The sequence below is a fragment of the Crinia signifera genome, chromosome 1 (assembly GCF_055691185.1).
Source record: "Crinia signifera chromosome 1, ASM5569118v1, whole genome shotgun sequence".
Classification (NCBI taxonomy): domain Eukaryota; kingdom Metazoa; phylum Chordata; class Amphibia; order Anura; family Myobatrachidae; genus Crinia; species Crinia signifera.
This window is the reverse complement of record NC_139217.1, coordinates 397875937-398020115: the sequence shown is the minus strand read 5'-3', so window position 1 is coordinate 398020115 and position 144179 is coordinate 397875937. Positions and strand designations below refer to the sequence as shown.

General features: G+C 44.1%; 1 protein-coding gene across 1 annotated transcript; it reads right to left on the bottom strand.

Annotated features, from left to right (window-relative positions):
• Positions 1–75170: 75170 nt before the first annotated feature.
• Positions 75171–124761, bottom strand: TRIM36 (tripartite motif containing 36). The gene is made up of 10 exons (XM_083151640.1): positions 124294–124761; positions 111751–111988; positions 92405–92730; positions 86154–86300; positions 83978–84073; positions 82214–82467; positions 79213–79334; positions 77573–77863; positions 75943–76240; positions 75171–75566 (listed from the first exon to the last, which is right to left on the bottom strand). The coding sequence occupies exons 1-10, from the start codon at positions 124330–124332 to the stop codon at positions 75212–75214; spliced, it is 2166 nt and encodes a 721-aa protein (XP_083007766.1). The 5' UTR covers positions 124333–124761; the 3' UTR covers positions 75171–75211.
• Positions 124762–144179: the final 19418 nt, after the last annotated feature.

The window sequence follows — 144179 nt, the reverse complement described above, 5'->3', positions numbered from 1 at the left end:
TGTATAGAGAGGGAAACTAGGAAAATAGAGAAACAAGTTTGTAGTACAGGATACAGGTGGGACTAGCTGTGTCCAAAAATGTGTTCAAGCAGATTGTACATCATCTCACTGGATCCTGTTTAAGAGGAAAGAACATCACCATCCACTATTGGTGCTTTTGGGGACCGGCACTCCTAGCCACTTTTAGGCAGTATTACCTTGACAAGCTAATCTTCATCCAGTGAAAAATACACCTATGTGGGTGCTTCAATGCTGTTTTTACGTGGAAAATTGTGAGTGCGCATTTTTAATAAATCATGTTATATGTATTGCACCATCGCTTGTCAATTGAGTTGTAGTGAAAGCTAGTTTTGGTGCAGGGAGGGAGATATGAGTGCATGTGTGTGTGGCGGGTTGGAGTAGGGGTCTACATATAGGGAACAGGGGCAGAGACGAAAGTTCATCCCAGTCGTCCAGAGGCAAGTTGAAGTTTGGTATTCCTGTTTAAGAAAGGGTAAGCACACATGACTTACAGAATTATATAGATAGCATTCTCAGCAGTACTACAGGGAATGGTGTGAATTGGCAGTGCCCAAGCTACGCTCTGAGACAACAGCAAGTGGGTCAGACTCAAAAGATTCTACTGACTTCAGCATACAGAATCCGCATTCACCGGAGGCGCATTCACCGGAGGGTCCCATCTCACAATATAACAGCAGCGGTGGGTGCACCATAGGTGTTTCTATAATGGTTGCAATCAGTGGCATAACTATAAATTTTGCTCCCCCCTGCCAAAATGTTTGTGGCAACAGTTGATTGTGTGCACTTCAGGAGTGCCTTGTATCCGACAGGGTGTGTGGGCATCGGGAGAGGTCCTCTCACCTAGGGCAGGATGCACTAAAGCAAAAATGCGGTAAAAACCCTGTTATTGTGGTGGGTGTGGGGGGGGGGGGGGGGGGGGCAGTTCTTTGCCTTGTTGGGAGTGCTCAGACCCCTCGATAAACCCCTGCGTATGGACACTCACATTAATTAACTGAGAAGAATAAACATAATAAACAGGAATAATATATAAAATGGTCATGTATTTAACTACATAAAGATAAATTACTAGGAGCAAGAATAGCAGAAATCCCATATACTGTATGTTGATTAATGACTTGCTCATCATTTCATGACACACAACATATATGAAGTCACAGACAGTGCGGGGCTTCTGGATATAACATTACTGTGGGAGATTAGCAGGACTAAACCAGTTCCATATCTTACAGAGAACTGCATAATTGGGACATTGATTTGGAAACACAATATGAATGATTCTATTGGCTTTATATTTATTATGGAAATATATGGTAGTCTAATAAAAATTCCCTCAGGAGATGCGCTGTTAGGAGGGAACAGATTACCCGGCATTTTGTCTATCAATTTCACTAATCAGTGCATTAAAGTGTAATATACTAGCCAAATATGAGAGGCATCATAAAAAAATCCATCATTTAAAATGATATCTAGAAAATGCCGAGCTCTGCCAAACAAAGTACATTTACATTGTATAGGATCTAGACCCTGTTGTCACGGTTACATGTTTATTAGAATTGACTCTGTAGAGGCCATAGATTTATGACTACTAAAGTATATAGACGGAAAACAGATCATTTGTAGGAGCACTTAATCACACACCCCCCACCATCATTGGGGCGAAGATGTCTAAAGGTCGACCACTATTGGTCGACAGTCAAAAGGTCAACACATGAAAAAGGTTGACATGCATAAGGTCGACATGGTGAAAATGTTAACACATGCAAAAGGTCAACATACAAAAGAGACGACATGAAACTGGTCAACATGAGCTTTTCATGATTTTTAAAAATAAAGGACATGTTCGTACTTTACTGTCCCAGTGAACATGGAGGGGGAATATAATAGTGTGCCAAGCACAGCGATGTACCGTGCCCAAAGCAAAGCAAGTGGATGAGGTACCCTTAAACGGTGTTTATGTTACATCTGCCCCACCTGCAGTGCAACACAAAAAACATGAAAAACTCATGTCAACCTTTTGTTTGTTTAGATTTTTTGACCTTTTGGCTGTCGACCTATTGACTGTCCACCTTAATTGTGTCGACCCTATGACCCATACCCGGCACACACGCAGACGCACACACAGACACACACATACATACACCACTATTGAGAGATACCACTGGCGTGGGGAGTAACACACCTGTGTGTGCTACCTTACAGCAAGGAAAATCCCTATTATATAATATCCAACTCTTAAAGACATCTCAATAGCTGTGCTTCACAAATAGGACCTGCGAAACCTGGTACATCAATGCATCTGCTTCATCACTTCACCTACTCATCAAGCTGTACAAGTCATTGCTTCCCATTAAATGCTGCTCTCTATCTCTTTATGGCAATATTTTGATAGTGGTACAGATATCGAGATGGGAAACAACATACAACCCCAAAGTCAGACTGAACTTCAAAGCATTGGAATAGAGGACTGTGGGTCAGATGTACTAAGCTTGAAAAGTGATAAAATGCAGAGTACTAAACCACCAGCCAAGGACCAGCTTAACATATGGGCTCAATGGGTAGCTGCTAATTCAAGGGGCTTTTGAGCTGGGGCAGATTGGGCTGTGGGAATCTGCCTCCTGAGCTTCTTGGGGGGCAGAAGACAATGCTGCCTTGTTGCTATGATTGTGAATAATACACAAACAGGGTGACCAGGCAGCATTATCTTCCTGCTTCCCAGCCTGCAGCCAGTAAATGTCTGTCAGCATACTGACTGGTGGATGGAGCTATCAACCAATCAGAGTCCATAATTCTCTGCCTGCCTCCCAAACTGCAGCCAGACAGTGATTGGTGGATGGCTTAAGTGATGACAGCCATTCACTGTATGTTATGATAAAGCTACAGCCAGTAGTGAAACGCGTCAGGGTTTTCCACTCCAGGATTGATATCGGGACTTTATACTACAGATTTCCATCTCCAATTAGATCGCTACCCTGAAATTGGAATACATATGGGACTTATTGACATTCCCTTTCCCCATACCACTCGGATGCCCTTCTGGTAGCAACCCCCAGGTGAGACTCTATACCTCCAAAATTAACACAAGAAGAAGCAATATCACTCAAGGGTCCGTATTTGCCGACCTATGGTCTCTACAATCGACTACAATATCAGTGAGTGAAAAAAACGGGGTTCCCAGATTAACCATCTTTCACAGATTCCTCCAGTGGATTCATTTACCATCACCGTATACTAGAGAGGACCTGTGTGGCACCGAGTTAGGCCCCCTATTTGGGCTGTTTGGAGTTACAACAACCCACTTCCACAGCTTCCTCCAACGGTTCATTTACAACTCCGTAATCATAGAGAGGAGCTGAGGTACCTCCGCATCCTAGCAGGAATAGCGATCCTTATTTAGCCCCCCTTTTGGTAAAGTGCACTTACCTGAAATTTTTATGTATACTCAATCCTGTGAGTGAGATTGTCAACATATCTTATTCATATTTTCTTATCTAATAATTTTTATATTTACAGTATTATTTATTTTGTCATGTATGTACAATTTTTAAGTGTTGATATATAAATTCTGGTTGGCTCGGTAAGCAGCGAAATTTGCTGCTTACCGAGTACTGTTTGACCACCCAATGATGTCTCCTGCCTTCAGAACTAAAAGTTAGCCTAAACTGACTTTTATTTCCTTTGGTGTCTGCTCAAGAGGGGTTGGGCGCTGACTTCCTGTGACATCAGCCACCTGCCTTCCAATGGGAACACCAAGAGTTTTCATGTGGACACCCATAAAACGCTGAGCGTTCCCATGATCCAGCCCTGCTTCCACCCAAGGGTCACCCTCCCCGCAACGAACGTCCCGGCAACAAATGGCCCTGGGTAACTCACAGAAGCTGCTCGGTGCCGGGGTCTGCACATGCCCAACCATCAAAACGGGGCCAAATTCGGCACTGTCCGATCGTTATAGAATCACCTCCCAAGTTTGGTCCAGATCCGTCCAGTCATGTAGAACTCTATATACATACATATATTTTTTCACTTTTAGATATAGAATTTTGACTTTTCTATTTGGTCATGTCTGACATTGACAATGTTACTTATATTAGTACTCTATGTACGTATATGTCTGCTCAGGAACTGAGCAGCATTGATTAAACTATTCATGAATGAGAACTTTAAATAGACCTTCAAAGGAATTAATAAAAACACCAGCAGGCAGACAACAATTATAACAGCTGGAACTTAATTATGTTAAATTTAATAATACTTGAAAGCTGTCCTACAGATAATTTATTAACAGCATAAAAGATATTGATGACATAAAAATAATTTCTCTTCCTAAAACAAATGACAACCTGTCATGTAAGTAATGGTTATGGAATATGAACTGATGGGATCTTTCATGTCTTCAACTAAATAATAATAAATCACAAGAAGAGAACAGGTTTTACCTCATCCAAATTAGTATTAAGGTCAGGCCTTGTATACAACAGAGTAGGTACTTGCCTACAGCAACACTGTTCCAGGTGGGTGGTAAAATAAATATCATGTAACTGTCCTACGGTTGAAAACTGGCCAGTTATCTATAAAGTTTCCTTGTTTTTCAGAGCCGTGCAAAACAGTGGTGTAACTATTCATTTTTCTCCCCACTGCCAAAAATCACCTTACACCCCCCCCCCCCCCGCGCCTTACCCCTCCCGCATTCGCCACTGGTCTTGTCTGCGGTCCCGTCCACAGGGCCGGTGCAAGGCACCGGAGCGCCCCAGGTGAGTCGGGGTGGGGGCGCCCCGGTGCCGGGGGGGGGGGTGTACCTGTCCTGCGGCTGTGTATATAAAGCTTGCGGCGGCGGCAGTGGGGGTCCCTGCAGTCAATAAGAATTTAATAACGAGCGCTATCCGCCTGGCTACGCGGAAGTGCTTCTGTTGTGAAAACACTGGCCGCACGGCGCACGCTGATTGGCTGAATCTCAGCCAATCAGCGTGCGGCCAGTGTTTCCACAACAGAAGCGCTTCCGCGTAGCCAGGCGGATAGCGCTCGTTATTAAATTCTTATTGACTGCAGGGACCCCCGCTGCCGCCGCAAGCTTTATATACACAGCCGCAGGACAGGTACCCCCGCGGCACGGGGGGAGGGGGGGCGAAATGACGCCCTCCAATGGCCGGCGCCCTAGGCAAATGCCTAGATTTGCCTAGTGGTGGCGCCGGCCCTGCCCGTCCAGGCTCTCCTGGTTCCTGCGGTTAATGAAAAGGGACACTCACAAAATGTCGCCGCCTCCTCTAGCTTCCACAAAAAGAGTCTGCAGTATGGGGGTAGTCATTTTCTAAGTGTCTCTTTTCATAAGCAGAAGGAGGGAGCCGGGAGAGCCCTGAGTCCGTTACCGCAAACAAATGAGCCAGCGGCAGGTCACGGCGGACGACGGCAAGTCATGTCAGATGGCAGCGGGTAACTATAGCCCCGCAGACACCCTCACTTTCTCTGCGCCTCCCCGCCACGGCGGGGGCTGCAAGGCTATAGTTACGCTGCAGGTATGGGGATCGCCCATGGGAACGCCCATGGGAACTGGGCATTTCCATGGAGTTTTCACTGACTTGTATTTGCGAAAGCTGGAAAAATCGTTTGATGATCGGCTGACCATGGAATGAGTTCTCCTGCAATGGAGGTATGTGAAGGGATGTGTTTTCAATACACATCCCCTCTTACGTTACCAAGGGGAATCAGAGGCAGCTGGGGAGCGGGCGTTCGGATGGGTGGCGTCACAGTGACCATGGGCAGAACAAGCATTAACTACAACCCACGTTTAGAAATCTACAGTATTTGCTGAATGCTTGTTAGCCATTGTACCCATCATGAATATCAGACACCTGGCGTAGCCAGAAATCATCTCCGAGGCTAGGCAGAATACCTTGAGTGGCGGTAGTTTGGAAACAACTTTTCTTGTACAATCCATTCTGAGTACAACATTTGGGCATTTAAAATGTCAGTACTGGAACATAAAGCTACCTAATAATTTAACAGATTACCCTGAAAAAAAAATGATATTGATAGCTTTTAATCTACTCAGTAAAAATACATGAATGTCATCTCTCTAGACTTGAACTAAATACAGAACAACATTTTACACTTACAGAACCCCATGGTATTCTTTAAAGCTGGCTCTAGTTAAGTGGTAGATTTAAAAAGAAACTTGCATATTACAGTAATTGAATGCAAAGATGTGATTTATTTGAAGTTAATCATATAGGGAGCTGGTATTCTTTGACCCATTATATATATATATATATATATATATATATATATATATATATATATATATATATATATATATATATAATACAAAGAACAAAGGGGCGCTCCATGGTGCATGTATAAGACTTATTTAATAAGGAGATTAAAAACTCCTACAATTCCAATAAAAGCAATTGCTCGTACCAATAAAATGAACACTGTGGGCTGATTACCACATGACACAACAGTAAATACCAGGGGCACACTGCTACAATGTATACTCCATGAAAGTCACGGAGGACACGGAACAGGGAGAATGCCGGATGACACAAAGCATGGGTATCACAAGCCACGCCTTAACGCGTTTCGTCAGAGAGCAATTGCTTTTATTGGAATTGTAGGAGTTTTTAATCTCCTTATTAAATAAGTCTTTTACATGCAACATGGCATTAACCTTGTTTTTTCAAGTTAACTGGGATCGGCTTGAATTATGAGCCACCACCATCTTGTACAATCTCTAACCTCATTGCTGCATACATTAAAGTGATGGACCCAAGGCATACGATCATCACAATTTTTGACTTTCTTCTTTTTCAATAATTCATCACGTGCAATACCCATTGCCCGTTCCTTGGCCTTGCCAAGTAACCGCCAATCATATCCACAATCAGAAAATCGTGTTACAGATGGAGCAGGACTTATCTATCCAGAGGATGGCGACGCCAGCCGCCATCCCCTGCCCCGCGCCATCTGTATGCGGGAAGGGGTGCCTTCCGACGGTGCTGCCGGCGGTCGCCCGGTGTCTACACCGGGTCCCCGCACCCCCCCACAGCCCCCTGAAGCCCCCCGCAGCCCCCTGAAGTGGGAGGCGGACAGGATTGCGTCCGCCTCGCCGCCCTGCCGCCCGGATACTGAGACGCGCGTGCGTGGGGGACGCACGCGCGTCTCAGTCAGATGGAGCGCCGTGTTGCTGGCGGATCGCCAGCAACATGCTGCTGGCGATTCGCCAGCAACAATAAGACCCGCTCCATCTGTACCATCAGATCAATCTGGTGGCCTGCTTCCACATTGTCACTACAGATTCGTCTCACCCGCAAAAATTGCGAGAAAGGTAACCCATATTTGAGTGATTTTGGGTGAAAACTTTGTGAATGTAGAAACGAATTATGGGCAGTTGCTTTACTGAAAAGTGAGGTAGTAATAACCCCATCTTGCAACCTTACTGCCGCGTCTAAAAAATGTACACATTGTGCATCCATGCTATAGGTGAACTTAACTGGACTATCTGACAATTTATGTGAATCCACAAACTCACTATGTTCTTGTGCTGTGCCCCTCCATACCATAAATAAATCATTGCATCCCGCGTATTCAATGATTTTTGTTTATTATTATTATTTTATTATTGCGATTATCGAAAAAGATGGATTGCTCTTCCTGCAGCATGTACGTGCTAGCGTACCATGGGGCCACATTGGACCCCATCACCACTCAGACAGCTGCAGAAATAATTGTGTGTGAGAATCATCCTAAACATTTCCAGCATCAGAGGTATCGATGGTCCCTTATATACAGGGCCGTCTTTTCGTATGGGCTTAATGGGCACTTGCCCAGGGGCCCCAGGTGTATAAGGGCCCTATGCTGATAGCTGAGGATCCCCTTTTTCCATGGATTCCAGAATTTTGAAAATCGGCCCTGGGGAACTGGAGATATTCAACTTCAAAGCAGCAGTCCACATCCGACCTGTTAATTGCAATTCCTAGTCATATTTCTCAGGTTTTCTATAACTTGGAGATTGTCTGAGAGTATATTCCAAAAGCGGGGACTCTCCCCTTTCTGTTGACACTAGCAGCTTGTCTCTATCATGCCCAGAACCAGAGATATCAGGCTTCCAGCAGCAAGTCCCTGCTCCAGCTCCAAACGTCTGGTGTACAGTTTTATATTTCTGTCAATTGATTGCTCTGGCTCCTGATCTCTGATCCCCAAGTCTGTAGCACCTCCTGAAAGTTGGGACTCTAGGTTTTTAAACTATTGAAGGCTAAGAAATCTATTTTCAGATAATGGCGATACCTGCAGTCAAACAAGCTGCCCTTCCATCGGAAAATGACGAATATTAAGCCCACTCCATTATCCAACCCTCCTCTGCGTATAAAACACCCCCTCCTCCCTGGAAGTCATTTACAAGGGACCCTTCATTCAGCTGAGTGCCCCCTTCCACACGTTAGTGTTCTCCCTCCCACCACCTGTGCAGTAAAGGAGTAATAAGCAGAAGTTACTGCTCCAGGTCCTACATGTTGAATGGAAGATAGAGCACCCCCTGCCACCCGTGGGACATCAAAGCTGCTGCTGAGAGCACCCCCCACCCCTAGGAGGGGAGAATGGGTAAGGGCCCCAGTGCATTACTTTGCCCAAGGGCCCACACTGCTGTTAAGACGGCCCTGCTTATATAATGGATTATCCGTAACGAGAGCTCTCACTGCCTCTATACCAGCACCATTAGGGATAATCGTATATAAGCGAGTTATATCCAAACTACTGTAACTAACAGGCAATCACTTGACACCTTCCCAATGCTAGATAACATCTTAAGGAAGGCAGTGGTATCCTCAATATTCCCATTACTACCTCTAATACATGGTTGTAACAAAGCATCTAGGTACACACAACCCTTAGAACAGTGAATTCCTTGCCGCTATGATGAGGCGGCCTAGTGGTGCTTCCATTCGTTTATGCACCTTAGGGAGTGTGTAGAGAATTGGTACTTGAGGCTCCTTGGGGATCAGTGTCTCCTTCAAGTTTTTACTAATATGTCCCGCCTCAACCGCCTCTTGTAACAACTGTGTCAGTCAATTGTCTTTCAATCTCAGATTTATAATCTGTGAGATCCTGTATCACTATTGCCCCACCCTTGTTGGCGGGGTGAATAGTGATATCATTATAACAAGATAAATCACGTAAAGCCCTGGATTCTTCACATGACAGATTATAATTCTTTGTTTTCAACAAACCACTCCTTTTATTATCAACAATATCATTATCAAGCATGTGACAAAACAATTTGATGGGAATATTATTAGAAAAAGGTTCAAACTTTGACTTGGGTCTAATCTTACACAGCTGTGGAGGAATATCATGCAAGTCACCATTATTCATAGAATCTGCAAAGTGTTCACGAAGCCGTAATTGGCGATCCGGTTTATACTTTTCAACCTCCCATTTTAACCCATCAAAATTTGTAGATGGGACAAACGAGAGTCCTTTGCCCAATACACTATTTTCAGCTGCAATCAAGACATGTGTAGAAAGAAAATCGGGTTCCCCTCCCCGGAAAGGTGGGCAACCCTCCCTGATACCACCAGTTAGCCCCGCATCTCCCCGGCGGCAGCGCGAAATTACCGCAATTTGCGGCTTTTTTAGGGGAGGGATGGGGCTAAATATGCAAATCGCATATTTTTAGCCCCGTCCCCCTCCCCGAACACCCGCAAATTGAGGGCGAGGCTTTATGACGTCTACATCAGGTCCCACCTCCAGAAGTTCTGCTGACAGTCTCTTCTCCAGGCTTCCCCCGGAGAGGAGACTTTAAAAGTAGGCAAGTATGACACACACACACATCACACACACACACACACACAGTACATCACGTAGCAGACCTCACACACTTACACATTGGACAGATACACACAACACACACACACATAAAACACCACATGCAGTACAACACACACCCACATACGCTACAACACACACCCTAAAACAGTACAACACACACACAGAACACACACACACTTAAACATTGCACACATACAGAAACTCACAGAACACACACACAATTATACATTGCACAGATACACACAGCACACTACACACACACATATATACGTAGCGCACCTCACACTCTTACACATTGGACAGATACATGCAACACAACACACACACAAACACAGAACACACACACTTAAAGATTGCACAGATACACAAACACACACTTAAACATTGCACAGATGCACACAGAACACTACACACATACACACTTACACATTGGACAGATACACACAACACATACACATACACACACATACATAACACACCACGCACAGTACAACACAAACAAAACCAGTACAACACACACACAAACACACAAAAAATAAATGCATCATAGTTGCTAAATCTCAGGAGTGGATGTGGAATTCATCAACACACACAAGCTATCAAGTCAGGAGCGGTATGTTTCAAACAACAACACCACACCTGATTTCATTGCTGTCATTGAGTATCAATTCAAACACATTCTAAAATTATGGTGGAAGTTTTAAAAAATTCCAATCTTGGGCCTTTGGCACAGCATAAGACAAAATTTTACAGCAATTTTGGAAATTAAAAAACCCCCAAGGTTTTACCGGGAAATGCTGGGTGGGTCAGCTAGTATGTCAGAATCAGAATCAACTTTATTGGCCATGTGTGCTTGTGCACACTAGGAATTTTTTGTGGATTACAGTGCAGCATTGAGCAGGGATGGGGGATGGGGGGGGGGCATTACATCCATTTGTTAAGACATTACATGCGGTGAACACATACTCGCCGAGCTGCACAGCACCTAGGCAGCCATCAGCAGTGCCACTGGTCATTGCAGCAGTCAGGTAGGTAACAATATAAGCAGGAAACTGGGGGGGGGGGGGCAGAAATCCTGTGTGTAGGGGGGAGGTGATGTGATCCTACTGGCCCCTGGGTCATGCCGGTGTGATGCAGGTCCTGCCAGGATCCACAGGCTGTTACACCTCTGCTGCCATATTGCCTCCAGGACAGGCAATGACATCCCTGCGATCCCCAGGCTGAGCCGCTGCCCCCATCCCATCAGCGCCAATGCCAGGACATTCAGTGTGACCCACAGATGCGCCAGCACTTCCGGGCCAGGCCAGACTCCATGGCCTCTCCCTGCTGCCGTCTCTCCGGCCGCCGCTACTCCACCGTTGCTGGGCGCAGGGCACACTCTCCGGGCTGCCAGCAGGACCTCCAGGCTGACCTGCAGCAGCCCAGTTCTGCAGGCCGATCAGCAGCCAATGCTCCCCCACGCTGGGCGTCTCCGCATCTGGGGGGCCGTGGCGTCTCCGTCTCCGACTGGAGGACACCTCACCCAGCACCAGGGACTCTCCATCTCCCCCTGCATCCTCCCCTTCGCCGGGGGCCGGGGATGGGAGCTCCGAGAATGGAGGACGGAGCTCTCCTACGTGCGACCATCCCCGGCCCCCACCGGATGCTGTGTGTATATATATATATATATATTATATATACACACACTGTTTTTTGTGGACCCGTCACTCAGGGCTTATCGCAGTGAGGAGATGGCTCAGGTGGGTGCCCTCCAATAGACAGTGATGAAGGAATAAAGCTGCACTCTGAGACTGGATACTTGTTGAAGAAGCTGGACAATTTTAATCCATAAACAGTGCATGACAACCAAATATATAGAGATACCCAACACTTACCCAACACCCCCTGTGAACGCCAACAGCCGACCGCCAGCTCGACTTCCAGGTACCGCACCTCGCGTCCCCTCTGCCCTGTGTCATCAGAGTGGAGCGTCCCGGCCAACAGTCACATGGGTTTTTTTGATAAACAATGACACGTGCAGAGCATGAATACGAGCGCAAATACTGGCCAAAATATCTAAGTGTCCAAAATATAAAAGAAAGCAAGGAGGCATCGAGAATGAAAACAAACACATATGGGATGCAATAATGTGAACTATTGTGATCACACAATTGGCCAGTGTATTACTAAAATGTGTTTGAAAATGAGTGAATAAAAAAATGATCACACAATGAAAGTCATGTTCACCCCCCTGCTAAGGAACCTTGCACCGCCCACACATTGTGTGCATTGTGAATTCATTGCTACAACTGTAGTGATAATCCCAATCACAGTAGCATTAGTACTTGTTAGAGTGGTGCTAATCCAGTCATGGAAGGTCTAATCCCCATAATAGTATAGGTAATCCCCACCATGGTAGGAATCCCATCACAGTACCGCTAATCTCTATCCTTGTAGCGCTAATCCTGTTAATAGATGCGATAGAAAATGACAATAAAACATCAGACCTGTTAGCAAGGCTGCAAATTTTGCAGATAGACAGAACCATGCCGCACTACAGGTGGGGCAGATGTAATGTGCAGAGAGAGTTAAGGCCCCCATACATTAGGCCGACTTGTCCTAGGGACAAGTCGGACCCAATTTACCTGCGAGCCGCCCGGCAGCTCCCCGGGAGGCTCACATACAATTTGACACTTGATGTGCCATTTTTACATGGGATAAATCGCATGCGATTTATCCCATGTAAAAAAAAACCCGGGGAGCTGCAGGGCGGTGAGCAGTAGTGGGGGCGGGCAGCGGCAGTAGTGGGGACGGGCAGCGGTGGTGGGGGCGGCCAGCGGCGGTAGTGGGGGCGGGCAGCGGCGGCGGGGACGGGCGGCGTTTGCGGTGAGCGCAGTGTACTTACACATAGCAGCAGCGGCGGGGACGGGACGCGCAGTGGCGGCTATTATATTTTTAAAATACTTGTCAAATGACCGGCCGCTCTCTGATTGGCTGAGAGCTCTCCGTCCAATCAGAGAGCGGCCGGTCATTTGACAAGTATTTTAAAAATATAATAGCCGCCACTGCGCGTCCCGTCCCCGCCGCTGCTGCTATGTGTAAGTACACTGCGCTCACCGCACACGCCGCCCGTCCCCACCGCCGCTGCCCGCCCCCACCACTGCTGCCGCTGCCCGCCCCCACCACTGCTGCCGCTGCCCGCCCCCACCACCGCTGCCGCTGGCCGCCCCCACTACTCCCCCGGTGTCTGTATGCATATGCCTGTCAGGTGGCAGGCATATGCATACAGGGAGGTCGGACGTGATCGTATGTACAGACCGTCCGACCTCCCTGATCCGGTCCGATGCGCACGGGACCCCGCATCGGATCGGATCAAATGTCACATACCTACGATTTTGGGCCGATTTCATCCGATTATCGGCACAAAGTGCCGAAATCGGATGAAATCGTCCCAAAATCGCATAGTGTATGGGGGCCTTTAGATTTGGGGGAGATATTTTGTTTCTGTGCAGGGTATATTCTGGCTGCTTTATTCTTTTTCAGTTTGAACTAGGGGTAGGCACCTGGACATTTTTCGGATTTTGTGTTTTGGATCTGGATCTCTTCCGTGTTTTGGAACTGATTGGGTTTGCCAAAATCACCCTTGTTTTGGTTTAGGATCTCTATTTATTTATTTTTAAACATATTAATTTTAAAATTAACAGACATAACAACACCTCAACTGGAGGAGAGAAGCAGTCTGATATAGACAACTGTCTCTGAACATACACATTTGGGAAAAGCATTCCTCCAAATTGAGTACTACAATCATCTCAGTTGGTTTTCTGCTACCTATTAAAGGTGCCATAACCACCACTGCTGCTCTGTATGCCTACTTCATCTACACCTAGCAAATTGCTTGTTAAGTGAACCCACAATTGAAAGCCTGTGTGGTTCAAACCACTTTTGCCATTTAATACCATGTGATCACACCAACTGATTTAGCACAAGATACCTCTGATGAAGTCTGATTAAAATACAAAACGCGTTTGCTAAAAGGTACAGTACCGTTACCGAAGAATTCCATCTAAGAGAGTTTCGGAGTACGATTTTTATATATATTGAAAAACTAATTGAGTACTGGACACGTTGCTGATTTTTGTTTTTTGTGGGAACTAGACTTCTAGATAAAACCACAGTGGCCAGATGCATTAATGCTCCTTACAACAAAACTAATAGACCATATTTTCTACTGTAGGCCAACCTGGAAAATATTTTCTATAGTTCTTCCTTACTCAAGTTTATTTTTTAAATACATGTATCTATTTTACCCTCCAGACTATTTTAATTGGTTCTTTAAGACACTGTGGTACCAAGATAACAAGTTAGAAATGCAAAAAGCCTCTCTCTTGCATAATCTCTGGGTATCAGTTCAATATATTCAATGCCCAGAGGGCACAACCCACTAGCATCCTTATTATGTCCAAATGCAAATTGTCTGGAAAGACTATGCATTATTTTACCCCACAGCATATTCCTTCCATGATCTAGAAAACTTATGTTTAGGGTGAAATGAAATAGGATGAAAGATTCAGAAAGTTAGAGAGTTTTTTTTAAAGTGGCAATCATTTACACTTCAAAATCAAACTGGTTTTGCAGTGTAAATGATTGCCGCTTTAAAAGAAACTGGAGATTTCTTACCAAATCTCTCAATTTCTGAATCTCTCATCCTATTAACTTTCCCCCCTAATGTACGAGTTGTCATCCCAGCATATTGCACACCACATCTGCATGGAAAGAGATAAATAACATCGGCATTCCAGTGTCCACTCCACCGCCGCCTGCACTCCATCCCCCACTCCCCGAACCTGCCGCCGATTGCATAAAAACGATTGCATTTGGTTAAAAACCACACGCGATCGCTCATGCAATTCGATAAATATTATGTGCAGGACATAATATTTTTCGATGCGACATGCTAACTACATGCATGGTGTTGGGGGACTCATTATTCATGCATACAAACCTTCAATTTTGAAATCTAAGTATTGTATACAATATAGTGTGTGGGCTACATACAGTAAGTGTATTTTTATGAACTTATTTAAATTTTTTTCTAAATATTTCTGTACTCTAAAGGCTAGTTCATTTATGGTCCTGTCTGAGGGACTGATGCAACTCAATTAAGTCTCAGAAACTGGGTTTCTGAAATATAACCTCTCCAAAATGAATAATGAGAACTGCAATAATAAATGAACCCATTATAGTCCACCTCTTTTTATATGTTATGGTAATAAGGTGGTTATCCCTCACCAAGGGAACATCAAAGAGAGTAATATAGATAGAGAGAAATGTACTTGTCAACTGTAACCCAAACTTATTCAAATTGAGATGAGATACAAAGAAAGAAAGAAATGTAGAATACCCATCATAAATTAAAAAAGATAATCAATGTATCTGTTATAGTGCCCCAAGTTTGCCCCAAAAGAATCACCCCAGATGTATTCATACTCAAGCCAGCCCTTGTACAAATTGGCAACTGGCGAAAACTTGGTGCCCATGGCAGTCCCATGAATCTATAAATAAAATTGTGTAACAAACAAAACAAAAGTATGTGATGAAATAAAAGAAATAGATGAAGATATAATTTATATTTTATTATGTCAGTTAATTTGAATTCCTACATGTGTATATAATTAATCGGTTCACTGTGATTATGTGAAATTCCTCATCATATATATATATATATATATATATATATATATATATATATATTATGCTTGCAACCACAATTTATCTATGTTCCGTTACTTGAAACATGGGTTGAAACTGATAATTAAAATTTGTCTAATTAAGAAGTTCCACCTAATAGTTGCTGTCCTTATAAATATACTGTACCACCTCAGTGATGAGAGAGTTATCTGCTCCCACTGAAGAAACTGACATACAAAAAAACACAGAAACATGAGTGGATTTTGTTCTTTTGGCTCCAGATTTTTTTTGGATCATCATCATCCTATACCTTTCAGTGGTCCCTGGAAAAGATCACAGGTGGTGAATTGCATTCACCAATTCCCTGGTACTTGTCAACAATTTCTGTAAAACTCTCTGCATTGGCTAGACTTATAGACTAGTATTTGGTGTCTACCACTGGCCCACCATGGTCACAGCCAGGAACAGAACACACTATAGAATTGATATGGTACTGTACATTCTGTGTCTTTCTTGATTTGGGTGGAAGGGACTATGCACAGTAAATCATTCTGCTTCCACTCATACAGATTTGGTCAGATTTTGCACTAACAATAATGGAACAGGAATGGACCATGGTGAGGCTGCTGCAGAAATGACACCAGACTTCCTAAGTCACCTCACTCTATCCACCTATCACCAAGCACCAGGGGGTATAATTAGGGAGACCAGTATGTGAGCTTTAAGCTGTACTTCTCTGGTTTTCCAATTACTGCAAAGTACCTGTGTTCTGTGTATCTGACCCTGTCATATCATCTGCGATATATGGAAATTATCTAGTGTCATCATTCCGAATACAGCCCATTCAGCAGTCCAGTGTCATTATTCTGGATATAGCCCAATCAGCACTAAAGTCCAATTGCAGATATCATTGATTCCCGTCCGATATCACTTCGCCATTGGTTCCAGTCTGATGTTTCTTCACCATTGGTTCCATATTGCTATCAGTTCCAGACGAACCCTGCTTAACAGTGGTGGATTTAGGAGGGGGGCACTCGGGCATGTGCCCCCCTGTCATGTAGAATGTTTTTCAATTATTTGCACTCGATAGAATCGCCAGCCCCTGCAAAGATGGAGCCTGCTCCATCTGTACACTACATGAAGGATTAGCAATAAACACCATACACCAGGTTTGGGGAACCTTCGGTCCTCCAGCTGTTGTTGAACTGCTATATATTTGCTATTTGGCCATGCTAAAACTGCTGCAGAGCATGATGGGGTGTGTAGTTCAACAGCTAGAGGGCCGAAGGTTACGCATCCATGCCATACACTGACTTGATGATTCTGTTGTAGAACTAAACAGACCAAGCCTCTTTTTATAACTGTGATCACTTTCTGATAAGATCACAATTGCATTGCCTGAAGAGATTTGAAACAGAAATCTACATACTGGATTTTAGCCTTAAGTGTGACTGCTGACTAACAAGTAACTGGGTAAACAATAAGCAGACTACAGTTTGTTGAGGAGACATTATTGTGCCTTTCTCATTATTCTGATAATAAAACATTCTGAATTATAGAACTAAGTGGGTTTCAATTGATCTACCTTTTGAAATAAACCACTGTTACTAATTACCTAATGGAAACAGATGAGTGCATCAATAACCTGACCTCTGATATAATTAATTATAAAATTACTCAGAACCCCAGATTGTGATTTATACTTTAGAAAGCATTCAATGAGTATATTTTATTCTGCAATCTTGACAGATTTCTACTTTCACCAATAAATAGGTCTTTTAGATTCTTAACATGTAACTATTTCATTCCCAGAGGTGACAGCCCAACAGTCAATCACTTCTGATGGTCACAGGGCAATGTCTTTATTTCATAGCCTCCCCTAGTGGATGTAATTTACTATTTACTGGACAGACAGAGCTTTCTTTGAGCAGTTTGTAAGATTTTTTTTTTTTATTGCCAGTAATTGTAGTAGTTATTTCTAACAGTTACTTTTATATAATTTATTGAACCTCGTAAATGTGTTTCTAAATATAAGGAACCAAATAAGCTGCAGCAAAAATACATAATATAGTATGCATCCACTGCATTTGTATGCAACGCATCGGGATGTGGTCAGTTTCCGGGCGGTCGGAATCCCAGCGGTCAAAATCCCGACGCCGGAATCCCAACCGCCGAAATCCCGACCACCAAAATCCCGCCCGCCAAAATCCCTGCCCTTTGTCCCTCTGTGGGTGTCCACGACACCCATAAAGGGAGAATAAATTAATGTGCCGAGCGTAGCAAGGTACTGGGCCCGCTTCGTGGCGAGCGCAGCGAGCCCACAAGTGGGGGCAATCCACGTAATCTGAATAAGGGCCTAAATTTGCTGCTGCGTCCGATTGTTGGGGTTGCGCACGCGCAAATATGCACATGTGCAAACCCCTGGAGGGAACGCCTTTGTCAATTTTCAAACTCGACAGGATGTTTGCTCCAGGATGGGAGGCCGGGGGCAGACATTTCATGGCATGCACATAAAAACAGTGGGCGTATCCCTGCCAACACAGGCATTTTGATACAGAAGGGTGGAGATATAGAAATCTATATCAATTGTTTAGGCGCTTCAATATGAGTGTGCTTGGCTTACAGCAGCAATCTAAAATTGGAGGAGTCACTTCCAATACAATAAACAAGAGAGCAAAGGTGGGTGATTGCGCTAGAACATATAATTACAATAAAATAAATTTAAATAAATGAATATAAAATGGTCAGGTGTGGATATATAATAGAAAATACATTTATTTAACCATATTGCAAAAAATTTAAAATTTGATAAAAATTGGAATTAAAAATAGGGACAATGATACAATAGTCACCCAAATCCTTGGAGAGGTGTAGATAGGACTCTTTAGGGAGTTATCCCATCAGGATGTGGTAGTCCTAGATGAATATTTTTGTAATCCAAATTGGTTTTGTGGAAAACACTCGAGGACCGTTGCCGCTTGTACTCCACAGAATGGTTCCCGGGCTTCTTTTAGGAGGTGGCGTGCCTCCACGATGTTGCTTTGCCTCGGATAGTGGTTGTGGGCTGGTCAGCTGGAATTTGTAAAACGAGTGTCCCAAGTGAAGGATGTATTTGCTGGTTTTCCAACTCCAAGTAGTGTAAGAGGGTTGCTGGTGATCAGAGTCCCATTTAGGTTGCACCTACGCGTTTCGCTGTCATGGGGCAGCTTTTTCAAGCAATGTTGTGGACATGATATACACTGCAACATTGCCAGTACAATAATACTGTATTAAACAATGCAGCAATATACTGTATACAGTATAATAGGTATCCTGCAGTTACTGTCCATCTACATTGAAAGTGTTTTCTCCTTAAGAACATAGGTAAGGCAGCCAGCACATATATAGAACCACGAATGCTGAATAAGCAATGAGAGAGCATAAACCCCTGATGGGTTCCCCAGGTTACGCTGGAAGGTCACCTGACATGTTAATAGGATGGGCACAAGGCCTATCAGAAGCGGTGGGAGGAGATAGACAGGGAAGAAAGGGCATGTGATACCAGAAGAACTTCCTCTGTCCAGAAAAGCTGTGGAGAAGGCAAGACCTGTTCCTGCAGCTGACTGGGTAGTACACGTGTTATATAAAATCTAACCTCTTTCTTCTTTCTTATCAATCTTTCCCTGTTTAGGCTGTCTCTTTCCCTTCACTCTTTTTCCAGCTTTTACTATCTTTCACGGCACCTCCCTCGATATGCCCCGTCCGCGCCCGTGGCTCCATAGAAAGGAATAATGGGCAGGGCCCCCGACACACAGCACGTGGCAATAAAGCCAGTGGCCCCACAGTGAGGCCTTCCAGCCGGGCTCGCGCCGGAAGGTCAGGGGGTCAGGTCAGGCGGAGTCAGAGTGCCAGTATGGGCACCAGGGACAGGGTCACTGTTCGCGCCAGCACTACTGTGCCGGATCATAGCACAAGACAAAGGGGGCTTCCCTCTGGAACCCCTTCCCATCACACTCCCGCACAGGGCAGAGGTCGGGGGCGGGCTAGGGGGGTAGCACAGGTGCAAGGACAGATGGCGGGGGGACAGTCAGGCCCTGCTGGGCTGGCAGGTGTCCCTCTGGGGACACCTAGGGGTAGGTCCCCTTTACACATTGCCAGCCGCCAATTACTCAGGCGAGCTAGGCTGTTTTCCTCTGCGGTCTTCATCTGCACCAGCCCCAGCGGCAGTGGCAGCAGCCACTACCCCTTTAACAACTGGGGATGGGGGGGCGCAACAGTTCCTGACGCTGCTGTCCAGCTTGATGAGTCAGGTTAGCCCTCAAGGGGGGCAGGTGTCCGCCCCTAGTCAGTCTGCTACTGCCTCTTCCGGTGCGATTAACCCTCCTCATGCAGTGGTGGCGGGTCCTTCCACTTCTCACCAAGGGTCTACACCCCTCACGTCCGTGGCGGTTGTCGCATCCGGGACTCCTCCAGTGGGGACAGTGGATACTTCGGCCGAGATGAGCCTCGTGCCAGCGAGAGGCGCTGCAGGTGGGTCAGCAGCTAAGCGTAAGCGGCGCAGGCGTAGGGCGCACACCTCATCCTCCTCGGGCGGGTCCGATTCGGGAACGTCCGAGGGGGAGGGCGGCCGCAAATCACGCAGGAGGCGTCGGCACCGACGTCGCCGACACTCCAGTTCTAGCGGGAGCTCTGGATCACCACTTTTCCCTAGGGGGCAGGTGGTTCAATGTGAAAATACTGCGGTGCTTAGGGGTCTGCGACGCAGCATACAGGAAAGAATAAATGAAGGGAAATATGTTAGTTTCTTTTCCATGACGGCACAAGCCGAAAAGGAATACCGGGCAGCCAAGCGCCGAGGCGGTATAGGGGAGGAAGCCTTCTGCACCTATCACCGGTGGCAGGCGGGCATGTTTATGTTCGCGGCTTGCTACCTGGAGACGAGGCCACAGGAACACATGAATATGGTGCGTTACATGCACATGATTCATCAAATGTTCCTCTCGGAGGCTGACTCATCATGGCGCTCCTATGATGAAAATTTCAGGCGCAAGCAGTCGGGATTGCATGTCATGGCATTCGGGTGCAAGGACGTGGAGATCTGGATGGGGCCGAAGCCCTCTTCAGCTCAGGTGTCCACACAGGTCTCCACCCCTCCCCCGCGAAAACCCCAGCCTCCCTTTCGAGGGAGGGCGGGGGGAACCCCCGCAGGTCGTTGCTTCGCCTTTAACGGTGCGGGCTGCTCCCTCGGGGCCACCTGCAAGTTCAAACATGCTTGCTCCAAGTGCTGGGGCAATCATCCTTTCAAGGATTGCAGGAAAGGAAAGCAGGGAGGGGCCACCCAGGCTGCAGCAGCCGGGGGTGCACCTCACTAAGGCCCCTTCTCCTGTGCGGGTCGACCGCTTGGCCAGCTGGCTGAGTAGGTACCCGCGTAGGGGGGAGGCTGAGTTCCTGGAGTCCGGGTTTCTCCTGGGCTTCCGCCTCCCTATACAGGGGAACATCATAGCCCACGCCCCCAGAAACTTAAAATCGGCTATCCAGATGCCCGGGGTAGTTTTAGAAAAGGTGGCCAAGGAAGTGAGCCTGGGTAGAATGGTGGGTCCATTCCCGGCACCACCTATCGAGAACTTAGTGCTATCCCCAGTGGGGGTGGTCCCCAAAAAAGCCAGCGGCAAGTTCCGGCTCATCCAGCACTTGTCACACCCCCCGGGTACATCGGTCAACGATGCCATCCCTGAGGACTTGTGCCGCGTGCGGTACCAGTCGTTTGAGGAGGCGCTGGATATAGTGCGCGGCCATGGCCCCGGGGCTCTGATGGCGAAGGTGGACATTGAATCGGCCTTCCGCCTTCTCCCGCTACACCCGGAATCGTTCCGGTTCATGGGCTTTCGCCTCCCCACGGGTTTCTACGTGGACAGGTGTTTGCCTATGGGCTGCTCGATTTCTTGCGCCTACTTCGAGCGCTTTAGCAGTTTCTTGCACTGGTGCGTAGTGACAGGCTCGGGCGAGTCGGGAGTGGCCCACTACCTGGATGATTTCCTGTGCGTGGGACCCGCAGGATCACAGCGGTGCGGTTTTATCCTGGCATACCTGCAGGATCTTTTTCAGCACTTGGGGGTTCCCATAGCGGTGGACAAGACGGAGGGGCCAGTATCGTGCCTGTCCTTCTTGGGCATCGAGATCGATACTGTGGCAGCCTGCTGCCGCCTTCCGCTAGACAAGCTGGCTAGACTTCAAAGGGCGGTTAGCCTGGCGTTAGCCACGGGAAAACTCCAGTTGTGCCAGCTTCAGTCTCTACTAGGGCTTCTGCACTTTGCCTGCAGGGTAATACCCATGGGCAGGGTGTTTTGTAGGAAGCTGGAGAGATCCATGGCCGGGGTCAAGCACCCCCTGCATTACGTCCGCCTGCGAGCGGAGGTGAAGAGGGACTTGCGCATCTGGCTTGCCTTCCTGGAGCAATTTAATGGGGTCCTTATTTGGCCAGCGAAACCCCGCACCAATGCGCAGTTGCAACTGTATACCGACGCTGCGGGCGGGTTTGGCTTTGGAGCCTTCTTGCACGGTTCATGGTGCGCCGCGCCATGGCCCGTCGAGTGGTTTGCCGAGGGCCTCACAAAAAACCTTTTGCTGCTTGAGCTGTTTCCCATCGTAGTCGCACTGGAACTGTGGGCAGAGAGGCTCCGCGACTCTAGTATAATATTTTGGTGTGACAACTTGGGAGTAGTGCACGCGGTGAACAGACAGGGCTCAGCATCCATGCCGGTCGTTCGCCTCCTTGCGCGGCTAGTACTAAAATGCCTGATGTTTAACATCCAATTCATAGCGCAGCATGTACCCGGAGTAGAGAACTCTGTGGCAGACGCATTGTCCAGGGCCGACTGGGTTAAGTTCCGGGCCTTGGCACCTGATGCAGATGTGGTTGGTGAACGCTGTCCCTCTTATATTTGGCAGATGATCAGGCCGGAGTGGAGGGGCTAGCCATGCGGGCTGTAGCACCGAGGACGCTCCATTGCTATCAAGCAGGATGGCAGGAGTGGGAGCAGTTCCGACTGTCCGCATCGCAAGCAGGTAAGACACCTGAGGCGGCCATGGTGGCTTTTGTGTGGAGTGCATACTCCTCTGGTCGCTCTGTCGCCTCCGTGCGCAGAACTTTGGCAGGGGTGTCATTTTTCTCCTCTCTGCAGGGTAGGGCGGACCCGTCACGGTCATTCTTGGTGTCCAGGGCGTTACGGGGTTGGCGGAGGGCTACGCCCGTTCTCCCGGACTGCAGGCGCCCTATTGATATGTCGTTACTTCCAGCATTGCTGGACGCCCTGGTGGACATTTGCTGGCCTTATTATGAGGTCCTGCTGTTCCGCACGGCGTACGTGATGGCGTATCACGGGCCTTCAGGATTGGGGAGCTGGTGGCCCCGTCAAAACGGGCGCCCTCACCTTTGACCGTGGACGATCTGGTGGTCCAAGCTGATTCGGTGCTATGTCACCTGCGACGTTCCAAGACGGACCAGGCTGGGAGGGGGCGGTGGCTGTCCTTGCTCCCGTGCACGGTGGAAAGGGCGTGCCCTGTGACGTTGGTCTCGGCCTTCGCCCAGGTGCGCCCGGACCTCCCGGGCGCATGGCTGATACACGAGGATGGGTCACCGCTCACCAAATACCAATTTTGTCATGTATTGGGACGGGCGCTGGAGGCCACGGGTCTCGATCCTAAGGAATTTGGGTCTCATTCCTTTAGGATTGGGGCGGCTACCTCGGCGGCTGCGGAGGGCCGCTCCGACGCAGAGATTCAAGCTCTGGGTCGATGGCGCTCGGCAGCATTCCGGAGGTACATTCGGCCAGCTTTATCTGTCACTTTCAACCTTGGTCAACTGGACGCATAAGCGCTCGCCAACTTCCAGTGGGGGCCTTGAGGTGTGTTTTCACATCCGTCTGGGGGCACAATTCGGCTATAATTACAATCTGGCATGGCGTACTTGTTAGTTTACTCCAGACGGTGTGTTTTGTGCCTCAAGAGCTGGTCGGCCAGGGTTTTTTCTCATTCCTCTCTCCTAACAAGTGTGATGAATGCATGGCATGCAACATTGTCGACAGCCTTCTAACCTCTATATAAATATTTCAGGTCGACAGGACGTTAAGTCCATATGGATGATTGGACATTCCTTTGTCTATTGGGCTTCCAGGGCTAACATCGCTTCTGATATAAGTGTGTTTGGTCGAGCTGGGGAGGTTAGGTGGCTGGGTGAGAGAGGCATGCTGTGGGGAGGACTGCAGGCGGGGCTGATTCGAGCCCTGCGAAATTTTGGGGTCCCGAAGGTCATCATATTTCATCTGGGTGGCAATGACCTGGGGATTGTAACCGCACTTGAGCTACGCTCAGTGATTGTTCGGGACCTCTATTTTATTTCACGGTACTTACCGACATGCAGGTTAGTGTGGTCCTCCATTATCTCCAGGATTGTGTGGAGGAATGCTGTGTCCTGCCCCCGCCTGGAGCGTTCACGGAAGACGGTGAACGCTGCAGTTGAGAGGTATCTGCTGACCAGTGGCGGGGGTGTTATTCGCCATGAAGCCATCAGCTTTCAGCGGAGTGCGCTGTATAGGAGCGATGGCGTTCATCTGAGCCCGGAGGGCGTGGCTCTGTTTTTAGGCGATGTTTTTAGTTGGTTAGATGCACAGTGCTGAGCGTTTCCTACTTGGTGGCGGTGCTGCGGCTTAGGGCCTAGCTTTGGCGGTAAAGAACGGTCATCCTTGTAAGATCTTGATGTGTGTGTGTAGATAGTGGGGTGTCGCTCTCTCCTGACATCGATGGTCATCGGCCATGCTCCCGCCCGGGGTGGTGGTCACCACTAGCAACGAGTGGATGACCGGGGAGAGCGATCACCAGCGATGGTGTGTATGGTAACATCTTTAACCCCACTTTCCTATAATGACCGTTCTTTGGTGCCGCCACCATTATATATATATAGTTTAGTCTAATTGTCAAATAAATTTGACATTCATGTTTGAAACGCCAGCACTTGTGTCTGTGTCTTTTTTATTAGATAAGTTATGGTTTAAGGTTTAGGTTAAGTTATGGGTGAGTGGAAGCGTGGACCTGGGGGATACCTGATGGGGAGTTTAAGAACCACGAATGCTGAATAAGCAATGAGAGAGCATAAACCCCTGATGGGTTCCCCAGGTTACGCTGGAAGGTCACCTGACATGTTAATAGGATGGGCACAAGGCCTATCAGAAGCGGTGGGAGGAGATAGACAGGGAAGAAAGGGCATGTGATACCAGAAGAACTTCCTCTGTCCAGAAAAGCCCCACCCACCCTTCCCTATTTCTTTTCTCTTCGGCGGCGGTAAAGAACGGTCATCCTTGTAAGATCTTGATGTGTGTGTGTAGATAGTGGGGTGTCGCTCTCTCCTGACATCGATGGTCATCGGCCATGCTCCCGCCCGGGGTGGTGGTCAACACTAGCAACGAGTGGATGACCGGGGAGAGCGATCACCAGCGATGGTGTGTATGGTAACATCTTTAACCCCACTTTCCTATAATGACCGTTCTTTGGTGCCGCCACCATTATATATATATATAGTTTAGTTTAATTGTCAAATAAATTTGACATTCATGTTTGAAACGCCAGCACTTGTGTCTGTGTCTTTTTTATTAGATAAGTTATGGTTTAAGGTTTAGGTTAAGTTATGGGTGAGTGGAAGCGTGGACCTGGGGGATACCTGATGGGGAGTTTATGCATTCAAGTTTCCTGACCAGCAACCCCCTGCAGTCTTTGGTCAGTGCTGCAGCCCAGGGACAGCAGTCACCACTGATCGTTACTCATTTTAGCAGTTAGTTTCCTGAAAAATGTCCATACTTTATAGCATTACGGTGCTATTTAATAGGGCTATGCTGTAACCATGATGAATGCAGTCTACAATGCAACGGCACTGGGTGAGCTTCATTAAACATGTTCAGTCTTATTTTTTCTTATATCCTGTACCAAGATAATAATAACTGGACAAGATATTGCATCTGGTGCTAAAGGCTATGACGCTTATTTGGGCATAACAGAGGTTAATGCATTGTGATAGATAGATAGATAGATAGATAGATAGATAGATAGATAGATAGATAGATAGATAGATAGATAGATAGATAGATAGATAGATAGATAGATAGATAGATAGATAGATAAAGTTTCACTATTACTTTCTGATAGCATTTATGGGTTATATAAGGTCAGCTAGAAACAATCCATGGGGATCTGAGGTTAGTCACTCCATTCAGCTGGCTTAAAGTACTGTACTTAATCATTCATCTGTATGCATTAAAACGCATCGCTCTGTAAAGTCAGAAGCAAATTTACTGCAATGCTCAATAGATCACAGTGCTGTACACAAATAGGGTGACGTTTTCTCACAACATAAACTATTGTCTGTAACAGTACGTCAATGACATGGTTTTCTTTTATTAAAAAACTAGAATAATTTTCTCTAACAAAAAAGTGCAAACTCACAAAGAGCAAACATTTATTGTACTTTTAAGTACATTTTAAAGGATCTCATGTTTTTTGGTTAGTATTATAGGGCCCAGGGCCATATTAAGGTCAGTGGGGGCCCTGGACAACACAAATGTGGGGGCCACCCCACGCCCCTTCCCCCCTGAGGACACAGCTCCCTCTCTTGGCACTGCTGCTCAGGTGCTGGAAGCAGAGAAGCTGTCCCAACAACGGGGCACACTTTTACAATATGTGTGGAAAACAGAACCATTAACCTGACATTGTAAACAGGGGATACAGTCGTAATGTGGACCCGACTTAGGTCGACAGTCATTAGATCGACACCATTCGGTCGACAGGGTTCTAGGTCGACATTGATGAAGGTCAACAGACAGGTGTCTAGTTCGACATGGGTCAAGGTCAACATGGTTTTAGGTTGACAAATGCGTTAGGTCGACATGGGTTTTTTCACTGTTTTTTGAGCCGACATGTGCCGATAGGTGGTATTTCATGCCCTACCATCAACTAGGGCGTGGTGCGAGAATAAAATAGTGTGCTGAGCGCAGCAAGGCACCGTGCCCGAAGCATTGCGAGTGAAGCGAGCGATGTAAGGGGCTGCGGTTGACTTCCAACTGTGTCCATGTTGACTGTGTCGACATTCGGGTAAACAAAACAGTGAAAATACCCATGTTGACCTGTCGACCTAACGCATTTGTCAACCTAAACCCATGTCGATCTTCTCCCATGTCCACCTAGACACCTGTCGACCTTCACCCATGTCGACCTAGAACCCTGTCGACCTTGCTGCCTGTTGACCCAACGGTGTTGGCCTAATGACTGTCGACCTAAGTCGGGTCGACAATACGATCCACACCCGTAAACAGACCCATACTCTGAGCTACAAGGGCAAGCAATACTGTGTGGGTGCTACGGTACCGCTGTGAAGCTTACAGCTATATACAGTAAGCAGCAGTAGAAGATATTGCTGGTTACTTGCATTTGTAATTATCTCCTTTATTGTTCCTCTAATCAGTATAATTTGTAGATTACCAATTTCCCTCATGATTTTGTCTGCAGTATTCATGTAAAGTTTTATGACCTATCACGCCTCATTTCTTATCATATCATTTTTTTCATTCACCAATGACCCTATAAAGGATGTTTTGGCTCATTTCCATCATTCCATCTACTGGTTGATAATTACTGTGAACATTATGTAATAAAAGAAATAAGGAATAATTAAATACTGTGAGAGCGTTTCTGACGTCAACAAGCTGTCTGTATTTTAGTGGGTTTTACCCTAGAACCAGAACAAGAAACAAGGATTTTGATTCAGGCATGAGGGGATGTGAGTTGCTAGCACAGTGATGGCTAACCTTGACACCCCAGATGTTGTTGAACTATCCCAGCATGCCCTGCTACAGTTTTGCTATTTTGCCATGCTTAATCTGATGCAGGGCATGCTGGGATGTGCAGTTCAACAACAGCTGGAGTATCAAGGTTAGCCATCACTGTGCTGGTACAAAGATGTGGAAACACAAACAATGGCACCACAACCCCCCCCCCCCCCCCCCCCTCTCCAAAACTCACCCTTAACCTGTGGTCTTTTATATACAGCTCTATGGGGTTGCAAACAAAAATCTGTGCTAAGCCCCGTACACACAGTGCAATTCTAGCAAGAATCGCTGGGCATATCTCGGTGATATCCCCTTGCCATATACGGTGATGGTTAGCTCTGCAACGGTCGCTGGTCACAGAAGCATGCTCCTGCGACCAGCAGCCTCCCCCAGTGGCATCCCGTGGATGTCTTTAGATTTGAACACCTGATTGTCCTGAAGATGGAGGTTCATTTCCAAACATACAGAAGTGCAGACTTTGTTGGGGCTTTATCAGTATATGTTAATAAATAAATACAAAATTTGTAGTAAAAGTATAATGCATTGATAGTTTTCAAAACAATATTCCAAAAACCTAATTCAGATTGTACCAGCAAGCCAATGAGATAAGCGTTTATATTAATGAGCATTAAACGCTGCTCTCCCAAGTACCTCAAGCTTTCGGATAGAAAGAATGCTCTAAAAAGATCTTTATTTAGACCTAGTCCACAGTGAAATACCAACAAGCTTCAAGTTTTGAAAAGAGCACTCCATCCTGGAACGCACTATTTGTGTCTAAAGGAAAGGAACAAGTATAATGCAGCATGGAAGTTGCTTATACTGGCACATGTTTCGTGCATTTGCAATAGTCTGTATGGAATATGGATACAAAAGAAAATAAATCAGTCCCAAGACAAAATCACTCCTTCTGCCGAGTTCAGAAATAGGGATCACCGCACAATCCCTGCAGTAGTACAAAGGAAATGGACCAGGGGCGATGGGGAGCTGAATACACAAACATAGCTGAATCCAATTCGGGTCTGTCACATGTCCGAAAAAATCTCGTCGGTTGATATATATAAAAAATAAAAGATAGCAATGTGTACACCGTCTAAAACTTAATTTAAAAGCAAAGACATGTTGGGGTGGGTGCCCTCACTCATGCTAGTGTATAGGGAGACGTGTGTATAATGGTATCTTTATTTGGTATCTAAAGCATCCAGGATCCACCATGTGCTTAACTAGGTGCTCAAAAATGGATGTGTACCATACTCATGCGTATGCTAACTGGAACATATGTGTAGCTGTATCTTTAACTGAATTCTTCATTTCAGGGAGGTCCATAATTGCTCCACAGATCATATAAAAGGATTCTGGGGGGTAGAACTGGTAAAGAATAATTGGCCCAATAAAAATAAAGGGCCTTATTCTAGTTCACTCTTTCTGACAAAATCCTTCTTAGATGGACAAAACCATGTGCACTGCAGGTGGGGCAGATGTAACATGTGCAGAGAGAATTCGATTTAGGTGGGGTTTTACTTCAAAGTGAGATCTATATTGCAGTGTAAAGATAAAGCAGCCAGTATTTACCCTGCACAGAAACAAAATAACTCACCCAAATCTAATTCTCTCTGCACATTTTACATCTGCCCCCCCTGCAGTGCACATGGTTTTGTCCATCTAAGAAGAATTTTGTCAGAAAGAGTGAACTAGAATAAGGCCCAAAGAGACAATTTTAGCAAAAAAAAATAAATTAGGTGAATTTTCGATCTGATTTCCTTGTCCCCTCCAAGGGTTAAATTCAGATTTTGAATTAAAATAATATGTACAGATGTTATGGTGATAACTGGTACTATGTTTTTACGTTTTTATATGTATTTTAAAATGTCTATGTAACCGACGAGATTTATTCGGATGTGACGGATCCGAATTGGATTCAACAATGTTTGTGCATTCAGCTCCCCATCACCTATAGTCCATTTCCTTTGACATTTTATGGAATATGGAGCTTAGTTATTGCAAAATGCTCAACAACTGCATACTCCACCGCAGCTGCAATGCAGATGTGAGGTACTGCATATTGACTGCCTTAGTGCTTCACGAATTGAGGTGCCGGAACCATATTTTATACATACAAGATTGCAATCGCACAGCTCCCCATAGTTGCTGCTTACATCCACTTCTCCTCACTTTCCCGACTGTTACATGGGTGCTGCTAAATGCCAGTACACCCACCCGCTACAGCGGTAACAATAAATGAGAATGCATGAAGGGCAAGAAGCAATGTTCAGTTTTATAAGTTTAGTGAATGCAGGGCAGGCAAGCACAGCGCATTGTAGCAAGCAACAGGCCCAGCTAACAGCATTTCTCTAGTCCTTCTGTTTAGTAAGGAATATTTTTCTTCTATAACAGAGATGTATGAAGAAACAAAGATAAATATTATAATGTACCATGTTCTATAAGATTGACCTTGAGGAAGAAATTGTTTGTATGTTTAAACATAACAGGGCTGAAGATACTGGACAGAATAAAGCACAGATAAGAATACTTCACTTTTATAGAAAAAATATAACATTTTCTATGTCATAATTTTTAGAGCAATCTTCTGCACATACCTACACATATATATGTACTAATAAAAGATAATAGGCCAGATTATCTAAGCTTGAAAAGTGATAAAATACAGAGTGATAAACAGCTAGCCAATCAGCTCCTGTCTGACATTTTTCAAACACAGCCTGTGACAATGCAGGTACGAGCTGATTGGCTGGCTGTTTTTCACTCTCCATTTTATCACTTTTGAAGCTTAAATAATCTGGCCCAATAACTGTTATAGCTAAAAAAATATACTTTACTGAGATATATTAGCAACGTGAATATTAAGGTAGTTATGTTTTAATAAAAGAAAACTCAGAGAATATATATAAATTATGCAAGATATCTCAAGTTCTTAAAGGTTAATTAAAATGCCTCCTAGAAACTTATGAAGTTGTAAGTTATAAAATGGACACATTCGAGATCTGTTGGGGAAACATTGACATATGCCAAGTGAAGAAATACATGTGCATAGTTCACGTGTTATAACAACTTGTCATTGGATACACAGATGAGTCTTGATTACATGATCTGATAAGATTAATATAAATACTAGTACTCAAGTGGGATTAGGTCATATGAAGACTTAAGCAGCCCATACACGCTGCTATGCGTGCTGTCCGTTCTGTGCTTTGAGGTGCGCGCTCCCGCGGCACCTCATCGCACAGTACAAAAAGTAGGTTTCATCAAATTGCATCGCATTGCATGCACAACGCATGCACATGCAATGCAATGCAATGTGATCCCTGCTATTGAAGCCCACAACGCACGCCCGTATCGGGCCGTGTATGGGCAGCTTTACAACTGTTGGGACAGGTAACTATAATTGCTTTCACTGTATTTTGTTGTTGTTTTACTTTATTTTCTGTTCATGAATTGCTAAATGTAAGCAAAAATTATTCTCATTTAATTCTTAACGGGACTCTGAATAATTAATACAATATCTGCCGTTACTGTTTATCTAAAAAGATTATTACCACTTTGCTAACCATTGTATGAATGATTAAATGTATGTGTTTGGACCAGCCTTCAAGGGTCTGTATGTGTTTGGTCCAGCCTTCACGGGTCTGTATGTTTGTGGGCCAGCCTTCACAGGTCTGTATGTGTGTGGGCCAGCCTACACGGGTCTGTATGTGTGTGGGCCAGCCTACACGGGTCTGTATGTGTGTGGGCTAGCCTTCATGGGTCTGTATGTGTGTGGGCTAGCCTTCATGGGTCTGTATGTGTTTGGGCCAGCATTCGCAGGGTCTGTATGCATGTGGGCCAGCCTTCACGGGACTGTATGTGTGTGTTCCAGCCTTCACAGGTCTGTACAGTATGTGTGTGGGCCAGCCTACATGGGTCTGTATGTGTGTGGGATAGCCTTCATGGGTCTGTATGTGTTTGGGCCAGTATTCGCAGGGTCTGTATGTGTGTGGGCCAGCCTTCACAGGTCTGTATGTGTGTAGGCCAGCCTTCACGGGTCTGTATGTGTGTGGGCCAGAGAAATCAATTCAGAAATCAATAGATTTCCCATACATTTATAGTGAAAAACACATAACACTATAGGGCGTTAGACAGCAGAGTACACAACATGTTTGAGAGAATAAGATAACTAACAGAAGGTAATTAAGGATTATTTTATTATAAATATTTAAATTTTAAAAATAAAAATGTATTTCCAAATAAGGACCTTATCAGGTGAGAGGAAATGTATGGTCCAGTGTTATCGGTTGTAAACTCCAGGGTGAGGATAATAGCCCGGTGGGTACTTGTGTATTATCTGGGCGCCCATCGCATCGCATATTACTAATAAATGTATGCGATGGGACCCGATTTGAGGGTTTCCAGGGCCGAGTATACAATTTTAATAACGCGTCGCATTGCATGCCATTATAATGGCATGCGATGCGACACGATTATACCCGATTTTACATTGTACAGGTACCCATATGCCTGATTCCTATGTATGTTCCCCAGACCAGATTTTAAATTGTACACTAACCCTGATGGGTGATGTGAAATGCCCCCCCATTGTTAATGCCACCCCACTATGAACGCCAACCCGAAGCGTGGCAAGAGCAGCGAGCCCGCGAGGGGCGGCGGTACGCGTCCTCCATCCTTTTCATACCCCCACTATCCACGTCGGCATGGAGTTGATTTTATATAGTGTGGCGAGCGCAGTGAGCCACCGAGCCCGAAGTGTGGCGAGCGCACCAAGCCCCGTGAGGGGACGCTGAATAAATGTGAAGTAATCCGCGTCCCCTCGCGGGGCTTGCTGCGCTCGCCACACTATCTAACATCAACTCCACGCCGATGTGGATAGTGGGGGTATGAAAAGGTCGGAGGACGCGTACCGCTGCCCCGCGCAGGCTCGCTGAGCTCGCCACACTTTGGGTTGGCGTTGATACTGGGGTGGCGTTAACAATGGGGGGGCATTTCACATAGTCATTACCCATCAGGGTGGGTGTACAATGAAAAACCGGGTCTGGGGGGGGCATTTAACATAGGAATCAGGCATCAGGGTGCCTGTACAATTCAAAATCTGGGTTGAATCGCATCGCATGCGATATGATCGCATCGCATGCGATGCGACCGATTTTTGATTGTACAATGCCCTACGATGGAAATCTTGGGTGCCCAGATAATACACAAGTACCACCCGGTGTTACAATTTCATGGCTGGAAGCTCTGGAAAGAAGGACCGGATTGTTTAGTGCAGTGGATCCCAAACTGTGTGCCGCGGCTCCCTGGGGTGCCGCGGCGCTGTCACAGGGGTGCCGCGGCCGGTGGCTCTAACATGGAGCCTGACATCCACATATCTTTTTCCCCCCCCTGCGGTATGAGCGAGCCGGCCAGTAAGCAGAGACAGTCAGGGCCGCCCCCCGCCCCGATCTGCGGCACTGTCACTGTCACACAGGATTCAGCTGTCGGCGCTCATCCTGTACTGCGCTGCTGGGACCCTCAGATGGCAGAGCATTACTGGGAGTGGGGCAAGTCCGTCACCAGTTCTAACCAATAGTTGCAGCGGGAGGTGGAATCCCTGATGCTGCACTCAACTGTCCTGTCTTGTCTGTTCGGAGGCAGTGTCCTCCAGTTCCTGGCTCCTGTCAGTTAACGAGTCTACTGACAGGCTGTGTGATTCTGTGCTAGCAGTGCCCGCAGCAAAGTAAGGGCCTTAATAAGGCTTACTGTACCTTCTTAAAACTTAGTGTACTTTCTTAAAACAATGCTGTCTGATACTGTGTCTGATATATATATATATTAGTCCACAGTTCCCCAAGGAACAAACAGAGCGGCACTCCACAGGTATAATATCATTAATTTAATATGGTTAAAGGTGATACATTTCGGCAGCCAAAGTTATAGGTGTAGTATAGGTGACACATACCTGCACGGACACCTTTCTTTTCAGCTAGCCATCATCCTGAGGAAATGGCCGCCCTGGCCATGAAATGTTGATAACTTTGGCTTCCGTAATGTATCACCTTTAACCATGTTAAATTAATGATATTATACCTGTGGAGTGCTGCTCTGTTTGTTCCTTGGGGAACTGTGGACTGTATCAATATTGTGATGGCACCCCAGAAGTTGACCAATTCGTCCAGAGTGCCAAGCTTGCCTACTGTGTGTGTGTGTGTATGTATATATATATATATATATATATATATATATAGAGTCAGTGGTAGACAGCTGCGCCTTCAGTGTAGAATATTAAAGTGAAATCCTTAAATAAAGTGGTGATATGCGTACCAGAGATATGGGGAAAGATCACGTATATCAATGTCTTTCTTGCATCCGTCTCCTAATTTGTCCTCCTCGTCCACCGGTATAGAACTCGGATGAGGTATATAGACCCAAAAGGAGGGAATAATTTTTAGTTTGAAGCAAAAATAATTTTTTATATAGTGACTGATAATAAGTGGTGGTGTGCTGCCACCGTGTGGACAAAACTTGTATCACACCCAGTGTAAAGTGCTGGAATGAAAAAATGACTCACATTTGACAGGGGTCCAGTATCAACAGGGACCCCTGTAACTCCTCAGGTTTTAGGGGTACCTTAAATGAAGAGACCCTCCCACCAAGGGGGGGTTAGAAAAAACGGATAGTGTAATAAAGTTTTAAAAAAGGGGGTTTTTAATGAACAAAAAACATAGGTCATAGACTCGTACAATTTTAACAATATAGAAAGGCTTATCTGGAGTGTGCTGCATGCACAATGGAGAGTGGAGTTAGTGTCCAGAGGTGACCAACGCGTTTCGTCCCTTTTATTCTGTTTGGGACTTCATCAAGGGTCGTATCTATATATATATACAAATCCAAAGAAAGAGGCACTCCAGTATAAATGATCAAAACGGCTGTATTGATAGCGCCAAGCGCTTTCGGGGATGAAAGCCCCTTCCTCAGGGCACAACAGCAACAACCAACATTACATAAACACCACAAATAAATACCTTAACCTGAACAGCAGCTGCCCATTCGCATCCAGCGCCGGCGTCCGGCCAGCCGGAAGTCGTCATCCAGGAACTTCCGGTGGTACGCGCTGTCAGCCAATGGGGAGCGTTCATGCGTTCCACCCATCTCTGGCTTGCGTTCCACCCGTCTCCCGGACATCCTCTCCTCAGCTAAGACCGTTGCCAAGCGCCCTTTGGATACAAAATGATGAGACTGTAACTGGGCAGGAAGTGTGCAACCGAATCCACTTACAATACATATTACAGCAACAATGAGTAAATGTACAAAAAAATCACAAAATGTACACAAAAAATATATATAAAAAATATACACAAAATACCAACACAATAATCGATGGCCAGGTTTTAGATGGAATGTCAGAATTAATAGCATATACATATAGAAACACATGACCCTGGTACAAATGAACCGCATTGATGGAATCACCACAATAATGATCTGGAATGTCTGAACTAGAACTAAGTCAAACTGTTCCAGTTCATTTTTTCATTGAGACCACCGGGGTTTGTAGTCTCCAATCTCATGATCCACTGTGATTCCTTAATAAGCAAAATTTTTGCCCGATCCCCTCCCCTTAATGACATAGGAACGTGGTCTATCATAAAATAGCGGAGGGATTCTAGGGGGTGATTTAGTGCTTTAAAATGACGGGCCACAGGTTGATCAATATTCCGGCCTCTAAGTGCTAGACTTGGAATGAAGAAGATTAACTCTCCAAAACATTGACACACAATAAATGACACTGTTGTGAAATAACCAGGATTGCTATAACAGAGGTTGTGGCTACATTGGACAATCTGCATGTACTGAATCCAATTATATCCAATAATCTCAAAATATGAGATATACAGATACAAAGCCTTGTAGAAGGGTGTATACAACACTTAGGCAAAGGCAGGGGGGGGGGGGGGTTCTGGTTGCACAGAAACCCCCCTCCTCTTGGCAAGTGCCTAAATTATCACAATAGCAGCACTGGTATATAATAACATCACAATAGAACAGAGAGTAGCTGCCAGGAAGAAGAGACAGGAGCCTTAACATGAGGTGGGAGAATATGAGCTTAGGAAGTGCAGTACTGGTTCTATTATATCAGTGAATCTATTTATGGCATGTTTAACCTTCCCCCCCCCCCCCCTTAAAATCCTGCATTTGTCACTAACATGGGTAATTGTCAACCAGATTCTATAAAACACCACAAGGGGGAAAAAAGACACATTCAATTTGGGAGCCCTTACCACAATGGGTTTCTAAGCAATGTAACAGTTCTCCCACTGATGAAGGTTAAATTGATTAAATCACAATAATAGTAATGGTACTGGGAGCTGGGTCATATCAATTGAAGTATTTATTTATTTGTTTATTAACAGTTTCTTAAATAGCGCACACATATTCCGCAGCGCTTTATAGAGTATAGTTGAACATTCACATCAGTCCCTGTTCCAGTGGAGCTTACAATCTATATTCCCTACCACATGTACACGCACACAGAGACATTCTAGATGTATACAACTATTCACAGGCTAATGGTCTATTACCTTATTACCTTACCTCTCAAGTAAAACATGAGCTCCCTCATCAAAATACACAGTGTATAAAATTTGACATTAACAATATACTTTAGGGGAGATTTATAACATTTTGGAGAGAGATAAGGAGAAGTTGCTCCTAGCAACCATTGAGCATCTTTCCTGCACATCCTGAAAATGGCAGAAGCCGAATGGATGTTATGTGGGGAACATTTCATTATCTCTTGCCAAGGTTTTGATAAATCTCCCAGTATGAATCTCCCATCTGAAAATAAAATGTTAAAAATTGCAATCTGCGAGAAGCAACAAAGGTGTAAAACAAAGTTTCTTACTTTTAAGTTTGTGCTTACAGTATGTCAAACAGAATGAACAAAAACATAGCATTTTTAAGGGAATGAAAATAATAATGTCATAAGAAAAATGTGGGCACTAACAGAAGTAACATGGGATAATGTAACAGGTAAAATACAGCAAAGAGGGGAAGAGGGGCGGATGTTTGGAGCATAGCTGCTTTCCCTCCTGCATTGTGCAGGAGACTCCCTGACATAGCAGCAATCTCCCTCTCTCCCTCATTAGTCTAAAAATCTTCCTCATTTCACCTAGCCCATATTACACTGTTACATTTTTGGGGGGGAAAAGGAACGAGAGACAGATACATTTACACTGAATCATCAGCACCATTTCCTAGCACTTTAGCAAGTTCTTACTAACTGCTTTGGGGCTTATCTACATTTGGATCTAATGGGCCCCATACAAAGGGCGACATTCAGGCATTTTCTGAGTGATTTTAATAAAACACTCAGAAAATGCATGAAAACACATGTAAATCATGTAGACCACAAAGCGATTTAAATGTGCGGCTCAACCATTCTGAATCTGCCCAAGATTTAGAACTGATGGGCAAGATAATCACAGTGTAGGTGTTCAGAAGCTCCTGCACATCTCCTGCATGTGTGGAGCAGGCAGATGAGCAGCGCCTCTGAGCGGGCGATTATTTTAATATTTCCTTTACAGGGGGGCTATAGGTACCAGCGGGCCTTTAATGCCCCACATACTGGTACCTGTGGTTCTCCCATGTACCAGTATGAGGGGCAGGCTTGCTGGGACCTGTAGTCCTACTGTAAAGGACAATATTACTGTTGAAACCAGCTATCAACCCTGCACCTACCGCCCAGGGGTGCAGGGGATAGCCCCGGGCTTTAGCCCAGGCCTGGTCTACCCTGGAGAGGGGGGACCCCTTTATTTGTGGATGTCCACACCTCCCCAAATCTCCAGGCCTGGGCTGACTAGTTAGGGTGGGTAATGCTTTGGCCATGGGACCTCATCAAGCGTGTCCCCTGGCTATGGCATTACACCCCCTGCTAGTGGAGCCTGGTGCTGCTCCCCAAAATATAGGGGACACTTACTTATGGTGTCCTCCATATTTTGGGAACCAGGACCAGCTCAAGAGCCAGGGGCTGGCCAATAACATATGAGGGACCCCCACTCACTTTGTCTCCCATATTTTTAGAACCAGGACTGGCTCAAGAGCCCTGGAGTGTTCCCTAACATACGGGGGACCCCCACTCACCTTATCCCCAGTATTTTGGGAACCAGGACCGGTCCAAGAGCCCAGAGCGGGTCATGCTTGTGGGGGGACCCCACGCCATTTTTCTACATTTATTTTTCTATTATAGACAATTGAAGATGACGCTCTCCCAGGCTATTCCAACCCATAATTTAAATCTGAAAATTTTTTTATACCCTTGAAGTCACCTAAACACTTTCTGTGAGAGATTTTAAATCTCTCATGCTGAATCTCCCATTATGAATCTCTGGCACAAATCTCTTCTTGTGTAGGTCACTTAAGTCATTTTAAAAGATTCCTCTCAGATGTAGCAGTACACACCCACGCTTCTAGGTGCCGCGTTCACAATCTCTTTTCACAATCTCTCCATATATGGAACTAGACGCTGACCACACATCAGACCAACTTTCCTCCAACCATCCAACTAGTTGCTTGGATGGAATAAAAACCTGGTACTTGATAGGAGCAAATGTAATTTGTAATTAAGTAATTTGTTTCCCAAATCGGAAAATGGACAACAATTCTCACTCAGGCAATGTACTGTAGTTGGACCTATTTGATTTAAAAATGTCACTGAATGTTTTTGTCCATTCTCCTGAGTTTGTGAGCAAATTGCTTATTGGCATACAGTACCAGCACCAGATTTTCAGTCCAACCAAGCAACTAGTTGGATGGTTGGAGGAAAGTTGGTCTGATATGTGGCCAGCATATCTATCTATCTATCTATCTATCTATCTATCTATCTAACTATCTATTCATCTATCTATTCATCTATCTGATACCACCCAACATGATTCATGATTGCTCGATTCCTGGACCTCTCACTTCATTTATTATAAACGTCCCCTGTGTGAAAACACCTTTCTTATCAATTAACCTGTTTAAAACAAGTGATTGCAATTATAAATTGAGAGGGAAGTCCAGGAACAGAGCATTGTGTCCCTCCTGGAGAGGGTCATGCTGGGAGGTATGCTATCTCTTATATATTTGGCTACATCTGTCACTCAAAGTGTGTCTGAAGCTGTAACGCTGGGTGGAGCCTCTGACTCACATGACTGACTCACACGACAGAGAACCAGCCCAGTGAGCCCACAGTGCCAGACACCCGCTGCCTCTCCATGTTACACAGCAAAGACACAGCTACTCACCAGACACACCAGGTGAGCGCCCCACACCTCCATACCTCCCAACATGACCCTCTCCAGGAGGGACAGAATGCTCTGTTTGTGGACTTCTATCTTAATTTATGATTGTCATCACCTGTTTTAAACAGGGTAATTGATAAGAAAGGTGTTTAAGCACAGGTGATGGTAATCCATAAATTAAGAAGAAAGTCCAGAAACAGAGCAATGTGTCCCCCCTCCCCCCCCCCCCCATTCACGGCAACCCCACAATTAAATGGCACATGCAAAACACTGACATGGCTATGGTCGACAATGAAAAAGGTTGACATGAGTTTTTGAAGATTTCTTTCTCACTTTTTCAATGTTTTCATATTCATTCTCATGTGTCGACATGGACACCAATGAAGTGCCACACTTATGTCAACATTTACATGTGTTGACCTTTCTGTGTTGATTTTTTCTTGTGGCGATTTGCATCACACCCCCCCCCCCACAACCCCCACTCCCGCGATTCACGGCACACACACACACACCTCCCCCGCGATTCTCGGCACCCCACCCCGTGACCCCCCCTCCCGTGATTCACGGCACACCCCCGCGAGTCCCCCTCCCATGATTCGCCGCAACCCCCGCCCCGAAACCCCCCCTCCCGCGATTCGCGGACACACCTCACCTCCACTCTCCCCCCCCACCCCCGCTCGCGATTCACGGCAACCCCAGGATTAAATGGCACATGCAAAACACTGACACGGCTATGGTCGACAATGAAAAAGGTTGACATGAGTTTTTGAAGATTTATTTTTCTTTTTTGAATGTTTTCATATTCATTCTCATGTGTCGACATGGACACCAATGAAGTGCCACACTTATGTCAACATTTACATGTGTTGACCTTTCTGTGTTGATTTTTTCTTGTAGCAATTTTTTTACAGTGACAACTATGTGCACGTCAACCTACACATCATCAACCAATTCTTTGTATAATATATAACACCTGTTCTGTTTTACTGTAGGTGTTTTAAGTCAGATCTTTTACTGCTACTATTACTGTTTATGTATTCTGAATTACAGCAACATCCTACCATCCTTCTACAAGAATATATAACCAAGTAGGTGATTTATCGCGCCCGTGCCCCCCCCCCTCCCGCAATTCACGGACCCCCCGCGCACCCCCCCTACGATTCACGCCCCCTCCCACGATTCACGTCACCCCCCGCACACCCCCCCCTCCCGCAATTCGCAAACCCCCCCTCCCGCAATTCACACCCCCTCCCACGCTTTGCGGACCCCCGCCCTCTCCCACGATTCGCGGACACCTGCGCCCCCTCCCTCCCTTGATTCATGGCACCCCCCACGCCCCTCCCACAATTCACGGCACCCCTAAGCCCCTCTTTAGTCCCCCGTATACTCACACACCCCTATCACTACCCAGCTTCCTGCTCTCCTGAACCGTAACTTCCACCACTGGGGAGTCGCTGACGCTGTTTTGGCCACATGCCCCTATCATGCCTCATAGCCCAGCCTCCTGCTCTCATGTACCCTAACTCCCACCCAGTAGGAGGAGACACTGACTCAGGGCCACCATCCTGTACTCCTGTACTGCCACACTGGACCCTCACCCACTGGCAGAAGCTGCACAGTATCTCCCACCCTCCTCTTTAGTCCCCCTTATGTCCACACACCCCTATCACTACCCAGCCTCCTGTTTTCCTGTGTCGTGACCTCCGCCAGTGGGGAGCCGCTGACTCAAAAACACCTTACTATACTATTGCACACACACACCTAAACAACATGCACACACAGAGCCCCCCCCCACACCCACAAATGTCACTGTACCATCCACACTATCAATGTACATCTTACTCTGTAACCGCTTTTTAATTAAACAAAGCAATACACACCCCCTTCCAAATCATATGCTCTCTATTTAACACATTTCACCTATAACTCAAGTTGCAATACAGGCCATCTTTCATACTATTCTAACCATCTTTCTCATATACAAATGTTCACAAATTAAGGGGGCGCAGCCCCTTACGACGGTGTGAAGAGCGCCCGTAGGGCGCGATGAATCACCTAGTCTAAATATAGCTTTTTAGAACATGTTCAAGGAATACACTAAAAAGACAGATTAAATGAAGTGTGTGCAAGGAAAAACCTTGAGGTTTCACATCACAAGCAATATTGTTCCTCCACCTTTCTATTTATATTTGACCTTTGTGTCAAGACTAAGACAAAATACTTTTCTGTCTGCTGTAATACAGTATTTGCTGCAAAATGAGTAATCTGAGAGTGGTAATAATAATTAATGTGAAAATAACACATACATCGGTAAAATTACATTTTTTTACACAAAAATGCAGTTCTGGCTCAAAATTTTTCATTTTCGCAAGGAATGAAGGAGACAAAGCACCCCAAAATCTGTGCCCCAATTTCTCCCGAGTATGGCAATGCCTCACATGTGACCAAAAAATACCAGTTGGGTGCATGGCAGGACTCAGAAGGGAAGGAGTGATATTTGGATTTTGCAGCACAGATTCTGGTTGAATGACCCCTGAAGCACCCATACAGTGGAACCCCCCCACAAGTGACCCCATTTTGCAAACTACACCCTTCAGGGAATTCATCAGGGGGTATAGTGTACATTTCAAACCCCCAGGGGTTTCACCAATTTTGATACAACTGAGCTGTGAAAATGAAAAATTAATTTTTTTCATTTTCACAGCCCAGTTGTATCAAAATTGGTGAAACCCCTGGGGGTTTGAAATGTACACTTTACCCCTAAATGAATTCCCTGAAGGGTGTAGTTTGCAAAATGGGGTCACTTGTGGGGGAGGTTCCTAACTTTTAGCATCTTATGGTGCCTAGAAACCTACATGGTGCCTAAAATATAATCTCATAAAAAGGAGGCTTCAAAATCAAGTAGGTGCTCCTTCTATTATGAAGCCTGTGGTCAGTGGTGCAAGTAGAATTTTTTTCTTGGTGGTACTGATAGCCTCCACCAAAAATGGGCATGGTCATGTGTCATCAGGGGGCGTGGTCACACAAAGCTAGAGGAGTGACTAAATGACAATAGAGGCGTGGACACAGGAGACAGGGAATGAGAAACTGGGAATGACTGGGGGTGGGTTGGCTCTTGCTTGGGGGAGAGCCAGGCAGCTTGTGCTTACAATAGTGGAGCCTGCTCTTCATGCTGTCGGCGCTGCTGATGCCAGTCAGTGTGACAGGCTAAATCATCAGTAGCCGGTAGCTGCATACAGCACCAATCATAACGCTGGGTGGGCGGGCTGCGGATGCATTATATTTAGACTTAAAATTAAAATAGAAATGACAGTGGATCAGGGGTAAGTGGTACTGCGTACCTGCAACATATTTCTTACAGGTACTCCGTACCACGCCGTACCCCCTTACTTGCAACACTGCCTGTGGTTTGGTCAACGTGCACACTAGGGCCACATATATGATATTTATGAAAACAAAAGAATTGGGGGAATCAATTTTTAGTCACATTTCTCTAGTAAAATGTACTGTGTTCCTTAGAAAAATGTATTAAAATTGCAAATCTGCAAAAAAAATGAAATTTTGAAATTTCACCTACACTTTGTTTTAATTCCTGTGAAACACCTAAAGGGTTAACAAACTTCCAAAATGCTGTTTTGAATACTGTGAGGGGTGCAGTTTTTGAAATGGCATCATTTATGGGGGTGTCTCACATACAAGTCCCTCAAAGTCTCATCAGAACTGAACTGGTCCCTAAAAAAATCAGTGTTTGAAATTTTCTTGAAAATTTGAGAATTTGCTATTCATATTTTAAGCCTCCTAGTGTCCAAAAAATTTAAAAGGAAGTTGAAATAATGATGGAAACATAAAGTAGACATATGGTCTATGTTAGTTATTAACTATTTTGAGTGGTATGATTATTTGTCTCACAAGCAGAAAATTTAACATTTTGCAAATTGCTAAATTTTTCATTTTTTTGCGACATTTTGGTATTTTTCACAAAAAAACACAGACTGTATCGACCCAAATTTACCACTAACTTGAAGTACAATGTGTCACGAGAAAACAATCTCAAAATCACTGGGATAAGTAAAAGCAAAAAAAAGTTATCCCCACTTAAGTGATACATGTCAGATTTGAAAAAAAGGGCTCTGTCAGGAAGGCAAAAACTGGCTGTGTCAGGAAGGGGTTAAAATAGGTCAGTGTGAAGGGAGATTAAGAGTGCTGCTCCCCGGAGTTACCTGCACTTCTTCAAGCACCGGCAGCCAGGACACCGTGCTCCTCCTCCTCCGCAGTAACGGACAGGCGGGCAGGGAGAGGGCTGAGACACCTGGACAGCAGAAGCAGCAATAGCGGTGGTGGTGGGCACTGGCAGCCCGGTCACTGTGCTCCGCAGCAGCAGTCATTGGCGGGCAATAGCAGTGTTGGCGGGAGCTAGGAGCCGGGTCACGCAGCCTGACAGGGCTGAGGGAGGGCGCTGCAGCCCATAGTGCGCACAGGCAGACACTCTGGGAGCCTGGAGACGCCGGTAGCACTAAGACGCCAGCGGGTGCTGTTGGGATGGATGGCGAATGACAGCAGGAGAGTTTGTGCATTCAGGAGGAGGGTTGCGGGCTCACAAGCTACAGCAGCCGGTGCGCCGTACATGATGCCACCAGCTCTCACCTGTCCAGCTTCCACTCCCTGGACATGTCAGTCAGGCTGCCACCAGAGCATCCCAGGTCACCAGCTCCACTCCTGTCCGCAGCAGCCCCAGATCCAGCGCAGCTCTTGGTCTGAGAGCAAGCAGCACCACAGCCCGCTGAGGTGCTGTAGACCAGCGGGATGCTGCTCTGGGATGAGTCGCACAGTTCGTCCCCCGTAAAAACGTCCCTGCTGGCTGCTGCCCTTAACATCAGCCGCCCCTAGGCCCGTGCCTATATATAAAAATAAACTGAAGAACTAGTGTTAGGATAAATGTTGAAATTCTACACTGGAAATCCTGGGTATAATACAGTTAGGAGTGAAAGTATGTGCTACAGCTCCATCCAGCTTCTTCCAACTAGTTGCTTGGCTGTTTTGTCAGCCACCAAGGGGCCGATTCTGACCCGCTCATAGTGGGCCGAACTTGGCCTCTTCCCTAATGTATGGGTTTGCGCATGCACGTTTATGCACATGTGCAAATCCCGGGAGCAAACGGCTCAGTTTCACACTCACGTGCTCGAGAGGAGGGGGGGCTGCAGAGAGGGGGCTGGGGAACGCCCAGCATTTTATGCAGCCTAGCGAACAGGTCTGCGCGTGTGCAAACTCTGCTGCGAGCGCCTTTGGCAAATATTTAATTTGCCTGAGAGATTGCTGTCTGAGTGACAGGCAGAGGGTGTTCCGACAGGCTCGCTCAGGATTTCTTGGGCTTGCCCACAGAAATTCTGGGCATACCCATGGAAACGCTGTGAGGACCCATCAAAACGTAAGCATGCCCCTGCCTGCTCGGGGTGGGTGGCTGACTTCTGAACTGGCAGGTGGCTGGTGTCAGCACCTTTCATGGCAAGTAATGTCAATGGGTGCCACGGTTTGCCTTATGTTTCTCTTTGAAAAAATGGGGGTTGGAGGGGGCGTAAACTGATATTCACATGAGATAAAGCAGGCAGCAATGCAAAGGGCAATTTGGTCATGTCAAAATAATTATCTGTTTATTTCATTGTTTATATCAGGTATACTTATTATTTTAGCATCTATTTTTTATTTTATGATATACAATGTTTTTCTATTTTCAAAAAAGTAAAGCATTACCGAAAGATTTTGGAACTAAAATGGATTCAAGCTTCTAATTTTTTTTTTAATGATAGAATCACATCAGCACGAGCATATGCCAGGCCTCTAAATGCAGTACCTGATAGTGATTAATATTGGAGATGTAGCTATGCAAGAATTCTCCGTGGCCAAGTCAGTGGAATAAAATCAATAACTTTCTACTAAAATATATGGGATGTATTTATTCAAAAGCTAGAAGTAATTTATTGATAAAGGCAAATGTATACTCCTGTGAAGTAGACACAATGAGCACATCAAAGTGTTCCATTAATTCCATTCCAACCTCTTACTAAAGGTTTGAAAATGTTTTACAGTTTAAGTGTCTGTAGTAATAAGAATTACACATGATTTATTTATGAGCGCCTTTTTTAAAAGATATCTTTTATTACTTAGACTCAATTATGCATTTTACCTAATGTTTTGTGGTCTAGCAAAGTCATAAAAGGCACTCCATTACAAAAAGCATGCCAAAAAGAAAAAAAAATTGCAAAATTAAAGTGAACGTTTTATTTTAAGTTTTCAGTTACTAAATTATCATTTCAGTTTAGTTTATTAGAAAATAATTGTGTTTTGTCTCACTTCCCAATTTCTTCTTTACTACCTCCAGCACATACTTCTCTTAGATGTAAAAAAAGAAATACAGGATATAAATATTGGTAAAGAAATATCAATTTGCAAAGCCACATAACAGGTAACAGACGCCATATCCCAGATTAACACACAGGTATCAATTCAATTAGAGAAGATATCAATTCAATTAGAGGTGATATGCTCACCCTACCCCCCCCCCCCCCCCACACACACAAATAATCTTTATGCTGCACTGCCGGACTTGCTGATTTTTGTTAGCAGCCCCATGCAGCTGTGTACAAAAATCAGCGATCCCGATAAATCTTGCCATCCACTAATCAACATGCTGACACCTGGCAGCCCTTTACTGTCTGGCGGCAGGCTGGGAGACAGAGAATACTGGGTACTTGTGTAATATCTGGGCGCCCGATGTGTTTGATTGTATGCCTTAATTTAAGGCATACAATCAGATGCGATGCGATTTTCTGGAAAATCACATCGCATCGCATGCAACCAAATCGCATGTGATCAACACGATTTTCCGTAGGATACAATGTTAAACGGTCCCTGTTCATAACCCCACTATCCAAGTGGGGGTATAGTACTGTGGGCAAGAGAATTTATTTTCTGTTCTAAATAACAAATATGGCACAATATGTCTTCATCTCAAACCATAGATGATGCTTTCAAAATCTGCTGCCACACGGTGAGGCTCATTTATATATACCAAGTTTAACTATTTTTTTGCAAATGTAAACCACTTTAATGCTGTGTACACACGGGGGAGATATATTGCTCAGCCATATATTGCTCAGCCATATATTGCTGAGCAATATATGGCTGAGCAATATATTGCTCAGTTTCTACTTTACATCAGCGACCAGAGATGGTCGCTGATGAAAAAGAAACTGCCGGGGGGAGCCCGGCAGTGGTAATCAGCTGGTCGCAGGAGCATGTTCCTGCGACCAGCGATCACCACAGGGGCAAAAACGGGAGCGCGCACCCGGCGATATATCGCCGGTGCACACTCCCATTGCGGGCAATATGGTCGCTCAGCGACCATATTTCCCGCGATTTTGCACAAAATCGCCCCTGTGTGTACGCACCTTTTGTCCTGTTGGGAGAAAAGCTATACAGAAAAATTATAACACATTCTCCTTTAAGTGATACATTATATGTAAACCAATCTCAACACTGTTTCTGATGTATTGTCAAGGAACTAGAAAAACCGTTCACCTATTTCCGAGCACTATTAATAATAATGCTGGACACACACACAGGCTCATGTGTAAAGTGATACAGTTAATATCACATTTAGACAAGATCCATTTTCACTGACAGCTACCAAGTCCCTTTCTGCATCAGTGGGGCCCAAGTTAAGGCCCATTACTCACTAGTCGATTTGAGCTGAAAGTAGCTAACTTTTGGTGTTTTGAGCTACATTCAGCTTAAAGTCCACCAGTGTGTATGGTGATTAACAGTGACAGCTGATGCGCATCACCCCCCACCATTGCCGGCTATTGGGATTTTTTTACCAGGCGAGTGAACCACTTTCCATAGTCCCGTACTATGGAAAGTGTTTCACTCCCTGTGAAAATCAATGGGATGGTCAAAATTCACTCATTGTGTATGCAATGAGCGATTTTCCACCCAACGATGTTCACATCATCGCTCCTAATACATGCTGGGCAAAAATGCCCAGTGTGTATGAGGCTTTCATTTGGTCAGAAGATGATGGCACAAACACCTTAATCAGCAGGCATCTATTTCACTGCTTTATCAAAATGTTTGATAACAATTCCATAAATTTTGTATCAGATTATCCATGAATAAAAACATCTAGTCTGCCCATGTATACGCACACCTACACACTATGGTTCGGTTTTTGTTGAGAGCCAATAAACATACCAGTAAACTTTGTGAGAGGGAATCGTAGTTCCTGAAAAAAACCCACAGACGTATTGAGATAATATACAAACTGCACTCCGTTAGGGCAATGGAGGGAACCAAGCCCACGTCCTCCCTGCTGTGAGGCTAATCATGCTAGCAGATAGGGTAATGGTTATCATGTCAGCTCAAATTTGCACAATACCGGAAAATATTTACAACTGCCAAACTATTCTTGACAAACAGAACATTTGTTAAACACAGGTAATTGCACTTATCACTGGTCTACTGTATACATGAGGACAAATGGCAAGATGACTGGTAGGTGCGGTTAGAGTGGTATGTTTTTACATGGGTGAGGTGGGAGATGTAAGGACAAGAATAATTGTTCTAACTTTTTGGCAGAAATCTAAAAGAAAAAATTGCTTGATACTTGGATCTCAGCTCCTTACCTGCGTGTGTGTCTCATACAACTGCAATGGGGCCCTGAAAGACATGGAACATGGATTGTGGTTTGGGATAGATTGGGGAGTGGACTAGTGTGTCTGGATTTTAATAATGGGGAATGCTGACAATTATAATCCATATAAAAGTTTCTTATAACATTTATTGGGGAGGGAATATTCTCAGCAATAAAAAAAACAAGCATGGTGTAAGCTGTAAATCACTTTCAATGGTGTAGTTAATGTGTGAACCAAAGAGGGTTTAGATTTTAAATGTAAGAGCTGGCTGCATATATTGATCTTGCTCCACTACAATTCTAATCCAAATTGCATATATCCTTCTGTACTACTGAAATTCCATTTTTGATTACACCATTAAAAAGGGATTATTATCCCCTTTACACAGTGAAGCTGTCCTAATATACTCCAATAAAGAGTAAATCTGTGTAATCATAAAAACTTTGATTGTAAATCTTTATGATATCCTGCAAATGCTTTGCTTGGCAGACTTGCATTGCTTTTAAGCTACAGTATGATGATCCATTCTCTCCTTCATATTAAAAGTACACTGCCGACTACTCCTAATGTTGCTTATTCCCACATTATGTAGGCATGGGGTTAGAACAGTGATAATGAATGGACCATTAAACCTAAAAGGTCATTCCTTTTATACAAAAGAGCTATTAGTAATATTGAAAAATACATGAACAAATACATCTGGATCTGAACACATGGAAGATAAAGGAGTTTTCAATTTTAATAAACACTGATCTCAATAATCAGATTTCTCCTTTAAAAAAAGGGTACTTGTGAGTTATCTGGGCGTCCGATTTGGGTACTTACGATTTGCATGCGATTTGCATACGATATCGCATGCGATATCGCATGCGATTTACGATTTGCATGCGATTTAGCATGCGATTTGCATAAGATTTGCTATTCATTTCATTACCCCACTATCCCCAAAGTGTGTCTATCAACGTGAACCCGAAGCGTGGCGAGCGCAGCGAGCCCGCGAGGGGCGGCGGTACGCGTCCTCCGACCTTTTCATGCCCTACTATCCACTAGGGCGTGGAGTGAGAATAGAATAGTGTGGCGAGCGCAGCGAGCCACCGAGCCCGAAGCGTGGCGAGCGCAGCGAGCCCCGCGAGGGGACGCGGACACCTGTGAAGCCCGCAAGGGCACGCGGATACCTGTGAAGGTGTCCGCGTCCCCTCGCGGGGCTCGCTGCGCTCGCCACGCTTCGGGCTCGGTGGCTCGCTGCTCTCGCCACACTATTCTATTCTCACTCCACGCCCTAGTGGATAGTAGGGCATGAAAAGGTCGGAGGACGCGTACCGCCGCCCCTCGCGGGCTCGCTGCGCTCGCCACGCTTCGGGTTCACGTTGATAGACACACTTTGGGGATAGTGGGGTAATGAAATTAATAGCAAATCTTATGCAAATCGCATGCTAAATCGCATGCAAATCGCAAATCGCATGCGATATCGCATGCGATATCGTATGCGATCTAGTACCAAAATCGGACGCCCAGATAACTCACAAGTACCAAAAAAAGTGCTTGCTTTAATATGCATGGTCCGACATGGACTCTTGTAGAGCGGGCCCGCTGACAATTCCCTCTATGTAGCAGTGAGGTCTAATCATTGCTGCAATGCTTTTCATTTGTCATATATGGAATGTATGTATGAATTTGCATGATGGCATTCACTGTGCATTATTTATCTTATCTAAATTTGTTGCTAGGCAACAGACCCATGTGTGTTACATAATTTCCCACTTTAGTGACATGTAAGTTCTTCATCATACTTTGTTTGCCCTCTCTGCTTTAATGACTAGACTGCAGCCATCTGTCGTAGTGATCATCTTTGTATTAAGAGGCATTGGGACCCTAGTCTTTAAATACACCATGGGCCCCCAATTTAGGGGGTTATTCTGATTCACTCGGAAAGGCACAATCACACTCTAATGGACAAAACCATGTGCACTGCAGGTGGGGCTGATGTAACATGTGCAGAGAGAGTTATATTTGGGTGGGGTTTGTACTTCAAACGGATATCTATATTGCAGTGTAAAAATAAAGCAGCCAGTATTTACCCTGCACAGAAATAATAAAACACCCAAATATAACTCTCTCTGCACATGTTACATCAGCCCCACCTGCAGTGCATATGGTTTTGTCCAATAGAGTGTGATTGAGAGAGTTAGATTTGGGTGTTTTATTGTTTCTATGCAGGGTAAATACTGGCTGCTTTATTTTTACGCTGCAATATAGATATCCGTTTGAAGTACAAACCCCACCCAAATATAACTCTCCCTGCACAAGTTACATCAGCCCCACCTGCAGTGCATATGGGTTTGTCCATTAGAGAGTGGTTGTGCCTCTCCGAGTGAATCAGAATAACCCCCTTAGTCTTGGCTGCATGTACAGATACATGATGTGGTGTTGTTCATACCATCTTTTTACAACTCTCCATACATGGCAGTATGGTGATAAGCTTGGTGGTACTATTCACCAGCCTTTAATAATCAAGTGTGGTAAGAACAAATGGGTGGACAAATTTGGGTTGTCACTTTGGGCCTTATTCTAGTTCACTCTTAGAGGCAAATTCCTTCTCAGATGGACAAAACCATGTGCACTGCAGGGGGCAGATGTAACAGGTGCAGATAGAATTATATTTGGTGAGTTATTTTGTTTCTGTGCAGGGAAAATACTGACTGCTTTATGTTTACACTGCAATATAGATCTCACTTTGAAGAAAAACCCCACCCAAATATAATTCTCTGCACAAGTTATATCTGCCCCACCCGCAGTGCACATGGTTTTGTCCATTTGAGAAGGAATTTGCCTCAAAGAGTGATCTAGAATAAGGCCCTTTGTCACATTTAGGATAGTGCAAGGACTTATTTTATCTATGGATAGTAAACCCAGACGCATATGAAATTATTGTAACTAGATATGACAATAGTGGTGTCAATCTGACCTTGAATTTGTAAACCTAGTCTGTGTGTGGGCTGTATCTATAATTCAGGGTATTTGGATGCATAACTAGGAACAAGGATTCTTTCTTACTCAATAGTTATGAACCGAATGTTTGATGCAAGATCATCCAATATCATACAGTCACATAAATCTATGCCTGAGGAGGCGGACTGCTCATCCACAAAGCACGGAAACCGTGAAGACTACAATTTTTCATATACTGCAGGTCTCAGCCCCCTCAATTACCTTGTTGGAACTATTTTCATGACTCGAAACAGAATACTTATATAATTGTAAGTGTACTTTAATGTAGTATAACATGGACATTGAATGAAAAACAATTTTTTTCTAAAATGTTAGCAACCATAAATTGTCAAAGAGCACTGTGCCGAAACATTATAACTTAAAATAAAAAGTTTTACTGAAGTGATTATGTAGAAAAAAATACTGCATGACAAAAGTGTTTACGTGTTAAGGCCCATGCACACTGGGCGACTTTGAGCTGAAAGTCGTTCAAAACACCAAGTTTGAGTGGCTTTCAGCTCAAAGCCGCCCAGTGTGTATGCCCTGGCGATGAGCGGTGAGTGCTGCTGTGCGCTCCTGCAACATCGCCGGGAAAGCCGTTCATCTGCTGGTTATACCAGCAGATGAGCGGCTTTCAGGATGGCTTTGCATAGCGCTCCGCTATGCAATGCCGTCCTCCTCCCTCCCTCGGCGCCGGCCAGGGGGAAAGCCGCTCAGTGTTTATACACTGAGCGGCTTTCCCCACAGCGATGATAGTCATCATCGCTGTCCATACACACTGGGCATAGCCGCCCACGACTAGGTACTCGTAAACCCCTACTCCTGCGTGCGCATATGGCGCCAGGGATGAGTCTGCTTCTCTCCAGGGTCCGTCTCCAGCAGCAGTCCTTCCAACAGCTACCGCTGCTGATGGGAGTGATGCTGTTGGCCATTTAGCCTGACATGAATGAATGAGAGCAGATCTGGCTTGGGGGGCCCTCAAAGATAGAGGGCCTAAGGCTTACTGAGCCCCTGGGCCCCCCGTTTAATCCGTCACTGGGGTAGATGTAGAGAGAGATAAAATAGAGAAGTAGCCCATAAAGCTAATCAGTTTCTGAGTGTCATCTGTACTTGACAAATAACAGAATCTGATTGGTTGCTTTGGACAACTTCTACATTTTAAAAAATTCAAAAGAACATACTCCTGTAATTTAATAAAATGGCAGCCATCTATGTATACACTGAGATTATATTTACATATTTTGTATATTTGAAAAAATGATAAAAAAGTGGCAACTATTATAAGAATAATTTTATATATTGATTCATCTGTGTATACCTTGTAAGAAGCATACCTGTAGATCAGAGCCGTAACTAGATATTCTGGTGCCCTGATAGCTCATGAATAGAGTGTCTGACTGCACTGCCACAGGCAATGGGTTCAAATCCTGAGTAATAATGGACAGTGACTGAATAACTAAGAGCTCTCAAGTAAAGTTTATGAATGTCGTATAGGTATTAGTGAAGAAAGGGGTCGAGGAAGAAGACAGGGACCGTTAGGGGGATGCATTTCAAAGAGAGGAAAAGTAATTAAAACAAATATTTAACAAGTGCTGCTAACAGAACTCCCTACCATGCAGCACTATGGGCCTGAATCAGACCTGATTTGCACAGAAATTTGCACAGCGGGTGATTATCAATACACTGCACATGAGTTCAATTCACAGTAGGCATGCGCAAGGCCGTCCTGCAATGAACTGCTGCAACTAGTTCTGTTTACTGGCCATTCGCAAGGTGATTGTGTGGGAGTGGGCATGGAAACTGACTGTTTTCTGGAAGTGCCAAGAAAAATGCTGGGAGTGTCAGGGAATAGGCAGGAGTGCCAAAGTCTGTTAGGGGAGGTTGTGTGACATTGGTAGCAGGCAGGATATGCTTGCATTCAATGCAGCCGCCTAGTAAGTACTGGGCTACCTGACGGCTGCGATGAGTTGTGTCCAGTGTAAAAAAACATTAGATGGTGAGCCTGTTACAATGGGTTTTACATATTTTCACTCAGGTGTGAATAGATCAGGGCAGGGCAGAGACTAAGCTGATCGCTGACCGTGCAAAAAATGCGCCTGTGCTATCAGGGACACTCCACACCACCCTAGTTAAGGCCCAGATCATATTGACCTGTTAGGTCTGTTTAGGTCCCCAGTGTTTCCACACCTACCAACTGTCCCAATTACAGCAGAACAGTCTCGATAATTTAAAGACAGTCCGATTTATGTCGGAAGGGGGGGGGCAGTTGGGGGGAGACAGAGATCACTGCTGCTCTGTGAAGGGACCTGGGGGCTTCCCAGTTGCTAGGGGAGCACTGGGTACGCCCCTGAAAAAGTAAAAAAACAGGGGTTGCGGCAAGTACCACTTTGAGTACTACGAATGTAGGAAAGTATGTGTTTCTTCTTTGGTAATAGTGGATGAAACCAGGAGAAACATTGATCAAAAGTAACAGCTTTAGATTAATTAGAATAAGGTATATATATGTCTGTGTACAAAGTCCAGGGGTGTTATGTCTCTGTGAGGAACTGGATCATCTCTAGTTACTGAGGTAACTGAAGTATGCAAACAGTAGCAAACAGAACTAAAATATGTTCAACCCGCATATGCAGGGTCGCAACGGGGCTTTGAAACGGTTTAGTCCCAGTCAGTGCCAGATTAAGCCTTCGGGGGCCCGGGGTACTTTAGCCAGGGGGGCCCCTTGCACTTGTCATTACTGGCCGCACACTGCATGGGAGAATATTACACTGTCAAAACACAGAGTAAAGGCAGTATAAACTTGGTCAATGGGTAACTGCATATATATATATATATATATATATATATATATATATATATACACACACACATACACATAAATACATACCATATGAAAAGCCTGTGTTTGTCCCTCTGCACCTCACTCTGTAGGAGACCTCACAGTCCTAGTGCTGTCTTTTGATTAAAAACCCTCCCATGACTAAGCTGCTGCTGCTGTTCTCCATGGGCATGTAATGAGCTCCACCAATTAGAGCTCAGCACAAACCTCTCAGCCTCTGCCATCTGGTTCAAATCATTGTCACATTGGCAGATAGGTGAAGCTGCAGCACTTTTCTACTCCCATGCACAAAACCTTTAACTAAAAAATACATGCCAACCACAGGGGGCCCCTAGCTAGTGGGGGGCCCAGGGGCACTGACCCCTTGTGCCTCCATTATAATCCGGCCCTGGTCCCAGTGCGACCTTGCATGTGTGGTCTGTTCAGATTACATCAGGGAACTGGCATTATTGCAGGTTCGCTGACGTCATGTGGGGGCACGTTGGAGCACTGGAGCATCATCGGAGACAGTGCTTAGAGCATAGGGGACAGCCCGGGCTTCAGCGGCCCTGGTTGTATTAAGAAAGTCAGAAGGTTTCCAACGACATATCACAATGCATGCAAACAACAGAAATAGCATGGTCTCTTATGACAGCACCCTTAAGGGGTCGTTCGATCAAATTTATCTTCGAAATTAGACTGTCCCCTAAGATAATGAGGTAGTGTGCAAAGTTTGAAGACAATTCGTTAAAGCGTTTGAGAGTTATCGTGGAACATCCAAACACACACATCACTTATGTAGATTATTATTATTATTATTATTATTATTATTGTTCTTGTTGCTATTGTTTTTGTTGTTGAAATCTTCCTTGCACCACATGGATTTGTGAAATGAAAACGATTTGTAGTTAATGACTGATGTGCAGAGCATAGCAATTTCAGAAACAGAGAAATACTGCCATCTAGTGTAACATTTATATATTTTTTAAAGCATGTTTAATATATAGAATGGATATTTTCCTACTGCATGAAAGCTATGCTTTTTCTTTATTACTATAAGTCGATTTAAGATATATGTTATTAATTTGAATTGTGGGTGATTTATATGTATTAAAAAAAGAGATAAATACAGCAGCTGCAGCATCGACATATAACACTGAAATAGTTCAGACCATAAACAGCTTAACACATAAACATACACGAATCATGTGACAGTGTGCGATATGTACGCTGACTGGTTTCTCTGGGCGTTGAGTGCACCCTTCTTGCCTGCCAGATCAGTGTATAGGGACGTGGTTGGCAGGAAGGTTTCATTGTATCCTGCAAATGCAGTGGGACAGTTGAGGGGGTATCATCAGCTCTTAAGCCCCACATCCACTATGCAGACATATTTGAAGATACAAACCTATTAAGATTTCCTTTGAACTCTCTCAGTTATTTGATCTGAACCTGGGCTAATTTTTCACTCTGTTCACTTCAGATACATCTGATCAGATCTATGATGAACACCTATCACCTTCAGATCAGATGGATCATTGGTGCAGCACCAAATATTTTTTGACAGATGGATCTGAGACTCAGCCACACATCTGATCTGAGCTGAAGGACAGATTTGGCCTTTTTTCTCCAGATCAGTCTGTCAGATTCATCTGAATCTGATGATAACAGGCCAAATCTGAATAGTGGATGGGGGCCTTTACAACATACCTCCCTACCTTTTAGTTTTAGAAACCGGGATGCTCGCGTGGCTGGGCAGAGGAGACTCCCAACTGCCCCACCACCAGCACCACCACGGGACACTGCCGGCCCCAGGACGGTCCCAAAAAAAACGGATGGTCCCATGAAAAGCGTGAACGTTGAGAGGTATGCTGACAGTACTAAGTGGCTGCGTTAATGACATGATGTGATGCCATGCTGCACAGCACTATGGGAGGGGATAACTGTATATGGTCATTACCTAAGGTTGACATGCATTGGGTTGACCACTGAAGGTCAACAGGACTTAGGTCAATACCTGAATTAGATCGAGGATGGCTAGGTCCACATGGGTTTTCACATTTTTTGAGCCTACATGTGCCGACAGGCGGTATTTCATGCCCTACCATCCACTAGGGCATGGAGGGAGAATAGAATAGGGTGCCTGAAGCATAGCTAGCACAGCAAGCCATGCGAGGGGATGCAGTGCACCAATACAGTGACCATGTCGACATTGGGGACAAAAAAAAGTCAGAAACCCATGTTGACCTTTTGACTGTTGACCTAGCCATTGTCTACCTAATGCTTGTGTCGACTTTCCATCCATGTGGACCTTAGGTCAACCTATTTGAGGTGTCGACCTAAGCCATGTTAACCTTCAGTGATCAACCCAATGTATGTCGACCTTGGCTTTGTCAATCAAATGACCCATACCCATGGACAACAGTCTTCTCCCCCTCCCCCTGTCTCCCTGCTCCTGGGACATCATAGCCAAACCTTGAATGATTTAACCAAAAAGAAGTTGCAAAAGGTGATTACGTGGACGAAGAATTGAGGAGAGGCATTCAGCACTTGCGAATTACGTTTTTACTCCACGAAATAGAGCTGCAACAAGCGACGGTAGCTCAGACAATTGTGATTGCATACAAAATTTAAGGTAAGATGCAATTTCAACACACATATTAAGACTAAAGGTTGGGGATTTCTTAAATCGCTCTGGTGGATGAAATACATTGTGCTCCATTATTCTAATTACTAAAATTGTCTCAATACTGAGTTATACAAGTGTGGTTCAATAATTCAGGTAACAAGACCACTTAAATGTGTGTGATATTCTATATTTCATTCTAGTTTCTCACCAGGCCATAGCAGGTAGACCACGACTTCCCCTCACTGCCATTAGACTGCATATCAGTAAACTGTCCCGACATCAGCTGGAAGATAACATACTGAGACACAGCTACCGACCACTCTGCCTTCCCATGATGTGTGTCTTTTGCCTCAAAGCACGCTGTATATACATCTGTGACTAGGGTAAGCCATAGCTGCTGAGTGGGTGGGAGTGGGAGGGTGGGCGACACCACTGATGGGAGAGTGGGGAGGGGGATGGACTACAGGATGCCACAACTGCTTAATGGGAGAATGGGGGTGGGAGGTCAACACAGCTTGCAGGGGAGTGGGAGAGGCGAAGCCACATTCACCAAGTGGAAGGGAGAGACATTGAATATTTTTTTCTTTCCATGACTCCAGATCCTCCCCTTTAATATAGCAGCTGTGGCCCTTTGTTTATGCTCCCTACTCTCACACCTGGCAACTTTCCGCAGGTCCACCCCACTCTCCTGCCTGGTAACTTGCCCTATGTCTCCCCCCTCCCACCCAGCAGGCTTAACCTATGTCTCCCCCTCTTTCCTCTCTCCTACCTGTTGGCTGCTAAGCAGACTTGCACTGCATTCCCCCCCTACCCACAGTATCCGAGTGTCTATGCCACTGGGTTTGAGGGGGGGCTCAAACCCAGTGGCATAGACACTCAGATACTGTGACCCTGCTGGCAGCAGCCAGGTGTGCAGCATATATGACAGCGTATGAGGAGGCAGAGGACTCACATCATGGGAACACAAGTAAAGAGAAGACATAGCGCTATACACCATGAGAAATAATTAATGATATTTAATACAGATAAAAAGCATATAAAAATGACTGATATGCACAAAAGCACCTCTCACAATTGGGGATAAGTGCATGGGATCCGTTCCTATAATTGCTGCCAATGATGGTGTCCCCACATAAACTCCAACAAATGAATCTAAGAAGTGGGTGAGTATAGTTACCACAGTTCAACCACTGGGGGAATTATTCCAAATCGGAATACATAGCATCAATATCTTACCTACTGGTGGTGTTTGGAGCTGATATGGAGTGGCAATGTGTAGTGGAATCTCGGTATGGGCGGCTGGTCCAGATCCAAGTGGGTTACAGCAAAGTGCAGCAGGGTGCTCAGGAAATGTCCAGGGTCTCTGGACTGACGCGTTTCGCTGTAGCCAGATACAGCTTTGTCAAAGGTGTGGACATAAGTCTCTGGTGAGGTCTTATACTGTATATACCTCTAGCTTAATGGCAAAAATCAATGCACCTGTGCAGGCTGCAAAATCTCCTTGGTGTATATACATTACCAAACATATCAAAGATGTATTGTGCATGTGCTGCAGGTCTGATCAGTCGTTATTGGGAGCAGATTGCATCAGCTTTTAAGCACAGGCAATTGGTTGTTTAGCGGCTCATATGACCGGCGTAATTTGAGTGGCAGTTTTCAGGCAGTTTAGGTGCATACAACCACTGGCGGATTCAGGGGGGTGGCACCCGGGCACGTGCCCCCCCTGTCATTTCAGACGTTTTTGTTTTTTTTCTGCTGCCCGCTCCCCCGCTGTGCCCGCTCCCCCGCTGTGCCCGGCCGGGAGAGAAATGTGCTACTGTATAAAATTCACTTCTCCTGCTGGACCGCTAGCCAATGGGCGCTTGCGGTCCAGCAGCCAATCAACTGGCGGCTACTGGACCGCGAGCGCCTATTGGCTAGCGGTCCAGCGGGAGATATGAATTTTACATAGGATAGGAGCACATTTCTCTCCCGGCCGGGCACACTGTGGAGCGGGGGAGCGGGCGAGCGGGGAGATGCGGGGGAGCGGAGCGGGGCGGGGGGGATGGCTGGCTGGCTGTCAGCACAGGCGGGGGGGTGCACACACAACCCTCCCACCCTACTGCACCCACCCTACTGCAAGCACCCTCCCACCCTGCTGCACCCAAGCAGATTCAGTCGAGCATGAAGCCCCTTGGCATCGAGCATGAAGGTAAGTGGCACTTATGTGTCAAATGTGTAATGGGCATTATGGTGTGATATATAGTATGTAATGGGCATTATGGTGTGTTATATAGTATGTAATGGGCATTATGGTGTGATATATAGTATGTAATGGGCATTACGATGTGTTATATAGTATGTCATGTGCATTACGGTGTGTTGTATAGCATGTGACGGGCATTACGGTGTGTTATATAGTATGTAATGGGCATTACGGTGTGTTATATAGTATGTAAGGGGCATTACGGTGTGTTATATAGTATGTCATGGGCATTGCGGAGTGTTATATAGTATGTAATGGGCATTGCGGTGTGTTATATAGTATGTAATGGGCATTACGGTGTGTTATATAGTATGTCATGGGCATTACGGTGTGTTATATAGTTTGTAATGGGCATTACAGTGTGTTATATAGTATGTTATGGGGATTACGGTGTTATATAGTATGTCATGGGCATTGCGGTATGTTATATAGCATGTAATGGACATTATGTGTAATTGGAATTACAAAGTTCACTAAAATGTGCAATGGGCATTACGGTGTGTGGTATAATGTTGGTCCATGCCCACTTTTAACTGAGAAGGAGCCTTACCTACTACAAATTGAGAGGGAGGGGGGGCGTGAAACATGCCCTTGCTCCGGGCACCGTGGCACCTAGCTACACCACTGCCGCCGCCTTATAGGAGACAGAAACTAGAGGTACTGCTATACCTCTAGTGTTTGTCAGAACAGATGAGTGCGGCCAGCGCTACCCGGAAGTGTGGATTTGGGTAGCGCTGGCGCGCTATTTAAATGGAACCCTTCACAAGCATGCACCCTGGCTCCCCCCCTGGCAAAAAAAAATATATCAATCCCATGGCATGGCAACAAGAATAAAACCCCTGGGCAAGAAGAAATTTACCAATAACAATGGAAAATCAGGCGCAATGTGTTAAATGATAAATTAGTAAATCTATATGTATATATATTTATATCTTTGGTCCACAGCTTAGATGGCTGCTCCCAATCAACTAGAAGGCCAGAAATGCCTATCTAGAATCAAAGCAGAAAACTAAATTAAATAAAGAGAGCGCGCACTGTGTTGATCTATTATTTTTACTCAATAAAAAATTAAATACAATAAACAGTACATAATGTTAAAAGAATATACACAATTTTAAAATGCATATGCAGATACAGTTGATATATATATATGTCTCCGACTTGGTATTGAACCTGAATATTGCGAAAAGTGCCTCTGTTCAAAGAATGGATCCTTTAAAAAGTCAATCGTAACTTTGTATAGGAAGATTGGAGTTAAATTGACACATTTGTCTTAGTTCCTATGTAAAGACATAAATATTACCCCTTGTAGTCCTCGTCCTGGTGTGATGTTATTGAACTTGTTACAAGAGTCCGCTACCACCGATAGTGCTCTGGTGTTTGATGAGCTGACATCGGGAGCAGACTCAATAGCCGGGCGTCCGCTCGTCTGCTACAACCAGCGTGGCCCCCAGGTGGAGAAGGGCTGGCGCTGGGAGCTGACAAGCCGCGAAGTGTACCGCTGACAACCAGCGTAGCCCCGGATGGAAGAGGGCTGGCGCTGGGAGCTGACAGGTCGCTGATGGTAGATGGTAGCCCGGGCGTCCAGATGGACGAGCGTAACAGAGAAGCACCTGGATCGAGAGTACAAGATGCGCTGAGGTAGTATGGCAAATCCCAAAAGTCCAATCTCGAGGGTATAAATGGTGTTGGATAAATCAGAGGTATTCAGGGCAGTCGGGCAGTAAATCCTTGACGCGTTTCTCCGTCTGAGGGTGCTGACGGTTTCATCAGAAGGTCACCTTCTGATGAAACCGTCAGCACCCTCAGACGGAGAAACGCGTCAAGGATTTACTGCCCGACTGCCCTGAATACCTCTGATTTATCCAACACCATTTATACCCTCGAGATTGGACTTTTGGGATTTGCCATACTACCTCAGCGCATCTTGTACTCTCGATCCAGGTGCTTCTCTGTTACGCTCGTCCATCTGGACGCCCGGGCTACCATCTACCATCAGCGACCTGTCAGCTCCCAGCGCCAGCCCTCTTCCATCCGGGGCTACGCTGGTTGTCAGCGGTACACTTCGCGGCTTGTCAGCTCCCAGCGCCAGCCCTTCTCCACCTGGGGGCCACGCTGGTTGTAGCAGACGAGCGGACGCCCGGCTATTGAGTCTGCTCCCGATGTCAGCTCATCAAACACCAGAGCACTATCGGTGGTAGCGGACTCTTGTAACAAGTTCAATAACATCACACCAGGACGAGGACTACAAGGGGTAATATTTATGTCTTTACATAGGAACTAAGACAAATGTGTCAATTTAACTCCAATCTTCCTATACAAAGTTACGATTGACTTTTTAAAGGATCCATTCTTTGAACAGAGGCACTTTTCGCAATATTCAGGTTCAATACCAAGTCGGAGACATATATATATATCAACTGTATCTGCATATGCATTTTAAAATTGTGTATATTCTTTTAACATTATGTACTGTTTATTGTATTTAATTTTTTATTGAGTAAAAATAATAGATCAACACAGTGCGCGCTCTCTTTATTTAATTTAGTTCCCTGGGCAAGAAGCATGTAACCACTGGCAACAAGTGATATTCCTCTGACAATAAGTATGTAGGTAAGCAGCAATTAAATGGTATAATATGTAATAGGCATTATTATGTTTAATGGGCATTTTGGTATTGGCATTATGTTTAATGGGCATCACAACATATGGCATTGTGTTTTATGGGCATTACTTTGTTGGCATTATGTGTAATGGCCATTACAGTGTGTGACATTATATTTAATTGGTATTACGGTGTGTGACATTATGTATAATGGGCATTACTGTGTACATTTTTGGCTCGCCGACGGCGCGCAATGTCCCTATTTATACATCATTATCTATACTATGGCTTAATCCATGTGGCGTTATCTGAATTTTGTCTTAATCCATGTGGCATTATGGAAATTTTGTCTCATTCTTTTTGGCATCATGTGTAAGCGGCAAGTATAACAGGGTCCACTATTTTGTTGCATAATGTGTAAAAGTGGTATATGGTGTGGTACACTACACTCAAGGACACGCCGCCTTTGGAATGACCACGCCCCCTTTTTAAAAAAATCGGCGCACCATTGGTGCGCACACTACTGCATCCTTCACTTTTCACTCCACAGTGGGCCTATGGACTTAAAATGTCAGGGCCTATTTCTAATCCCATTCCTTCCCTCTCTCTCTGCTCTCCTCCTCTCTATCTCGCTTCACTCTCTGAGAATGCACACTGGCACTACTAACACCGCTCACTCCCTTCCTACCAGTCATGGTGCCCCCCCTGTAATTTTTTCCTGGATCCGCCCCTGCATACAACCGATCGCAAGCAGCTGTATTGTACAACGGATTGTGTGCACATTGTGAATTCATGAATCTGGGACTGCCGGGGAGTTGAAGAGAAATTTGGACACAATCATGATTGTGAGCAGATCCTTCTGATGTATGGCCAGCTTTAGTAGTGGTTGTAACATTCGGTATTAACTTTAAAAATGAAGAGGATTTCAAAGATATTAGGTAATTCTAGCAATAAACATCTGGTTGTGGCTGGATGGGGTAAATATTTTTAATTAAACTTCCTATCGGCAGATGTGACATTGCGTGTAACCACACACATTTACCTTTATTTGCTAATGTATAAAAAATTTTTTATCTAAAAATAATGACACCGACAACAGAAATGCCATTAAAATCAGTCAACCTTTTTCATTTGCAACACTTTAAATAAGCATGGTGGGAGAAAGACAGAACGGCCAGTTTATCAGTGATCTGATGTATTTAACTAAACCAATTGGCCATTATCAAATAGAATGTGTTGAGGCCTCTACTCTCCTCCCGATACACCATAATAGGCCGGCTAGACAGCCAGTGCCCCTGACCCCCCTGAGGGTAGGTTAGACTAGATTATTGTATTGGAAAGAAAGCGCACCTCCATAAAGTAGCACATTATCCACTGGACTGCCGTTCTTTCCCGCCACAGAGAGGTTGACAAACCCTAACAGCAAAAGAAAAGAATGAAGGTTTGAATGGGCTAGGGAGGGTGGGGAATCCAGGGTAAAAGAGGCAGCCCCTATCTAGCATAGAATCAAAATGCCCACAACATTCGATACAAATGAACTGAGTAATGCCAAGGGAGGGGGATGGAAACACATTGGCACGAGCTGAAAAACAGAAAAAACGTCACAGAGAACACGAGCCAATGGTGTCACCATGTATTCAGGAGAAAACAGGGCAAAATCTCTCAGGACCCTCACCACTAAAGGTGATGGTATTAAAATACTCCCAAGTCGGGATTAATCATGACGTGGTGCAGGGAAGCAGATCGTTGAAGGAGTCGCCCCTGCTGATCAAGCAGTCTTAGTCGCCAATCAGACATCATCCTTCTGCATCAGACAGTGGCAGCCTCCTCCTCAGCTATGTTACAGAAACAACTGGTGAGTAACCAGATTCCACAGTTAGTTTTCTTACCCACCACACATCCATACCTCCCTAGTCTGCCCCCCCCCCTGTCTTCTCAAGGACACACACCCTTTCATGTGGCCATGCCCCTTTTTCTCAAAGTTAAAAAAAAAAAAAACAGGGCCACTAGGCATCAAAATATGTTGGGCACTAGGTATAATTTGTACCAGTCTTTAATGATAACCTGATACAAGTTTGCAAGCATTTATCATTTATTGATAATACAGGTAACCGACTGTTTATCCAGCACCTGATGGTCTAGAATTTATTTTTGTCCGGACACATCTGATGCCTGGGTAACTTAAGCTACAATGGGGTTTAGGGGCTGCAAAAGGGTTTAGAAGAGCAGCAGGTGAGGGAGTCATACTGCGTGCAAGCAAGTCACGCATCGGTGGGGCAGATGGACAGACTGTGGGTGGTAATCGCACTGCATTAGGGAGATGGGGGACAGGAGGGGAGAAGCACTGGGCAGGGGGGACCAGGTACAGGGGAATCACGCTCTGGGGAATACCTGCGATAATCCAGCATAACTAATAAACCAGCAGTGTCGTAACCGAGGGTGCCAGAATATCGGTGGTGTACCTGTATTATGTGATCATTTCTACTTTTTAGAGTTTGACATTTTTCAAAATATACACTCCCACTGGGGTCAAAGACACTTCATTGTTACCTCATATATTGATGGATCTCTCCCCAGTGAGGTTTTAATCAATATAGGGCAGATCTGTACATATAATTAATTTTCCAGGTAACATTTATCTGTCTTTCTGATTTGTTTTGCTCTAGTGCAGCACCGATATGCTTTTGAATGAGTGCATTAGGCTGCGGTTCAAGTTTTTACTTATGTTAACATGCACCAGACTATGATCATGGATGCTTTGCTGTGTCAGTGATTAATCACCTTATATTTAGGTTGGTTTATGAACAACCATATTAACTACTTGGTTAATTAGGTCTAGCATGATGGTCAACACCAGTCCTGATTGGCTGAGCTATGCGTCTCCATGGAGACGCATACTGTAGCTCAGCCAATCACGCTCTCAGCCTCTGTAGCACTGGGACAGAGCTACAGAAGCTACGGAGAAAGCCGGTGACAGGCAACGGAGAAAGCGGTTCTCCCCGCTGCCTGTCAGTGCGGGGGGAGCCGGCTGTAAAGCAGCCAGACCAGCGCTGGATCCAGGAATGGTAAGTATGCTGGTGTAAAATTGAGGTGTGTGTGTGTAATAAACTTGTACTTCTCTGTGTGTGTTTTTTATAAACATTCTTTTTACAGGTGGACTACAAGTCCCAGCGGGCCCATTAATGCCCTGCATGCTGGGACTTGTGGTTCTCCAAGTCCCAGCATGCGGGGGAGGTCTGCTGGCACTTGTAGTTCGCCGGTAAAAAGCAATGTAATGATATGTATGATGGATTTAACCCTATCAGGCCGGCGTCCACTGGCCACGGACGCCGGTGACAGCCCCGGGCTTCAGCCCTGGACGGGTGAAGCCTGGGGGGGGGGACCCCTTTATTGGGGGGGTCCCCACTCCTCCAGGTACCCCGTCCAAGGCTGACCAGCCACGGTGCTCATGTTTTGGCCGGGGGACCTTGTATAAAAAGTGTCCCCCGGCTGTGGCATGACACCGCGGGCTGTTGGAGCCCGGTGCTGGTTTCAAAATACGGGGGACCCCCAGATTTTTTGTCCCCCGTATTTTTGGAACCAGGACCGGTCCAAGAGTCCGGGGCTGGTTTCAGAAATACGGGGGACCCCTATGCTTTTTGTTCCCCCGTATTTTTGGAACCAGGTCCGGCTCAATGAGCCCGGGGCTGGTTATGCTTAGGAGGGGGGACCCCACGCCGTTTTTTTTTTTATAAAAACACTTTTACACATTTTTATTAACAGAACCATGCACAGATCTCAATGATCTGTGCATGGTTCTGTCAAATTCGCCTGTCAGAACCTGGTCTATTTTTTTTGCGATTTTTGGTAACATTGACCAAAAATCGCACCCTATTACATTTGCGAGTTGTATACTTTATAATGGGAAAACATCTGGATGCGAATTGAAATGTGACTAAAAATCGCACTTCTAAAAGTGCGATTTCGCGGTAAAAAGTGCGATTTTTTACCGCGATTTTCAACCTATTAAATGTGCGATTTTCGGAAAATGTGCGATTTCGGCCGTTTTTGACCAAAAATCGCACATGTCTAAAAAATCGCACTCTATTACATTTCGCCCTTGGTGTACATATCTCAAAAATATAATAATCATAGAAAAAATTGCACATTGTACATTGCTTAACATGTTATACAGTTCAATACATATAAACAAATTACAAACCCCCCCCAACCCCCCTCGCCGTGGGATCCTGTCTAAGCGGTGGAGTCTACATCTGCGCTATTTCTGTTAGAGCTTTGAGGCTTATGTATTCGATCCTTGTCTATATATGATTTTATTTATTCATTCTTTAACATGTAATGTGTAATTTTTGGTATAATAAATGGGTGTATCTATTTATATTTAAATTAAAGTGCCACGTGCATTAGCAGTGTTTTACCGTGTTTACGGCAGAGTGCAACTCTCTATTTATAACCTTTATTGTGATTTTATCCTAATATTTATTCTTATTTTATGTTATATCTATCTTATTACAATTTGTAAATATCTACTCAGTTATTATCCTATAAAGTGCGACGTGCTAGTGAGCTATTTATTCTGTGTATTTATCTTCTATTTAATTTCCCTTCTTTGACCTCACTAAAAGAGTCTTATATCGAATTTTCCTCCTGGCTTTAATAGATATTATTATGTTACTGTATTGGGGAAGAGCTCCAGCCAGCGGTGCCACACTTTATTATACTTAGACATTGTATTTCTTGTGGTATGGATGTATTTTTCATGCTTGATTGTATAATTTACTAACGCCTTCCAGCATGCTGGGTTTGGACCCACCTTGGCCATCCAGCTTCTGGCTATAATCACTTTTGCCAGAGAGCAGATGTTATTAACATATTGTTGGTCTCCTGGTTCTAATTGCTGTGTTACTAATATGTTTAGAAGGCAGCCTCTTATAGTCAGAACTGCTCTTGGGATTCCAGAATCTACTAATGTTTGAATGATGTCTTCCCAAAACCCAAACACATGTTGGCATTGCCAAAGAAGATGAAAGAGCGTACCCAGGCCGGTATTGCATTTAGGGTACATTGCTGATGCCCTGCCTTTAAATTTGACTAATCGGGTTGCCGATAGATATGCTCTATGTAATATCATGAATTGAACCTGCTGCGTCCTTATAGCACTTGTGGCTTTAGCAATACTAGTCACCGCAAGCCTCCATTCCTCCTCTGTAATTGGCCCTATGTCCTGTATCCACTTTGCCCTTAACTCCTCCATACTATCCTTCCCCTTATCTTGATATAACCGTTTATAAATTCTACTGATTAGGTTTTTTTTGCCTCCAATCCCAATGATCCTTTTAATCGGGGAATCCCGGAGGGCTGGGTGTTCCCCCGAAAATTGTACTGACATAGCCGCCTTTAGTTGTAAATAACGATATAAATATGACTTAGGGAGGCCAAATTCAGCCCTTAGTTCTAAAAAGGTTTTTATACGACTTGGCGTGTACACCTGGCCAATAGTTGTTATAGAGTATTTGTTCCATACTTCTCTAACCTGGAGTAGTTTTAATTCTTTGAATGTTGAAAAATCATCAAGTGGGTGTGCTGGGTCTACGTCTGGTGTGTTTATTATTTTTTCTGCTTCCTGCCATACTTTAATGGCTTGCCGCACTAGCAGTGGGTCCTGCTCATAGATACATGGTTGTAGGATTCGGCTTTTAGGTTGGCACCGCGGCGGAGCTGCCAAGTCACTGTCCTCATCCTCCACAAACCACAAACGTAGTTGCGCCAGCTGGGTGGATATGTAATACATGCAGAAGTCTGGGAGCCCCAGGCTCCCCGCCCCCCTGTCCATCATTAATTTGTTGAGCTGAACCTTGGGGCGTGCGTTGTGCCAAATAAATGATGAGAGTTTGGTGTTAAATTTCCTAAATAATATTTTCGGGAGAAATATTGGGGATTGCTGCATTAAATACAATAATTGTAGAAGAACCACCATCTTAATTAAATTGATCCGCCACGTTGCTGATAAGGGTAATTTGCTCCATGTTTTAAATTTGGCATCTAGACTATTCATCATTGGGAGAATATTCAGCTGTATAAATTCATCTGAGTTACGAGAAACCTGGATCCCTAAATACTTAAATCCAGTAACCCAGGTCAATGGGGTAGGGGGAGGAAGTGATTGGGCCGGGGTTGTGCCCATGTATAGGATGTTAGATTTGCCCCAGTTAATTTTGAGGCTGGAGTGTTTCCCAAAGTCAGAAATTAATTCTAGGACTATTGGAAGAGAGGTATTATAGTCAAAGAGATAGATCAATACGTCATCCGCATACAAGGACACAACATCGATACCGTGGGCAGTTTGCAAACCTCTAATGCCCACCTGAGCTCTTAAAATACAGGCAAGGGGTTCAATTGCAAGTGCAAATAAGAGGGGGTAAAGGGGACACCCCTGTCTGGTACCCCTGTGTAATCTAAATGCAGGTGAGGTCCATCCGTTAAGAGAAACCCTAGCAGTAGGGTGATTATATAAGAGTTGTATCCATTTAATAAATTTTGGCCCCAGTCCGAACGCCCCAAGACACACGGGGAGACACACCCTGAGGAAGGCTTGTGATCAAGCAGAAACGCGTTGGTGTTTGTTTTAAGGACATAAAGGCCATTGGACTGGACTTTTCAATACACCATCTGAGGCTATTTGGGACGGAATTTATTTCTTCAGTGGAACCCGGGATCCCACTGGGAAATTATCCTTCTGACTGTCCTATAAGCGACATTAATAGCCTTGATGATAAGGCCAGACACGGTACTATGCCATTTTTGATTGTGTGTACTATTATGTTTTGAATAAATTGTCACAGTTTTACGCTATGTGCAAATATTGAATTTTTAACCGAGGTATACGAGCAGAGGAAAAAGGGAACCATATTCTTATCAAACGACATTATACGAAATATCTTGTGGCCTAAGGGAAGGCTCATTTGCGGTACGGAGAATATAGATTGACCGTAGAAATTTGTATTATATATTTTATTCAAGTATCTACACTATGAATGCTGCGATTTGTTTATTCTTCTTGTTTTGAGGTATCAAAGATCTACTGACATTGGAGTCCGCCATATCTCAAGTGGGATTGCCCTATCAGACCCTTCTGTTTTTGCCCCAAGGGTTGCCCACAAGTATGGCCACTCCACCACGTCAAACGCTTTGGTTGCATCCAGGGATACAACCGCAGGTTGACTATCCGGTTCTATGGGAAGCTGCAAATGTGTGTATAGTCTACGAAGGTTTGCGGTGGTAGATTTTCCGGGCATAAAACCGGATTGGTTGGAATGTATGATTTTAAGAATATATTTGCCCAATCTATTTGCTAGTACTTTTGCTAGAATCTTAGCCTCATTAGACAAAAGAGATATCGGTCGATATGAGTCCAAGGCGCCTGCCTCCTTCCCCTGTTTTAAAATAACTACAATTTTAGCCTCCACCATCGACTCAGGTATCGCACCTTCATCGAAACAGCGGATCAGGGTATCATGCAGTAAGGGGGATAGGTCATTGGCATGTTGTTTGAACACCTCTACCGGGATTCCATCCAGACCCGGGGCTTTATTACCTGGCAGCTCTTTTATTGCCTGTTGAATTTCACTAATAGCTATCATTTTTTCAAGGTCTTGGCAATCGGATTGGGAGAGCTTAGGGAGATTGACCTTATCTATATATTTTTGTATTTCATCTGGGGTAGCTTTAAGCTCTGAGGAGTATAACTCCTTAAAGTAATCTGAGAACATTTTCCCTATTTGTGGCGTTTCTGTTTTCATCTGACCTTGTGGGTCTCTGATTGGGCCAATACAGGAAGGGGGGGATTCGGCTTGGACAAGGTAGGCCAAGTATCGCCCTGCTTTATCTGTAGATTGATAGGCCTTACAGGATCGATGGTACATCATTTTAGTGTTTTCCTCCTGTATTGCCGCTAACCAGATCTGATGGGCTTCTTGCCAGTTCTGTCGTGATGATTCAGATTTACTTAGCAGGTATAGAGATTCAAGGTGCAGGCATTTCTCCTCCATATCTTTAAGCTTGTCTCTATTACTCTTTTTAATTTCTGTTATACGTTTTCTATATATGCATCCCATTCAACCGCGGCGTTAACCGACCCTCGGTTATTTACCCAGAATTCCTGCCAGTACTTATTGATGTTAAAATCTTGCCCTATATAATGAAGCCATGTTGGATTTAACTTCCAAAACCCTTGCCCCCTCACTGGTGTATCCGAGAATTCCAGAATTATGGGTGAATGATCGGACACACCCTGAGGTTTATAATCAATTTTGCTCACAGATGACATAAATGACCTTGAGACAAACACATAGTCAATTCTAGAAAAGGTCTGGTGTGTTGCGGAGAAACATGAGAACTGTAAGACCTTTGGGTTTCGTTGTCTTCAGGGGTCCACCCATCCCAAATCTTGCACAAAACCTGAGAAGGGGGAGCTTCCACTTATCGTTACATCAGGGCGGTTTTTCCACTTATCCAAGGTGGCATCGAGTATATTATTAAAATCCCCTGCGCAAACTATGGGCACAGAGGGCTTAACTGCGGCAAATGCCACCGCTTTGATCAAAACTTCGTATGCAAATGGGGGGGGAATGTATACCGCTAATAGTAATAATGGGAGAGCATTATTTCACAGTCCAAAAAGACATACCTGCCCCCAGGGTCTCACTCTACCCGGTTACTTTTAAAAGTTAAGGATTTCCTTACAAGTATTGATACTCTCCGAGAATAGCTTGAGAAGGGGGCATGAAAGGCCCAACCTACCCACCTTTGTTTCAATGCCATTTGTTTTCGCCCTGCAAGATGGGTTTCTGATAGGCAAGCAATATCTGCCCTATAATTACGTATCTGATTAATTACCAGGGAGCGCTTAATTTTATTATTTAATCCCCTAACATTCCATGATAATAGTTTAACCATCTTGGTTAGTACTTATTTTTACAGTGGGATTATACGGGTCTGCATGGCCCTGTAGCCTCTCTGGGGACGACCTCTTCCATCGACCTTTTACATACGATTCAAATATTTGCACATCATCAAAACCTTCAATACTGTTAATAAACATATAACCATTTGGTACTTATGTAATATCTGGGCTCCCGTTTTTCTTATGAGACCACGCCCTCTCGCGGGGCTCGCTACACTTGCCACACTTCGGCCACACTATATAATATCAAATACATGCGTAGTTGGATAGTAGGGGTATGAAAAATGGGATGCATTTAACATGGGAGTCCAGATAATACATAAGTACCAACCATTTTTTTTGTGTTTTATCTTAATCCCTCCTACCCACTGGCGATTCCCTTCCTCCCCCCTCCCTGTATACCCATCCTCTATAGGGATACCTAACCCCCCCCCCCCCCCCAAAAAAGAGAAAAAAAGATGAAATAAAAAAAGGAAAAGAAGAAAGAGCAAAAGGAGAAAGAAACAAAGAGAAAAAAAGAAAGACTCATACTGTGGAGACTAAAAAACATCAAAGGGCCACCCCTGAGTGGGGGTATCTCTACACCGCCGCCATCTGCCTAGGACCAGAGAATTTTACATCAAGCCAATGGGCAGCCTCGTTAGGGGTGGAAAAGAAGTGGGTTGAATTATTATCCACTACTCTTAATTTAGAAGGAAACATCATGGAATAGCTTAAGTTCTGATCACGTAATGTTTTCTTAATGTCTGCAAATTTAGCTCTTTCCCGTTGAACCTCCAGAGCAAAGTCCGGAAAAATAGAGATCTTATTCCCATTATACACTAACGGGCCATTAGTACGTAGGAATCTCAGCACTATATCTCTGTCCACAAAGCTTAGGAATTTTATGATGAGGGTTTGCGGTGGGGCCCCCGGAGGGGGAGGTCTGGGCGGGACTCTGTGGGCTCGTTCGGCCGCAAATTGAGGTGTAAATGATGTTTCGCCCACTGTCTCCTTTAGCCATTTCTCTACAAACTTTTGGGGGTCTTGCCCCTCTGCGTGTTCTGGTAGGCCCACGATTCTTAGATTATTGCGCCTCAGTCTTCCCTCCATTTCTGTAAGCTTAGATTTTAATTCAGAGGTTTGCTGAATAACGCCAGTTAACTTCCCGAGCCACTGGGCATTAGTGTCCTCCAATGTTGATATACGTTTTTCTGCACTGTCCATGCGCTCAGTAATGATATTGAAGTCAGCTTTAATTGCAAGTATCTCCGACTGGAGGTCCTTAATCTGCCCAGAGAGACGTTGCTCAGAGTTAGTAATGGCGTCCAAAACATGCTGTAGGGTAGGATCAGCTGCTTTATCGGGGCTTTTATGTTTTGTAGGGGTAGCTTGGGGGGTGGTGGCCGGGGTCTGTAGGGGGTTACCAGACTGTGATCGGGCATATTTTTCAAGCCGGGCAGCAGCTGTCGCATTACTAGGTTTGCCCATTTAAGGGCAATGACTATCTGACCGGGAGCTCGACAGGGGACTTTTATAAGCTGCTACGGTACAGTTGTATAGTAATACAGTGTCTGTGTAAAGTTCTGGGTGGCGTGCAGAATCCTGCAAAAAAAGTCCCACGGCACTATCCAAGTACCTTTCAGTGTTAAACAGCCCACCCTCACTGCCTTTCCCAGGCCAGTTTTTTTTTTTTTATTATGGCCAGTTTCTGATCAAAGGGCTGCACACTTGTAAATTCACTCCCCGCAGGGACAGGCACAATGCTGCCAAGATTTATAGCACATGAAAGTGAAATAAAGATGATACTGCACCGGATTTGGTCAGTCGGCTGGAGGTTGCCTCTACCATGGGACTAGGCTCCCAGAGACGTCTCTGCGGTGCTCCCTGTGGGGCAGCTTCTCTCCTCCAACAGCTCCTGCCGTATGCTATGCGTCCGGCCACCACCAGTTTCCCGCCTCTCCTCTGGCGTTTATCGGGCTCTGCTCTCTCGCCGCCTCGGTCGGTGAATTTGCGGTAAGCTGTGGACCTCCGTGCTGCAGCGAGTGCAGTGTCAGCGCCAAGCCACCGGGGTTGCTAGGCTGAGCTGCCCCGTCACTTCCGGACACTGTGGACGGGGTACTTCCGTCAGTCTCCTCCAAGTCGCGCGTCCTCCCGGCTCTCTGGTGCCGTGGCACCTTGTCAGGATTCAATGCCCCGGCTCTATGCTCCCATCGGCGGGTGAGTGGAGACGGTCTCGGGGCGGTGTAGGGCAACGGATTTTTTTTCCCCTGCTAGGGAGCCCTTACAGCTCACTCCTAACACCCGCTCCGTCGTAGCCCCGCCTCCGTAGTGTCAAAGAATGTCATGTTTAGTTTAATTCGCACTATGGCAACCATGAAGCTTGATATGATGACGGCTTTCCTGCAGTGTCCTTAACGCGGGACTGCCGCACTGACATGGAGGGGAGCAGAGTATTTAAGGCAAGCACATGTGTGGTAGTCACATTTCAACTTTAATACCAAGTGCTGCTGTGGATTGTTTAGGCACAAGTGACCTGTATCAGTGAGGAGAAAGCAACCAGGAGCAGCTTCTGCACAAGGAGCATTAACCTACTTAAATGATGTATGTGCAAGGGCTGAGAAGTAATGAGACTTCCTGTTTTTCTGTCCCATACTGTACGTAAACGTGGCAACGCTTTGCTGGTCATGGTAAAACTCATACATCAAAGTGTCTAAACATGTGGTTGGACTGCCGTAGTCTTCTTTGTTTAGTCACAGGGAGTGGAAGGTTCTTCATAGGCTTCATCGCGGTGGATGAGAAAGACGTGTCTGATATGGTCATGTATGATGTGTGACTGAATTTTGTGTTAAACTTGAAAAAAAAAAAAAAAGCATTCTCATTACTGTTCAATCAGCCCTTGTATGCATGTAGGTGTATGTATGATATATAATTAATGTTGTTTATTTGGAAAAATGAATGCCACACCCACATATATCTATAGAAAAACTCAAGGAATCGACACTTAAAAGGCTGAAGGTTCAGGAGCAGGACCAGATGTAATCATAGAGGAACAGTATATCCAAAATATATAAATGGGACAGCACTCCTTTTTACTGTGAATCCATCACAAGTGACTTTTTTAATAGATCAATTCCAAATATCAGTTGCTTAACCAGCAAAACCGTGCCATTGCATATTGGGGGTCACAAAACATATTCACCCATCCTTAACATGGCTTTAACCAGACAGTCGGCAGTCTGACGATTATTAATTGGAACATATGACAGTACTTTAAAAAAGGGGCAAACATAACCAGCCTTCATTAATTAACCATGGGGAAGGAAGAATAGTAACACAACAGAGGAGTAATCATTGTATCTAGACTCCCAGGGTTGATTAAAGCTTCTAAAAAAGGATGTATTCCCAGGGGAAACCAATCACATTCTAGATACTGACCAACAAAATCTGATTGGTCGCTACAGGCAACATCTTCACCTGTCTTTAGAAGCTTTAGATAATCTACCCCCTGGTATATTGGATGGATAAATGAAACCTGTATGTTCTTGGTGGATTAATAAAAATGTGGTATGCTTCCCTTGCCAATACAAATCACTAATATCACTGTCTAATACCCCTTCCAGATCGCAAGTGCCAACTCACACCGAGGATTTGTATACAGGTCCGTCGCAGGAGCAGCCTGGCATTTGCGGCGCTAGGCTGCTCCTGCAGGGACAGCACAACAGCAGCGACGCTGAAGTCAGAAAGGGTACTCAGACAGTCACTGGGGGACGAGGCAGCTATTTTGAACAGACACTGCCTCCTCCCTATAAAGTGAACGGGACCCACACGACCTGGGTTACCCCTGCACACTGTGCTGCAACCTGGATAAACCCAACCTGGGTCGGAATACTGGACACGGGTCATTCAAACTGCCCTTTCACACAGCACAGAGCCCCGAGTTATTTGTGCGATGTGAAAGCTAGCCAGTACATTAAGCAATTCATTAAATAGAGACAAGAAAACACTTTTTAAAAAAAGGAATTTTAATTTAAAAAACAAAACCCACAAAAAAAAAAAAAAAAAAAAAACGACCATACAGAAACAATTAGTAAGTTTACTTTCAAATGACTTAATAGTAAAGCTTTCTTGGGGAATCAAGAACCACATAATATCTATATATTTCATAACAGTAGTACCAAATATTTATTAATGTAGCAGCTTAATTGCACATTTTTCTGTAACCTTGCATAGTATGTAGCAAAGTTTAGGAGATAAAGTGCCATTTAACCAAGGAGAGTGGCTAAGCCAACCTTGGTGCTTTTAAACCATTTATCAGCAATGCATGAAACCAGTAACAGTATGCTAAATATAGAATATTTCTGCCATCTCAAAAGCTGCGTTTGATGCTCCTACGTCCTTCACAGCTCACCTTGCTAAAACCTGCTTACGTTACATTTAAATTACCCATAAACCAAAATTCAAGTACAGTGTGTAATATGGGTGTACATCAGTGCACAAAGCCATTTAGAAGTAATGGGGGGGGGGGGGGGTGCAATTTAGTGTTAAAAACTCCTATAAATGTGTATCTTGTGTAAATGGTTACCACTACTAACCTACTATTCATAAAGGACAGAGGTAAATGTTTTATGGTGAGAAAAAGGAAAAAGATAGGACGATACCACAAGTGTGTGAGCAGTGCATAGTTTGGGAGAAGTACATTCTCAATGTTTAATGAACAGTCTGAACATAAGCAAGCTGATCGTACCAATGCAGGCTTTTGGGCAAGCTGCATTGACCATTTCCATTCGTACACTCAGTAATACATGTGCCTACAGGGACATGATGGGGATAAATATTCTTCCCACTTTCCATTATGTTGCTAGAGGTCTCCCTGCAATAAGTAATTATCCATTTAGGAAGTTTACTATAGGAAAGGGCTTGTACCCAGATTACCATCCCCTGAAAAGACAATTTAAAAATTCTAACTTACTATGTGCAACACACACTCCTATAGTGTAATATAAATTGTGCCCAGTGTATTTAGTTTAGGATTTCTGCTAATGCTGGATAAGGCCAAAAGATTTTCACATCGCATAAATAGTACATAAAAAACAATATGTCTTTCGGGAAAACATTAGTGAACATTAGTGTAAGTCAAGTACCGGTGATTTCATACTAAAAACAAAAGGATAAATAAATACACACACCAATCATTTCACCGTAAACTCTGCATCTGTGAATACATTTAAATTCATTTTACCATTTAGTGGTCAATATGTAGAGAGGATTTTAAAAAAGCTGTACTGGAATAGAAATGTAATCCATAGGTTTTAACAAATAATTTGTTTTATGCATTACATCCCAATGAAAGCCCTTGAACTCTTTAAATGCTCCTGGTTAAAAAGGCTTTTGGTGGTCATTCAAAAGATACAGCTAAAATATTCCATAATCCAGAACCCAATGAGTTCTAGATATTAAAATATAAATAAAAAAAAAAAAAAAGTTTAATTTAGACATAAATAGCTTTAGCCCTTTTGGAAGAGGGGACAAACAAATATACCTGGTTAGAAGGCTTATACCAGTGGCCTCCAGATTAAAGCAGACGCACACAGTGGAATGACAGTTAAAAGAAACAAACTCAGGTACAAACACGCTAAAGACACCTGATGAAAAGTATTCATTTAGAATGAAGGAGCAGATTACATTTCACAAGAATAATCCAAGTGTTTTGCAGTGATGACTTCCTCCAAATGAATTGCTCCACCGCCCATCATCGCAAAGGCAGGATACATGGTTCCAATGCAGTCGACTTCCCGCTCGTAAAGACAGTTCATATTATCTGCATCATAAAAGGCCACTTTGCCTTTATCGTAGTCCAGACAAACGCCTATGCGGCTGGGGAGGGGAAGAACGCGTTCTGTGTAAGTAGTAGAAACGTTAGAGGCCTTTGGGATACAAAACTTCCGCATTCCGATTGTAGCCAGGGTGAAAGGGTGGGATGTATCAAAGGCAACATCTTCACTGCCACTGTCATGGCCACTGTCTTGATCGTATCTGGAAAAATAAAAAAGTGGTTAGCATTATCTGTACTTTATGAGGTAGATTCTGAGATTGAGACTGTATGAATCTAACCCACTGTTCATACAGCAGTCATTAGTATCGGGACTTGCACCTTCTCTAAGCTAGGGAGATAGCATTTGTCTGTTTCAGACATCCTTCTTTCATGACGCTACATTAGAAGAGTCTTTAGATGAAAGATTTATTCAGCTCACACCTGACAACCACACAAGCTCTACACTACTTTCTGGTGGTAGAGGTCAACCAATGACAATAGGGGACAATCATTTGTTTTGTACAAAAGTGGGCACGTCATTAACAAAACTATTTTACAAACTTGGGACAATTTAGCAGTATAAATATTATACATTACCTTGGACTGCTAATGTCACGAGGATTGTGCAACCATTCTTGAAGTTTAATATCCGATGCAACACCAACTTTCACCATGTAGGAGTATGGCTCTACAATGAAGGCCCAGAAATGTTTCCCCTTCGTGATCCCAGCGTCACCAATAATATAATCAAGGCACATATAGGATCCAACTTGCACACGTTCCGCTCCAAGCAGCAGGGGAAGTCCTGCCATGCTCTCCACAGTGTTCCTTCTATCATTGAGCAGGATATGCTCCTTGTTATAGCCACATTTGTCATCAAAGAGAAAACTGAAGACTGAAAGACAAATGAAAGCTTTGGTAATGCAACGCCAACATTAAAGAACGCAACACAGGTAAAACATGACTCCAGTGGTAGATTAGAATAGTGTCAGAGTTCACCAGATGTGTGTGATGTAGGCTGAACTCAGTGGCAAACATTTACAAGGCATGGTTTTGCTGCCCTACTAGTGGCATGCGCATTGCATCAAATTCACTCGGCTATCTATTGATATACCTGGTATAAACCAGGAAGACAACCGCTCTTTATTCTAGGCTCCTTAGAGCAGGTATGGGGAACCTTTGGCCCTCCAGCTGTTGCTGAACTACACATCCCAGAATGCACATCTACAGTTTTGCTATTTGGCCATGCTAAAATTAAAGCAAAGCATTCTGGGATGTGTAGTTCAACAACAGCTGGAGGGGCGAAGGTTCCCCATCCTTGCCTCATAGGGATCAGTGTGGGGTTATTCTGTATATAAAGAAAAATATACAGTGCCATATTGCTGTGAAATCTAGATATTCAAGTTACAGTATTCCTAATCAAGTCTGCTAGAAAGGCTTTGCAGAAAATGTCAAATTGTTTTGAATGCTCCATGAACCCATGATTTTCTCCTAAAAGGCCTCCTATGAAATCATATGCACATGTAACAATCTCCGCACATCATCACAGGAGAGGAATGCACTACTACGGGGGGCAAAGGTGACATCACTGGATGCGTGGAGAGGTCTAGCGGACCAATAATGATGGGCAATTAGGGAAGGGGGGGGGGGGGTATAGAACGTTTTAACATATGTTAGCATGCCATATGCATTAATCATGTACTATTAAATAAAAAGGTTTCAGGTTACAGCTCTTTTATAAAACACAGAATATGTGAGTTATCCAATGATGTAACTCTTTCATTGAGTGCAGTACGTAGATGTTCAGAAATTTTATAAGTAATAGCAAGGAGCCTGCGTTGTGTAAATCTCCTAGTGATAATGTACAAGACTTAAGGTTATTACTTTTAATATGCACAGTGAAAAGCCTACGTAACAGCTGCAGCATCACTTGCGACATCCACCGATGGCTGTGCTCGCAGAGCCAGGAGGGGGATGTCACTTGTGACCCGTGATGGAGCACACGTCATGGGTAGACACTAGACGAAGTACCAGATCATTCCGATACGCGTCGGAATAATGCATCAATGATCCATCGTCTAGTATGTACCCAGTTTAAGGCTTATAACGTTATCACACAAATCTTTGTAAGCAGCTGGTGCTTGATTGAATCAGCCCCTTAATCTTCATGAAGTTAACAAATTTCCATCCCACAACAAATTGTAAACTATAAAAACAAAGGGTCTACCTGGAGCAGGTGGTGTGTTCAGGATGATTTCCCTGCTGTAGGGACTGAAAGCAGAGCCTCGGTGCCCTTGCACCCTAAAGCAGTAGGAGCTATTGAAGTCCAGGTCAGAAATCACTTTGCTAGTACTGGCTGATTCAACTTCGTTCCATATAGAGTCTTCATTTTTGTCTGTCTTTCGGTATTCAAGAACATAGCTATCTGCAAGACCAGAATCGCTGGGCTGATGCCAGCTAATCTTGGCGTTGTTATACATCTTGCTTGCTTTCACATTTATTTCTGGTACATCTAGAGCTGAGAATATAAATACAGATTTTTTAAAAATAAATATAAAAACCCAGTGAAAGTGAAAGAGCACCAAAAAAATGCCGATATTAAATCAGAGATTTTATTTTGCACCAAATCATTACCTCGGTGAATCAGAATAATTTTACATTAACCCTTTGAGAGCCAACATCTGTGAAATGTGCAAAATATCTGCTCACATTTGCAATATAAATAAAAAGTGTAAAAAATAAAAAAGTAATAATTACATTTCCTATATAAAAGGTCATTTCCATTACAGGTCATTATGATGAATACAGTTTGCTTGGCAATTTTTTACACTTTTGACACATTCACTTGGCACTGAAATGGTTAACAGTATAGAAGTAATCAGTAATTGATCTCTCCAGCACTGGTTAGATAACAGGTTGTCAATGCCTATATAAGTGGCTATAGCTATATATAAGTGGCTATAGCTATATTACATTCACTGGCGTATGTATAATGGGTGCAGTGCACACATGCCCCTAGGATCCAGTGTGGGGTGAGGATGGGACACTTTTTTCAATACTTTCCCTCCAGAGTCCTATATTGGCAGCAGCAGCGCTGAAGAAATCTACAGGCACAGTGGTGGCCATTTTGCCAGGCATTTCTCGCATGCGCAGTAGACTGAGACAGCACTTGTGTCACCACCGCTCTTGATGCCCCTGCATACAGCAATACTGACACAAGAAAAAGAAATACACTACATCTGTTACTACCAGAGACCAAAAGTTAATGGAAATATGGAGAGGTGTACATGCCTTGTGATCTCTAGTATTAGGAGACCGTATTAGTTGGTAGTATTGATGATAGATCTATCTATACACACACAAAAACCGGTCGCTCAAGGTGTGGTGAGAAATTTATAGAGGCTAATTTTGCATATGGTATCTGTGTCTTGTTAAAGGTGAGCAATTATCTGAAGAAATTCACAATGGATGTTGGAATAGAATTGTCCCCAATAAAATGCTGCAATCTGCAGCTTCTTGCACTCTTACTTTTCTAGCCTTTAGTGTATGTTGCTCCCAGCAGCAGTTAGAAGACCCCAGAGAAGGGAATTGTCTGTGGGCAGAAGCGGAATGGGTGGAGTGACCTGGGTGGGAAGTGGCAGGATTACTGGCACACTACTTCCTCCTTCGTCCCCTAAGCGCTGCTACTGTGCCAAAAGAGGAGGGGTGACACCAGCCTATTTCGCCACCAAGTGCCTGGTATGAACTTACTCACCTGTCTTGAACCATCAATGAGTATAAAGAGTAGGGGTGCTATGGACACCTCACTTCTTGGTCTCATAGATCCGACACACATTGTTATGTATGGTAAAAGATTTCCCAACTTACATTTAAAGAAGGACAGATCAGTGAGCAGACTTTCTTCTCTAGTAACATCAACAAAGTATTCTTCAAAGTTTGAATCTGCAGCTGGCTGGAAAGTCTTTAGTGACTCCGATGCTTTTTGAATTCTGTAACAGTTATAAACACATTCATTATACATGTACTATACCAATGACCAACTAACTTAAGTTTGTTTACAGCATACTTCCACCAACATACACACAACTGGGTCATAAGCAAATAAGTTATTTTAATCATAAATATAGCCAGTAATCAGTAACGCAGAACGTGTACCGATATAGTTGGGTCTCATGCAGCCACGGCCGAACCACCTTCTGCTGGGGCTGTATTCAGTTGTACACACATACAGACCAGACTTGCGCTTCCTGCTCAGAAGGGATGTGAGGTGTGTTTCAACATCACATGACTATTGTCCATATGGTTAGGATAAAAAAATAAATACATAAAAAAAAAAAAAACACACACACACACACACACACCAGGCCGTGAGGTTCCCACATCAGGAAGTTTCATAGCTACTTGCCATGGTTCCCATTCACATTATATCAGTATGTCCAATGGGCACCTTATTAAGTTTTGACATTTTGGGAAATCAGGGAAATATTAAACATGATAAAAAAAAAAGAGGATTTCTAAAATGAAGGATTGCCAATCAATGGGCAGTGGTTGGTGGATCCAATAGCTAGTTACCGGACAGGTCATGGAAACACTAGTTAGAGGTGAGGGGGCCTTTACTGTTGCTAGCACAGTAACCAATACAGAAATAAGTTGCTGCTTTTATAGTAGGGGGTCAGGAGATATATATATATATATACTAGGTGATTCATCGCGCCCTACGGGCGCTCTTCACACCGTCGTAAGGGGCTGCGCCCCCTTAATTTGTGAACGTTTGTATATGAGAAATATGGTTAGAATTGTATGAAAGATGCCCTGTATTGCAACTTAGGTGTCCGCGAATCGCGGGAGGGGGGGTCGCGGAGGGTGCCGCGAATTGCAGGAGGGGGGGTCGCGGGGGGTGCCGCGAATTGCAGGAGGGGGGGTTGTGGGGGGGTGGATGCTGCGAATCGCGGGAGGGGAGGGATTGCAGAGAATCGCGGGAGGGGGGTCGCGGGGGGGGTTGCCGCAAATCGCGGGAGGGGGGTTACAGGGGCGGGGGTTGCGGCGAATCATGGTAGGGGGGGGTCGCGGGGTGTCTGCCGTGAATCATGGGAGGGGGGGTCACGGGGTGGGGTGCCGAGAATCGCGGGGGGGTGTGTGTGTGCCGTGAATCGCGGGAGTGGGGGTTGCGGGGGGGGGGGGTGTGACGCGAATCGCCACAAGAAAAAATCAACACAGAAAGGTCAACACATGTAAATGTTGACATAAGTGTGGCACTTCATTGGTGTCCATGTCGACACATGAGAATGAATATGAAAAAATTAAAAAAATGAAAAAAAAACCTTCAAAAACTCATGTCAACCTTTTTCATTGTCGACCATAGCCATGTCAGTGTTTTCCATGTGCAATTTAATTCTGGAGCTGCCGCAAATCACGGGGGGTGCCGCGAATTGCGGGAGGGGGGGGGGGGTCGCGGGGTTGGGTGCCGCGAATCGCGGGAGGGCGGGGTTCACAGGGGTTCCAGTGGGGGGTTGCCGCGAATTGCGGGAGGTGGGGGGTGCCGCGAATCGCGGGGGGGGGGGTTGCGGGGGGTGTGACGCGAATCGCCACAAGAAAAAATCAACACAGAAAGGTCAACACATGTAAATGTTGACATAAGTGTGCCACCTCATTGATGTCCATGTTGACACATGACAATGAATATGAAAACATTCAAAAAATGAAATAAATCTTCAAAAACTCATGTCAACCTTTTTCATTGTCGACCATAGCCGTGCCAGTGTTTTGCATGTGCCATTTAATCCTGGGGCTGCCGCGAATCGCGGGGGGTGCCGCGATTTGCGGGAGGGGGGGGTTCCGGTGGGGGGTTGCCGCGAATTGCGGGAGGGGGGGGGGGGTCGCAGGGGGGTGCCGCGAATCGCCGGAGGAGGGGTTGCGGGGGGTGTGACGCGAATCGCCACAAGAAAAAAAATCAACACAGAAAGGTCAACACATGTAAATGTTGACATAAGTGTGGCACTTCATTGGTGTCCATGTCGACACATGAGAATGAATATGAAAATATTAAAAATAAATCTTCAAAAACTCATGTCAACCTTTTTCATTGTCGACCATAGCCATGTCAGTGTTTTGCATGTGCCATTTAATCCTGGGGCTGCTGCGAATTGCGGGGGGGGTGCCGCGAATCGCGGGAGGGGGGTCGCAGGGGGGGTGCCGCCAATCGTGCAAGGGGGGGTCGCGGGGGGTTCTTTTTGCCGCGAATCGTGGGAGGGAGGTCGCAGGGGGGTGTTTTTTCCGCAAATCGGGGGGGGGGGGGGGGTCACGGGGGAGGGTTTGCCGCGATTCGCGGGAGGGGGGGGTCGCGGGGTGGTGGTTATGCCGCGAATTGCGGGAGGGGTCGTGGGGGGGTTCTTTTTGCAGCGAATCGCGGGAGGGGGGGGTCGCGGGGGTGTTTTTGCTGCGAATCGCGGTAGGGGGGGGTCGCGGGAGGGGGGCGCTCACCTGGTGGCTGTGGAGTAGCAGTGCTGGGCAACATGGGAAGGCAGTGGGTGTCTGGCACTGTCTGTGGGCTCACTGGGCTGGTTCTCTGTCACATACCTCCCAACATGACCCTCTCCAGGAGGGACACAATGCTCTGTTTCTAGACTTCCCCTTAATGTATGATTGCCATCACCTGTTTTAAACAGGTTAATTTCTCAGAAAGGTGTTCAGCACAGATGAAGGCAATCACACATTAAGAGGAAAGTCCAGGAACAGAGCGTTATAGACACAGACACCCACTTTGAGTGACAGATGTAGCCAAATATATAGGAGATAAAAAAAAAAAAAAAAACACAAAAACTCTAGGACAGCTTACTGCTACAATCATCATTTAGACTGTGCAAATCACCTGGCATGCAGCTGCTTAGCAGTTTGAACAAAGCATGAATGATCGGTTTCCTTCAAGACTTCCTGTGCATAGCCTACCAGCCCATTATTCTCCAAGAGACCTTGGTATTCCTCCATTTGCTCCTTCAGTTTTCCCAGTCTCTCAGTTTGTGACTCCTGTATAGATTTCAGCACAAAAGATTTCCGCTCTTCCAAAATACTAAACAACTTATCAAAGTTGTAGGTTGCTTCCTCCAGGGCCTGCTCTCCATTGCTCTGGAAATAAAAAAAATATTGTCGTCAACATGCATTGCTAGGACGCAGACACCAAGCTTAAAGATTTGATCTGCACGTTTCAATGTGGATAGAACTCTGATCCCAAATATAAATAAGTTATGAGAGAATAGCCAATACAAAGATGGTTCTGCCACCAATGTGATCTGACAAACACGACATGACCAGGTAAAAAAAATAACCCTGCCATAATCTGCAATTTAAACAGTTAAGAAAAATTGTTTATTCACAGGGCTTTTAAATCTACATCAATTATTTCTAAGGTGAAACCACCCCTAGCATTTGCAATGCATATTCACATGCAAGAGGTCATATAAACCACAAAGTGTTTGCACATGTAAATAATGATCATCCTACACAAACAAGCATTCAGAATAATTCAGTGCTGCCAACAGCAAGTTAATGCACAAACACAATTCGGTATGGTCTCATTCACATCCACTTAACTAAATGCATATAAAACATAATTTCGATGAGAACATTGAACAGTCTCCGTCCATCAAAAAGTGACATTACAAGATGACTAATCCCAATAAGAACACACATTGTAGCTGAAAATACTAACACATTGGGGTGATTCAGATATAACCGCTATTTGTATCGCTGCTGAAGGTTTGGATGCACCAATGATATGACAATAGGATGTCCGAGTACAAGACTCCCCACTGTCTGCCAATATCACAAACCTGTGCTGAAGGTTACTCAGAATGTCTTTCCACTCCATAACGTAAGCCAGGAAATCTGCACCAGAAGATGCAGGCACTGACGCCGACACTCCCCCCAAAAAAACAGGACTGACCATGCCCTCATTTTCTGGAACAGTGTCCATTGCTGACCCTTCCCAACACTTAAATGGCCACAGGATGTCAATAATGCTGTGATGTGATTATGCTACGAGGAGAGTGAGACATTTTTGAATATTTATACTAGAGAAGAGACTTTTAAGGGGGGACATGCTCAACATGTACAAATATATCAGGGGATAATATAAGGAACTGCCAAACACCCCTTTTACTGCTAGAAAGGAATCAAGGGTTTTGATTAAAAGAAAAAAAGATTTAGTACCCTTAGAAGAAAAAAAAACTTCTTTACGGTCAGAGCAGTAAAACTTTGAAACAAGCTTCCTGGAGAAGTGGTGTCGGCAGAGACAAATAAATTCAAATTAAGGTTGGATAAACGTTTATTGGTTAAAAACATTCAAGGGTACAAATAGTAATCATAATCTGTCTTTAAAAATTTCACAACAAGGGATAAGCGACTATAAACATAGGTTGAACTAGATGGACGCAAGTCTTTATTCAGCCTTACCTACTATGTAACCATGTAGATGTTTTCATGAGGAGTACGGGAACATTTCACAGCCCAAAAAGTTTTGCAATAATACCCACTTTTTTGTGTGAAAAAAATATGCACAAACATCCTTTCTGTACCTCACTGAAGAATTAAGTGGCAACTTTTATTGCACCATACTTTTGGGCTCTGTTGTGCTTACCTCCGTTCGTTTAATTAAAATTTCCAATTCAGATATTTGGGTCTGTACTTGGGTTTCCTTGCTAATGAGATAACCAATGCCCTTCGTCAGCTTTTCCTGTAGGTAATAGCATAAAAATAATTACAATGTAGAAAAGTCACCAAATTTAAATATAAAAAATAGCAGTTTGAATTTGTAATGTGTGAATTGTGAGTAATGTACTGGTTTTCTCCTTCCTTGGAATTTCACTTACGCATTTTGTATGATGTTGTAGTGACAATAAAATGATTTGATTTGAAATACAAATCTTTGAAGTAAATTTTATGGGATTATGGGAAACTAAAATATTCTTCAAGGAATCGATCCCTGAACAATGGACAATGAAAAAGCACTCTGCAATAATTATGGGCTTCCTAGATGTGGACTGGTTGAATCTATACATTTAATTGCTAAGCAATTTTTGTTATTGAGAGCAATTACCCTGCAAAGACAACAATTGTGATAGTTTGGGCGTCATTCGTTAGGGTGTATGATGTAACGGTACAGTAAGGCCACAGAAATGTGTCAAGTCGCCAGGATATTGAGGAATAAAGTGGTTATATTTCCCACAGAAAGCCATTGAGTGCTGCAAACCCCTTGCCACTTTCTCTTTCTGCCCTAAAATCAGTTTATATAATAAATTCTAACACTTGGTATACAGTGAACTTTAAATGAACGCTTTTAATAGCACAACGTTTTTTTTGTAAGTCTTATTCAATAGTGTAGGAATATTACTACACTGGCTCACAGTACCCTTCAACACATGGACACCAAATGTAGGAGTGGCAACAGATATTTGGGTACCAATAAAATGATATCACTGTGGGAAACCTCCTTCTCTCCTCACATTTGACCACTGCACAAAAACATGCCTCCCCTGCATTTGTAAATACATGTATTGCCACCATCATGCAGCCTATGGTGCATGCTGCTTGTCCGCGTCAGAGTGGTAGCTCCGGCTAGTAGTGCTTCGCAGGCAGCGGTTCCAGATGCCAAGCTGCCAGCTGTAACTGTCCCCGCTCCTCTTATTAGGTGGTTTGAGTCATGGTGGCAGGGACAGAACAGGGAATAGGCCAGACACAGGTGCAGGCTCATATGTAATGATGCTGTGATTTAATTCTTACCAAGCACACACTGAACCAAGTGATGGGGTAACCGGAGAGAGGAAGGGCTGGATGACTAATTAGTATTTTTTTGCCGACTTACACCACAGAATGGGCAGTGTCCAGTGCTTCAGTTTATACAGTGCATTAGGTGCTACCCCTCTGAACCTGAACCCTTTGTTATCCCATCACCAAGATGAGATGACAAATGGTACCAGAAAATAAGATAACTGAAAAATGTACAACATGAGGAAAAAGTAAGGTGGTCATGGCTGGCAGCTGATACTACTACCGGGCCATAAACACAACAGACCAGTTAAATCCGATATAGAGCGGTGTCTAAGAAACTAAAGATAGAACAGGCAATAAGAGTGCGCTGCTGAGAGCCTCATAAATCCACCTGGAACCAGTGCCAATAAGACAGTCAGCCCAGCCTTCACAGTGCTGATCAGTGATGCCACAGACAAGACTAAACAGGGAAGTGATGTCAAGGCAACCAGTGTAAATAGTGGAACAGAGTTCATATGTGATGGAATGTCCCAATCTGTATGGTTTCTATTGCAACCTCAGCTCATATTCAGGACAACCCAAACCCTAGACACAGTTTGTGTAAAGTTAGTTGCTAAATAATGTAAGTAATATTAAACTGTGTACACATGGGGGTGATTTCAGCACATAATGCTGGCAATATGGTTGCTGGGCGACCATATTGCCAGTGATTTCATGTGCTGTGGGAGATAAATCGCCGGGAGCGCGCTCCCGCTGCCAGACCTTCATGGTCGCTGGATCATGCTCCTCCGATTATGGATAAAAATCGCTGGTCGCTGGTGCACAATGCATTGTGCACCAGCGATTTCTAGTCAAAATGAGGTAGAGACAATGAGACAGAATAGCTTGCAATATTCAGCCAAAATCGCTGTTCATGGATGTAAACAGTACACTGAGCAATATATTGCTCAGCGATTTTAAGCCAAAATCGATCAGCGACCAAATCGCACCGTGTGTACACAGGCTTTAGATAGACCATATTTGCAGCGAGTGGAAGAGAAGCTTACCTTCAGGGTTTTGTAGGCATTACTCATGGTGGTCACTCTGTGGTTTGCATGTGCACCTGAGAGTTTACATAAGTGACAGACCGGCCTCCTGCAGATTTCACAGTACATATTCACCTTTTCTGTCTCATGCTCCGGACACATAAGCACCTGGGAAGAGAGCAGACACGGTCACACATACTAACAAGATTATTATCGCCTTCCCATCTCTGCAATGTACATCCACAACATGGGACATTTCACCATATCTCATCACAGCCTTACCCTGGTGGTTTAAGATTATGTGCAAAGCGTAGAATGGGTTACAGTTAAATATTTTATGATGTTGGTGCCATCTTCCTTTGGTTATTTGTTCCATGGGGAAGAGTGAAATATTTTTGGGCACCCATATGTCAGCCAAGTACCATGTGGGCAAACATATGGGACACTGACATTTTTGCTCACCACCAGAAGGATGTGAGCAGAAAGGAGTCTCCCACAGCGCCTGAACTGTGCAACAATTGAATTGCTCAATCAGGTATCCATAAGTCAGCGCTGCCAGGAGAAAATGTGAGCCACCCCCAAGTGTCAGGAAGACAGATGTCTAGGAGCAAGCTCATCTACCTTATAAATATACATAGGTTACGCTGCAAATGGCACATTTGCAATGGTGAATAGAATGTTTTTTCTAAAATCATCATTTTATAGCCAGGTAAATTGGTATATATATTGCATTTTGGATTCTGCATTGTAGTTCTACCTTACATAATAGAAACTTTGAAATAAATTAATATAACAGGAATGCTATTTGTTTCTATTAAAGTAATCTAAAATAGAATGTATTACGTTATTCTGTCATAATGACAATTACACATTATGGCACACTGTAATGCCTCTTACACATTATACCACACCCCATAATGGCTATTACTCATTATGGCATACACCGTAATACCCATTACACATGATGGCACACACCAAATGTTCTCAGTGGCATGTCAGTGCAGTGGGGGGCAGCGTCAGGGTGCACAATGCCACACACAAAAAGGGCAGGGTGCGGAACACTGCAAAAGAAGCTTAGAGGGAACACTACGTATGGATTTCCCACTACGATCCCACCACAAATCTGGGCCTGCATGAAGATTTGGATTATCTACTACCAATCAATAAACCTCTGTCTATATTCATTTCTATCATGTCTCTTCCCCTCCTGAGCTCGAAATACAGCATTGACATTTTAACATGCATAGCTACAGGTTTAAACTAAAAATAACTATTACATAGAACAAGTCTAACAAGATGGAAACTACACTGCAACAGTTGTCTGTATAACATGTTGCAATTCTTTAGCTGGTTACACACTTTTGCAATCACTTGTCCGATTGGAGTATCCTCAGCTTTACTCCCACTGTGTCCCTCCCCCTGCGAGACCCGTATACACTACAACTAATAACCCACTGCACATGCGGTTAGCGCTGACACCAATGAGGTGCAGTGCTGATAGCGCGCCATCAAGAGTATTCTACTACCTCCTACACTCTCCATTGCCACCTCGCTGGTTTCATTCAGCGAGGTGGAAATGGCGAGTGTGCCCATTAAAACAGCGGGGCTCGATACAAAATGCAGCAGACTAGTTGCATTTGCGGCGAACCTCGTCGTTTAAGGGGAGGATTCTGGCCAAACATTGAATACGACGAGGGGGTTGGATGGCCAGGATGGCCTTTCCTCACCGAAAATAAGCCATCCTCACCGTACAAACCCCCCTCGCCGCAACATTGAATACCGCCCACTGACTGCACTGCCCTATTGGCAGTGCGGTCTGTAGCCCATAGGCTACCACCATCTTAGAATAGCTGTAGCCCCGGGACCCAATGCGATGCTGCCCAATATTAATACATCGGGCAGCATTGACATTCCCCATAGAAACCTATGGGGGATGCCGCTGGCGGCAGGGCAGGAGGTATCGGACATTCCTGCTATGCTCCCTCCTAGACACATTGCAGGGATACTTAATTGCAGCTAACACCTGAAAAAAAATGCGGAAGTAGAATCATATATTAAATGATAAATGGTCTCCTGACACTTCAGCATCTCACTAGTGTGCTGACCGGGGTGACTGCCTTTTGGGGTCCCTCACCTAGATTCAAACTTCGTATTAGGAACCCAGCAGAGACGAGGTCACCTAAACACTGGCTGCTGGGCTATTACTTGGCCAATAAATATAACAAGCGCCTCGATATTGCTCAATATTAAATAGCAGAACTGATTTTTGTAGAGTGTGCATCAGCACCATTTTTTATTTGTAGAACTACAAGTCCCAGCATGATAGCAGCTCTTGATGTGTAATTAAGGTGTGCAGTCCAATATCCCTTTCTCCCATATACTCAATCATTATGGAATCCATATACGGTTAAACCCCTCTTATGATCATTTATTATGGGAGCACTAACGGAAACGACAGGACAGGAATTTGCAGCACGTTCTTTTCCTACAGTGACATCACTCAAGTCCATATCCAGAAGCATCAGAGGCAAACAAAGCCTTCCCTATCATTTTCAAAGCATGTAAAAATTACATAGCTGCAAGCTATATACAGGCTATGTAATTAAGTGGGTGTTATTCTGCAAAAGTGGGTGGTTTTAAAGGAGACAAATTCAGCACAAACCACCCACTGTCTTACTACAATGAAGCAAGATAAAGAACCGTTAGTCAGGTGTTTCCAACTGGTTGCACTTATACATAGGTAAATCTGACAATTTTGTTTGGCCGAGCTCAGGGAGGACAGGAACCTCCCGTGGACAGTTGGAAAACGTTGCACTTTTCTCCGAATTTTGGATGAATTTAAATCAAGTTATTCAATTCAAGTGCTGATTTTTCCACAGATCCAGATTCAACTTGAAACAAAGTCGAATCTGTATCGTTGGAAAAGCCGTCCGAAACAGCTGCATTGAATAGGTTCAGATTTTTTAGTCGAAAAATCCAGACATGATTGAATACCCCCCATATAACTAATTATATATTATACTCAATTTGGAATTTCTGGGTGATTTTTTTTTTTATTTCCTCCAGTTGTTCGGACAATACCCATCACCACGGGACAAAACCCTGCATCTGCAACTTTTAACTATTAAAATGACAAATAATTATCAGCTATAGCTTGTGAACAGTAGGAGGGAAAAGAAAAAAAATGTAAGTCAGTCAATCTGGGTTATGGAATCTGACCTATCGGGTCTGCCACTAAACAATCAGCTGACTCATTTCCCCTACATAAACCCCTTGTCCCTTCCCCAGTCTTGTTTTTAGAGCCTTGGGAGAAAAATAAAAAAAAAGTTTTGTCAATTTCCCAGCCAGAATAGTTTCAGAGCTAGTGGGCATTCTTGTAAACCTCTACTACCTATTTTATGTGCAGATGGGGTGGTTTTGTGCACAACACAATTTTCTTCCAAAAGGTAGGTGTACAAATTTCACATGAACCAGGACATTTCAGCATTTAATCAGGCCTTCATTACTGAAATGGGTTTGCCTTCATCCCTTCTTGGATTTGGTCCATGCTTTACGTATTTGGACCGTAGTATGGCTGCACTTTGACATACGGATTCCTTGTTGGTATTGGTAGAGTCACAAAAACGAGCATGGCCAGCTTCTTAATGCAGGCTTTCCCAACCTCGGTTCTCAAGGAACACAACCAGTCCAGAGACTGTTGGTTACACTATAGAATCCAATGGGCTTCTCTCTGCAGCGCTGGTCAAGGCATCACAGAGATCCCTCCCAGCATGCCCCACAGCCACCGGCATCACATGTGGCGATTGCATCTATTAGTGCATAAGGATGCGTTGCCCATGGCAACGTGTGGCAGTATGCACCGGCAAGATTTAGTGCGCAGCTGTAAAAAAATAAAAATAAAAGGAGGCTATGGAATTGGTACCAATTACAGTACATGTATCATGGTTTATATTTGAAGAATCAACAGAAATTTGATCAAATACAATGTATAGTGTTATGCTGACATATATGAATAAAAGGAGACAGATGGTTCAGCTATACAAGAAACATTATACCCCAACAAATGGGAATGATCTCACAAAGGACCATATGAAACGGGTGTGACATATGGGAACACACTTGGCATGCAGTAATGGATTCTGTAAGAGGCACTCATTTTATATGGGTTATGTTTTATGGCCAGCATATTGCAACAGGAACCACAGAACACTAGTTTTAAGCACCTCAATTTGCCCATAAAGTGCACAAGTAACAGATTTCCAGGAACAGTTACAGTTACATTTCCCTATCCTACCTCTTGTACAGTTTAAGTTCTTCCTAAACATAAAATCGAAAGATGGCCATACACTATGGTCTGTTATTTTGCATACAATGGGGTATATTTCAATGCCACAGCGCGAGTTATGATGGCGAGCAGTGCCGATAGCTTGCGGGTCAGTATTCAACTGAACCAACACCCCCCCCCCCCCCCCCCCAAACACACACACACACACACACACCACTTGCCGTTTCCACCTCACTGGTTCTTTTCGGCGAGGTGTAAACGGCGAGTGCGGCCATGAAAAAGATGCATTTGCACCGAGCCTCACCGTTCTGTGGAATCCTCGCCATCCTCTGACAGCAAGTATTTCCCCAGAGCATTGCTTCCGGCAATCGCCCGGTGAGAGGGTTGGACAGAGTGGATGGCTTCCCTCGCCAAAAAAATAAAAAAATCCATCCAAGCTTTGATAACCCTCTCCCTAAAGGACCACACATACTGGGCGACTGAGCTGAAAGCCGCTCAAAACAGCAATGAGCAGCGATAAGCGCTGCTGCTCGCATCAGCGCCAGGAAAGCCATTCATCTGCTGGTATTACCAGCAGATGAGTGGCTTCAAGGACGGCTTTGCATAGCGATGTACAAAGCCTTCCTCACCCCGCTGACTGCGCCGGGCAGGGGGAAAGCGGCTTTCCCCCCAGCGATGATCGCTGTCCATACACGCTGGGCATAATCGCCCAGCGTGTATGACCCTTCAGTCTATGTAGTGAGTGCAGTCTACATACAGACTTCAGAGAAATGTAAGATGTTGTCTATTTTATGGGGCCCTAAAGAAAGATCTGAGCCAAACCCCCTAAACATCATAATCTTGGTAATCCTAAATAATTAAAGGCTAATTCTGCTCCTCACCTCTCTGGGGGTAATTAAAGAGTTTTGCACAGAAGCGGCCACTAGATGGCGCAATTTGAGTGTTGCTCCATTCGACCTGCACAGCCGTCAGTGCTTACACTACGGTTATGTTGTTCACTTTGACAGGCTGGAGACTAGTCATTAAATAAACTGTTATGTCAGTTATGATCACCTAAATTCTGCCAGTTCTGTACAGGCCTACCAAACCCACCCCAAACATGTTCATGATTTTAGATAGGTTTCGAATCGAATCGAAGTTTAAAACTTTTTCGTTTTCAGCCTTCATTTGTTCATGTGATCAGATAACTGCAACAGTCCGTCCTTTGCATTCACTAGCACGGTATTTTAATTTGAAATGTTATGTTCCCAAGCAACAGTCAGCATAGATGTTACACATAGCTCTCTCAGAATGCATGCTGTCAGTATGTATCAATGCCAATGTGGATAAAAAGGTGAGAACTTGCATGCTGGACTTGAACATAACTTACAGACTTTAAACTTAATAATACTTTCTACATAGGTATCCAAGATGGAGCAGATTACACCATGGGGGGGGGTTTGCAATTCAGTGGTTTGTGCTGATCGGGGAACATGTGCTGTGGCCTGAATCATGTCTGCTCACACCCCCTTCTGAGATGGGGAGTAGAAGAGTTATGAACCATTTTTTGTTCAGTTCGTCTTGGTTTATACTTTTCTTTCCAAGTGGACCTAGAGTTAGATTATAATAGTGTGCTTGAAGCATGGCGAGGGTACACTGTGCACTTCTACAGTGTCCACAATGACCTACGTCGACATAGCCACCTAAAAAAAAAAAAAAAAAAAAAGCCACACGGAAAACTCATGTCAACCACATGACTGTCGATCACGCTCCCGTCTAACTTTTGTTACGGTTGATCTAGACGCGGTAGACTATCTTTAGGCTTCTAACTAGATGGGTTCAACTAAGTGGTCAACTATAATATGGTCAATCAAGACAGCCGATGCGCTATACCATAACCATATAGGTGTATAACATATTGTGGAATGCTGCTGGTTGTGTTCTGTTTTACCAAATACATTATAACTTATGTGACTAGTTCTCAGTATATGCGGAGAAGACTACTCACTTTTGGCCTGAAGTTAGTTGTAGGACCAACATATTCATGCTGGGCTTTGATTGTTCCCCAGGGATGGTGAATTTTGAAGCACTCATTGCAGAAGCTTGCCTTACAATCCATGCAGCTTTTTGTGGACTCTTGGACTGGAGGTTTACAAAGGTCACACATAATTGCAGTGGCGGCACGAGCTGCCTGTCTGTAGCGTTCTACAATTGTCTCCAAGGTAAAGTTCCGAAACAGGCCATTTATGCCACGTTCTCCAAGGTCTATATCGTGTAAACATCCTGGACATGAGAGGGTGGTAATCCTCGGAGTCAAAGAATTGCGCTTTGACCCTATAAAGAGCATACATTTTGGTTAATAAAGATAGATCAAGAATACAATGCAATGACATACATAACGAATGCTTCAGTACAAGGCAGTTTATTTGTATAATGTAAGAGCGTATTTTCCTTACATACATAGTGCATGCTAGTATATGGCCATCCTTGATGTATTCAGGCCCCTGCTTCCAAGTTCAGACAAGCATTATGCACTGAATAAGCAGTCACAGTAATTAAGCAGGATACTATTATGGAAAAGTCTCACTACGCAAGTGGATTCAATGGGCTTGGCAACTGCAGCGTTTTAGTCATTCCATGCAACAGCCCATGAATACACACTTGGCATTGTAGTAACATAACAAGAAGACCCTAAAATTAATCATAGATGGATGCCATTCTGAAACAAATACTTCCTAGAAGTTGCCCACTGAGTCTATATAGGTAAAAAAAAAAAAAAAAACACACACAACACACACACTGTGGGGGTCGTAGGATCAAGTAGAAAAAAGTGTAGAAGTTGTCCATTGCAGCAAATCAGCTGCGTGGTAGCATTTATGAAGTGCATTCTATGAAATGATTGGTAGAAGCCAATTGGGCATCTCCAGTTTTTATTGCTCGATACATTTCCTAGTATGTAACATCCACATAACAGTCAACAGATGTTCTAAACTCTGACCCCTCATTACCTGAGAGCTCCAAACCTATTTAGCATTTCAGATAGGACAGTCATCAAATTATATAGAATTGTATGCATATTATTTTCTAAGTATAATGAAAACAGAACTGCAGCGTTATACCGAAGAAAGAAGTATTCCTTGTATATCGACATATGTTGGATTGTACCCCTTTCCCCCCTCCCCCATCTTTATTCTGTACCCTTCTCCCCTTCCGTGTTTAACGGAACAAAACCTTTAATAAAAACTACTTTGGAAAAAAAAAAAAAAAAAAAAAACACACAACCACAACGCTGACCACCAAAGGACTACTTTGAGTGAGTTCACTTTAACCTCACAACATACAACTCCTGGCTGGTTAATCTGGATATTCAGCCGTAATAACACCTTTTTTGACATCTGCTAAAACTTTACTACACTACTGTGTGGGTGTGTAATAGGTTAGATACATTACACATGCCACAGCTGAAACAATGGATTTTTGTCACCCAGGGCAAGGAATTGCGCCAATTCATTCTGCAGAGCATTTATAAAGTCAGGTACTGATACTGAAAGAGGTCTGCTCACAATCTCCATTTCAGATCATCCAAAAGGTGCGCAAAGGTGTGGAGGTCAGTAGTCTGTGTGGGCCAGTAAATTTCTTCCACACCTAACTCAAACCATGTCTTTATAGTTCTTGCTTTCGACACTGAGGCAGTCACGATGGAATGGAAAAGGGCCTTCTAAAAACAGTGGTCACAAGGTTGGAAGCATAGCGTTGGTGTTGGTATGCTGAAGCATTAAGATTGCCCTTCACTGGAGGTAAGAGGCCTAACCCAAACCCTGAAACACAGCCCCATATCATTATCCCTCCTACGCCAAACTTTACAGTAAGCATAATGCAGTCAGACAGGTAACGTTCTACTGGCATCCACCAAACACCAACTCACCCATCTGACTGCTTAAGAGAATAGAGATTCATCTCTCCACAGAACACATTTCCACTGCTCCACAATCCATTGTCTGTGTGCTTTTCACCACTCCATCTGGCACTTGGCGGTGGACTCTTTATGTGAGGCTTGCATGCAACTGCTTGGCCATGGAAACCTATTCCATTAAGCTCCGGCTGCACACTTTTTTTGCTTACATTAATCGTTTTAGTGGCACACCCAGATATCTTCCAGGGCCAGCGGCACTGAGGTCACTGCCCACCTCAGAAGATTCCGGGATAATCTCCAGGGTAATCAGAGCATGACGCCTGGTAATCTGCATCAATTATTAGTGTAAAGCCTGCCACCTTGACTCTTATTGACCTGTGGGGTGCTAGCTAACCTGGGGAGGTGTTTAAAAAATAAAAACTTTAACCCACCACTGAAAGGGTTAATGCTATTAGAATTTAGGAACTCTTCAGCTATGGAATTAGAAGGGCATTGGAAAAACATGCACACTAGTTTTTGATCTCGCTCCGATTTTACATTGTCTTGTACGTCGTAGCAAAGTTGCTCTTGTTCCTAAATGCTTCCGCTTTCTAATAATATCACTTTGAATGGACTGAATTATCCAGCCTGGATGAAATTTCACAAACCATCTTATTGCAAAAGGTGGAATCCTATCATGCTACCATAATGCTTGAAGTAACTGAGCTCTAAAGAACAACCCATTTTATATCACCAACATTTGCAAATGGAGACCGCATCGCTAAGTGATTAAATTTTATACACCTGTGGCAAAGTATCGGATTAACACCTCAATTCAAAAATGAACACATACGCCTGATAGTAGTGACCAGCACCCCCCACCCATCTACTACTTAGGGAAGTAGGAAGTAGCCTGGGACCCTGGATCTACACACTATCTTGCACAGTCAGTCATTAGTGCTAGAAGGCATAGAAATGCCACAAATCAGCTTCAACCATGGTGTTAAACTGTGCCATTCGGTCAATGATAAGGGCCAGTGTTTCATGCCACTATGCTAAACCTAACATGTGAAATGAGTATGGAAATATTAGTTGCCACCAGTATGGCTGCGATCTTGAATGCAACCCTAATTTTATAATTGGGATGGTAGTCTTGTGACATCAAACATTCAGAATTTCATAAGAAAAACAATGGTTTTCTTTGTTTTAATGTATTTTCTATTTTCTCAATTTAACCCTTTGAGTGTCAACGTTGCTGTGAGATGTGTAAAATATACACTTAATATGCCAGCGTCGCTCACAACAACAATTCCAACTGGTATGCCGAGCACCTGGCTCTGACATCCGTAAAAATTTTAATTCCCCTCAATGGGGTGTATTCAATGCAGCCGGCGAGGTGGTTCAACGACGGGGATAGTCGAAAACAAGCAATCCTCGCAGTTTAACCCCTGCGCCAGCTGCTCACCGTATTCAACATTCCGGGGGAATCATTGATGTCAAGAGGATGGCGAGGATTCCCCCAAAACAGCGAGGCTTGCAACTAATGCAGGGAGCCCGCTGCATTTAGCCAAGAGTCTCGCTATCTTAGCGGCCGCACACACCGATTCCCCCTCGGGAATCTGCGTATGCAGTTGGGGGGGGGGTCGTCAGTTGACTACAGACCCTTCGAGCTATGACAGCGAGAAGGCAGCCCTGCTCACTGTCACAGCTCGCCAGCAGCATTGAATACTGTCCAATGTGTTGGTATTTCGAATATTAGGAGCCTATCTGATGGGAGTCACTTTGACCTCATAGATTGGCACTCCAAGTCTAAAGGGGTCTACACACGGGGAGATGTGCCGAGTGTTCTGAGCAATGTTAGATCGCTCAGCACACAACGATGGGTGCTGAGCGATCCGTTAGGGAGTGTTTTCCAGAGATATTGATTGCCAGGCCCCTACACTCGGAGAGATGTAGGGGCATTTTCTCACTAGATCGCTTAATAACTAAGCATGTGCATATCCGGATATACCCAGATCTCAGACGGGATCTTATTGGCTATCTGGCTGTCACATGTTTTGGAGACAAAACATGTCACATCTGATAGCCAATAAGATCCCGTTTTGAGATCCGGATCTGAACATGCCTAATAACAACCTATGATCTAGTCAAAATTGCCTTGCCTGCACATTCTATCTATGCTGGGAGATATGGACATCCTGTTATCTAATCAGTAGAAAAACTGGGAGATTTGGGCTAACCTTATATGATATTTTTGACTATCTAGTGAAAATCTAACCATGTGTCCATAAGCATGTTAACACCTCATGTATAAAATTAGGATGTGCAGTGGATGTAATCTGGCAGGTCAATTTTCAGAGTCTTGAGGAAATCATAGAAACTCTGGCGTTTCATACACTTTAGGAGAAAAGGCAAGAGTCTGTTCTAGTGCTCCTCAATCAATTATACTGGCAGATGTGAAGCCATGACACGATCACTGTGATATTTTTGTGAAACTAGATTTAGAACTAAAGGTCCATATAGACTGGGTGACTTTGCCCAGCATGTATAAACAGTGAGGCTGTGGGAGGGAAAAAAGAAAAAAAAAATCCACAAATCGCTGGTCTGAAAACCACTCATTGCATACACGCTGAGCAATTTTCCCCCTGTCCAGTGATTTTTAACAGCGGGTGGACGACTTTCCATAGCAGGACACTATGGAAAGCCATCCACCCCTTTGCTCATCTGCTAGTAATGCCAGCAGATGAGCTGTGGTGGCCGGCGACGGTGCAGGAGCACGCATCAGCACTCATCATTGACCATACACACCGGGTGGCTTTGGAGCTCAAATAGTAAAACTGAGCTGTTTTCAGCTCCAAGATCACCCAGTGTGTTTGTGGATCTCAAAACTGTTAAATAATTTTACGTTCATTTTATAAAACAGATACACAAGCCCATTTATCAACGATTTTCATAACATGCAACAAGATTTAAAAAGCATAGAGTATGGCTGGAGTATGGTGTACGGCTGGAGTTCCATTTATCAACACAACAGTTAGGAGCAGATTGCCTGGAGCACTGGTTATAACTTGTAACAAGATCGATACTTGTTGTGTATTGATTAATGGGACCATGATCTTTTATCAGGCCACTTGACCTGTCAACTTGTAGGTTAGTGGATCTTGAATATTTATAGACACAATGCATAAACAGAATTTAACATGTAACAAATTGTGGTCAACAAATCCAACAAAAAGAAAAATTGCATGCATACACCAAAGAGTGAGGCACACAGAAATAAGACAGACACCAATCCCTACAACATAAGCGCACTTTCATTCTGTTGGAAGTGACTCCAGAACTGCATGAATAATGGTACACAAAAACTGTATGCAATAAAAAAAAAAAAAAATCCAAAATAACTATGCAAACAAAATGTTATTGTACATAGGGGAAAAAAAATTAATTTCCATGGTTTAGTTATTTTCAGAATTTAAGCATTTATGCACCACCTGCTGTAAAATAAAGTTAATTTAACTGCAGCGACAGTCCCCCGTTCTCACGGCTAGGGAAATTCCTGGGTGTAGAAGTTCTACCCGTAATTCGCCTATTAGCAAGGGTTTTTATGCAGTGAGAACTGGTCAACCCGTGTCTGCATACCCGGATCTCAAACATGGGTAAAAAGAAGGGTTTTACCTGTGTATGAGATCCGGGTATGCAACCTGTTCACAATGCAAAAAAAAAAACCTGGTTAAAAAGGCAAATTTCCGGGTCTACATGCTAGACCCGGGAATTTGCCTGCAGTGAGAGCCGGCTTGTACATGTACAGTACAACTAGGAGAACAATTTACTAAGATGAGGGTTCTATTCATGATGGGATGTATCTCATAGAAACCAGATTCTACTTTTTATTTAGCACCTTCTAGAAGAGATCAAATCTGATTGGTTGCTATGGGATACAACCCATCTTCCATAGACCAACCATCTTCGTAAATGTACCCCTGGAGTCTACACAGAGCTCCAGTTCCAATATCAAGAATATTGAACGTTTTTAAAAATAGGCTTCACAGGAAAACTACATAGACCCCATCAGGGTACAAAGCAATTCTACCAGATTGTCGTGCAGCAGAGACGCACGAGGCTACACTATGGGGTATGTTTACGAAGTGTAGGTTGTAGAAATTGAGACATAGCAACCGGATTTTACTTATCTAGCATCTTCAAGTGGAGAATAGCTAGAATTCAATTGGTTATTATGGGCAACATCTCCATTTCTAAAACTCACACTTCAGTAAATATATCCTCTGATAAAAGGTTAAAGCTGGGTATCCTTGCAAACAGTAAAAAAGGCTAATATGCTCACATACATTTGTAGAATTTAAGAAAAAAGACCCTTTGTTGGAAAAGTTGCCACAACACACACAGAACTGGGTATGTGGAATAAGAAGGTCACACAGCGCTCAAAAAGGTCCTCCTTATAGTCACCACAGATATCAGAATCCCAATGGGAATAATTGATGATGGTTGGATCCTCCAAACATGTAAGAGAGAAAGGTACAGAAATAAAGCGTAATGTTTTTGCAAACACACTATTTATTAAGGATGTACAATCATATTTGGTTGAAGGTTAAAACACATGAATAATAGCCCGAGGCAATAACAGGATAACGCAGTCCAAAAAGGTATAAGCAGTCCAGCTCCGGAACTGGGGTTGCCGTCCAAGGGGGTGCAGAAATCCCTGTAGTCCAACCGGGTGGAAACACAAGTGGCAAGGCCTTGTGTGTGTGCAAAAAACGTTATGCACTATTTCTGTACCTTTCTCTTTTACATGTTTGGAGGATCCAACCATCATCAATTATTCCCATTGGGATTCTGATATTTGTGGTGACTATATGGAGTACCTTTTTGAGCGCTGTGTGACCTTCTTATTCCACATACCCAGTTCTGTTTTCTGAGGGGGTTTTAGAATAACACCTCTAGATTGTTACCTGCTGCCTTAAAAGGTTATATTTGCGCACTTTAGCACTCAGTCACTTTCTTGTTCACAACACACACAGAAGAAAATAAAGAGCCAATAAAAACTATAAATATTCATTTCCTAATTAGAATGCATATGGATATGTTAAGCTGGTTACACACTACGCAATGCGTGTGCCAGACGAGATTGGTAGCGACAGTGACATTCACACTTGCCGATGCCGTTATCTGTACAGAACAGACGAGGGAGGAGGTAGTTAATGCACGGGAGCACGCATCGTTAATGTTGAGTGTAATAACATGGCGAGAAAGTAAAAAGGCATCGCTCTGAAGGGCCCTACTTTATCATCTAGTGTGTATGGGGATTTAAATAGAGCATGTGAAAATGTTTAATTCATATGAATAAAGGAAACATGTGCCAGGTATATGAATAAGTAATTGATGTCTCTGGCCATGCAAAGGGGATGCTTATCAGGAGATGACCACTTATCTCCCTCCTACACTACTGCCGGTACTCTTTACCTAGAAGGGAGCCCATCGCGGGCATCGCATGTACAAAAATAAATAAAAAATCACATGCGATGCGCCCAACGCGATTACCGCGATTTCCCATAGGGAACAATGTTAAAAGGCCCACAGAGCCCCCCCCCAATTTTTAACGCCACCCCACGATCAACGTCAACCCGAAGCGTGGCGAGCGCAGCGAGCCCGCGAGGGGCGGCGGTACGCGTCCTACGACCTACTATCCACGTCGGCGTGGAGATGAGAATAGAAAGTGTGGCGAGCGCAGCGAGCCCCGCGAGGGAACGCGGACACCTGTGAAGCCCGCGAGGGGACGCGTATACCTGTGAAGGTGTCCGCGTCCCCTCGCCACGCTTCGAGCTCGGTGGCTCGCCACACTTTCTATTCTCAACTCCACGCTGACGTGGATAGTGGGGGTATGAAAAGGTCGTAGGACGCGTACCGCCGCCGCTCGCCACGCTTCGGGTTGACGTTGATCGTGGGGTGGCGTTAACAATTGGGGGGGCCATTTCACACTTCAGGGTGCTATTTGGACTCTGTGGGCCATTTAACATTGTTCCCTATGGAAAATCGGGTCAATTGGGACATTTAACATTGTTCCCTATGGGAAATCGCGGTAATCGCGTCGGTCGCATCGCATGCGATTTTTCAAAATCGTGGGCGCCCTTCTAGGTAAAGAGTACCCTACTGCCTTCCCCAGCTGTTTGCTGTTATTACAGGTTCCTGCAACCCACAGGTCCTGATTGCTGAAGGATGACTTCCTCAGTCCAGAGGTTGCCCCAGTATGTGGCTGTTATGCCATTATGATGAGTTATGTTAAATAGATGCCATAACTATATTTTAATCTACAATTAAGTGGTTGTCATAAAGATTAATAATTATTATGTAAATTAAAGATTCACCATTAACGAGCAAGATTCTTCAGACAGCGGCTGCTGCTGCTGACCTGTCTGGCCAGGGGTCTGTCAGATTCCATGTCATACATGTGACTGTTGGTGGCCATTACTGGGAGGTGGGGCTTAAGTCCATGGTGTGGCTTATGCCTGGCACAGCCCAACTATGGACGGCATCCCTGAGAAGCCAGGAAGTTGACACATTACCAGGGGAGTGGCTTCCCATGGGAAGCGTGCTCTCTGATATTGCAGCTGAAGCTGGCAGTCCCAGGGGGAGAAAACACATCCCTCTGGGTCTACCTGTCTGTCTGATTAGTAGGGAACTCTTCATATGGGATGTTACTGCCACTGATAGGCAGTTTCTGAGGATGGAAGATATTACTGGGGGGCTGCAGTCTTTAGTCCATAGGTAGAATGAACCATTGGCACAGCAGAATTTTTACAAACAATAGGTAAAATGTTGTATTTTGATTACATAGCATTATCTGTTCAGCTGAACCATACAGTGATGCCTACCAGTCAACAGCAGCCTTCCCTTGTGCAATCTGCCTTCAAAGCATGTACTGTACAAAGGCTAATCAACAGAAAAATACATCTGTTTACATTATGATTGGGTACCAAAACTCAAGGAAGTTTTACCTCTCCAACAGAATGAAACCTAGAACACGGATAGCAGAAAGTGGGAATAAAGGCAACACGCACAGAAGCACACAGGCTGTAATATCTAAAGATGGAGAATAAGTCACCTCTACTTCTCAGTAGAAGAGAGCTCCAATGTGAGGCTGCAAAAGATTAACATTAACAAATTAAGACATATTAGAGGTTAGTTACAATGAATGCATAAGAGGTGAAGATCCTAAAATTATAAGTAACATTAGAGTAACAACTTAAGCATGTAACAATACAAAAAAAAAAAAAAAAAAAGGCATTTTAATCCTTTGAGTGCCAATGGAATTTTTCAAAATAGGTGTGAAAAGTGCTACGCAAAATTTTTATTAACCCTCTGAGTGCCAACGTTTCTGTGAGAGATCCTCAAAATATCAGTTAAAAATGCCAGCGCCGCTCACAGCGGCTGTTATTTTTATTGGGTGTAATAGCGTGAAATAATTACCTTCGATATATTCAGTCACCTCTGGTTTACCTTACCTTTACTGATCTGATCAGGAGAATACAAGAAATAAGATACCAGACAGTTGGATCATAATTGCAAGTATTCTATCGTTTATTTGCACGGACACATATTTATACATAGTAACAAAAGCATGGACCTCCCTTCAGGGGTAGGGTCCTACAAGAAATTCATACATATTCATTATGACCCTCCTCAATAGGGTTGGGCTTCAACCAGAATATTGGTTCAAACATGATTTGCGTAGCAGACGTGCACTTCCATTTTGTAACAAAGGAGTGGTCTTCCAGTAAACTGGATTACCCTAGACCTCCCATATTCCTGCCCCCTAATGCTGTTTGTCTGGAAAATAACTTATACCTTACATAGGCAGAAATCTGGTTCTAGCTGACTCCTGTGGTCACCCACAGACAGTTTGACCACTGTCTATACATACAATACTTCCTCAAACCTAGGTGTAACTTCTTATGTTTCAGCAAACGCTGCAAAAGACAAATGTCAGCTTACAAATCACATTGTTTAACTTATTGTGAAATTTATTAGCTCATATGTGCTTTATCTATTACCCATATGAATATGCAGACCCCAGGGGGGTCTCTATCATTCCCTCATTTTGTACAATAATTAAACATGATGTCATGTTCATTCGCAAACTACATATTGCATACATGGTTTTAGCTGGACTACCTAGACCGGGAATACTCAGAATAGGTGAGAGCATCATACATTAAAATCTTCCTAACTGCAGAAGAAACAGTCTAACTTAATAGTGATAGTGGATATTTCTCTCACATCCATCAGGCCAGACTGATTCTCTGCTTTCTGTGCTCCATCATTCCTGAGTTTCCCAAACCGATCTGGTCATTGCTGATTTGCATTTCTTCTGGCAAACAGAGAACATACACATGAGTATATTGAAAGTGACATACTGTAAGCAAGTGACAATATTTCTATAATATTTAAAGCAAACATCGCTATACCTACTATATGTCCCATAATTCCTGTAATTCATGTTGCTGGATTAAGCTAAATTAACCATCCTGAATTCCCTTTAATAATCTGCTTCTTCAAATCCTTGACTCTAGCTGTGTTCCTCTATAGCAGGGCTCCTCAAACTATCTTTCTCTGGGATCCCATCAGGAAATAGAAATAATGACTGGACCCCAGCAAGTTACTGCAGAAGGTCATAACATCACATGTGTAGTCAGCAGACAGCACATGCATGGCAGCATTTGTGGAGGCGCAGAGTGATTGGAGGAGTCTAGAATAACAGACAATTCAACAGATGTTCCAGACTCCCTGAATCACTGACTGAGATTAGAAAAATAATCAGCTTGATGGGCAGCAATAGGGAGTTATGACCCCATGCTGAGAAAGTCGGGACCCACTTTTTTTTTTTTAGAACTGCGGTTCTATAGTATCTTCAATTTACATCAGACTGGTAATTATAACATGCTCTTGGTACAGCCGAACACATATCTGTTTTTTAGCTGCACGGTACCATCTGAATATTTACAAATAATTTTGATCTGTGGCACTGACATAAAAATAATCCTTTTTTGGTCATTCTGCTTATCAGAATGTCTACCTAGTCTATTAGCTAGTGAGGAGTTACAAAGATACCCAGTGATGCTAATATTTATCAACTCTATAGTAGTTAATGGGACTCCTAACCAACGCTTGGATCCCATGCCTTGAAAAAGATAGCTAGTCTATCGAAACCGGTTGGCCAGAAGGGGACCAGCGCAGTGGATTCCATCCAAAGGGAAGGAGAACTTATCAGGGCCTGTTTTGTTTAACCACCCATGCTATTTTTGTCTGCAATTCTTTGTAGACCATCCTATTTGTCTTTTCTTATGCATAATAATAATACATTTGGACAGTGAATTTGGACCTCATACTGAGGATCCGGAGTGCCTATGGTGACTTCACTGTCCCTCCCTATGCGCTATTTTCTGACAATATTCCTTTTAATTGATAATAATTATCGTTTAAACAGTATATCACTATTGTTGGGTATAATTTGTTTTTTCTTTTTTGGTACCCCATGTTGGAGGACCGTTTGGACCCGAAAGACCATTTGATTTAGAGTTTCAGCACTCAGAAACATACCAAGGTCCTTTTCTGTGGTAATGCATGGATCTTGGATTAAAAGGGGAAAGTGAACAGACCCATCAATCTCTTAATTTTAATTTTTGCTACTTGGTAATGGGCCTGTACTATTTGAGTCAGCCCATGTCTGAGGCTTCTCTGCTTTATCAGAAACGTAATCAGGTATCTTCATTATCATTACCATAAACCATATTACTGTCACTTATCGTAGCTGCTAGGCACAAAATACAGCCTCAGACCCTTATCAGGTTTGGGCCTTAATAACATTTTAGCAAACTGCATCGTTGAATTTAACTTTCAGCTTTTGAGCTTTGCAGATGTTGGAGTAGTCAGTTTGGACTTGTAGTTCAGGCATATACTGCAGTTCTGTGCTCTTTGGTACTGTAACTGCTTCTTTCTTTCTGTGGACTTGTCATTGCAGCTGGCTTTGCTTCAGCATCTGCTAGATTGCTTTCTTTGGTCTGGTTCCCTGTGTGTGCTTGTATCTTTATGATAGTTACTTTGTATGACTTCATCAATGCTTGGAAAAGTTTTCTTATGAGGTCAGCGTGCTGTATCTGTTTGCCTGTGACTGTTTTAAAGTCCCTGCTTTTCCAGATTAAACCATAGTCCATCGTTACTCCCCAGCTGTATCTAGAATCTGTATAAATGTTTGCTGTTGTGTTCTCCGCATGTTCCAATGCCTTAGTAAGGGCCACAAGTTCAGCTGCTTATGCTGACATCTGTACTGGTAAGGCTCTAGAAATCACCACCTCACTCTCTGTGGTGACATCATAGTCAGTGTAGGGTGTGCCATCTTCATAATATCTGGACCCATCAACATACAGTTCATAATGAGCATTGGGTATGGGGGTGTCATGGACGTATGGGAATGTCTGAGTCTCTTGTTTCATCAAAGCAAGTCAATCATGGGAAAAATTTATAACATGAATATTCGCTTCTCACCTCCACCTTCTTCCGAATCTACTTCCATTCTCTGGGCTGCTGTAGATAAAGGTGTGCTTGTAGAAGGTGCTTGTTCCAATATTCTCCCTCATTTTGAACATTTGATGTTCACACGAGAATTGTTGGCGGGTTAAGATGCATCTCTTTATTGTCGCATTGGTTGCACTCAACATGGAACTTCATACTTGGTGAGTCTGGCTGCTGATAGGTGCTTAGTTCTGGCTTATTGCAGAATTTCAGTTACCACATGTGGTACTTGTATAGTCAGTTCATGATTGAGAACAATGTCTTTTAGTACAGCCGCAAGTGCTTCTTGGATAATATTTTCAGGCTTGTGGAGTAGTAAGCAAGAGGTCTTTGTTTTGTCCCATGTAGCTGCGTAAGGACTCCCAGTGCGTGTTCCTTTTCCTTATGACAGTAGAGGAAAAAGGATTTTGAATAGTCTGTAAAGCCTAGAGCCAGTGAAGAAGCTATGGCTGCCTTTATTTGCTGAATTGCTTGAGACACTTCTTCATCTGATGGGCATGGACTTCTTTGTAGCATCGTACAAGGTTTGCATATAAACGGATGCAAGAGGGATCCAGTCCCTGCAATAGCCAGCCAGGCATAGGAATGACCTTATTTGTTTAACAGTCTTTGGTACCTTGGCTTGCAGTATGAGCTTATTCCTCTCTTCTGTCAGGTATCTGATGCCTTGAGAAATGCAGTGGCCCAAGAATATGACTTTGTGTTTGCAGGCTGTAATTTGTCTTTCGATGCCCTGCAGTCTTGCTCTACTGTTTCCTTATGGCATTTTGGCTTTAGTTGTTGTGGTTAACAGGAGGTCATCATCGCAAGCTGGGTGTCTTCTGTGTAGAGGGGTCTCCAAGCCAGTGATATGCAGTTAATAACAGTATTGTTTGCTAACAGTTCTTGTGAGTCTTTGATGGTAAGCATAGAGCAGAGTGCATTGGCCAATCATTCACCGTAAACCAGGCCCCTGATGGTGGGATCTGATCCAGCAAGGTGTGTCGATTTTAGGCACAATGGGACAGTTTATTAGCAGTCTTTCAATGATTCTATTGTACCGGTCTGTATTGAACTTCACCAGAACCGGTGACATCATATTTCTGGACAGAACAGGTGTATTGCTGTGGAGATCTGCACTGCACAAGGACACCAGACCACAGGAAGGCTTGGACTTATTTGCTGATGGCTGCTGGCTGCTGTTTGTTCTGTGGTGAGTGGACATTGCAGTTGCATGCTGACATCCAATATTCATTTTTTTTTTTCTTTCCAAATCGGGCAGCATGGTATCAGCAAAGTCTGCAGGAAAACTTTCTAAAAGAACACAAAATACAGCAACTTCTATTTCTGGCATATAGTTTTTTTATACTATTTGACCTTTATTTCATGCCTGTCTTTGATGCTTGCATAAATTGCAGAATATCAGCTCCTAATAGGTTAACACAACATGTTGGTGATGTGAGGAATTAAACTTTGTATGGGCGTTCATTTATCATTGATAGGTAAAGGGGTTGGCTTACTCTTCTGGAGTAGGAGTGTCTGTCCGCCCACCCAAGTACCTTTTAATGTACTTCCTCATTTAGTCCATTTTGCTACTTAACACACAGACATTACACATAATTGTATTACTAAGAGACTGTAGTTTCTGCCCTGTGTGAAGATCAACATGGAGTACTGCGTCTTCATACCTTCCCACGAGGTTAGTCAAGATGTTCTTTTTCCTTGAATATCTATCTGTGCTAAAACATTACCTTTTGGGTTTATTTGATGATCAACTATAAGGTCTGTCTCTAAAGTTGAACAACATTTTATACGGGTGGCTTTGTTCTAATACATATACATATTTCCTCTTTTCTATATTTTTTTCCAACTTCCTCTAAATCTTTAAAAATCTGTAATTACACTTAATATTACATATGAACAAATTTAATTCAGGGCATAAAGCCGTGATTCCCAAAACTGTGTGCCTAGGCATCTTGGGGTGCCTCAGGACACTTGCAGTGGTGCCTTGGGTTGGTGGACCAGGATCAATTCATATTAGTTATGTGCAATGTAACAGGCAAAACAGTGCTGGTGGCTGCTAATTATAATATATGTAGACAAACAGGAGCAAATCCTGTCCCTCACCAGATAACTGTGACACATAAACACAATGTACATAATTTTATATATTTTCTGAATAAGAAACATTTGGCCTAGGGGTGCCTTGAAAACATAACAATAGCTTATTATAACTAAATTCTAGGACTTAAAAATATTCATATTTTTAATAATTCAAGTTATATCGAAACTTCGGCAAGTTCCTCTTTTTGATTGTGTAACAGAAAACATCTATGAAATATATCTCTGTCTTAGTACTGAGTAATATTGTGCTGTTTTTGGTGGATTTCATTTATAACAATACTGTAAGTACATATTATACATATAAGTCTCAAATATCCATATAATCCTGTAACTGTGACTAGCAACCATCTGTAATTAGGAATTTCTGACATTCCTGATTTTTTATTTTTTTCCGACCTTCGATGCAACTATTTTTCTAAAGGGGAACGTTCCATATTCTCACTCCCGGTCACCTGACGTTGAACCACTCGTTCAAGGGTGAGGCTTATACACCTGCGGTGTGACGGGATATGTCTGTGTGCAAGGAAGTAAAACTGTGTATTGCTAGCTAGGATTTGTTATGGATCTGTCTAAGGCTGCTGTGTGAAAAAACAACAAACCTTATTCCACCATCTCAATCTATCTCTATGAATGAGACCTTGACCAATAGTACCTGTGAGAGTGCTGCTATTTTGCACAAATTCTGTCTCTAAATGGCAACCAACCATAATAACAAATTCTACTACTTTGTGTTCATCAGTGACCTGAACAGTTGACTGAATTTATACTGGTTCTTTGATGTCAGCCGTTATTTTTGTCTTAAAATAATGCCCACTAAAAATTGTCAAACAAAATACAATTTACATTTACAATCTGAACAAGGTGTGACATGGAACAATGTGAATTTGCAAGTCTCCTTTCTTTAGTCACTATTAAAAAACCTCATTATATTCATTTCAAAAACCTCTGTTTCAAATATGACAACCCAATACTAGGATAGTTTGTCTGATCACATCATTTTGTACATTAACTGTAGTTTTAAAATCTGTTGGTCTTGCTACCGCAATTGTGATTCTCTATAATAATCTTTTATCCTATAACATAGGACTATACTATTTCTACACTTTACACAAGTTCCACGTAGTGACATAGGTCATAGAGACCACTATTCCATAAGAGCTGTGTCCTAATTGGTTCAATTATAACACTGTGTACACACAGCACAATTTAGCATGAAATTTTAGATCACACTGAACCTTATTCACCTTAATATTTACCTTAGACAGAACAGTATAAGAAACATTTCTACTGCCACAAAAAACTATTTCAAAATACAATGCATTGTTAAATGTGTGTGATCTGAATATTTCGGGTTACTAAAAATGGCTTAAAAGGGTGACATAAATGTATAATTTGTTCTATATAAACGTGGCTAGACTGATGCACAGAGAGGGTCTGACTAAGCAACAGTGATCGTAAATCAACCAATCTTCTGTTTGCTTACCCGGGGTTGTGTCAGAGTCTCCCTGCGATATCTAGCATAGAACTGAGACCATTAGATATCTCCCCTTTGCTTGCCATCCCAGACTTTGCAGCCCCCATATAATAGCGTGAAATAATTACCTTCGATATATTCAGTCACCTCTGGTTTACCTTACCTTTACTGATCTGATCAGGAGAATACAAGAAATAAGATACCAGACAGTTGGATCATAATTGCAAGTATTCTATCGTTTATTTGCACGGACACATATTTATACATAGTAACAAAAGCATGGACCTCCCTTCAGGGGTAGGGTCCTACAAGAAATTCATACATATTCATTATGACCCTCCTCAATAGGGTTGGGCTTCAACCAGAATATTGGTTCAAACATGATTTGCGTAGCAGACGTGCACTTCCATTTTGTAACAAAGGAGTGGTCTTCCAGTAAACTGGATTACCCTAGACCTCCCATATTCCTGCCCCCTAATGCTGTTTGTCTGGAAAATAACTTATACCTTACATAGGCAGAAATCTGGTTCTAGCTGACTCCTGTGGTCACCCACAGACAGTTTGACCACTGTCTATACATACAATACTTCCTCAAACCTAGGTGTAACTTCTTATGTTTCAGCAAACGCTGCAAAAGACAAATGTCAGCTTACAAATCACATTGTTTAACTTATTGTGAAATTTATTAGCTCATATGTGCTTTATCTATTACCCATATGAATATGCAGACCCCAGGGGGGTCTCTATCAGGTGCAATATTTAACTAAACTTTTTAGAGGATATTTGGAGGATCGCTCACAGCAACATTGGCACTCAAAGGGTTCAAATAAATGATATTTTGTTCATCACAGGACTACAAAAGGACTGGATTTAGGATGTATTTTTTTTTATTCTACAACATAGCATAGTTTACAGTTTATTACAAAACTGTTGCAAGAAGCAGAGTATCACTGGGTTCTGACCAAGTTCTACTCATATAGTAAGACAAATAATAAGTTATTTCCAACACAATGCTAAAAAAGAAGAGACCTTATGCCCCACATACACAGAGTTTTAAACGAGATCGCATAGCATCTAGTTAATAACGTATGTGATGGGATAAAGCACGGTGCGTTTTGAACTAGATGCAATGCAATCTAGTTCAAAAAGTACAGACAGCACATACTTTCTTCGCGGTGTGATGTGATATGATGTGCGCGGGAGAGCACATCGCATGGCACCCGTACATAGTTCTGTTACCATATTACATGACAAATTCATTGAACCAGGGAATACTATATACTCGGATTGCTGGCGTGCATATAACACCGAGCAACTGGAGCAGGCAGGGAACCACCATGCACGGGTGAACCATCGCTACAATTTTGTTGAAATTCACACCCAAAACATTGAACGCCTTTGGGGATCGTTTAAGTGGTTTAACAAATGTCGAAGGGGCACTGTGCGCCAGAATCTGAACTCCTACCTACAGGAATTTATTTGGCGAAAGACTGTTGGTGCAGAAAACGCTTTCCAGCGTATACTTTATGCCTTAACTCTGCTCCCACAGGCTGAGAAATTTGACGACACAGAAGCAGACACAACTGCATCCACGTCTGCTGCAGTTTCTGTCAATGCAGAATCAGAAGAATAACTGGTTCATTTTTTTCTTTCTTCTTAATAATTTCGATATTATTTTACCTTGTTAAGTTAATCGTGTCGAGCGCAGCGAGGCGACGCATTATGCGTCCTCCCGACCTTTTCATACCCCCACTATCCACGTCAGCGTGGAGTTGATTTTATAAAGTGTGGCAAACGCAGCGAGCCACCGAGCCCGAAGCGTGGCGAGCGGACGCAGATTACTTTACATGTAATCCGCATCCCCTCGCCACACTTCGGGCTCGGTGGCTCGCTGCGCTCACCACACTTTATAACATCAACTACATGCCAACGTGGATAGTGGGGTTATGAAAAGGTCGGGAGGACGCGTAATGCGTCCGTTCGCCACGCTTTGGGCTGGCGTGGATAGTGTGGGTTTCAAATGGTGGCATTTGCCAGTATGTAACATGGAGCACTGGCAAATGCCTCCTCTATTGTGCATGAGACGCATTTGCGTCCACACCCCCTCTTTGTGCAGGAGACGCACGCGCTACCAAGCCCCTAACACGGCAGCAGGGTTGATGTACCCTTTGCGCAACAGTTACGCAGACGCTCCTGCTTCTCAGACAGATGGAGCGCCTCTCTACCGGCATCCGCATGATACCCTCTCCGCAGAAGAGAGGATCATGCGGCGCCGGCGCTGTGTGAGAGATGCTCACTAGGCTTTCCAGGGACGCCGGGAACAGAAATGCAGTTCCCGGCAACAGTACGGCGAGTAGCTGCCTCACAAGGACACTGCACAGGTTGCCGCGGAGTCACTACACTGACTACGCTAGGCAGCCATTGGGCTACGCTGAAAACGTATCTTAGGCTGCCGTTGGGCTATGCTAATAACGTAGCTTCAAATGTAGCTTAGGCTGCCGCCATGAAACTACACAAGTAAGGCAGCCGTTGGGCTACGCTAATAACGTAGCTTCAAACGTACCGTAAGCTGATGCCGCTGAAACTACACAAGTACCCTATATGATGCACACCATATATGGTTCGAATCCACTCTGGAAAGAAACATTGTGTGAAATCTCGCTTAGGAAAGGTTTTAATTCCATGCCGGATTTTTTGGCAGTCGAAAAATCGGCACTTGCAAATTTTAGGTTGAATTTACATTGGACCTAGTCGATTAAGGTGATGATTTATCAACGGTCGAAAAATCCTGCACACTCAAAAGCCATGTGGATCAGTGAATTACTCACCGATCCCCATGTATTTTGATCAGGCAGGATTTTTTGCCAAAATAGTTTGACTATTATTTAGTCATGCTTCGGCGATGCAGTTTCAAACTTATAAAAAAGTGAATCCGCATCAGCAAAACATGTCTAAAAGCTGAACAGCTGGTTGTTACTACAACATTCATTTAGTAAATATTTGACAAAATCAAAAATAAACAAAATGATGATATGTTTGGAAACCATTTCAAAAAGGGAAATTTATGAAGGAACAATAAAACACACCATAGAAGCGAAATTATATACACTCACATAAGATGTTAGTACATTTTTGTGTTTTATAAATAACCAAACTACTGTTATCAAACAAAAATTGTGTCTGTTTTGGCTCTCAAAAACAAAAAAAGTACAAGTAATTATTTGCTGGGGAACTTATTATAAACAAGTTCTAATATTAATAAATACAAAGATTCTCAGAGAAAAACTGCCACCACACCAACCTGATCTGAGAAGTCGGTCGATCCTTTCAATGCTAGGCGAGTGGATACGACTGCGTGGGCTTCCACCAGGTGTGGAGGATTCAGAACTTGCATCAGTGGAGTCCTCCAGAGTCATAAAGAGAAGCTCCTTCACACACTTGTGGCAAATGCTGTGCTGGCATGGTAAGATGAGTGGATGCGTGAATAGCTCCTTGCAGGAAGGACAGATTAGCTCCCGCTCAATGTTTTTAATTACAATCTGAAGGCCAGAAAAAAAATACTATAAGTACAATGAGGTAGAATAGCAAGAAGAAAAATAAATAAATAAAAATAAAAAAACCCACACAGCAACCTTTTACAGAATGCTTCTAGTCCAGTGATGGCTAACCTTGACACTCCAGCTGTTGTTAAACTACACATCCCAGCATACCCTGTATCAGTTTTAGCATGGCCAAATAGTAAAACTGTAGCAGAGCATGCTGGGATGTGTAGTTCAAAAACAGCTGGAGTGTCAAGGTTAGCCATTACTGTTCTAGTCAGTAGCAGCAGGAATAGGTCAATCAGAGTGACGGTTCTACATTATGCAATCAACACATCCATCCTAAACCGTACTCCGTTAGAACTAATTATGGAGAAAGCCGTAGGGTTTGCTCCAAGATTTACTCTTCAATTATGATAACAGAACTTAAAGCAATGATAGCAACATTACATAGTAAAAAAAAATAAAAAAACATTGTAGTGACATCTTGTAGAAGACTGAAATGTATGTAGGAGTTGACATTTTACTTCAATCCGATGTTTGATATTGTGTCATACTACAAGATCAGACAGCCACAAGTCTAAAAACAGGAAAATTAGATTAAGGCGCACAGCCTACAGTGAAATTATATCATCACACGCTGCATTTCCCCTGTGGTACGGTCACTGATCTCAAATGACTTCCTCTATTACTTGGTCATGGGTGTAGTTTCACATTTGCTAGTTTAGGATCATATTTTCCTGCCAGCTGGTGACATAAAAGGAAACGCGTGTACAAGATGATGTGTCATCAGTGTATTTTGCATTTATGTAAATGAAAAACTCCAGTGAAAGAACATACAATAAATAAATAAATATTCAACAGAACTCTACTGAAGACAACTGGATGGAGTGAGCCACTATGCAGCATCCAGATTGTAAGGAAGGAATACTCTGCTGTAAATAGAGGCCACCACTCACTCCAAGGCAGACAACCTACGGCACTCCAGCTGCTGTGGAACTACACCTTCCAGTATGCCTTACCAGAGTTTTGCTGTTCATGTATGCTAAGATTGTGGGAGGGTGTGCTGGTGTCTGTTGTTCCACAACATCTGGAGTGCCCTAAACTGTCTAACCCTGGTCTAGAACTAGTTTTAATGGGTCCAGGCAGATGCACTGCAAAAGATAGAGCAAGGAGAAAACAAACCTGCTAGTATAGTGGTGGAAATGTATTAAAACTTCTACAGAGCGGACAAGAGGGAAGGTGCCAATAGCAACCAACCTGCTTCTACATGGCAGTTATTACAGTACATTCTATAAATTATAGGTATAAGCTCATTAGTTGTGGTGGTCAACTTCTCATTCAGAAGGCTTGATACACTTCCCCCAGAGTGATCAAAGAAAAAAAAAAAAAAGATTCCATAGTATGGCATACGATAATCCAAGCAGGTACTGCAAATTGATGCGGCCAAAAGATTTCCAATGTCCACTGTAGGTCACCAACCCTCGATGGCCATTTCGGTGTATCCTCAGGATACGGTCATTTGGTCTACAGCATGGGTCTTCAACCTATGGCCCTCCAGATGTTGTGAAACTACAGGTTCCAACATGCATTGCCACATTTTTTCTTAAAAGAGCATGCAAAAACTGTCAGGGCATGCTGGGAAATGTAGTTCCACAACATCTGGAGGGCCACAGGTTGAAGACATGTGGTCTACAGCATGTTGGTCGACATAGGGTTTTAAACTTTTTTGAGCCTACAGGTGGTATTTCATGCCCTGCCATCCACTAGGGTGGGGTGGGAGAATAAAATAGTGTGCCCGAAGCATAGCGAGCGAAGCGAGGGGATGTGGTGCACTTCAAACTGTGTCCATGTCAACTGTCAACATTCAGGTAAAAGAAAAAAAAAAAGTGAAAAACCCCATGTCAACATTTTGACTGTTGACCTAGACCCTTGATGGCGAACCTTGACACTCCAGTTGTTGCTGAACTACACATTCCAGCATGCACTGCATCAGATTTAGCATGGACAAATATCAAAACTGAGGCAGAGCATGATGGGATGTGTAGTCCAACAGCTGGAGTGTCAAGGTTAGCCATCAAGGACCTATACCCATGTCCACCTAGACCAGGAATGGGGAACCTTCGGCCCTCCAGCTGTTATTTAACTACACATCCCAGCATGCCCTGCTACAGTTATGCTATTTGGCTATGCTAAATCTGTTGCAGGGCATGCTGGGATGTGTAGTTCAGCAACAGCTGGATGGCCGAAGGTTCCCAATCCCTGACTTAGACCCATTTCCACCTAATGCTTGTCGAACAACATGCTGTGGACCAAATGTTCCCAACCCGTATCCTCACGGTCATCAAGAGCAATGTGCAACCCGTATCCTCACGGTTATCAAGAGCAATGTGAGGACAGACCTCGTTGAAAAAGGTGATGACGTACCAAACAGCTTTCTGGAATGGGAATTACTGATGACGTACCGAAACGGCTTTCTGGAATGGGAATTATTTCCCAGTGCTACCCACTACTTATCTTTATGCTATCTCTCCCCCAGTCTCATTGGGATGTGGTCAGTATGTTGACAGTCAAACGGACAACATGCATTAGGTAGACAGTCAAAAGGTCAACACAAGCAAAAGGTCTAAATGAGTTTATTTTTCATTTTAAAAGGACCTGTTCATTCCATCCCAGTGGACAATAGTGCCCAAAGCATGGCAAGCACATCAAAACGTGGTACACTTATACTGAGTCCTTGACGACCAGCAAAAAAACTCATGTCGACACTTTATTGTGTCAACCAACCCCAGCATGTTCTGATGCCTGCAATACCAGAGATTAGAGGGTCATTCAGGTTGGTTTGCAAAAGCAAACTTTCTTTAAATGGACAAAACCATCTGCACTGTAGGTGGGGCTGATGTAACATGTGCAGAGAGTTACATTTGGGAGAGTTATTTTGGTCCTTCCGCTACACCAGTTACGTTAGCCGCTATGTAAGGATTTTCGGCGAGGAAGTACCCCGCCCTCCTGAGTCCACGCCACCACCTATTTCCTGTAGTAAAGTTGTGACAAGCCCTAAACGTGGCAAGCAAAGCGAGCCCGCGAGGGGACAATGGTGCTACATACTGTAAGTTCCGTAGCGTAGTTATTTTTCTGTGCAGAGTAAATACTGGCTCTTTATTTTTACACTGAAATTTAGATTTCAGTTTGAATACAACCCAACCGTAACTCCACTGAGCTGTCAAATCACCGGTGACTCCTGGCGCTGCTGTATGAGCATTCAGCGGATCACCCATACACACAGCACGATGCGCCGATATATCTCTAGATATAATCGGGCATCAGTTGTGTTGCAGAACAGACTCAATAAATCCGTGAACGACGCTGTTCAAAGATTTATCACTTGTACACACTGGCCGATGGTGTATCATTATATCAGCCATTTAATCGACCAGCCGATATATTGTCAAGTGTGTACGAACCTTAAAAGTGGAGAATCAAAATAATTTTTTGTGTGTGGATGTAAGCAATGCAATTGAATCAGGCACCTTATTTCTGACACCTTATTGAGGTAGAGAGAATAAATCAAAAGGTCTGGGTTCTTCTAATGGATGTGTGGGCACCTTAACCAGTACTTTAGAAAGATTTAGCCATTTTATGCACCTAAAGCCAGTGCTCTTGGATGCATCCATTATTTAGTGGTGTGCAAAGCATTTGAATCCCCAACACCTGAAGAAAAAAAAATGTAAAATTGCAAGTACAGGTACGGTATCCCGTATCCGTACCCGAATTATTCCAAAAACCGTGGGTTTTTTTGGAACAATTTGAAAAAAAAAAAAATTGTCCCGTCCCCCCCCCCCCCCCTTTTTTTATACTTACTAAGTCCCCCGGCGTCCACGGCAGGCCTTCAGCATCCTCTCCGAAGTCTCCAGGAGTGCATTGCGCGAGGTGACATCACCAGGAACTCGTGTAATGCACTCCTGGGACCGCTGGAGATGCCGGAGACGGTGCTGAAAGCCTGCCATGGACGCCAGGGGACAATGTGGATGCCGAGGGGCCCTCGGGGCACAGGTAAGTATGCCTAAAAAAAAAAAATGTATTTATTTAGGGACCATAGCGATAGTGATGCGCGGCCCCGCATGTCGCTATTGTTTGGCATTAATATCCGGCATGCTGGATAAATCTACTTTGAATCACCGGTCAGTGACAGGGTTCTAACCAGAGAACACATCACTGTGTGCCGAGCGATCTAGCATCGCTCAGAATGTTTCAGCATCTCCCCTTGTGTAGGACCCTTTAGGCAGCTTAAGCGAGCGCTTGATTGGTTTTCATCCATTTTTTTGTACATATTCATATTTGCACATATACAATAAAGGTTAACAAGACCAGAACAATGATGGATGCATGCAGAGCACTTGCCACAGCAGGCTGAATACATTGTATTTGGTGGCTGCAGGATGGGAGATTGTCACCTTCAATTACACAGATGGACAAATCAGTGAATTACAAACCGACTGAGTGAATTAGGAGAAAGCTCAGGACTGCAGTTAATCATTTGGAAGATTTATGTCTGCACATTTTGGATTTCTGTGGAAAGGGGGAGGAAAACATGTTCCAGAGAAAGCTGTGGGTATCTGCACACCATGTATGTACAGATTTGGGAAGTGTAATATAATAGAGTAAACTCTGCTAATCAGATCTTGCTATTATGTTTGCAGCATTACGAGCTCTGGTTTGGAAGGCGCCACAGTGCTCTATAGCACCGGGCAGCGGGGGAAAGCAGGGGCATTCAAGGTAGAAAATGAATGCAGACAAGAAAACAAAGGGGAAGGAATTAACCTAGTATGTGAGAGAAGGGTAGATTGAGAGATTATTATTCTCATACACTGACAATTTCTTAACATGCAAATCTCTAGTGGAACTGCACACCCCAGCATGCCCTGACAGGTTTAGAATCCCGCAATAGCAAAAATAACAATATAAATATAGAAAGGGTTTAGCCCCCATTAATACATTTTTGTTGTATTCTCAACGCTGCCTGGGCTTTCCCATGGGCAACCCCTGTCCCCCCTGATGTTGTGTATGGCTCGGCGACTACGTAAATCACCTAAGCTGTTCGCAAAGGGGAGCTGCACATGTGCAAAATAGACCATGGGCAGTCCCAAGAACAGGACAAGGCCAAACTTGCAGCATTGCGAGACAATCAGAACTACCCCTTTGGTTTGCCAACGGACAACACCATGTGGGGCAGATGTAACATGTGTAGAGTTAGATTTGGGAGTTATTTTGTTTCTGTGCAGGGTAAATACTGGCTGCTTAATTTTTTACACTGCAATATAGATATCAGTTTGAATTACAAACCCCACCCAAATCTAACTCTGTTATATCTACCCCACTAGTAGTACACATGGTTTTGTCCATTAGCAAACCAAATGTGCTTTGCGAGTGAACCTGAATCACCCCTAATAAGTGATGGCTCATGGACTCAATGGGCTAAATTCAGAGTTGGATGCAGTTCACACAGCAGCTTCCTCTTTGGAGGATGTTGCTGTGTTAAAATAGACATTTCCTGACATCTTTGATGCGCTGCTGCACCCAGCCAGTAGTCATAGTTTGGCATGGAAACCTTGTATGTATGTATGTATGTATGCATGCATGCAAGTATAATACACAGGCTGTGGCATCACACCACTGGCTTTGTGCAGTTTTCAAAAAAAAAATTTTTTATAGAACCATGCACAGATCTCACTGACCTGGTCTATTTATTTTGAGATTTTTGGTCATGTTTAGGATGAGATTTAAAAGATAAAAAAAAAAACACACACAATACATTTGCGATATTGATGTGTTCTATTAGAAAGGCCAAAACATGCATATGTTATTGCAATTTGCACGTTACTTAATGTGCAATTTTTCGGAAGATGTGCGATATTGGCCATGTTTGCCTTAAAAAAAAAAAAAAAATTACACATTACTTAAAATCGCATTTTACTAAATTTGTCGACCTATTGACGGTCTGTCTAGACATTGGGCGGTATTCAATGAGCCTGATTCGCCATGTTTTTATGGCGAATTTGTGCTGTTTGGCGAATTTCTGACTAAAACGGTGAATCACCCTATTCAATGAGCTGATGGCGAATACATTTGAAGGTTTTTTTCACCATGATTCACCGAGTAGCAATCGCTATCTTTTTATGGTGAAATGGAATGTGAACTTTTAAAATAAAGTGTTTTGTTTTTTACATTTGGTGTCAAAAAATCAGGAATTTTATTCTGAGGAGAGGCATGCTACTTTTATTCATGTGCTGTAAGCACATGAATATATATTTAATTTTTAAAAAAATATTTTTATTTTTTTTATTTTTTTTAACACAGCAGCCAGCAGGGGGCGCCGGAGCCGAGCCGCTCATTACATATTCATATATTCACTGCACATGATCGTTACGTTCGTGTGTAGTGAATATACGCTCCCCTGCTGGCACCCCCGGGGGGCAGCCTGTGCTGCCTGGCACCCGGGGAGCCCACCTAACCCCCACAAACGTTCTGGGCTAGGCAGAGAGACTTCCATCTCTCTGCCTGGCACCGTCCTCAGGCTCCCTGCGGCAATCGCCGCAGGAGCTCATATTCGCCAGTCAGGGGCAGCGAGCCCCTGACACGTTGAATACCGGAGCCCGCCGGCTCCGGAACGTGGCGAATGTGCGGCGAATCCTAAAAAGGATTCGCTGCACCTCGCAGGTATTCTCATTGAATACCGCCCTATGACTATATCTAGTCTGGCGATGGTGATGCGTGGGACCATTCATCGCCAGGGGCCATGCACATTGAGCGAGCCGTGCTTCATTTCTAAGTTATCTAGTCAAATCACTTAGAAATGGGGCTGTGTATGCCCCATATAACTTCAGCTTAGATCTTCCCCAGCACCAGATTCACTCCTGAACCCCTTTGCTATCAAAGGACGAGTGTCGACCCCATTTTACCAGCACATCTTATTCGACACTACAAAAATAAGTTACTGATTTTGAATAAGTCAAACCTTGCATTTTTCCTTAAGACTTTAATTTATTCAATGGCAAAACTAGAATACACAGATGTTTCTAGAAAGTGGCTCAGCAATGGAAATGCTACACCTAAACCTCAATGAATGGGAAGTGTGCAAATAAACGTAAACACAGGATTGTCATGCATTTCCCAATAGCTGCCTACACGATGCTGCATCCGTTTTTTTTTTTATTATTATTCTTACAAATATTATATGTAATGGCTGCAGATGTACCACAACTTCAAAAAACAAAAGGTCATCTGACTAATTGTTACATCACTTGGGCTCAATTACCTTCCAAACCCAATCCAGCAGGTGGCGCATAAGTTTCAAAAAATGTTTGTATGTACTAATATATTTGCCACTTTAATAGCTACATACCACGTGCAAAAGATTTATCTGAAAGAGTGGATATATACTGTATCTCCATCCTCATGCAGAGAATTGAGTTCTGCAGTTGAGAGACACTCCTATGAGACGGATGCATGGTTGCTTCCAAAAATGCACAGATAGTGTGGTACGCTGACAGATTGATCCATCTGTATGTACTAGCAAATTTAGGGGTTAATTGAACATGGACTACATAGGCCATCGTATGTAGAGTTTCCCAATTTTTGGGAAACTGCACATGTGCAAAACAGGTCCTGCAGTCACATCGCAGAAATGCAATCACCTCTCCATGACCGCAAGGCAGAGGGGATCACAGGTAGAGAAGGAGAAGACAGCATGTCATCCCCATTTCCCACGCATGGCCAAAGACTGTCATGAACGCAGCATCCTTGGTCTCGCAAAGCCCCGTTTGTTTGCAAGTCTGAGTAAATTTAGATTAAAGATGTCCATACACTTGGCCAGGCATGTCCAAACTGTGGCCCTCCAGCTGTTGTGAAACTACACATCCCAGCATGCCTTGCCATAGTTTTAGCATTACCTAATAGCAACACTGTGGCAAGGCATGATGGGGCTTTTAGTTCCACAACAGCTGGAGGGCCATAGTTTGGACACGCCTGCACTAGGTGACTCATGTGCGATTTGGGCTCTTTTCATGCAATTGCAGCGATCAACCGCATGAAAAGCGTCCAAATCGCATGTGACAGCACACCGGAGCCTGCGAGTAGCACGGCTGCAGAAGCGATCTGCTGGATCACATCCGAGCCAGGCAGACCTGGCTGGGATCGCATATGATATATTGCATGCAAGCCTGTCGCCTGGGAAGATATCGGGTGGCTTGGAGAAGTCACCCTAGTGTATGGGGGCCTTTACTCAGGCTGCAGCCACAGATAAACATTGCGACCAATAGATGCGATGCTCCACTAAAACTATGATCGCATCACAGTTTTTAGTAATCTCAATGCAGACAGGAGGTGGTATGTACAGCTCACTGCATTGGCATTGCTCAGGATTGTATATACTGTGAGAGCGGCATAGCAAATACGATCCATACTGAATTGCCCCTTAGTCCATCTGTTACAGTCTGAATTGCCACCTGTAAGCTGAAATCTGTGAGAGCTGTCTGCATTTACACTTGTGTCCAAATCTATAATAAATGCATTATCTATATGTAATCAGGGGAGTACCACACCTTGCCAGGTAGATTCTGCATGAGCTAGTCAAGTCATAAGGTGTGTACACACGGCAGATGCTGCCGTTAGATGCAAGTCCCAACACAATCAGATTGCATCGGGACTCGCATCTCACGGCATATGCCAGAGAGGCACAATTTACACTATATAGTGCAGATCTATCTGGCTCCCGATATGCGCTCACACGGGAGCGCGCATCGTGCTCGGAAGCCCTAAAAAATAATGCAATTTGGCTTCCGATGTTCCCTATATCGGGAACATCGGAAGCCAAATCTAACCGTGTGTACACACTAATAGAATGCAATATATAGTAACGGGGCAAAGATGTACAACAAACATGTTTCCATTGTATAAATCACTTACAGAACACCTGGGAGGTGGTTAAATAATATGGCAAAAACAAACTGTGCTGATTTACTTTGGGGAAAGTTGCATTAGAGGTGATCTAATTATCTTTTTACTTATAGGGCACTACAATGCTTCTGTACTGCAATACATAGGTGATACCAGGCAAAAAAAAAAAAAAGGGAGAATCAATCACAAATAATTACACTGAGGATTGAGATGAGGGCATGGATTGTAACGGCTTAGTTTCTGAGGGAAAATGTTGAGGAGTTGAAAGGACAGACTAAAAGGATGACAAAAGTTTGACAGTACATAGGAAAGCATCCTAAAATGGGAAAAAGATCAGTGAGGCGGTAGGCATGGTATGGCCTTTTTTTCTACAAAACCAATTCTGCACTAAACCTAGCTTCTAAATAGCTGAAACATCAACACATTCTGCACCATACCCCCCCCCCCCTCCCCCAACTGTCCCACCAACAGTCACAACAGCTTCAGTGCAGGCAGCCCCCAAATGGATAGAAACATGGGCGTGCCAGAGGGCCATGTGTTCTTTTTGACACATGCATGGAGTCTTTATCTTTAACTCCCAAAATGTGGGGGCACATGTAACTCATGTAATTATATTGGCCCACTAGCTTTACAACCTTGCTATGGGGCATATCCATACATAAGGGTTTTACTAGTTGTCAGTGCTGACCAAGTCAATAAGCTGCCAGCTTCTAACTGGATATGCTCCTGCAATAAATACATCAGCAAGGCTATACATATCCATATTTGAGGACACAGTGGCAGATGTATGAAGCAGTGATAAGGGAGAAGTGAGCCCAAGGAGAAGTTGCCCATGGCAACCAATCAGCTGCTCTGTATAAATGTTATAGTATGCAAATTATAGGTGTTACTTCAGTGCTGAATGGTTGACAGTGGCTCACTTCTCCCTTATCACTGCTTCATACATCTACCGCACAATTCTTTATGTATAGGGTTCAACCTCATGCATATTGGTCTAGGACAGGGGTGGGGAACCTTTTTTGTGCCAAGGGCCATTTGAATGGGGAAAAAAATCCTTCGGGGGCCATATGTAATAATTTCTCTTACAAATTGTCCTGCTGTAGCCGTCCCACGCTCCAGTGGCTGCCGCTGAATAGGACTAATAGTCTCCGGCTGCTGTTGATTAAGAGGAATCTTGCGAGAACTACCGACCTCTCGTGAGAATTCCCCGGTACTTGACTCCCAGCAAAGCCGCTGGGTGAGTGGAAGGGCCACTCAGACCGACTACGGGGGCCGCATGCGGCCCCCGGGCCTGAGGTTCCCCACCCCTGGTCTAGGATGATTAAGGCCCCAATTCATCAGCAAACTAAAAACCATGTAAAAACCATCTACCTCCATACACAGGGGTGTTCCTTCCCCCCAACGCCCAGATGGAGGAGGCTGCACTCCAGCGCTGCATAGTCTAAGCACTAAAGCGCGTAGGCTACTATGCAGCCATTTTCACATCGCTGCTGCCACCGGTGCAGCTCTCCAGAGGGTAAGTATGAATCCAATAGGTGCCGCATGTGTGGCATGGGCCCGTTTATGGCCTTCCCCACACAATGGCTACATCCAGCTTCAGGAAGAGTCAGGTGTAATTTAAATTCAGTAGATACCTCCCAAATGTTCTGAGACTATCCATATTTGAGCGATCCGTCCTGCTGTCTGGAATGGGATTAAATTGTCCCAATTGGGACAACATTCCTAGTTGGGGAGTTTGGTCTTTTCACGCCTATCCTGCATGCCAGAGCAGTTAGCAGGTATCACACTGCTGCTGCCATTTGTGTGTGTATAGCATAGAAAGACAGTTAGCAGGTGGACTAGAAAGAGGAGAAGCACAGTGCTTTTCATGACCACAACCAGCTTCCATGATGTCGCCATGCCATCATTGAAGTCAACAGCAGTGTTGGGAAGTATGGACATATTAACCCTTTGAGCGCAGAACGCTGGCATTTTTAGCAGATATTGAGTATTCTCAAAGCAATTTTGGCACTTAAAGGTTAAACATTCAAAGTAATGACAAAGCAAAAACAAGCCACTGCCCACCAATACCGTAGTTTTTGGTGTAAACCTAAAGAGAAAAAGCAGACAAGAAAAAATTTGTTGACCATCAGCTTTCTTAAGCAAAACAGCAATGATTAGAATAGGACATTCATAAGAGACACACTTGAAAGCAGATAGATATATGCAGTGTGCACAGAACTATAGCCAACTACCCAAATCTACAGTTTAGTAACTGCCCAAGTTGGTAAGTAGCTTGCAAAAAACCTGCAGTGTTAATGCCAGCGAGTCATCATTTCCCTCTATTCTACTTAGAAAATAAACGTTAACATCTTTGCAAAAACATTGACCATTGAAATTCATGAACTTCACTAAGAAACTAGAACAACTTCCTGGAAAAGAAAAGGCTAAAAATCAGCAAGCAGGCAGCAAACCCTAGACTGGAAATGAATCTGCTTTGTCACTTTTAGTGCATCAATATATAAATGACTGCCCAGATGCTGCTACCAGTTGGAGACGCCCTGCTATGCTGCAGCATACTAGAATGATACCAAATTGTTCAAAAATTAAGATATTAATAAAAAGGAACTACCAAATATGTATTTGCCACTGGTGCAGCTGAAGCAAAAGCTAGATCTGTTCTAACCACAGTGAAGCCCCCAAATAATAAAAAGCTATATAATAAGTTGTACAGTGTGTAGCACAACACAGCAGCTGCCCTAGGTCTCTAAAACAAATGTATAGTTTTCCTCCCAGCAGCCAGACAGCCAGGGTGCTAGAGAATGTGGCTTCTGAATACATTGCCCCTAGCATGTGTCTAATGGCTGCAGTATTAGCTAATGATATGAATAAACAGACATGTATTTATAAGACACAGCATAATAAAAGATGCACAAAATAACATAGCATATACCCTGATCAAGAAAAACCGTCAAGGTTTGGAAAACTGCATTAACATGGGCAAATGTGGGTGATGGCAATGAGCCCCCTAAGCTATAGGATAATATGTAAGAGGGGTACATATGCAGGGCCCTGGTGCAGTGGCCCGGCTCCCCAGGGTGTAACATGCTTAGGTCACCCGGGGAGCAGCTGCTGCAGCATCCCCCATGACTGGGAGGGAGTGGGGGACCTGTAGCTGCAGCCTGGGGGACCAACACACATAATTTACTCACACATGTGCTACACACCAGCACACCATACAGTCACCAGCCTGACATGTAACACACACATGTAACATACATGTGACGCGACACCGGTACACGCTCAAACTGACAAGTTACATAGATGTGCCGAACAATAGGACACTTACAGCCGAACAACAGGACACTTACCCGGGTATCCCCGGACTCCGGGAGTGGCTGCACCTCCATCACCGAGCGCTGGTGAGAAGAGTGGTCCCCAAAGATAATATTCCCCGGAGGGCACCCACGCCCAGACAGCACCTCCCGCTCCTCTGACCAGCAGTAACTGACTGACTTCTCTGCAGGCGCGATTCCCCGATGGTAGTTACAACCGCTCAGTGATCCGTCTCCTGTTCCCTGTCCGACACTGCTGCTGCCACTCACGTCTCACGCCGCCGTCAGTACTAGTAGTGTACTACTATCCCACAGGCTGCCTCATCTCCGCTCTGGGTCTGGGACTCTCTCATTGCTATAGTGGGCGTAGCCAACCGTGGGGCGGGGAATATAGTGTGAGAGAGTACGCCTATTGGACGATAGCCACTTATTGGGGGTGTTTCCCAGCGCCTCGTGGCGGGGGCGCGGCCTCAGCAAACTGTTCCCACTCCCACTGCACTGGATCGGACGGATCGCGGGTGCCAGGGTCCGGGATAACGGATTTCTATGTTGCTGCGAGGTCTCAAGCTGCCTCCGCCAGGAGAAAATCCTAACGACTCGAGGCTGCTGCTTCCACTGTCCACTAGTGTTTTAATATTTTTATTACAATGGCATCAGCAGACAGCCCAGGGGTGGCGGCTTCAGTCCCTGCCGGAGTTCCCCTGGAGGCGCGGACCCCTTTATTGGGGGCCAGGGTCCCCACTCCCCCCAGGGACCCGGCCCGGACTGACCAGCTTAGGCATACTGTACCTCCCAACATGATCCTCTCCAGGAGGGACACAATACTCTGCTCCTGCACTTTCTTCTTAATGTAGGATTACCCTCATCTGTGTTGAACAGTTTAATTGATAAGAAAGGTGCTTCACTACAGGTGATGGCAATCATACATTAGGAGGTGAAGTGCAGGAGCAGAGCATTGTGTCCCTCCTGGAGAGGGTAATGCTGGGTGGTATGGTTTAGGGGCTATTTCACACACTCTGGCTCCTGGCGGGCTGTGGCCATCCCCTCCATTCCAAACTGCTGTGTGCTGCACGGCTTCCTGGCCCTACAGGTTTTCGCCGCCCGGCAGGAGCCGGAGTGTGTGAAATAGCCCTCTGGGATTCTCCCGGAATCGGTTGCAACCCTCCAGGGACTGGAGCGAGGGCAGGTAGCGATGGCTGTCTGGGAGTATACTGTACAGTACAAGTGCTCCCAGTATAGTTGTGTCAGGTGTGTGTAACTTTCACACAGTGTGTGTGACAGCTACACACATCTGACACAACTATACTGGGAGCCCACTTTCAGTAACTATATGCCCACTTTTAGTGTCTGTATTGCAGAGGCCACACCTACTTTATGAAGAGACCATGCCCACTTTTTCTGGGGATGCACGCGTGTTCGTGAGGAGGTTTCCAGGAATCGATTATGTGTGAGGTGGCAACCCTAGTGATCATGCTTTGTTTGGGAGACCTTATGTAAAAAGTATCCCCTGGCTGTGGCATGACACTGCTGGCTGTTTGAGCCCGTGCTGGTTTCTGACACTGCTGGCTGTTTGAGCCCGGTGCTGGTTTCTGACACTGCTGGCTGTTTAAGCCCGGTGCTGGTTTCTGAACTTTGGGGGACCCCTACTCTTTTTGTCCCCAATATTTTGGAACTGGGCCAAGAGCCTGGTGTTGATTATAGAAATACAGCTTTAGTTTCCTAGACTATGTAAAATCCGGACCATACCCCGGACCGCCGGACCAGACATCAAAATCCTCAGTCCGAAGCTTGTAGTGTCCGGTCTGGGGGTATCTTGTCCGGGGGGGGGGGAATCCCTGTGATAGCTAGCACCAGGGACATGGGGAAGGGGAGATTGCAGCCTCCCCGTGTGGTCATGACTGTCTGGACTATACAGGGAGGCTTTATTCTCCTCCTCTCCCTGGTGACATGTGTCACAGGCAGCCCCCCCCCCCCCCCCGGGTAGGACACCCCCCGGACTGGATGCTGCAAGCTCCAAGATGCAGAGTTTGATGTCCGGTCCGGGGGTCTTGTCCTGGACCAGTTTTTACCCATACCTTTGTTTCCCCTGTATTTCTGTAACCATTACTGGCTCAATGAGCCCCGGGGCTGATTATATAATTCAATAGAGACAACTGTCTCCATTAACCATGAGGAATAGACCCACAGGTCTCGAAAAATGTTGGCAAATTGTGTTGACAACCTTGAGGCACATCTACCCTATGACATACCCCATCCAACGAATACCACACAAAGTTTTTTATTTCTCGTTTTTCATGTACATGTACACTGGATTGAGAATCTGGAAGCAACAGGAATAAGAATAACGATCCTAAAAGTGAATCATTTTTCTATTTGTTGCATGTTTATAAAATGTTTATAAAATTTGGCACAGGTCCAAGTGTAGCGCCACAGGAAGAGCACCACACTCCTTGTTTGTTAATACATATTAAGGCCTTTTGTACAAGATCCAGTTGGCAGCACCTCCATCCATCAGTGATCCCCACTCTGCAATACGGCCATAGAAACCTATGGGGTATGCGGCTATGGATGGGTCAGGAGGAATTGCAGCAAGTAGCGGAGATTCCTGCTGTGGTCTCTCCATCTTACATACCAGAGGTACTTCATATTTGTGGATAACCCCCAAAAACGTGTGTTTTGGGGGAACTAGATGCAAATATTACATTTTAAATGGGCCCTATAGTCTTTCAATTCTGCCTAATGTAAGTTGCTAATATTTAAATGTTCATGTTACAAGACAGATTCAGCAGACATTTTCATATAGGGCCTGATTCTGATAGGACATAGATCAGTCACATATATAAGGGCAGTTGCACACAAGAGAACCATATAGTGGGACTGTAGATAAAGCTCTGTGCTATTCTATTTCTGAGGAATTTCTAATAACCAATATGGGACAGGTGCAAGTAATGTGCAGAAACTCACATAGCATAGGATAATAAATCTCCATTATTTGTAAATTTTCCTCCTATTAGTAAAGCCTCTTACACAATATGCCACACACCATAATGCCCCTTACACACTATAACACACCACGTAATGCCATTTACACGTTATGCTACACTAGGGATGGCCATCATTCCCTTTGCCATTGATGGCAATAGTGCAACTGGACATCAATAGTGTCATACTATGCAATGGATGACCTCCAATGTTTTTACCTATTGATGGTCATCCATTTTCTTTGACTGATTGGCCTATGGGCCAATCAAACCATATGGGTGGGGCTTCACGAGTGTTAGGGTGGAGCTATGCTCCTTGCCATGGCCCCTTTGGGATGAAAGAAAAACAAAAGTATTCGCTTAAGCTTGATATCGATGGTGGGAAAGCATCTGGTACGCCCCAATCAATGGCAAAACTATTCTACATCGGCCATAAACCATCAATGATTTCAAATGACACTGTAATTCCCTTACACATTATGACATAGAATGTAATGCTCCTTAAACATTATGGCACACACCATAATTCCCCATAAAACATGAAGTGCCCCTTACACCTTATTATACCCCACACAATAGTGGCCCACTACCATATTATACCACACACTAATGCCCCTTACACACTGAAGTATAAATACTGTTAATTTACCAGATTAATAATGGCAACAAACTGTAGACAATACACTATAGTTGGTGCTGTATAAGGTTAGATATGCAAAATATATAGTTCAAGTACACAGTCTGGCACCTTATCCTTACTAAGGGGGGGGGGGGGGGCAATGGTCCCTTTGTGGGTTTGGCCACATGTTGCTGAAGTAATGCATAGTCTAGGGTCTGTACAAAAGGACCCCTGGGATACCATGCCATACTTGCCTACTCAATCGGAAATGCTAAGAGGCTCCCGAAAATCTTATTTTCCTCCTGCTCCCTGGGAATGTAGGCAAGTCTCCTCATCCCCCAAGTAGGTAGACCCTCCACTGTTACACTGTTATACTTCTCGGCACAGTATAGCAGGGGCGGAGCTGTCATGACACAATTGTGTTCCTGACTAGCCCACCACCTTCTTGCCAGCAGGGACATGCGGTGAGGTAAATGGCTCAAGAGTCCCTGGAAAGTAGAACCAGATTTGCACACAATATATGAGCCATGGGGTGCATGCCAGCATTATACACGTGCAGCAGTGTACGCTGCTGGAGATTCACTGAGTTTTGATAAGAGATGTGCAGAAAAGGTAACCAGGTGAGGCACTGCCTCACCTGCCATAGACTTTTTACTCCAGAGTTTTGACTATAAAAATTATTAGAATAATAAAAATAAGATTTTTTAAATATATTCTTTGTATTTTTTACATACTTTATCAATTCAAAACGCCGGCAAATACGCTAGTATGAGAGGAAAGGCTTTGCCTCACCCCACCGCACACCACTGCTTGCCAGCCACACTCCCTATACACAACCTAATCTGAAGAAAAGTCGGTAAGTATAGCCAAGGCTTTGCCATCTCATTGTAAAACATTGGAATTGCTGACGAGTATGAGTAGCTGATACCGCTTGTTGTCAAATGGATGAATGATATGCTTGTGCTGTCAAATCAATATGTCATAGTTCTCTGAAAGCTATGTGGAAAATTCTCCATTCATATGGCTGCACTGGACGGGTTGTGAAAATCCAAAATGTTATAAATTCTCAATTCACAAATTCTAACCCAAAGATTATCGAGATTGGGGAGTCAGGGATTATTAACATGCAGAATTTTGCTGATTAACCAATGGAACAATATATTTATGGGCCCCGTTACTATTCACATTAGGGAGCATATTCAATTATGCACAGAGAAAATTTCTGGCTTTCATGGCCAGTGCTATTCAATTAAGTACTGGTAATTTTCCTCACACGGTAAAATCTAGGATACCACATGGTTATCCATAATTCCACATAAAATGCAGGAACATAAAGGTTTCCCTGCAAGATAAATCCCCAGGTTGCATTTTATGTAGACATTTCCTCTAAACGGGATGCAGTTAAGATCCCGGCGGTCGGGATCCCGGCGTTCAGAATCCCGACGCCGGAATCCCGACCGCCGAAATGCAGACACTTTCTCCCTCCTGGGGTGTCCACGACACCCCTGGAGGGAGAATAAAATAGCGTGCCGAGCGTAGCGAGGCACCGGGCCCGCTGCGTGGCGAGCGCAGCGAGCCCGCAAGGGGGGGCGATCCACGTCCCCCCCTTGTCGGCATTTCGGCTGTCGGGATTCCGGCGTCGGGATTCTGAATGCCGGGATCCCGACCGCCGGGATTCAATACTGAATCCCTCTAAACTCCTAAGTGCACCCTTGGGTCTTAAAGGATCTAATTGAATAGACAGATTTAGCTGTGGGCTAATTGAATATACTCCTAGTTAAGGAGAGAAAATTGTAATTTTTATTATAGAAATAAAATAGTGCTTACTAGTCCATGTGACGCACATAAAGGTTGTTACTGAGAGATACTATAGAATGTAATTACATACTCTTGTATGTTTCTGGAAACACAATACTGTACCAGCACTAACTTTGTGAGCCGCCTTACTGTAAGCCAGACATCTCTGGTTTCATTGCACAAGGTACAAACCACCAACAATAACAGCCAGAAGAACTGTACATATTGTAGTGGTAAAGAATCCTGATTGCCACTGACCTCTGCATATTCATGTTGCAGCAGAAGCGGTCACTGTTATTGTATTCTGCATTGCACTCAACCTTTGGTTAACATGTTGAAAAAATTGATTTTTTTTTAGGAGATTCACACTATACAGTAAATCAATGCATAAGATATTACACTGCAGACAAACATTTCTGGGATGCAGAAGTATCTAGAGAGATAGAAGACTAATGGTAATTCCGCTGGATATGAGCAAAATGTTTCCATTAGTGGTTGATTTCTGACTCAGCATATAAAAAAAAAAACAACAATGGCATTTAATATAATTAGTAATCCGGATTACCAGGAAGGCTGTACTCAGAGTATGCGGCAGTAGAGAAAGCCCAAGCATTGCTGTACAATGCAGATGAAAGTGCATTTTTCTTATAATACACTACATTGTTACCATTTTACAATGTATTATTTTGCAGTATACACAGTACTGGCCACACACTCCAACTTCATTGATCACTGAATGAGCAATACAAATTTAGTCAGATATAAATAACACAAGACGGGAAAGTGAGAAGGATCAGCCCTTTAAATTGGGACACTCATGAATTACACTTTTTTATTTTAAGGGGTCGTATTCAATCCGCCGGGCGAAAATAGCTGTCGTCAGTATTGAATCCCTCCTGATACTCACCTGCTACCGATTTGCCTCCTTGTCGAGATGAATCTGTATTGTCAGAAACGACCACTGGATTGTCAAATCCGCAGCCCTCCTGTTTTCGCCAATGCAGGGACTTTCCGACTGTCGGAATATATTCCACCAGTTGCAGGAAATGACTTGACATTGAATAGGTCATTTGATGTCAGAAATTGGCGCTAGCATGAATTTCAACTAGTTTGAGTCAGCCCCAGAACCTGTGTAATTCATCTGTGTCACAGGTTAAAGGGCCAACACATGTGCCTGGGGTGCAAACCCTGTGTTGTCACCAGGGGCAAACACAATTATATCCTCAATGCAGAAACCTGTCAATACAATTGTACTGTGGTGAGAAAATGCAAAAACTTACAAAAAGACATGGGCAGCATACAAGCATTTGGTAAAAATAGTCCCAGTGTCTATTCCCCAATACTCTTCTCTTTCTGTGCGGCATGAGATCATGACCTTATCCATAGGGGGATACAAATTGACTGGCAGAAACATTGTGCAATGATATTGCAATGTTCTACCAGCTTAGACATCAGTGAAACTCAATATAAACTATTCAAAAGGTGGTATAGATGCCCCACTTTGCTCCATAAATGCTACCCATCCGTATCACCTTTGTTTTAGAGATGTGGTGGGGAAAGAGGCACCTTAATACACATCTGGTGAGACTGTCCCCTCATAACTTCATTTTGGCACAAAATTATAAAACTAACATCCAAAATAGTGGGGTACATCATGTACCAAGTGGACCTGATTTCTGGCTCCTTTCACACTCTAAATCCCCCAGCGACTAGATACAAGAACTCACTACTTGTTATGGTTTTGGGTGTGAACCCACAGCTATGACTGCTGTTTAGGATGGCCACAGCAAACCCTACACTACCTCTGTTGACCTCCTCTGAAAGATGGCGAATACCTGCAAGAGCTAGGACTTCATCTATAATCGCCATGTTTGGATGTAAAAACTGAATTTTGTTGTCCTAATAGGGGCAATAACAATAAATGAATCTAATCTAATCTAAATGTTTGACGGCGCGAATTAGGTCCGCCCTAACTCTGGTGCAACCAGGTCTTATGTGGAGACAAGGTACTAGCGATATTCAGAGGTGAAAGGTCAAAAGCACAGGAGCTGGCTGGAGGGCAAGTGATGTCCACAAACATGGCAGTATCACTGGCAGGGCTGGGCTGGGCTGAATCCCTTAAAAGGGATAAGATGGCCAATAACCTGCCAATACACCCAGCAGTCTCCCCGGCTCTGATTGCCACAGGTGGTGAAGGGCATGCTATCCGACATCATTTGCAGTGGCGGCCCGTACCTTTTCTAGGGAGGGGGGCTGCTTCGGCAACAGCCCATAGAAGGAATCATGGTCCTGCCACTGGTCCCTTGTCTTACCTAACTGTACTTGATGTAAGCTCTCCTGAGAATTACACAAATTTGGACACTTGTTTGAACATAAATTGAATCCGACTGAACTCTGGAGAGATCTAGAAATGGCTGTGCACCGACGCTTCCCATCCAGCCTGATGGAGCTGAAGAGGTGCTGAAAAGAGGAATGGGCATAACTGCCCAAAGGTAGGTGTGCTAAGCTTGTGGCTTCATATTCAAATGACTTGAGGCTGTAATTGCTGCCAAAGGTGCATCAACAAAGTATTGAGCAAAGGCTGTGAATAATTATGTACATTTGTGTCACACGCCGTCACGGCGGGTACTGTACTCACCCATCCGTGCCCACCGCCGACTGGCGTGTGTCGGCCTCCATGTCAGGTAAGGCGGCAGGCAGAGGTGCGGCAGTGTGGAGGTCAGCATGGGAGTCTACAGCGTGGTCCCGCTCTAGGCTATAGATGCCGGGAGACCAGCGCCGCCATCTTGCTTTATGCATATAGGGGATCTGCCTAGGTAGCTTAGTGTCAGTGCAAAAAGTCTTCTGTGCCGTGCACTTCCTGGAAGGCTCCTGACTCATTGTGCCCTTGCTATTTCCCACTGTGTCCGTCAGCTTGCTATTGGCCATAGACCCCATCGCTTCCTTCCAGGCACACTGGTCGCCAGCTTCTCTCTGGTACTCTTGGGTGCTACCTCCTGGATTCCTAAACTCCGGTCCCGCTCCTGGATCTTCCAAAAATCCGTCTCCAGCGTCCTCAGGTCTCAGCCATTCCTCATAATTCTTTCAGTCTCCGGATCCATTGTTGTTGCCATCTTTCCACTTCTTTATCTGGACATTCCTCATCATTGTAATCTGGATATTCATCATCATTGTAATCTGAATATTCCTCATCATTGTTATCTGGACATTCTTTATCATTGCTATTTATTATTTTTTTGCCTGCCTATTTCTCAAAGAAGTATTTGAGTCCCTGTATGACATCATTTATTAAACCCGCTCGTTTTAACCCTGCTGCTGCTTCGTCTCCAGTCCCTGAGCATCACATGGCCCCATCTGAATCTTCAACCGTGACACATTTGATTTCTTAGTTTTTTTTATTTTGATAAATTAACAAGAATCTCCCAAAAACTTTTTTCATATTTTCATTATTGGGTATTGTGTGTAGAAATTTGAGGGGGAAAAAAAATGAATTTATTCCATTTTGGAATAAGGATGTAACATAACAAAGTGTGGAAAAAGTGAAGTGTTGTAAATACCTTCAAGATGCACTGTATGTATACAGTATATGCGTCTAGGGATCACCCCGTCCACTATATAGACGGCGCTGCAGCTGCCGCTGGTCCATTGTATGTAATATTTTAAAGATATACAGGACCGGCCATCACAGTAATAGCCCCCATCCATCACTGCGACTTCTCTGAGGGAAGGTCCCGTGTGGCAGGATCGGATGCAAAATATTGCATGGAATCCTTTAACATGCAATCATATTCCCCGCTGCCAGGAGGCTGCCCCGTGCCCCCTCCCCCCATTGCTGCATGCTTACCTGTCCGCGCGTCCCGGTTCCCCTCATGGCTTCAATCAATTCTATGCAGATGGCCATGATAAAATGGCCGCCCCATACTGCAGACAGTTTCAGAGAACAGTCTGCTTTATGGGGCGGCCATTTTATCGTGGTCCGTCTCCATAGCATTGATTGAAGCCAGGAGGGGAGCCGGGACGCGCGGACAGGTAAGCATGCGGGGGATGGGGGGCGGGGGGATTACTATAGCACCGCAGCCCCCCCGGTGCCCCCATATGCACAGCGCCCCCCGCGACCGCATGGGGATTGGGTTCTATAGTTACGCCACTGGATCGGACCTGCAAGCAGATACACTCTCCAATCCAATGTGCATGGGACCGTGCAATGGATCAGATGTCAAACAGATCCGGTTTGGCCACTTTTCACCTGAATTATTGGACCATGTCGGAAACGGGTGGAAAGTGGCCAAATCAGCCTGGTGGATGGGGGCCTTAAGCCATTGATGCAGCAGTGGGACCAATACACCAAAACTGAATGCTTTTGCTATTTTATTTGTGGATGTGAGAACCATTCCTCAATACAAGTTCCTTGCTCTGTGAATCATTTGAGCAAATGCAGTAGTCTGTGGAAGTTATTATCCCAAACGGGTGTAACTCTCAGAGGCAATGGAGTCACCTGCCTCCGGGCTCCTAGCCCTAAAGGAGCATCTACATATACAGCAGCACCTGTGTTGTTCACAGCGGGATGCAAGGGTGACCACTGCTCTTCCATTGGAGATCTGTGGCACTCCTGCTGCAGAGTTAATCATCTTTGTCCCACAAACCCTGGTAACACCTGCAATAAGTGACAAGACTACTCCTTCCTAATACTGCTCAGCCTGCGCTGAAAGAAATGGTGTGCCCAAACACATCCGATTGGAATACTGATTCTGCAGACAGATGAATGCGCTAATAGGGGGGGGGCACCAAACTTGCCTCCAGGCGACTAGGATGAACACGCCCCTAATCCATACCTTCCACCATTTGCGTCTCGCTAATCGGGACACTTGCACAGCAGAGGGGGCGATGGCCTCGTGGGATGTTGTTAAAATGACAAATGTTTAGTCTCAAATTATTATTTTTATTTTAAACATAATATTCTTCCCATTTGCCTAATGGCTAATGCTATACAAAGAAAACCAATTTGACGTTGCACATCAGTCTTGCTATCTATCTCTGGCAGATAAAGAGTTACAGGGTGAAAGCACTGCTATACAAATGTCTTTATCTATGAAAAGATCTACAATTCCAGGTGACCTGTAAAGAAGAACCAGTGCAATAGTAGACACGTGTCATAATAGCACATAATCTGGGATCATTTCCAAAGCCATCTATGCTTGTCCTCTGCTGAATGCTATTATACCGGTGCACTACTGTCTGATAATTGTCTTCATGGGTCAGTGCAGTTCAGGACATACTGTAGCAAATAACTTTGTAAAGGAACTTATTTCACAAAGACTCAGGGGTGGAATATTACCTTCCAGGATTGCATTATAAAATGCGATCCTATCACCTGTATGCACGCAAGGACAGGGCTCGGAAAGGAGCCCATCCCTGCGATGTGCTGAGCGGGTGCCGGCTGGGGGCGGTCGGCACATGTGCGGTTAGCCTCCGACCCCTGGAGGCAGTGCGATTCATAGCCCATAGGCTACAATGTTCTACCGCCACCTCAGAATGGAGCAGAGGCACAGAAAGCAGTTCATCTGTTTTGTTTACAGTTTTTCTACGTTTCTACAAGCAGCATGTAAGTACCTGAAAGGCTGCTGGCCCCCAATGTATTTATAAACCATGCAGCAATGTATTTTTCACTGTCCACCAATGTGTCCCATACCCATTCCTCCCAACCTCTGCCTGCTGGAATGCGGGACTCTTTTGCACGGTGAAGCCGCGCCCATCTGAAAAAAGTGCGTGGTCTAAGGAAAAGGGGGCGTGGCTTTGCGAGTATAGGACCTGCAGCTACTGACAGGAGCCTCGCTAAAGATCGATCGTTCATGTGTAATTGTTTGTACTATCGTTCACTATTTGACACCAAATCGTTTGTCCAGGACCTCTGAGGAAATCGTTAATGATATTGACTCGTTTTCCAAATCTATCCATGTGTATGCACCTTTACTTACACTTTGCAAAATAAAAAAATGATGGAAGGGGCATACAAGTATGGGAAAAGTACAGGAAGAGCGTGTACACACAAAGACTACCATGCTGACCACAACAAAGTTACATAGGGAAGAATTAGTAGGGAAAATGTGGTAAAAAATAAATTTTTGGTCTTTTATCGCGTTTCTATATGGGCCCAAATTAGACCTAACCACACTGTGGCGAATGTGCAGCGGCCAGCCATCAGTTAAGGTGCCGCCCGCTAAAGTGTAGTCTCTCTTTTCTAATTATTTGTGGCCACTGTGTGAATTGATGAGGACGGCTGTGAATCCATACGCACCCATGTGAATGGGTTCAAATCTCATCGCAAGCCGTTCATCATTAAATGATTTTTACACTGGGCACAAGTCATCACAGGCACTGTGTAGCCAGAGACTTACTCGGCGTTGCGATGGAAAGCGCCATATCCTGGCTGGAGCTGATGTCACAAACAGTGCCCTAGCAGGCTTTGCCACACCAAATGTTTTCCTAAGCATGCCTTTGGTTTCCCTGTTACTCCCAGCGGTTTATTTCTGACACACCTGCATTTTGTTAGCACTCCCACTAAATAGCCAGTTCTCCCCCACAGACACCTACTTCCTCTCAATAACTGTACGTATGACCATAGATCAGGAAAAAGTTGCAGGAGTTAATCACTGGCGGGTATCGCGTATGCCCATTGCAACCAATACGCAGGTGCAGTTCATTGAGCTGCCGTGCAAATTTGCAGCCATGCGATCAGGTCTGAATGGGGCCCAATGAACCAAGCCCGGCAATGCCTTCGGAGTGATAAACAGCCAGCTAATCAGCTCCTGTCTGACATTTTTCAAACACAGTCTGTGACATGGCAGGCAGGAGCTGATTGGCTGGTTGTTTATCACTCTCCATTTTATCGCTTTTGAAGCTTAGAGAATCTGGCCCACTATCACTTGTATGTTTATATGTGGGTAGCGGATTTGACAACCAACTCATTTGTAAATCTACTCCATGTACTTTATCCACACAGTTTTTTTAGGGGTACAGGGCCAAAACTTTAATGCCACCAGGCAGTCAGTAGCGGATGACTGACCCGGTGGCAGCTGCAGCACAGGCGGGATGATGTTATGACGATTAGGTCACACACTGTACCTGCCTACTGCTTCATGATGTCACACACTGGACCCTTACCGTCGCAGTCGATACTAGTCTGAGCCCTCTAATGCTCAGACTCTACGGAGAGGTGGAGAGGAGGGGGCCCGGATGCAAGAGGCTGTACAAAGGCTACCTCATCTCTTAAAACAACCCTAGTTGAAACAAGCTAGCCTTCGCACGGTCCGTATGTGCAGTCTTTTGATTATCAAATGGACTGCAAATTCGCAGCCATCCGAATGGGTCTGAATTGGGCCCATTGTAAGAGTGATTAGTCTACTCAATCTTTTGGGACTGGATAATGGAGAGCCGCGCTGATTTATAGCCACTTGCTGTCACGATCGTGCAACAGCCGCTGCCATGCCAGAGCCCATAACTTTTGTTTCATTATAACCTGTCATGATAATCTGGAATATTCTGATTTCCCGACATTCAAAATACCAACGGTTAAAATACAGACAAGCATTGACAGTCAAAATACTGATATGTTCAAAATGCCGACATTCATTATGCCTACATGGTCAAAATGTGGACATTTTAAAGGTTGACATGTCAAAAAGTCAACATAGTTTTTATTGTGATTATGTTGACATAGGTTGTTATGGACACTGCTGTGCTTGTCACACTATTAAAATCTAGCTCTGTGCCCACTTGGATAAGGAAGTAAGTCGGTTTTAAAGAAAAACTCATGTTGACTTTTTGACATGTTGACATGTGAAATGTCAGCATTTTGACCGTGTCTGTATTTTGACTGTCTGCCAATATTTGTCAGTATTTTGACTGTCAATAAATTGACTGCATCCCAGTAACCCTACACCCCTTACATATAGATATAATGTAATATAGAGAACAGCCATGGGGAGTGCCTGAAATTAACTACGGTTAAATGTTGAGATCTGAAAATGTCTGTTGACCTGATACAAATGAAACAGTCTAACAACATAAGAATTCAGGAAGCTTGTTAATTATATGGTTACTGTTGGTAATGTTGGTTTCAGTTGGAGGACAAATAATATTTTCTCTTCAATTAATTGTTCTTAAATTATAGCACCGCTACTTAGTTTCATGTGTTAGAAACAGTTTTACATCATTCAGAAAATATGCACTATGGTCCTACTACCAAATATCAGGCACTTGCAATATTAGATTAGAAGCCAAGGGAATCACCTACCTATTTAATAAATATCCTGAGTTTATATGCACAGAACAGTGATAACCCAAGTAGAAGGAGTACTAGGGGTGAAATGTAATAGGATGAGAGATTCAGAAAGTGAGAGATTTGGTATGAAATCTCTATCTTTTTTAAAGCAGCACTCATTTAAACTTCAAAATCAAACTGGTTTTGCAGTGTAAATGATTGCCGCTTTAAAAAACCTGGAGATTTCTTATCAAATCTCTCACTTTATGAATCTCTCATCCTACAGTATATAGATTTCCCCCTATATTTTTGCCCAGCATCAGGCAATACATTACTTGAGAAAATGTCACACTATTGTTGAACTAAAACAAATGTGATTTTTCTCTTCCAGGCATGGATTTAATACAACTAAAGTGCAGGTTCTAGGTAAACTTCCTTTACCTGTGGTTATATTTCATTACAGCAGTGTTCTAATGTGAAGTCCTAAAGGGCAAATCTACCCACGCTTTGTTATGACTGGATTACAAACAAACACACATGCTGTTTACTTTAGTGGGTGTGCTATATCACAGGTTGTTTGTCCAATCCTTTGTAAGCTCATTATGTTATTGTCTTGCATGATACTTTATATTCTGCCTGTACACATCCGTCAAGATTGTTCTGTCCAGAAATGGAATATTTTATTAGAGATTATTGCAGCTTTGTAGGCCTTAAATGTTACAGAGGGGGAGGGAATGCATCTGTTCACTATCCTATTCATACCACTTTTTTCCCATTGGTAATCAATGTGAGAAAAAGCTCTATGAATGGACTCAAGCTCTGATAACAGACAATGGATTGAATGTGGTGCTGGGCTTTCACTATTCGTATGAAGACGTGTTGTACAAAAACTTCAGTGACATTTAGTCATATTTATATACCGGTATATACATCTATACACACACACACACACACAAAAAAAATAATATATATATATATATATATATATATATATAATGTTAGGTTGAAGACCGCACTCTCACGGTGGAAGAAATACGTCAGCGGTGGGGTGTCCTGTGAAGGGGTGCAGAGTGTACTCCGAACTCCAATTAATAGAAAGTCGTTTCTCTAAGACAGAGACACAGGCACTCGCCACTTTATCCAAAAATAACTCAGATTTTTGGTAAAAATAAATAAAGTTTATTTCTCAAATGAGCCAGCAGGTCAAAGAGGTTAGACACATCACCAAACTCCGACGTTTCGGTCCGTCAATAATGGACCTTTATCAAGGAGCCTAATAGAGCACAGAAAACAATGTGAACAGCAAACAAAAGCCTCTACATGTTTAAGTACTCATAGGTGATGCAATATCATACAGACATACATAGGTAAACTTACGTTTTCAGGTGAGATATAGGGTACAGCAAAGCCATATAGGAGCTTCATGCAAACCAGCATGGAGCAGTGGTGGTAAACACTGAGAGGTGCTGGTTTGGTTTAAATAGCCCCAGAACGGAAATGAGCAGCGCTGGATCCCGCCGGAGACCCTGGTGACGTCACTTCCTGTGTGACGTTACCAGGAAGGGAGTATGACTGGTGAAGCGCAAACAAAGGCCGGAATGCGGAAGTAGCGCTTCCGCTGGTTGGAACGCATCGCGAGGCGTGCGTTCCACCTGTGTAGGGAATGAGCTCAAGCCTGCATAGCGTGTAGTGCATCGCAGGTGAGACTGTGTGGATGCGCGCACAGGGCGCTGTGTGCCTAGATCGAGCACCCGGGACCAATGTCTGGGTGAAGTGCAATGTGGCTTATGCGGACGGGGGATCTCGCGGGAGTGACGTCATAGCCTTATTGGAACGCACCACCCGGAAGTGTGCGTTCCAGGGCATAGTAACGAAGCGGCAGTGACAAATTTGCCTAATTGGAACGCAACACATTATAGTGTGCGTTCCAGGGCAAGGCGCCTGTGAGCGCATATCGGGTAAATGGGAAAACAAAAAAAAAACATATGTCAATGCTCAGTAGAAACGCAACTTGCTAAGGTATGCATTTCAGGGCATAGCGCAGATAGGCGCATTAGAGGTCTATAGGGTCAATTGTAGAGGTCAATGCCTCGATAGGTGTATAAATATATTCCGTTCTTGATGGGGAAAAATTAAATAAACCAAGGCCAGTATGCTAAATAGGTGAATAGAGTGACTAATAGAAACATATATTGTTGAGTCAAATGGGAGTCAATATATCACCACTGTGCAATTTAATATTTACACCGGTGGGTAAGTCAAGCCGACTGTGGTCAAACGAAAGTGACAATAAGCTGTAAGTGAACCCCAATGTGTGGTATGGAGAGTGACATATAACAACACCCTCTAGTACCGAGGACAAGAAGCAGAGCGAGAGAGAAAAGAGAAAGGAAGAGAAGAGGCAGAGTAAGAACCTGAATTTGTGACAATATAAATGCATTTATTTCAGAAAAATATTGAGGGGATTGTTTTCATTAAGGCCCCTTGGGGCCAATGTCCCAAGTTCAAATATCCATCGTCTCTCTTTCTTTTTTAATAAGAGTCCACGGTCCCCACCTCGCGGAGGGGGAGGGACCCAATCAATCAGCCGACACCGTAGGCTGGCAACCTGATGTCCTGCAGAGAGAAAGTGTCTCGGGATGGGTAAGTCTGTTTTGCCAGTTTCCAAAGCTGACCGGATCGAGTTCCTGTGGTTGGCCATACGCTCCCTGAACTTCCGGGTGGTCATACCAATGTATGCCAATCCACAGGGGCATGTGAGCAAATAAATAACATGGTCTAAAAGACAATGTAGCCGAAATCTAATTTTTATGGATTTACCTGATAGAGGATGTGGGAAGGATGGACCGGTCAACATTGAATTGCAGGTGGTACAGCCGGTGCACTTGTAGCACCCAGGGCGTTGGGAGAAGAGCCAGGAGGAGTTCTGTTTGGGTTCAGGTTGAACCATGGGTCGCATGAGGAGCTGCTTGAGGTTCGGACCTTTGCGGTATGCCATCATAGGACTTGCGTGGTGTTGTAGTTTAAGGTGGGGATCAGATGATATCATCGGCCAATTTCTTTGGAGGCTCCTGTTGATAGTAGGGGATGCATGATTGAAAGTGTTCACAAAAGTCATACGAGGACCTTTTTTGGGTTGTTTGGCCTCATTGTTGAAATGGTTTGCCATTTTGGTTTTGGCTTTTTTCAGACATCTATGTAAAATTTTATTGGTGTATCCTCGGGCCTTGAAACGTTCAGTCATGGCTTCCAACTGTTCATCCATTATGTCCGTATTGCTGTTGTTACGTATCACACGCATATATTGTGATACCGGCAGGTTCTCCTTGAGAGCCGGCGGGTGCTGACTGCTTGTGGTCAAGAGGGTGTTTCTGTCAGTCAGTTTCCGAAATAGGCTTGTTTGTAGATGAACAGAAAAAAAAAAACTATAAACCAAGCGCAGGAAAAACAACTAATAATTGTCCTTGCTGCTGTCTTGGAAGGTATACTCCACCCTTCCTACACCAAAAAAGGCCAAAAAATCACACACAATTTAGACAGCGCAGATTGGACAAAATTAGTCACTCAGTACATTTAAAATTTATCTCTTATTTATTTTAAAGATATATCAAGCTTTAAAACAGTTCACCGGCCGGTGGGGTTCATACATTACAAATATGGTACCATAAATTCAATATAATACACACAATCACTAAAAAATCCAAAATATATATAAAATAACAATAATAAGGGCAAAAAACAGCAATAATTTCTCTCAGCCTGGTTCAGCATATGCAGGGTTAATTTGCTGGTTTGTAAGCAGGGTTAATTTGCTGGTTCATACGCAGGATTAGATATGAGTTTAAGCTGTTTGCCAAAAAGCTGTTAGTAGACAAGTTATTGTACTGTGCTATCTGCACAGACTCCGCTTTCAGCAGCTTTAAAATTGATTCAGTCACACAGCCATACGTTTAGTATCATATTCAGCACATGGGTTAGAGCAAGCAGAAATAAAGCAGTTTTGTATACTTATACTCTGCAACTTGCGTGATTTATTTGTAATCCACTCTTGGGGGATAGGGACTGGTTTCCGCCTTGTAAGGGTTCCCAGCTGGTAGATGTAGTTTGCAGCTTTATCAGGAACTCTCCGGCTTCCAAGTCTCCCCACGCTGCGGTGCCTCTCGTGTACAACAAGCAAGGGCTGATGCTGATGACGCGTTTCCCCGCCTCTCCTTAGTCAGCGGCTTCCTCAGATAGCGTGGGATTCTCCCACTGCCCATATTTAACGTACTGTGCGCCGCCCATACGGGCGTGTGATTCATTGCTTACTTGTCTTATTCTGACATCACCTTTTCACCGCGCACATGCGCAATGTTGTTTTCAACCAAGCCTCGATGTCATATTTACTTCCTGGTGGGGAACGCAATATGCTCCCATTATTATTAGTATGTCCAGGCTCCGTTTTGTTACATTCATTCATTTATTATATATGCTACATTATTGCCTTTATAAAAACGAGAAAAATAAAAATAAAAACTAAACAATATTTATATACATACATTTAAAACTACATTAATTGTGTAGTCACATTAATGTGTCGACACGTCGCCATAATCAATCAAACAATTACTATTTCTACACCTTTTAGTGAGGTAATTTGCATTTAGGTGCCTATTATGCAGGCACATAGTACCTAATATGGTAATTTACATTTAGGTGCCTATTATGAAGGTGCATAGTTCTCACTAGATTTAAATATACAGATAGTATCAATTACTTCTTCACATAAATCCTGTTGATAGTAGGGGATGCATGATTGAAAGTGTTCACAAAAGTCATACGAGGACCTTTTTTGGGTTGTTTGGCCTCATTGTTGAAATGGTTTGCCATTTTGGTTTTGGCTTTTTTCAGACATCTATGTAAAATTTTATTGGTGTATCCTCGGGCCTTGAAACGTTCAGTCATGGCTTCCAACTGTTCATCCATTATGTCCGTATTGCTGTTGTTACGTATCACACGCATATATTGTGATACCGGCAGGTTCTCCTTGAGAGCCGGCGGGTGCTGACTGCTTGTGGTCAAGAGGGTGTTTCTGTCAGTCAGTTTCCGAAATAGGCTTGTTTGTAGATGATTGTCAACAATGGACACACAAATGTCGAGGAAACTGATAGAAGTAGAGTTGATAGAGTGGGTGAAGCGGATCGGATGATCCGTCGTGTTGAGTGTGGAGATCATCTCGAGTAGCTCGGTTTCAGTGCCTTGCCAAATCAGGAATACATTGTCTATGTAACGTTTGAATATCGCCATTTTGTCACCGAATCTAGGTAGGATGAATTGGTCCTCATATTCTTGCATGTACAGGCAGGCATACGATGGGGCCAAGTTGGACCCCATCGCAGTTCCTGCAATCTGGATGTAGTATTTCTGTTGGTGCATGAAGTGGTTGCATCTGAGGATCAACGTGGCAAGGTCGACGAGGAAATCGGTAGGCGGATGGGGGTTAGATCGAGTGTCCAGTTTTTTCTTCATAATCCTGAGGCCATCATCGTGCGGTATGACAGTATATAATGAACTTACGTCCATAGTTGCCAACAGGGATTGATCGTCCAGGTTGATGTTCTGTAGTTGTGTGATGAAATCGCTTGAATCACGGACGTATGTGTGCCCAGATGTCACCAGTGGTTGTAAAAAGCAATAAACAAAAATTGCCAGGGGTTGAAGGAGGGAGTTGCGAGCAGAGATGATGGGCCTGCCCGGGGGGTTGGTGTCCGATTTGTGAATTTTTGGCAGTGTGTATATGATGGGGCAAACAGGGAAAGGTACCGTGAGGAAGTTGTGGTTATCTTTTGAGATCCAGTGGTGTGATAAGCCGAGACTCAAAAGTGCATCAACCCTGCGTTTGAATCCAGGAATTGGATTTTGGGGGACCTGAGTATAAGTCTGGGTATCCGAGAGCTGGCGGAGTATCTCAGCGTTGTACTGTGTCCAATTCTGGATGACAACGGCTCCGCCCTTATCTGCCGGTCGGATGACTATCTCTTTATTGCGTTTGAGGGTAGTCAGAGCTGTGCGTTCCATGGCTGTGAGATTCTGATAGGATGGTTTCTTTTGGGTGTTCTGGATATCAATCTCGATCATCCTGGTAAAAGTCTTGATGGATGGATTAGCGGAGACCGGGTCAAAGGACGAAGGTGGTTTGAGTTTAGTAGTGATCGGTGTGGGGGTGGGGGTGGTCGTCATGGTGTCGTTGCTGAAGTGCTCCTGAAGCCTCAGTTTCCTCCCAAAC

Excerpts from the sequence above, each read along its gene's own strand:
- TRIM36 (XM_083151640.1), bottom strand. The coding sequence starts at position 124,332 with ATGGAGGTGCAGCCACTCCCGGAGTCCGGGGATACCCGG. Across the intron at positions 79,335-82,213 it reads GCTAAGCAGCTGCATGCCAG|AATTCAAAAAGCATCGGAGT; the intron begins GTGATTTGCACA and ends TAACTGTTACAG. Across the intron at positions 76,241-77,572 it reads GAACACACCACCTGCTCCAG|TCTTCAGTTTTCTCTTTGAT; the intron begins GTAGACCCTTTG and ends TTTGTCTTTCAG.